Source organism: Cupressus sempervirens, chromosome 9, assembly GCF_028749045.1.
Source record: "Cupressus sempervirens isolate cs-2001-9-10 chromosome 9, ASM2874904v1, whole genome shotgun sequence".
NCBI lineage: Eukaryota > Viridiplantae > Streptophyta > Pinopsida > Cupressales > Cupressaceae > Cupressus > Cupressus sempervirens.
In genome coordinates this window covers 75,069,244-75,213,422 of record NC_143126.1, presented here as the reverse complement: position 1 = coordinate 75,213,422, position 144,179 = coordinate 75,069,244, and the positions used below count along the sequence as shown (strand labels likewise).

Here is a 144,179-nt window from a genome sequence, read left to right as displayed (position 1 = left end):
CCATACCTAGGGGCAGGCCCACTTGACGTGTGGTATGGGAGGAAGGGTAAGCCTAAGGTTAGGGGTGATTATGGACTTGTTTGGGGTAGGTTACCTTAGAGTAATGACCGGTTTCATTATAGGTTAGTGTAGGTATTAGATTTATTGATTTTAGATTGTTAAATTGCGTAGTGTAGAATATATTTTCATTTTCATGTATGTTTTGATTAGGGTGTGAGTGTAGATTGGTTAGTACTATTAGTTAGTATGTGCTTAATGTTAGTTAGTTTATGTCATTTGTAGATTAGATGATTAAGGCTAATTAGTAATTAGGTTAGTTGTGTAGAGGGACTTCTAGATTTTAGTTAGTTAAGTTGTGTTTCAATATGAAGTTTAGCTAGGATAGTTTTAAATTTATTTGAGTTAAATTTAGTTGTTATATTGTTAGTGTCGTGCTAAATCATGTTAATTTAAAATTTAATTTATGTTAATTTATATTAATAGTCAAGGTTCGTTCTAGTTAATATTTATGTTTAGTTAGTTGAAATGTATGTTAATTTTAAATGAGGTTTTCTGGTTATTGTTACTTGATCAATAGTATTCTAAGCTAGGGTATTAGATGTTTAGATAGATTATAGATTTTTTATATTTTTAATTAAGGATGGCATTAATCGATAAACTAGATTTGAAATTTGATGGCATTAGGAGGTAATGTATTGTGTTAAGAAATGATGTTAATATTAAATTAGTTATTATAAAAGTTTATAATTTGGAAATTTGAATATCTTAATTAGAATGATTTTAATGTTTAATAATTAGTTTTATAGATTGCGAGAAGAGTTAGATGGAACCCTACACTGGCATTTAAAAGTTGAACCTAAAATTTTAGTAGTTTTAAATAACGTTTAGTTTGACTTTTAGATCTAATTGAATTAACCCTAGTCTTCAATCTTAATTGTAATGATAGATTAATGTAAGTTGGATTGTTATGAGTATGTAGGAGTTAACCTTCTAATAAACTTAGGATTAGAGTTAAGTGGTTAGTAAAGGTTTAATTAATTAGTGTAACTCTAGTGCTCATTGGTAAGGGAAGTTAATGGATACGTTAAATATTAATTGTCATAGTATGCTTTAGTTTATATTTCTTTCATTCAAATTTAATTTATAATTATCTCTTAGGTAGTTGTGCTAATTCAGTTTATGATTGAGGATTGTTGAAATTGTAAGTTAGCTCAAGATCATTTTGATAAAAGTTAAATTAATGTTAAATTTGCACGGATGAAGATTATAAAACTTAGATGAAGTGTACAGAACCTTTTCTTATATTATGAGCACAAGCATCTCAAGCTTATTGTAGTTTTAAGTTTTAACACAAAAAAAAATTGTGTGTGTTTTTACCCTTACATTTTGGGCATGACATTTAAATTTTAACATAAAAGTTATATCATTTAGAGGAGATCGTGGAGGAGCCTATTGACGCCGTAAAATAAAATTAAAATAGAAATGTTAATAGGATATGATGAATTAACTGGGTGAGCAAGCCATTTTTGGCCATAATCCATGTAATACCCATCCTTCTACCTACCCTACTAATTGAATTAATTTTCTCTTTGCTCCTATACTATAACCTAAATAAGATTTTGAGGTGAAACTATACAATTTTCACCCATGCTTGTATTATCATCATGTCCATCATTGTCCATGCTTTTATTATCATCATGTCTATCATCACCCATGTTTGTATTACCATCATGTCTAATGCTATATTTCCCTCTTGATTATCATTCATAAAAAAATGCAAAAAATGTTTGCACATTTAAAAATTACACTTTTAAGACAATTAACATTTTAAGATAGCACTTTTAGACCACTTCACACTCTACAAGTTCTATAGATAGATTTGTAAATGTGGGAAAATCAAAAGGTTAAGTTTAAGATCTTCACTTACATACAAAGGTTCACTAAAAAAATTGGCCAATTTTCACTTATAGATTAATAATTGTAGGTGTATGAAGTTATCCTAGGTGGCTAATAGGCCATTTCTCCTAATGACATCTAGGATCAAATTAATGGGTTGATATTTTAAGAGATTTAGTCCATGCACAAGGGGGAATAGGCATCAAAGTTTCATTGATTTGAGAGTGGTGGTAAGGGACATGGAAAATTGGATATAAATTTTGATTTTTGATAAATACTATAAATTCATACATAGTTTTTTTTTAATATAAATTATAGTAAATAGGATATGAACAATTGAATTAGGTTTTAATTTTAGTAAAATAAATATTCAAATCTTAGATATGAGTTATTTTAAAATTAGATAGAGTCTGCACTCATTGATAAATTTGGTAAAAGGTAAGATACTTATTTCTATTTGATTCAAGAATAAGAGGTAAAGGTATTTTTAGAGTATTCAGTGTATATTTAATCCATTCCATGTCAAAAATACAAAAAATGCAAGGAACTATAGATATCTAAAATTAGCCCAAATATTCAAATAGTGAAATAAAATTTTAGAAATAGGAGAGAGAAAGCATAATGGTTCCCCTTTTTATTGTTATTCAAGCTAAGTATCTAAAAATTTGGGATTTGGTCTATTTTAGATGCAATAATACTATTGAGGTAATGTATAGAGAGATCAATGGATCATAGAGAGGAGATATTCCCTAACACATAAGAAGTGGTGTAACATAAACCCATTTGAGTTAAATTGATAGGATAGACAAAGTGGGATTTGGAGTGACAAATATGACTAGACCATTTCAATTGGTAAAGGGGAGTCCACTTAGGAGAGAAGTGGTTCTCTTGAAAATAATAATCATTTTGAATTTTAAGAGTAATTCTTCTTGTTGGTGTTGGCGATGATAAGAGAGATTGCTAAGAGAATGAGGAAGATCACATATGAATATACTAGAAAGCCTTAAAAGTTACAAAATAAGAGATTCCATAGTAGATCAAAGTGTTAGGAAAATTGATTCAAATGGGAATCCCACTCAAGAATTTAGTCCTCATATTTTATTCAACACAATGGACGTTTAAAAAAACCCCAAGACCTACAGTTTATGGTTCAATTTATAACCCAATGAGATGGTCATTTGGGCAAGTCATCTGCTACAATTGTAATTAGTAGGATATTTCACAAGTTACTTGAATAATATCTCATTTTATGGTGGTTACTACTACCATACTCCTTTTGCCTCACCAATAGTCTATTTTGAAATTTTCACATAGTCTCAATAGGGATTTTTCATCCCAAGGATAAAAACTATAAGACAGAGATATGACACTAAATAGATAATGAGATCAATATGGTGATAGAGAAATGAAGCTAGATGAGTAGAGAAAGAGGGATATTGAGAGAGGAGGTGGGAGACATGGAGAGATGACGATAGAAAGAGGGAGAGGTGTAGAGGGAAGAGTAGGAGAGTAAGGAGATAAAGAGAGTTGTAGAGATGGAGATCAAGACTGACAAGAAGAAAGATATGGAGGGTGGAGGATGATAGAAATATAAAAGAAATGAGAGTGGGAGAATAGAAGAAAAGTAGAGATAGAGATGAGAAATAGAGATGATGAGAGGGAAAGAAAGGTAAAAAAAAAAAAAAATACTTATCTAATTTTTTGTACCTTTCCACACCTTTCAACCTCAGCTTTTATAGCACAACATAGAAGGAACAAATCACCAAAATTAATCTTCCCCTATAACAGACACACAAAGTTTACAAAATAGATACAAAATTTTTGTTGTTGACAAAAGACCTTAGATATGAAAATTACCTCAAATGAGTCATTTTGGTTAGTAAGGAGTTTGGAGTCATTTCATACTACAAAGATTAGAACTACAAATGAAGAGAGCTTGTGAGAGTCAAACCCATGACTTCCTCCTCTCATCTCTTTAAATTGCTTCACCTATTTTGTTGCTATTATGAAATCATATGATTAAAATATTGTACTACCTCCCACTACAAAATTTATTCAACAAATCATAAGGAATAGGAGTTGAAAGCCCTAACCACAGTGTCTTCCTAAAACACTAAATTTGACCATTTGTGAGTGGAACAAAGGTTTTATCTAAAGCTAAGATATATAGTAAATAATAAATGAGTTCATAACATGAAAACTATTATGAATGTTTATATGTGGGGTAATATGTATAAACTTAAAATTATTAAAAGAATAAACATACCTTTAACATGAAATTTTAATAATTCTTTTATTTTATTGGAAGTAAGGATCCCCATTCATGGCCTCTCTAGTTCATATCTTTAGGAAAAGTGTTTGTCACTTTGCAAATGAACTTGGAGTGTAGTGGTAAGTTGCAAGCCTCTCATCTAGGTCATCTTGGTTTCAATTATTATTAAGCACCATGTTCTTCTTAGATGTAAATAATTATAAGAAAATGACAAATAATAATAATTATATATTAAGAACAACTAGAATAATTACATTTAATATGTTATCTTCAAATAAGAAAATAAAATAATGCCTAATGGTAATTTAAGACTCTCAAAGGTAAGACAAAATGAGAATAAGTGCCCAATTAGCTTCCTCATTTGACACTCCTTTGAAACTCTCTCCTCTAGAAAATAAAAGTAGCTTCCTCCTTTGACACTCTCTCCTCTACAATACTAAACTGTCCAATTAATATAAGGGAATAAGTGCACTAAAAGATAGAATATATATGAGTAGAAAGAAAAAAATTGAGATGAAACATGTTGGTTAAAGTAATTCTATATATTGTCAAACTACTATCATTACTTCGAATGTTTACCAAAGGTAGATCAAACATACTAAGCTTCAAACTATGTAACATGTTTGTTAATGTATAGTTATAGATTGGTCCATGTATCTCCAACTATGAATGTGCATGTGAACTCAATTTTTTTTTGCATAGAGTAGTACTTTACCAATCCAAAGCTAAAGGAAATATCTTACAAGAAACACTTATCAACATACATGATACTATAAAATTCTAATATCATGCATGTTATAAGAGAAATTTATTAACATGCATGTAGTATAAACTTTTAATAATATAAAAGCTATAAGGAAATATTATTTTAACATACATTATACTACAAAAATATAAAAAAATGCACGTTGTGTCCATCTTTCTAACTTACTAACATATATTATATCATAAAATTCTAATAACATATAAATTATTCCCCTCGTTCTATCACTATTTCTCCATCTTTATCTCCCTACTGAAAATGTTGTACATCATCATGCATTAGAGTCTAATTAGATTCATGTATAGAGGTTTTTATTGGTTATTTTTGTACCCCTATTAGTGGATTATAATTTATATAATATTTAGTATAATTTGGGAGATCAATTGAATTCAACAATATTGTTATGACTAGCTACTACTAGTTATAAACAAACTACTTTGGTTGGGTATGAATAGGTGTAAGAGCTATCTTATATATATGAGATTTTTATTACAGATACAACTTGCCTCAATTTAAATGCTATCTAAGATGAGTTTTTTATATTAACTCTCTCTCTCTCTCTCTCTCTCTCACACACACACACACACACACACATGTTAATGTTAGATTGGTTTTGATATATGAGTGAAACTATACTTAAGTCATTTACTTATTTCATGCTGAAAAAGTAATACGCCCTGAGCATAAGTTGCCAAGTAGTATATGCCAAGTGAGAGATATATAGTAAGTGTCGAGTCACTCAAGTGTTGAGAATATAGTAAGTGCCAAGTCATTCAAATGCTAAGTTATCACTAGATAAGGAGCGATTTAGTGGTTGAATTACAACATTGAAGTTGTAGTTGATGTCGAGCATCAAGGACTTCAAGTATCGAGTAATATAGTTTTACATAGTTTTTTTTTAATGACACAAACTACTATGTAAACCATTTTGAAGCTGAGTTGAGGATTTTTTAAAATTATAGATGATAAGAATGAATCTTTATTAAGGATCCCAATGTGTAACATGGAACTAATAGGAAAAGGGAAGGATTAAGTAACAATGTGAGTGAGTCACAATTATTGATTTATACCTAACCTTAAGTTACCTAGGTCTTATTAAGGAGGACACACCCTAAACTATTTATAAAGGAATGGAGAAGGAGAAAAGAGAAAAGTTTGTATAATTAGTTAGAGGAGAAAAAATGAAAGGAATTAGAGATTAGAAGAGATACATATGATCAAAAGGATCAAGGATATATGCAAAGAGGTGATCTATTATCTAGCAATAGATCACTAACCATAGGATCATTGCTTATACATTCTAGCAAGTGAATTAGTTAAATATTTTAATATAGTAGTCTTATTAGGATATTGAAAATCCTTTAACAAGATTCTTACTTCATTTTATGTTTAAGTCCTCTAACAAGATACACTTGTAACATGGTGTTAAAATCCTTTAACAAGGTAAGTTCTAACAATCTTGTAAGGCTTTAATTGTGAAGATCTTTCGCAAGGTTGATCATGTTTCATGATCAAACATTGTAATCTTCATTAGATAAACTTTGTTACTATAATAGTGAATATTTATGGTTTCACTACCACTCCAATTTTACCTTCTCATTGGAGCATTTCTGGGTAACCATATATCTGGAGTCATACATGTGTTGATTGTTTATTTAAATTGAAGTTATGGATGTATATGGTTAATTTGATATTTAAGTTTACATGCATAGATTATGAGATGGGTGTATGGTGAATGATTTCAAGGTTGAAGTTTTAAGTGTTGATTCATGCCCCCCCACCCCACCCCTGAGTTTAGTTTCCCCATTGTATTTCAAACAATTGGTACTAGAGCCTTGTTCTTTGCAAAGTAAAGCTTTGTATCTTTGAGTAAAGATCTTGGAGATGAAATTCTACAAGTTTAGAAATACTATTAAGAACCAAAAGATTGAAATATTTCTTTCCCTATATCAGCTAACTAAAGCAAGAGATAATCTAAAGTATTCAATCAAGAGAAGTAAAGATATAGTCATTGAGCATAATGACACACAATACCAAGATATTGACACTACTGAACTATTTACTGAAGGAAACACAAGTGAATTTGATGCAACAATTATAGATCTAATAGAAAAGAATATAGCCCTAACTAAAGAGGTTAGAAATCTCAAGATATAACAAGAACTCCAATTAGTATTACTATGTGAGGTGACCAAGAACAAAAAGAAAGCTGAGGAAGAAAAAGTCATGATTAAAGATGACAAAAGAATTTTGGCCAATAGACTAGAAGAGAAGACATTAGATTTATAAATGATTGCTAGGATGAAATTGGAAACATTGAATCAAATTATGATTCTCATTCATGAATTGAATGGAAAAGATATTGAGATGACAACATTGAAGTTATGTAATGAACAATTGAGAAGTGATCTAAAAAGGAAAAAAGAGTTTGTTGAAAGCTTCAACATACGTAGTGAAGCAATCAAGTATTTTGAGCAATTAATGAGATATCCTAGATCCAACAATGATAATAATAGATTGGTATAAACTAGTACTAAAGAAGGGGAATCATCCTAAAGTAGTGAACTAAGGAATATCAATGTTAAAAACTCCAAATTTACTTATGATAGTTGTGGTAAGATAGGCCATACTGCCAATGTTTGTAGGAGAAAGTCTACAAATCACAATCATAAGTAGAAGTTCATGGGTCACTACCATAAATGCAACAAATAAGGACATCAGGCACATGAATGTAGAACCAAGACTTTGAGGAAAAAAAGATATGAAGGATACTTCTATAACTATCATAAGTATTGACATAGAGCATATGAATGCAGATCCAAACCCAAATCATCATCAAACAAGAAGAAAAAGGTAAAGCACAATGGAAAATCTTATAATTTGGATTGTAATACTAGGTATAGTTGTCACTATTGTCAAAAGTATGGACATGTTCTTGAGAACTACATAAGAACACATTTTATAAGTGACTACAAAAGATGATTGAGTCAAACTACATCTTTTAGTTTTTTAAAGATTGGTCTCATAAGTAGGAATCAAAGTATTTTTAGTGGCTAATATTCATAAATTGGCTAATTGTAGAATTTTTTGGCTAGTAATTTGGCTAATAATTTAAGATTTGATACAATCTAAATTGACAAAGTTTTATAAAATTTAGTTCTAGAATATTTAAAATTGCTCAATAATTTATTTTATTGAAAAATTTAAACTCAAATATTCGCCACAATATTCATTACATGTTTAGATTTGAGTCACCTAAATATAATATATTACTGGAGAAGTTAAATTGAACTAACCAATAATTAGCATAATTATTAGTTACTTCAGAAATATATCAGCAATATTTAGTTTTCACTATTGATTTAAAGTATATGTAATGACCCTCATAATATTCCATGAGGTAAAAAAAGTTCAATTTTGATTTGTAATATTCTATGGTGATTAATGAACTTCCTATTATTTTTGAGATTCATCAATATTTTATAGACAAAAATTATGATTTGAAAATAATTGCCAATATTAGTCATATTAAAAATTAAAAATTGAGAGATTCACCAGTAGAAATAATTTTTGTTCTTTTTCAAAATAATGAAAGATTTTCCAATAATTTATATATTTTTTGGAGGTGGCTTTCTTAAAGTTTACCCTACTAACCCATCTAACCTTACCCGACTTCCCAACACCCAATCCCTAGCCACCCATGCAAGGACATGACCAGAGGACTGGTGGCTCCCAAGACCATCCCCCCATGTGATCCTAGGTAGAAAAAGTACACATAGAGATACAGAGTGTAGGTTGTCGATCCCATGCAAATCCATTGACCAATGGGATTTGAGAGAAACATCCAAGCATTTAAAACCAAATTCCACTTTTTGCAAAACCAATATCATGCAACTATGTTGGAGGTAAGGAAGGGATGGGGTGACATTAGTAATGATGTCATGATAGGGTTGTAAGGTTTAAAATTTTAGTAGGTGGGTTTTATATATTTGTTTTATGCATTTAATTTATTTATGTTTATGTAATGTATATTAGATTTTTTTTTAATAACTAAAATGGATTTTAAAGAGAATCTTTAGAGAAGATACTGTGTTCCAAGGGAATTAAAACCCTTGCTCATACAAATGACAGAGACTTTTAGCTCTAAGAATGAAAAATTTCTTAAGACCCATATTTTTTTTCCTAAGTGTAGAACTTTAATGTAAGTTATGTTTTCATGGCAAGGTGAGTTTTTTTTTTTTTTTTAAGTCCCTTATTAATCTAAGTATTGAATTATTAGATCTATTTAGTTAACCAACAGGGATCTTTTTTTTTTCTAAGTTGATTATAACATCGGGTTTAATATTTTGTTTAAACAATAATGTAAGATTATTTACTTCCTAATACTCACAAAAATACAAATAAAGTCTCAATTATAACATCAAATTTTCTTAACACATTTTGAAATTAAATTGCATAACTTAATATATATATCATCCTTTCATCTAATTAACATTAATCAAATGAATACAATTTTCAACCATAAGAATGTCAAAGGAAGGATAAAACATCATTGTATCCATTTTCCAATAAACATATGCATATAAGCTAAATTACAAGAAAAATCATATGAAAGGAACATACTCCACTTTTTATTCATTCATTTTATTCAAGGACTCCATTGGGAAAGAACTATGGAAGAAAACTTGAGATCATAATCATTTCATCAATAAGTTTAAGAATAAATTTTTACAACAAGATCAATATCACAAGGAGAAAACTCCCAAAACACATTTTGAATAACAACTCTTAATTTCTTGCTTGGCTCCATAATAGGGTAGCCATTATGAAATCTACAACACATCAAGGTAATCATGAAGAGAATGAAACTGACCAGGAGACAAATAATTTTAACATGAAGACATAATCAATTATTTACTCCCATCTAAGTTTTCACAATAGGTTTGTCATTGAACCAGACTAGGGAGAAGGTGAATTTTACCAAATAAGAGACATCAGTCACAACACCATAATAGGTGCCCTTTCTGGGCTATAATCACAAGAACTTTCATTCTTCCATTTCTAAATTTTCAAAACACAAAACATGGTTTGTACTAATGAGTAGGGGCCCATAACACCCTACTCTCTTGCTCTTCTCATCTTGAGTAGAGACTCTTCACTACTGGAGTCCAACTAAATCCCTCCTCCCATACATGGCCACTTCTACCCTATCCAAGGATGAGTAATGACAATGTAACCCTTACAATCCCTTTGAAAGTCAAATATAAAATACAAAGGAAAAACATTTATAGAAAGCCCATTAGAATCCCATCCCAAACATGTTCATCAAACACAAAAATATACATATACAAAAAACCTACTTAAGAAATGAAACATAGTATGAAAAAATGAGCTTGAAATATTTCTACCTTCACAATAAGGTTATGGCAATTGAAATATGAGAAGAGCTATCATTCCTTCTCTTTCAATCTTGAATTTTCTCTCTAAAACTATAGGTTGGGTGAACACTCTTTGTCTCTCAAATATGTCACTAAATAGGATCCTAACTCAACTACTTAGAAAATGCAATAATTCTCCCACTTGCCTAAGGCTTCTAGAGTCTTCTAATACAATCTTTTCATTAAGGCTAACCTCAAGGTGGAGTTTAACTTATCCAACTCATGGGGAAACTTCAACTTTCACAATAGAAAAAAAATGGGATATTTGGGTGATCACAAAAGTCAACAAAAGGGGCTAGAGAGGTGAAAAATGCCCCCGACCCATAAATATACCCTCTAGGTACTTAATTTTCATAATTTTTGGCCTCTAGGACTATTTAGGGACCTATTAAAAAGATTGAAATATTTGGACTTTCTAACAACCCTCAAAATGCAAATTTATCACTAATCCTAATTGGGATACTAATTAATCTTGATTACTAACTGATGAGTAATAGGCCACTAACTTAGTCCAACTTAGATCTTTAGGTTACTTGGTTGATCTTAATTATCATGCTGAAATGCATATATGAATCATGAGTTTCAAGTGACACTATAAAATCACTATTAACAAATATTAATATTTAATGATTACATAATGATACACATTCAATTTATGATACAAAAGAAATACGAATCAATGGGGTTTGCATCTTTCATTAGATTTAACCCTTGGTTTTAACAAATGGTACATAGAGTTCAATTCCAATTCTCTATTAGATTTCTTGGGTAATAAATCTTGCACACTCATTTCACACATCAGTAGATCAAGAAAATTGCATGCATTATATATATATATATATATATATATATAGCTCATTATGATAATCACATAAATTAGAACATCAATCTTTCATATAAATAATTGTTTATCTCATTTCTACTCATATACTTAACCATTAAAAATTGTCTAATCAAAGTGTTAATCATAGTCCTAATCTTGCATTCACTTTCTACACTATATTATCAATATGCATGTTCATAAAACATTAAATAAAATAATTAAACATTTGAAAGTAGAACATCACACAACATAAAATAACATAATAATGTCTAGTGTATCCAACAATATCTTGACATATCGAGTCATGAGTATTAAAATAATAATGTATCAACTGTGTTATGATGGGTTAGAGTGAGGCCTCACTTCCTCCCCCACTAGGCATGAATTTCCTCCCAGAGTTCATCAAAAGAATATGGGTACTGAGATCACATATGTGTTGCATCTTTCCATGAAGTTGTGGCCTCATCATAAAAATCCCTCTAGACCCTAACCTATTCTAGTTTTTAACCTCAAAGAGCTAGGGTCCATCAGACAATAATATAGATAGGCTCTAGCGCTAACTGCCTATCCAACTCCACCTACAAGGAATTCCAATCTATAATGTGAGACTCATCATAAATGTATCCTCTAGATGTAGAAACATGAAACAAGTCATGGATGCATAACAAGCTAGGTGGTAAAGCTAGACAATATGCAACTAGTCCTACCCTCTCTAGGATCTTGAATGGTCCAACAAATTGAGGTCTCAACTTAGAGCCCTTTGTGAATCAAATCAGACTGTTATGCAGTTGCACACTTAGGAAGACTCTATCTCCAACTTGATACTCTTGATCTATCCTCTCTGCATCAACATACTTCTTCTACCTATCATGTGCATCTCTTAGGCACTATCTAATCATGGTCACCTATTGTTCCATTTCATTGACTAAATGTGGGCCAATAGATACCCTATCCTAAATCCTATCTCAACTCAAGGGAATTTTGTAAGGTCTTCCATGCAAGGCCTCATAAGGTAGCATACCTATGGAAGAATGGTGCCCATTTATATAGGCAAATTTGACAAGGTGCAAGTATTCCTCCCATTTGACCTGATGGTCCATCACGTACACATGTGTAAGAATTTTCCTTAGGGAAGAATTCACTCAAGACCAAGGAACTTAGACACAAGTACAAAATAGACCAGAGTATGATCAAAATAATTGTATAGTATTCAATTCAATGTACAAGTAGACTAGGAGTGCCTATATATAAAGGCCTCTGAGATGCATCTAGAATGTCTAAGAATTAGAATCATGATAAGTCATACAACCAGGAACATGTCCACTAAATATGGGTTATACTCCATCGAAGCATAGAAGTAATTGTGATGATGAGAGGATAAACCTACAATGGTATAACATGAAAATTAGTGTTGGAGACAACATGTTCTAAATTAAGAGTGCAAATGACTATGTTGTCTACATGAAAACTCAATGAGTGATGCAAACTCTAGTGTTGTAGACACCATGTGGTAAATTAGAGTTGCATACTTCTATGTTGCCAACATGACAACTCAAAAAGGTAGACAAAATCCTAAGTGTCTCACAAAATAAATAATAAAATAATGCACTAACCTAAGTAAACTTAAGTAAAGTGTAAATAGTAAATATCTATTTACGCCAACACCCACCCTTAAGTGCAACTTAGGGGAATGCACTTAAGATTATGAATGCATAATGGGTCCCAACTACAAGGCCATGTTAGGTACCCATGTAAAAAAGTAATGATCTACATAATAAGATACAATGCAGTCTCTCATAAAGCAAAGAAAGAGGGAAAACCACATGGGAAAAACCCTCCTCCAAAAAGAGAGATAAGTACAATAAAGAAGATGAGAGAGAAGAAGACACCAGATGAGGAAAAGATCCCTCCTAGAAGAAGGAGAAGAGAGAAGTCAAGGAACTCCCATTTTTGCAACACCCCGCACCCCCAAGAGATCCCATAATGACTATACTTGACCTCAGTGAAGGGTTTGGTGAATATATCAGTGACCTACTCTGCTATAGGACAATACTGTAGTGCAATGATCTACTGATGTATAAGCTCTCTAACATAATGCATATGAACCTCGATGTGCTTTGTCCACTGATGCTGAATTAGATGCTTAGAGATCTCAATAACACTTTTATTTTCACAATGAATAACTATAGGCTTAGGTAGATCAAATCAAAACTCCTTTAGGATGTGTTGTAACCAAAGAGGCTTTGTAGGTGCATTGATAGCTCCTCAATACTTAGCCTCTATGGAAGAAAGATCAACATTATTTTGCTTCTTACTCTAGTAACAACTAGGGCCAAAACCAAGGTGAAATATATAACTTGAAGTGGACTTCTGAGAATCTAAGGCCCCTGCATAGTCTGAGTCTATATAGCCAACTGGCTGAAGTCCTATGCCTACTACATAATGTATCCCATGTGTATGTGTACACTTAATTTAGTGCAAAATGAACTTGGAAACCTTCCAATGAAGCTCATGTGGTTCTTTCATAAAATGTGAAACCATGCCAACTAAAAAATCTATATCAAGCATGTATCTGTCAAGTAGATAAGGCTCCCAACTAATTGGTTGTATAGTTTAGCATCAACAAGTGGAGTGGTGCACATAGCCTCTAGCTTTACACCTGATAAAAAGGGAGTAGGATCAAGCTTGTATTCACTCATATGAAATTGAGAAAGAAAGTCAAGAGCATACTTGGGTTGTGAAAGTGTGATCCCTATTGAAGACTGTGTGATCTCAATACCAAGGAAGTAATGTAGAAAACCCAAGTTTGTCATAGAAAATTTGTCCTGTAGAGAGGTCTTGACACTAGTAATGATGGATGAAGTACTCCCTATAATGATCAAGTCATCTACATAAAGCACTAGTATAATGATGAAGAATGTATACATTCGAATCAAAATGACGCCTACTGAATCCTTCTAAGAGTAGGAAGGAATCTATTTTGGTATACCAATCTCAAGGATCTTTCTTAAGACCATAAATAGACTTCTTCAATTTTCAAATTATAGTAGAATCCTATACGAATCTCTATGGCTACTCCATATAAATTTCCTCATGAAGATCACCATTTAAAAAGGCACTCTTTACATCCACCTGGTGTACAACCCAACCATAAGCTATAGCAATACCTAGTGTCAAGCAAATGGAGTGCATCTTGGCAACCAGTGCAAAAGTCTTTGTATAGTCAATACTTGGAACCTGTGAGAAACCTTTGGAAACTAGTCTAGCCTTATGATTATCCACACTTCCATCTGCTGCAAATTTTGTTCGATAGATCCACTTAAATTGAACCACTTTTCTTTCCTTAGGAAGGGGAACTAAGTCGCAAGTGTTGCTTTTCATCAAAGAAGTATATTCTTCCTCCATAGCCTTGTCCCATTATGGAATCCCTGATGCTTCCTTAAATGATTGTGGATTTGAAGAAATGGTTATATATGCATGTGGAAATGACTTGTGCTATGACCTAGTCCTATGAGTGTCTGAAGGATTTCCCACCAATGAACCTACTACATCAAGGGTTTGCTATACCTAATGAGGTTTAGTAGAAGAAGAAGGAATGTCCTCAACTATTTTTTTACCCTACAAAGGTGATGCCCTATGAGTCAAAGTAGAAGGGATCTCATCTTCTATGTCATTATCATCACTATGATCATTGTCCAAAAAGGAGGAAGAAGGAGGAGTTGAAGAAGCCAAACTTGGACATGTATCTTCAAAGTGAACACTCCTCTCATAAAAGATTTCATGTGTCTCTAGATCCATTAGTTTGTATGCCTTGAGATGGTCAAGATATCCAACAAATATGCATGGTTTTCTTTGAGGTTCTAATGCCCTTCACTTTTGTGGAAGTATCCTTGCCCATGCTAGACAACAAAAAACTTTGAAGTGCTTTACACTTGATTTTTTGTCACACCATGCCTCAAAAGGTGTTATTCCATCTAACGCCTTATGCAAACTTCTATTTTGGATGTAGTTGGCACAACACATGGATTTTGCCCAAAACACTTGATCTAGAGACTTATGTTGAAGCATACATGTGGTCATTTTCTTAAGGGTTCTATTCTTTCTTTTAGCTACACCATTTTTTTGTGACATGTATGCAACTAAATGTTGAAGATCTATACCCTCATGAGTGCAAAATTCTATAAGCTTGGAGTTGACATATTCTCTACCATTATATATTTGTAGGATCTTGATGGCTTTCAATGATTTTTTCTCAACCTAAGCTTTGAAGGTGATGAAGTGATCAAATACTTCACTCTTATGAGCAAAAAAAAAGACCCAAGTGTATTGTAAAATTTCATCAATAAATGTGAGAACATAGTGGGATTTACCAAATGATAGTACTAGAAAAGGGTCAGCTATATCACTATGAACCAATTCTAGAACAACAATTGCCTTTCAAGACTTCTCCTTGTCATATTTTTCTTTGGGAAGCTTGCCTATATGACATCCTGGACATACACCCTCTGAATACTTGACTTGAGGTAGACCAATGACCATTTCCTTGCTGCTAAGTTGCTGAAGGTAGTGATAATTGAGATGTCCAAACCTTTCATGCCATAGTTTACTTTGAGTATTTGAATGAGTCAACAAGGTATGAGAAGTGGACTTAGGCACAAAATGTGAGAAAGAATAAACCCTTGTCTCATGATTAGCCTTTCCAACCATCACTATAGAATCATCTTGGATATTTTTCACCACAAATATATTAAGGAGGAACTCTACTTTGTTGCCACATCTATAGTGAGTTATCTAATAGATGGACAGAAGGCTGGTGCTAAGGTATGTAGAACATACTTGAAGATGCAATTTTCCAACTCAACACTTCCTTTACCTTCTATTTTCACTTGAGTATCAGTGCCCACATAGATTTAAGGTACATTTGATGGTTTTAAAGGGAAAAACTACTCCCTTGAAGCACCATATGATGTGTTGCTCCTAAATCAAGAACCCATTCCTTAGCATTGTTTGTACTTGCTACCAAAGGTTGTCCCTTACCCTTTAAAGTGGATGAAGATCCCTTATCCTTATATACATTTGGTACATCAATTTTGTGTTTCCTCATTATGTTGACCAATTCATCAATCTTCTTATCATTGCAATCATATTCATCATGACCATTCCTCTTACAATAGGAACAAGTTTTCTTCTCATTTTTGTTGGAATTATTCACCTTTTGATTATTTTAGGAAGAAGACTTTCCTTTTTGTGAAGAATATTTTTGAGTAGAAGAAGATTGATTTGAGGAAGATTATTGTTTTGAGGAGGATTGTTTTGTTTCATCTTGTGGCTTAGCCTTCCACTTCTTTTGCTTTTTGTTGGAGTTTTTACCACTTAAATTACCTTCATTTACTACCCAAGCTTTGGTCTTGGAAGACTTGAGAATTCCCTCACCTACTAGATTGTCATGTTCGGAGTTCAAAATATCTAAAAATTTCTCAAATGAAGGCTTAACATAGGCACTACCCATTGTTAATTTGTGTGTATTAAAACTAGAAACAAAAGGAGCATATTTAGGTGGAAGATGAGTCATGATGTGTTTGATCATCTTTCCATCCTTTATGGGTTCACCACAATCCTTAAGTTGTGCCCTATACATGTCTACTTAGGTAAGATAGTCTTTGATGGTGTCAAAATTTGTAGGATCCAACTTAAGAAGTTTTTCCTCTATGGTATAAGCCATGTCATCATTTACTATCCCATACAATACTTCAAGCTTAGCCAAAACCTCTATTGGATCAGTAAGCTTCCTAATGTGAAATTTGATAGGATTAGTGATTTTTTTCAACAAGGTTCCTAGGGCCATCTCTTGTTTGGATTTTTAGTCTTCTTTTTGAGCTTCATCAACATCAATGGGAGGTTTCTTTGCTACACCAGTTACATAACATAGTAAACCTTTTTCTACAAATGGTTCTTTAATGTTTTCTTTCCAAGTAGCATAATTATTTGGAGTCAAATTTGAAAAAGAACCTGTAATGCAAGAGCACAAGATCAAGGAGACACAATACACAATACACACCCCCCCTTTTCACTCAATCAAAAAATCCCCCCCCCCCCGCCCCCTAAATAAAAGATTTTGGCACTTTATATGTAGTTTATTTTACAATAGGTAACTTGTCAAAATAGAAAATGTGGGCTTCTAATTTTGCTAATTACAACCTCTATTTAGAGTACAAATCTAGAATTTTACAATGTTGTTAAAAAATACAACAATTGTGAAGCAATACAATGTAAAACAAGACCTATTTTTGAAAGTGGTATTTTTATTCACACAAACCTACAATCTAACTATAGATATAAAAAGTAGTCAAAAAAATGCACTTTAAAAAAAAATGGAACATGAAAAGGAGTCCATATGAGCTCGTACAATGCGTTTGAAGTTGCAAAATGTAGGATTAGATAGGTACAATTGCCAAAAAATGCTAATTTTGACAAATCCATGACCCAAAACCAAAAAAAAGTTGCACAACTAAAAAATTTAGGAAATTTTACCCAAAATAAAAAAATTGCAATTGATTTGGAGTTTGGATCACTGAGATATGGCCTCTAAACAAGAAAAAAAGTAGTGGACATCCATATCTTCCCAAGATCTGAGACTCATGGACACCCTAGAGAAAATATATTTAGGAGTCTTGATGCCTTATTTGAAAAAATGCAGATCACTAGCACCTTGAGTCTTGGCTAGGGGAGTACTTTGGATGGAAAATAGAGGAGACCACCAAATGTTCTACTGGTTCAAAGAGAGCCCATCATGGAACTCATCACTAGACTAGTGAAGCCAAGGTTTAACAACTTCCCAAGCTTTCCATGTTCTCTTGATAATAAAAGTTCCCTATATATACCCAGGTTCTTGCATGATGAGAAGGGTTTGAAAGCCAATCCCCTTCCATGTAGGTATGTTAATAGGAATCCTAGAGGAAATGCAATGTTAGACTAGAATGTTCCAAGCTTCATCGCTAGTGGTGACATAAATAATCCATTTTTCACAAAGAGAAATTCCTTGCTTCTATATGAAGAGAAAGCTAAGGCCTCTAGACTCTTTGGGTAGACAAAAAAATCCCAAGCAACTCTATGAAAGCCATGATGGTTAGAACTAGAAACCCAAAGAAAGTCATAGAGAAATCACTCTAATTTTTTATAGGAGGCTTTTGAAGGAGCCCGATAGGAAGAATAAAAAATATGCATAGTTGCAAGAACTTTAAAGAAAATCTAAAATTTTCCCACCAGAGAAAGCAATTTCATCAGCCAATAGTCTAGCTTCTTTGTAATCTTGGCAAGCACAGTGTTCCACAGATCTATTGGCAACACTTGAAAGGAAAAAGAAATGCCTAAAAAGAAGAAAATATCCTAGTGTGTGACCTATTTCCATTCAAACTAGTTAAGCCAAGGTGGAGTTGGAAAAAAATATTGGTGATAATAAAGCATTTTTTTCCATTAAATAGCAAAGCTAGAAGTTTGACAAAAAGTGTCAAGGAAATTCAAGGCATTATTGATGTTTTCTTCATCCTCCTAAAGAGTGAGATAAGAATCATCATAAAAATGACTATTTACCAACTAGGAAAAGGACTCTGGTAAAGAAATGCCATTAACCAAACCAAAAGACATAGAGTGGGCTAGAAAGTAGCCAAAACCTTCAATAACAAGAACATCTAACACCAGAGCTAGAGGGAAACCCTGCTCGATGGAATGGAAAAGCCCAAAGGTGTTAGATTGGGAGTTATTGATAGTAATGCAAGCATTAGCATCTCCATAGACTCCAAAAAAGTGGGACCAAAACTAAGAGTTGTGAGCATCACCAAAATGAAAGACCATTCAATCTAGTTATAGGATTTAGAAAATTCTATTTTCAAAAAAATAGATGGCAGATTGGACTTGCAAGCCCACTCCATACATTCCTAGATAGCAATGATGTTGTCAAAAATATACCTAGATTTGATAAAGCTAGTTTTCTTCAGCCACACAATTAAAGGAAGGAGACATTGAATTTTAAGAGAAATTGCCTTAGCAATAATCTTATAGGACACACTAAGAAGGGTAATGGGTTGCCAATTAAAAATATCCTTATATCATCTACTTTGTTTCCTTTGTTGATAATAGCTCCTAGGCTTTTAGAATGATAGGATTCTAGATAAACTTTGTGCAGATTGAGACCAATATACTCCCAAAGGTGTTTGTAAAATCACAAGGAAACCCATCACACATGGGGGATTTGTCATAAGCCATGGAGAAAACTTTCTCTTTAAGGTCTTGGACGTTAAGAAGTTTCTCATAGAAAGAAAATTGCTCAACTACTAGGTGGTTTGGAGTAATAGAGGGCTTCCTCCCAAGCAATCGGATTTCCTTGTGAAGCAAACACATTTTCATAATGATAAACAAAAGCTTGTAGGATTTCAGGGAGACTAGAGAGAATAGAAGTTTGTTGTTTGATTTTTTTAATCCCAAAATTGGTATGACAAGCTCAAAGAGCCAAAAAGAACTCCTTCAAAGCTTTATTGCCAACCTCAAACTGAGGGAGGTGAGCTTTGATTTGGGCCCCTTGAGCAACATAATTATCTACAACTTTTTTTTCATTGTATAATTTGGCAAGTTGAATTTTCAAATCAACATCAAAAGGGTTAAGGGTGAGAGCCTCAAAACCTTTCTTGAGAGAAGTGGTATTGGATTCATAAGACCACCTTCTAAAAAACAACCAACTACCACTCATAGATGCATAGAAAGTGAGCAGTTGTTGCAATGGAATCATTCCACCACTGAATCCACCCTATCTGGGAATGTGAACATGGCTCCAAATTCTAGACACATAGGATATGAGCAACAGTAGAAGCATGCAACACTGACATGTTGAGGAAAAATTGAGTCCTACCAACTTGTTGAATAATTGTGTGCCATGAAATAGCAAAATAAATGGGATAATGGTCTAATAATGTTACATCTAGAAAGGGAATGATAGGTATGTCTTGATCCTTAGAAAAGGAGAAAAAAATTGTGCAATAATCATGGCACGATCAAGACATTTTAAAATGCAATGAGAGCTAGCTTGAAAGTTGGACCAATTGTGCGAAACCCCACTATGTTGGTAGTGGTTAGTATTGGGAAAAAAAAGGCCCAATTTATTACACACATAATACCAGGATTCTCTTTCCCTAGCTATCCAAGAAAAGGAAAAATTCCATCTTTTTCAAAGGTTAGCTCAACCATATTGAAGTCACCACACATAACCCAAGTAGTTGGAGGCAAGTTGTCAGCCAATGAACCCCACAATTGAGTTCTTTCTATAGAATCATTGGGAGCATAAAAATTAATGAATCCAAAAGAATGATTATTAATAGAAATAAAAAGCCAAATGATTCTATGCATGGGGTTAGAACTGTGCGAAATAATAGCAGAATGAAGATGAGGTGACAAAAGATTAACTATACCATGTTTGCTAGAATTGTGCTAAGATGAAAACATAATACCAAAAATGAACTTTTTTTACCATGCACTACAGTTTATAACAATGCTTTAACTTCTAGTTATAACATACATGATGATAATCTTTGCACAATAAGATGGGTCAACTTTAGGAGGCTAGAAATATGTACCAACATAGAAACTACAAGTTCCCATGTGTAGGAAAAATTTCTCATGCATAACACACGTGATAACCATAACAAAATAGGTATCATAGATTAAATTTATTAATATGAAACCCTTCCATGGTCTCACATGCCTTGGTTTAATACCAAAGTTGTATTTGTAGACATGGAAGATATGACACACATATAATCACTTTAGAATACAACCTGGCATTACTATCATTGATTCCATTCAAGATATCTTAGCAAAGAAGCATTTTGAAATTTAAGTGTCTTATATGTTATCCTACAAGGTAATTTAGATAGACAACTTGACAATTACAATAGATTTTCATCTATTGGATATTTGTGACTTTTAAGTTGTTATTGTTATGATGATTATTCATCATTGAAATAAATATATTTTTATTCATAAAAAATGATCAATTATAAGATGTTATATTAGATGTACAAATATTAGTATCATTATATCTTATTCTTGAATTTTTAGACACCATAATAATGTAAAAAATTGGAAGAGATTTAATTCCTATGTCAAACTTCTTACCTAACTTATGTAGTCACATTCTATGTACCCAACTTTTACACTAAAAGATTAGTCACACTTTGTGTAGCAATGTTACTGACATCTACTTACTAAGAAAAGGTGATGGATATGCAAGGACCAAAATGCATCTAATTAGAAAACTTATTTGTATTTGTTAATTAATTAAAATTCATACAAATAATTATAGTCATTATTTATTTAATTAAGCCAATAGGCTTCTCCTATGGAGTGAACACTCCAAAATAGATTAATTCCTTGTCTCATGCTGAGTCACATGTCTCACCACTATAAGGAATTCTAATTTGTTTTGACAATTACTACATGAAAGAGTTAATAAAATGTGGACAAAAGATGGAAGAAGAAATCAAATGAAGGAACATGGAGTATAATGAAACACAAAATTTAGGAAACATGCTAAAGTTCAAGTTAATTTATTACAAAAGTTAAGTGTAGAAATTACTCTAGTCTAACAAAACTCAATTACAGCCAATCAACTCCTTTCTTCCTAGGTCAAAATAATGCACCATAACAATGCTTTACTCTTGGTAGGAAGACTTTAGTCTCATTGTAGTTCTATCACAATGTTCATGTTTGAACAAATGGCTATCTTTAGATTTGTATATTTGCTTCAATTACCTATCTATGTAGTCCACATTTCCATTACTTTTGTTTTGGTATCAAATCTTCTTGCTCTCTTGTCAAGTACTACTGCTTTATTATCAATCTCCTTCGCAATCTTGTAGGTGTGTACTTTTTCATTTAGTTGTATAAAAATGCTTTTAGTTTTTGATACCATCAAGTTTCATAGTTTCCCAATTATTTTCCAATTAGAAACATAGATCATAACCTTTAACCTTCAAACAAAAAAGCAAGCTTTTTGCAATATGAGAGGAATTGACCTCCTATGATGAGAAAAACATTTGTACTAGTTAAAGCTCCCTTGATTTTGGTCAGTGAGGCTTTATAAATGTAAAGAGAGGATGTCATAGAAGCCATGCCAATGCCAAATCCCATAAATGCTCTACCCACAATTAGAATTGTTGGATTGGGTGTGAATACCACAAAAATTGCTCCCACAAAGAACATAAAGTTTGTAATCAATAGAGAAGTTCTCTATCCATATTGATCATTCAACCAGCCTCTCACTATAGCTCTAATGATTGCACTTGTGATGGCCATGCTCAGTATAAGCTCCTATTATAAACTACTCCATTAGTTTTATAACATTGGGTAAAACTAAACAACCATTAATTATTAGTTTTTTGAGATTTTTTCATCCATACTTTTGGATTACAATATGATCATGAGAGAGAGATTAGGACCATTTGAATAAAAATTACACAGAGATATGTGTTGCAATTGACGCTCTCAAAATCATCTTGAATTTACAAAATGGCTCAAGATATAACACCTGCATAAACATGAGAAGAATTATATGATCTCTATAATAATCTCTTATAATAAACTTATAAAATGCTCTACTTCTTATTAAATGACAATCTCTTACAACACATTTTTTCTCCACATTTAATGAATTATTACTTCTAAATGCCTAAAAATTTAGACCTTTTGATGCCCATGTTTAAAAGAGCCATAACTTAATTTAAACAACGAAAATTATCATAGTTCATAGTAATAGATTTGGTGTATTTGAATATGAAAATGTAAATTTTTAATATTAGTATGTTGGATCACATTCTATAAATCACATTTAAAATCATAGTTTATAAATTGTGTACAAAAATTCATGTAGTCAAAATTAAACATACTTCTGTATAATTTGATTTAAAACAAAATCACACACTCTAAAGAAAGACAACTTTATTCACCTGATCACTAAAAGAGAAGACTATTTCTTGTGAACACTAACACACTAAAACTATAATCACAATCCCAAACATTTATGTAAAAAAATTCATGCAATCAAATTCAAAAGTGCTAATAAAAGAGAAAACTTTATCAATCTAGTCACTATTTAACACTAATTGCTTTTCAATCCAACTTTCACATACACTATTCTTAGAAAGAAAGAATAATCTCCATTGTTCTCACTCTGACCTTGATTTGGTATGTCTTTCATTTTTACTTCCTCCCTTCAATACACTTTTCCTTTCTTCACTTACCTAACCTAAGAATATCATTTGTTTGTTGTTAATTTTATCTTCTTCTCTTTTACAGGCTTTCTCATTGTAGCAAGAAGAGGAAGAAGGTCAAATTGACTTGTCATACACATGATTTACTAAAGAACTCCAAATAATTGCACTGTTCAAATTTTATGGGAAATCCTACAAGTTTTAACAATACAACAATATCATACTATCAGATTTGGCACACTTACTTTTACTTACATACAATGCTTTTATGATACATTATGCATGCTTGTAATTATATTTTACAATACCATTGATAAACTACTATTCAACTAAAAAACAAAATTGCCTTCATTTCTTTGTGTTCCTATGTGCATTTCTTAACCTACCTTTCTCTATTTGAAATCTCCAATACACTATTTAATTACATTCCTATCAGTGCATCCTTGTACCTCCTATTGGTGCAAGTGCTAGTTAATAAATTACAATAAATCTTTAGTGAGATACATTTTGGTTTTTATAGACATTTCTCTAAACAAGAACCTCCCAATCTTGTAATAAAATGCAAAACTTATTATATATATGGCAACATGTAACTAAAATTCTATATATTATAGTATATCTGTATAACATTTATTATAATGGGTGGAATGCTTAATAAGTTGGTTTGATAGTATTTAATATATATATTTTCCCTACTTTTTTTCTTTAAATTGATATATGAAAATTAAAAGATTTTCATAAAGAAAAATAATGCTCTCCGTTTTATGTTTCCACATACCTTCACAACTATTACATGCTATAGGTAACATATCCTTTTCCTTACAATGAATCATACAAAAGTCCATTGAACCTACATACATTTGTGTAATACACAATTTTTGAGATTGTATAATGAAATAGTCAATTTAGCACAACATTCACTAGCAATCACACCTTAGTGTGCAATAGGTAATTCATTAAAGTATGAAAGATCATAAAAATATTTATCCATGTGTATGTCTTCTCCTCTCATGTTCTTTATATGTCATCTCTCTATCTAACTATGTCTATTTATCTCCCATTGTCTCACTATTTTCATCTATTTTTTGATCTTTCTCCACTTCACATATCCCTCTTCTTGTCAATCTCCATCTCCATCACCATACATCTTTCTAAATTCATGTTTTCTCTCTTTCTTTCAATTTTTATCCCAGGGATGAAAATTTCCTACATTTTTTCTATTTTAAAGTCCAAGATGGAAAATGGTGAAACACTTGAAGAAAAAACAAAGAATGTGAAAGAATTGGTGGTAGCAGACATCGATTCTTTTGAAGAAAAGAGATCACACTAGTGGTGGCCATGATACCATTAGAAGATATGAGATAGATAGAGAGATAAAGCTAGATTGATAAGTAAAGATAGAAAGAGATCAAGAGGTAAGATCATGTGACGCCTCACCCCGACCCATCATAGCATAGTTGATATAGTATTATTTTGATACTCATGAATTAATATATCTAGACATTGTTGTATACACTAGACATTATTATGTTATTTTATGTTGTGTGATGTTTTATTTTTAGATGTTTAATTATGTTATTTAATGTTTAATGAAGATGCATATTGATGATATAGTGCAGAAAGTGAATTTAGGATTAAGACTATGATTAACACATTGGTTATGCAATTTTTAATGGTTAAGTATATGAGTAGAAATGAGATAAACAATTATTTATATGAAAGATTGATGTTTTAATTTATGCGATTATCCTAATGAGTTATATATATATGCATGTGATTTTTCTCAAGCTACTAATGTGTGAAATGAGTGTGTAGGATTTATTAGCCAAGAAATCTAATAGAGAATCATAACTGAACCCTATGTACCATTTTTGAAAACTCGGAGTTGAATCTAATGAAAGATGCAGACCCCGTTGTTTCATATTTCTTGTGTATTGTAAATTGAATGTGTGTATCATTTTGTAACCATTAAATGTTAATATTTTGTTACAAAAATTTTATAGTGTAGCTTGACACTCATGATACGTACATGCATTTCAACATGATAATTAGGATTAAGCAATTAACCTAAAGATCTAAGTTTGATTAGGTTATTGGCCAACTACTAATTAGTTAGTACTCAAGATTAATTACCCTAATAAGCATTAGTGATAAATTTGCATTTTGAGGGTTTTTAGAAAGTTAAAATATTTCAAGCTTTTTAATAGGTCCCTAATAGTCCTAGAGGCCAAAAATCATGAAAACTAAATACCTAGTGGGTATGTGTATGAGTTGGGGTGTTTTCCACACCTCTAGCCCCTTTTGTTGACTTTTGTGATCACCCAAATATCCCATTTTTGTTTTGTTGCAAAAATTGAAGTTTCTCCATGAGTTGGATAAGTTAAACTCCACTTGAGGTTAGCCTTAATGACAAGATTGAGTTAGAAGACTCTAGAAACATCTAGAAAAGTGGTGGTGTTATTACATTTTGTAGGTAGTCGAGTTGGGATCCTATTTAGTGGTAGATTTGAGAGAGGAAGTGTTCACCCAACCTCTAGTTTTAGAGAGAAAACTCAGGATTGAAGGAGAAGGAAGGATATATCTTCTCAAATTTCAATTTCCATCACATTATTGTGAAGGTAGGAATCCTTCAAGCTCATTTTTTTCATGTTGTCTCATTTCTTAAGTAGGTTTTTGTATATGTATGTTCGTGTGTTTGATGAACATGTTTGGGATGATATTGTAATTTGTGTTCTATAAATGTTTTTCCTTCACATTTTACATTTGACTTTCAAAGGGATTGTAAGGGCTATATCAGCATTACTCACCCTCAGATAGGGCAGAAGTGGCCATGTACAAGAGGAGGGCTTTAGTTGGACTTTGATAGTGTAGAGTCTCTCCTTAGGATGAGGAGAGGGAGAGAGTAGGTTGTTATGGGCCCTTTCTCATTAGTAAAAACCATGATTTTTGTTTTAGAAATTGAGAAATGGAAGAAAATAAGTTCTTGTGATTATAGGGCCTTGAAAGGGAACCTATTATGGTGTTGTGACTGACATCTATTGTCTAGAAAAATCCACCTTCCCCCTAATCTGGTTTAATGATGAACCTATTGTGAAAAATTGGATGGGAGTAAATGATTGATTGTGTCTTCATGTTAAAATTTTTTGTCTCCTAGTAAATTTCATCCTCTTCATGATTACCTTGATATGTTGCAAATTTTGTAATGGCTACCCCGTTATCAAGCCAAGTAGGAAATTTAGAATTCTTATTCAAAATGTGTTTTAGGAGTTTTCTCCTCAAGATATTGATCCTGTTGTAAAATGTTATTGTTAAACTTATTGTTGAAATGATTATGATGTCAAGATTTCTTCCCTGGTTCTTTCCTAAGGGAGTCCTTGAATTAGATGAATGAATAAAAAGTGGAGTATGTTCCTTTCATATGATTTTTCTTGTAATTATTTTTATATGCATGTGTTTATTGCGAGATGGATACAATGATGTTTAATCCTTCCTGTGGCATTCTTATGGTTCAAACTCATATTCATTTGATTAATTTTAATTAGATAAAATGATGATATATAATAATTTATGCAATTTAAATTCAAAATATGTTAAGAAAATTCATTGTTATGATTGAGACTTCATTTGTATTTTTGTGAGTATTAGGAAGTAAAATAATCTTATGTTATTATTTAAACAAAATATTAAACCTGATGTTATAATCAACTTAGAAAAATAAACTCTCCTTTGTTTAAATAAATAGATCTAATAACTTGATACTTAGAAAATTAAGGGACTTTAAAAAAGAAACATATTCCCCTTGCCATGAAAATATAACTTACATTAAAGATCAACACTTAGAAAAAAAAATGGGTCTTAAGAAAAACTTTCACTCTTAGAGCTAAAATCATTTGTCTTTTGTATGAAGAAGGGTTTTAATTCCCTTGGAATAGAGTATATTTTATGAAGATTCCCTTCAAAATCCAGTTTACTTATTCAACTAACAAATCTAATATACATTACATAAACATAAATAAATAAATAAAATGCATTAAAAAAAAAATCTAAACACACCCACTAAACTTTTGAAGCTTACTCCCCTATCATGACATTGTTACTAACGTCACCCCATCCCTTCCTTAATCACAACATAGTCACATCATATTGGTTTTGCATAAAGTGGAATTTGGTTTTAAATGCTTGGAAGTTTCCCTCAAATCCCATTGGTCAATGGATTTTCATGGGATGGGCAACTTGCACTCCATATCTCCATGTGTACTTTTGTTGCCTGGGATCACATTGGGGGGGGGGGGGGGGATGCTCTTCAGAGCCGCTAGTCCTCTAGTCACATCCTTGCATGGGTGGCTGGGGATTGTGTGTTGCGAAGTAGGGTAAGGTTAGATGGGTTAGGAAGTTAGTAGGATTAGGTGTTAGATAGTTAAGGGTAGTTAAGTTAGATGTTAGTAATATTAGTATGTAGTAAATGTTAGATTTTAAATAGTGTTAGTTAAAAGTTTATTTAGTATAATTTAGTTTTACTTTAAGTGTGGTTTTAGTTAGTATTTTAAAATGTGTTTTTTTTTAAAATAAAAGCATTAAAGTTAATAAGGGTTTAGGTATTATGGAAGTTAGTTTGTATATTATATGTTAGATTTTATTTAGTATTAGTTATGTATAGTTTAGTTTAATTTAAGTGACTTAATTATTTTAAAAACTTGATTTGATGTTTTAGGAATTTAGTTAGTTTATTAATATGTTTAGAGTATTCAAGTTAGTTGCTAAATGATAGATACTCACATAGGTTAGTTTAATTATTTATAATTGTTGTATTAAGTTAAAGTTAGAATATAATGTATGCTAATGTTAGTGTAGTTAGTTATTTTTTTAATATTAATATTATACTATTTAAGGATGTTAATTAATATTTTGAATAGTTGTAACTTTATATTTATTAATAAGTTTATTTTATTTTTATTAATTTTTGTTTGAATATTGAAACTTAAATAAAAATAATATAATGTTCTAAACTAAGGGAATTAAAAATATATTTGGTTACTTTATTTTAAGTAATCGACTTGATAACAAATATGTAAATATAGCAATGAAATCCTACACAAATTGTTAAAACAACTGAAATAAAGTGTTAAGGTATCGCTAAGGGAAACTATACCTATCTCTTGATATACATGTAGTTTAACTTGTGAAACAAAATTTAACAATTATCAAACCTATGTGTCATGTAAGTTGTAGTCAACCCTATATCAACATAGTAGTTTTATTTAATTGAAGAAAAAAAAAATCATGTGTTTTTTCCTCATATTTTGGGCACGATATTTTGGTATCAAAGCCAAGTATCAATGCTAAGAACCTAAAACCATTACATTTCTACTTAATCTAAACTTTAATCTTTGCAGGATGCCTATTGTCAAACGAAGCAATCAATGAGGTAGAGGTCACAAGGTGAGAGGTGGTAGAGTGGAATAGGAGGAAGGACCACCACCACCACCTCTACCACCACCTCCACTACCATCACCACCAAACTTTAATTAGGACATTCTGGATGCTCTCTAGACTCTAATTGGAGTAGTCTAGCAAAGACTACCACCCATAGTATAGCCAGAGCACAAGATTCCCAAAGGGGAAGTATAGGGACCCAAAGGAGGTGGGGCCAGTGGTAGAAAGAGGAGTAGTGGTCCCCCACTAAGGTAGGTTGAGGGTCAGGGTGATCATGAGGGTGAGTTAATACATTAGTTAGGACCACCACTCAATAGACCTCCTAGACGTGTAGGATATGAGATGAGGGAGTTAATATAACTTTAACCACCATTGTTTACCAATTCCACAGATAGAGCAGTAGTAGAGGCTTGGTTATAGAGTCTATAGTGGTATTTTGGATTACATCCTTATAGAGTAATCTGAAGGCACGTCTAGTAGTCCATCAAATGAGGTGAGATGCCTCCAATTAGTGGCATTAGGAGAAAACCATAGGAGGAGTGAGGATGGATAACTTCACATGGGAGAAATTCTTGGTTAAAATTCTAAGAGAGGTACCTTTTCAAGCACTTTAAGTAGAAATAGATAGAGGAATTTCATTCTCTACATCAAAGGAGCCCCACATTAGCTTAGTATGAGAGTAGGCTTATCAAGCTCCTTCCATATGTTGAATACACGAAGGATAAGAAACTATGAGTACATCATTTCATCATGGGCCTAAATTTATCACTCCAGGGTGCATTTCATTTGGCCTTCCCTACCACCTTCAAATAGGTAGTTGAGATGGCTTTAGTTGTTGGGGATACTTAGGGTAGACAGGAGTTATAGGATTACTCTCATAACCAAAACTCTACCCAATAGTTAGGACATCAAAAACACCCTTAGTGATGCTCCTTAGCCACTGTTGATGGTTTTTTTTTTTTTTTCTTCCTCCAACACATAGCTAGAACAAGTATCCAGTGCCGATATATTTCCTTCTTTCTTCTTTTCCAACACCTAGTTAGAACAAGTGTCTGTTGCTGAAAATACTCCTTTGCAATGAACTTTGTCCAAGTATAAATCTCATCCTAATCCAGTCTTGTTGAATTAATGACACTTGTAGTAAACCTAGCAACACCATACTAATCTTCCTTTGCATGCCACACATCACTAACAAGATTCTCATGCAAACCATCATCAATATCTTTTAAACTCATCTCAAAGACAACATCCCATGATTCATAAGAATTTTCCTCTTTGACATCTTCATCTTCATTTGCCTCTTTCATGTCATCAATAATGCATGTAATAACTTCATTTTCTTGATCTGCAACTAAGGCACTATATGCTTCTTCTATTGTTTTAGTCTTCAAATCACCTTCATCTGCTTCTGGCATACAAATTTGGTTATCTTCATGCTCTTCCTCTTTTCTTTCATCTTCTTCAACTTTAGGTTTGCAAATAATTTCCTCTTCATCCTCTCGCTCTTCTTTTGTACCACATGTCTAATACTCCATTGGATCTTCTTTCTTTTTTGAATCCAAGGAATTATCAACATCTCATTTCTGGTGATGTGCTATTCTTTTCTGCAACTAAGCTTCTAATTCATCCACTTGCTTCTACAAATCAACTAGCAATTCCCCCTTGATTTCTTGCTCTAAATTTCTCAAGTTGAGGAATCCTAAGAATCCATCCAATCACAAAAGTCATCTTCTTCTTTCTCTTCTCCATAATCAAGTCTTTAGAAGACAAATCTCATGCAACACAAGAACCTTGTGCAAACTACCTCACAATCAGCGATCTATCTACACAATCGAGAACTTCTTGACAAACTTCACCTAACTCAAGGTCCTGGTGCAAACTACCTCACATTTGGTGATCTGTTTGCATGCTTAGGAACTCCCACTCTAATACCACTGATGAAGGGCCAAACCACCCTTACAAATGTACAACCAATATCACAACAAGATGGAGACAAAGAGATGACAAAAATGCTTCAAAGCATGTTTTATTAATACTTGCGATTCATTACAATATTCTCCAAATAAAAGGACTCAAAATTCTTAGAATATAAGAGATATTTTCTCACTAAGAGCTTCTATAGGAAGAGCCTATCTTTCAAGAGGTTATACTCGAAGAGCTTCTACTTCCCAAACTTCTACTTCTCCAACTTCCTTACAAGAGATTATATTCGAAGAGCTTATTTGCTACACCTTGAGAGCTTGCTCACAAATGTTCCTATGGCTTGCTTAAATAGGCACTTGACACCCAATTCATGACTCATCCACAACCTTTTAGAATTCCACCTACAACCTTCTACAATATCTACAACTTTCTATAATTTCCACCTAAATACAACTAAGCACCACCATGTGGCTCAATTAGAAAATTACATTTCCTTTATAGATCACGACAAATATTAAATGCATGATTTAAGGAATTTTCCACAAACTTCTATGATGCCACCTACACACTTCGATAAATAGAATGACAACTATTTTTCTTATTTTTCTATTTATGCCACCTTTGCTCCTTGAAAATAAAAATTTCTCTTTTCTCCCTTTTTTTCCATTTTCTATTTTTTTTTTTTAATTTTAAAAATTTTAAATTTTTTTTTTATTTTTTAAATTTAATTTTCCCATGCAAGATGCTCCTACATCACTTAGAAAGGGAATTAGAACTATATAGAAGGGTCCTCTAAGGGCCAATAGTCTTAGCAGCAAAAACTATAGCATCATCATCATAAACCTTCATAGGGTTATCAAGCCTTTAAGCCAAAGTAGTGGAAGTCATAGGGTCTTACACTAGATTAGAAAGAATAGGCCCCACAATCACAATTAGTGAAGACTCAACAATCTTCTAGGGGTGGATACAATGGATCTAGCAAGTTAGGAGGCTCAAAGTAGTTTGGATCACAAGGTGTATAGTCCTATACCTAAGGACAATGCTACACTTGTGGTGGCATAAGACATATAGCTAGAGAGTGTCAATAGGGACAATCATACAGTGATCAAAGAAGGTCTATTTTAGAGCCAACAATTGGCTACATGGGCAGATCCCAAATAGTTTTTGTAGCAATTGACAACTGCTAAGTTGAGCATTAGGCCATAGTTATCAAGGCCAGAAGTATAATACAAGGTAATATGGTTGCTATTTCATTTGATTCTAGAGATAATGACTCTTTTATATCTCCATATGTAGTGGAGCATTGTGAGCTAGTGGTAGTTAGATAGGATGTCAGTTGGGAAGTAGAGTTAGCCTTAGGAGTGAGAGTGTTAATTAGTTCTATGGTGCATAGTTACTATAGTTAGATTAAAGACATGACCATAATGTCTAATCTACACATTACCCCTCTAAGTTATTATGATGTCCTTGGCATGGATTGGCTATATGCCCATAATGCCAAGATGGATTGTTGATAGAAGAGTGTAGAATGTGTAGAGGAATATGGGATCTCTAGAGTGATCTTTAGAGTAAAGAGACTAGTATCCCTTCATATGATTTCTATGATGTAGCTTAGACAGTGCATGTGAAAGTGATGTTAGTTGTTCACTATCACCATTAGTGATAGAGAGGAATATTTTGAGAGAGAGCCATCCCTCAATAATTTTCCAATCCAGCAAGAGTTTGTAGATGTATTTCCTTCAGATCTCCCTAGTATGCCTCCACCTAGAGTAGTTGATTTTCACATAGATCTTGTGCTAGGAGCTGAGCCAATATCAAGAGCACCATATAGGATGACTACTCATGAGCTTGATGAGTTGAAGACTTAGTTGGAAGAAGTCTTAGAGAAATGACATATTTTACCTAGTGTATCACCTTGGGGTGCATTAGTGATTTTTTTAAAGAAGGACATATCACTTAGGTTGTGTATTTATTATTAATAGTTGAACAAAGTAATCATCAAGAACTGATACCCAATTCTTATGATTAATGATCTCTTTAATCAATTACAAGGTGACTAAGTATTTTCAAAGATAGATCAGAAGTCAAGTTATCATCAGTTGTAGATTGTGGATAGTGATATCCCAAAGATTATATTTCGTACAAGGTATGGTCACTACGAGTTCACCATGGTACCATTTGGCCTCACAAATGCTCTAGTTGTATTCATGAGCCTCATGAATAGAGTATTGTGTACCTTTTTGGATAATTTTGTGGTCATATTCCTTGATGATACTCTAATTTATTCTTATAATGAGAAGGAGCATGAAGAGCACGTGAGACAAGTGTTGTAGAAGTTGAGAGAGCATTAGTTGTATGTCAAATTTTTGAAGTGTACATTCTATATACCTAAGATACATTATTTGGGTCATGTTATATTAGGTGATGGATTCTTAGTAGATTCATCAAAGATTAGGATCATCATTGATTGGCCAACACCCACCAGTGTCACTAAAGTGAGGAGCTTTAAGAGACTAGTAGGATGTTACTGATGCTATATAGTGGGATTCTCTAGATTGGAACGCTCAATCACATCTCTTCAGAAAAAGGGAAAGAAATATGAGTGGACAAAGAAGTGTGATAGAGCTTTTCAAGAGCTTAAGATATCCCTCATGAGTGCACTAATTCTTGCAATTCTAGATCCTTCTATAGATTTTGTGGTGTGCATAGATGCATCTTTGGATGGTAAAGGGCCAGTCCTTATGTAGGATGTACAACCTATTTCCTTTGAGTCTAGAAAGTTGAAGACTCATGAACTCAATTACCGTACTCATGACCTAGAGCTTGCAGTAGTTATTCATGCCTTAGTGAGGTGGTAACAATTCCTTTTAGGTCATAGATTTTAACTTCATTCCTACCACTAGAGCTTACAATATATATTTACTTAGTCAAACCTTAATTCTAGGCAAATAAGATGGATGGAGGCCCTTTGTGAGTATAATTTTGATGTTCATTACATCAAAGGAAATGAGAATGTGGTTGCAGATGCCTTAAGTAGAAGGTTCCATGAGCTTTCATCGATTTGAGAGAGAAAATCCTCTCATTCTAGGACTTTTTCTTATAGGGGTTTCTTCTAATATCACAACCTTCTACCTACTTCTTCCTTTTGGTGTCTTTGCTACAAGAGTGACAACTGTAGGACCCATCTTAGTTCTCTTTTGCCTCATGACTATAGGGTTTGACTTTTCTTTTACTAGAGATCTCTTCTTACATTTTCTATTTTCTCTTTGCTTGGCTAGAGGTAGGTTTCTAAGTTTTTTGAATAGGTTGTTCATTGGGTTGTTCATTAAGGGTAGCCTGGGGTCATAGGGTTTTAGCTTGGACAAATTTTGCCCATGACATGGGAGAAACATCCCTAAGTGATCTTTCTATGAGTAATTTAATTAGGGCATGATGGGTGATGGAATTGTCCTTTCCCTTCTGGGTTTCTTCAACACTAATACATAGCATATTGTACAAGAAATTGGGAACATTTACTAGATGATTATGTCTTATACAACTAAACAATTTAAAATGATGTGCATGTAAATATGAAAATCTTCCTTCACATGTGAGGTACCGAATAATGTAAATGGCTAGCTCGTTGTATGGTGGTAGAAGAGATGTCCTTTTGCAACCTTGCTTGGTAATATCCAACTGAGGATTAGTTGGTATGACAAACTGAGCCTTGGTTGATCCTACATCATGTATATTGGGATAATGTTCTCCTATTTCTGGTAACCCAATTACTTTTGCAATTTTCCCTTCGATAGAAACCACCATTAAACCCCATATAGAAGCTTCTCCTTTATCAAACATCATTGTGCATTCTATGGTTTCTTCTTCATCAAATGTAGTTAAACTTAAGAAATACCCTAACTAGCAACATGCATTAAATCTCCTCACTACTTCCACATCTTAGAGAAAAATGGTATGCTCCACTAGTTCTTGTTTCTTCAATTGTCAACCCATTTGTACTAAACACTTTTACTTTCTACACTACTTGCATTATTTTCCCCTTATGAATTCAAGCTTCTTTTGTTATTGTTTTATAGATCTATTTTCACATTTCATTTAACAGGTAATTAATGTCATCAATTTTTTTATGAGAAATAATATGGCTTTAATGAGAGTAAATCATGGATGTGTGCAAAAATCATCCAAAAATGGGATTCAGATAACTTGAGATTTAAATATAGGTCACATCATAGGTTGGCAATAAGGAATCATTAAAGAATAAGGGGCATGATACCTAGACACTTGTATACTTATGACAATTGAATTCATCAATAAAGGAAATATGAAGATTTGGAAAAATAAGTCTTTATGAATAAATAGGAATGTCATTGGGTTCTAGTAATCTTCCCTGTCCACACTTGTAAAACTTACTATAGGTTATGGAATTGGCATAACATTGCCACAATATAAAGAATGTAGTATTAGGTATAAGTAATGAAATCTATGTACTATAAATGATTAATAATTTAAAAATCTTATACCTATTAATTGATCATCACACATACCAAAAGGTGGCAGAAGATACATTATCAGTGACAACATCTATCAACAAACTTGCCATGTTTATTGAAAGCATTAGAAAATGATGACTGGAAGGTGGGTGGGTGGAAGGTAAAGAAATGAGATGAGGTTGAAAAAGAAGAAATTAGAAAATGAATGGAGAAATCTAGAACTTTATGTGGTCATAAAGTTTTTATTATGGGCATGCATAAAGAAATTAGTGTTGAAGAGCTACATGTGGAAGGTTAGCACCTTCTGCTACTGGAAGAGATACTTGGTTTGTATTTGAATTTACCTATCAAAATTACTATAGGAAGTCCTCTTTTTTTTGGGACCATTTATATAACTTGAGTCTATGATCATTGACTAATAATTTAAAAGGCACTAGATCAATGGTAGTTAATTGGATGGCTCCATTTTCAAAGACATGGTTAATTTTTTATGGACCTAGACATCTTGTTTGCAGCTTTGCTAGCATATCTTTAAGTCTAGAATCATATAGTAGTGCTCAATCTCCAACTTGAAATTATTTATTACTAATGTGGGAGTCATGCCATTGTTTTCTTTGCTTCTATATAATTTTAGTGCATTCCAGACTAGCTTTGCACATTTCATCCAATGAGTTAAGATGTATAAGATGTTCTCTCTATGCTACACGAAGTTTAATGTCCAACTCTATTGCAATTCTTAAAGTTTTATGTTCAAATTCAATGGGGAGCATTTCTACTTGCCCATATAGGAGCTCAAATGGTGTGAACCTTGTAGTAGTCTTCTAAGTTGTTCTGTAGGCCCAAACAGCTTCTAGTAATCTACTATTCCAATCCCTATGGTGCAAATGAACTATTTTTGTTGGAATGATCTCTATAATCTCCCAATTTGTGACTTCTGCTTGCCCATTAGCTTGTGGGTTATAGGGACTTGATTTCTAGTACCTAATTCTATACTATTTCATTAGTTTTAAGATCAAATTAGAAGTAAGTTGCACACCTTGGTCAGTGACTAGTTCTTTGGGTACACTATAGTGAGTAAAATTTTCTTCATACAAAAATTCTACAACTTTTTGATCACAAGCATGCTTCATGGCTTTGACTTCAACCCATTTTGGTAGGTAATCAATGCATACAAGGATATATGATTTCCCATTGAATGGAGGATCAATTAGACCAATGAAATCCATGCCCCACTTGTCAAATGGTGTTAATGTCATCTATGGGTTAAGATGAATTTAATTTATTCTTGTTGGTCGACCCATCCTTTGACACTTATCACACTTCTATGTATAGTTGGTTGCATCTTTATGAAGTGTAGGCCAATAGTAACTAGTTGTCAAAATTTTCAAAGCTATTCTTTTTTTTGCAAAGTGCCCTCCACATGGTTCACTATGACATGCATGTAGAATGTCATATGTCTCATCCTTTCTCACACATCTTCTCATAATGATTAGGTCCAATGTAAAAAAAGAGAGGTTATCTATCCAAGAGAAATGGAAACTTTTCTTTAAAAGTAGCTTCTTTTCCTTGTAAGAAAAATGTTCTGGTATTTTATTAGCTACAATGTAGTTAGCAATGTCTGTATACCATGGAGTTTGAACAACAATATTAAATAAATGCTCATCTAGAAATATATCATCTACTAGAGAAGTGTCATTCTCATCATGATGGATTCTTGATAAATAATTAGCTACCACATTGGCTCTTCCAGGCTTATCAATGATAGTTATATCAAATTCTTGCAACAATACTAACCATCTTACTAACCTACATATTATAGCAGGTTTGTTCATGAGATATTTAACTATTGCATGATTAGTATGAAAAAATATGGGATAGTTAGTTATTTAATGCTGAAATTTTTTCAAGGCATAAACTACTACTAACAATTCTTTTTCAGTCACTATGTAGTTTAATTCCAGTTGATGAAGGCTCTTACTAATATAATATATTGCATTTTCAAGATTTTGAGATTGTTGTCCTAGAATTGCACCTATGACATAGTCAAAAGCATTTGTATATATATAAAAAGGAAAATTCTAATTAGGGCCTTGTAAATCTGGGTTGTAGTGAGAAGTTTCTTAAGCTATAGGAAGGCTTCATTACATTGAGGTGTCCAACTGAATTTAGATTCCTTTGTTAGTAATTTATACAAGGGACTAGCTATTTTGCTAAAATCTCTTATGAAACATCTATAGCATCCAACTTGACCTAGAAAAGATCTTACATCTTTCAATTTTTTAGGTATGGGCAATGTTTGAATTACCTCTATCTTAGCTAGAACCACCTATATTCCTGTAGCTGATATGAAATAATCAAGTACGACACCTTCTTTCATGAGCATGCAACATTTTTCACTATTAAGTTGCAAATTATGTTCTTGAAACCTTACCAAAACTTTTTCAAGATTCATCATTGCATCCTCAAAGCTGACTCCAAATGTTGCGAAATCATTCATATATATTTCCATACAATCTGTGATATATCAGAAAAGATGCTAATAACAGCTTGTTGGAATATTGTAGGAGCATTACATAGACAAAATGGCAAAACAAAGTATGCAAAAATACCCCATGGGCATGTGAATGTGTTTTTGTCTTTGTCTTCAGGAGCAATACTGATTTTATTATAACCACTATACCCATATAGAAAAGAGAAATACTTCTTTCTTGCTAAAGAATCTAGAACTTGATCTATAAATGGTAAAGGAAAGTGATCCTTTTTGGTGGCCTTATTCAATTCCCTGTAATCTACACAAATTCTTCATTTTCCTCCCTTTTTGGGCACTATACTAGGGGTGATACCCATCTACTATCAAATATAGGATAAATAAAATTAGTATCAAGCAATTTTTGCAATTTGGTTTTAACTATTTCTCTAAGGCTTGGATTTATCCTTCTCTAGAGTTGACATAGTGGTAGACACCCTTCATTGATGTATATCCTATGGGCGTACAATGTAGTACTCAACCATTTCATGTCACTATAGTCCATGCAAAGGCCTTTTCATGCTTTTGAAGCAACTTTGTTAACTATTTCATTTGTGTGGATGTTAATTTGGGGTTAACATTGAGATTATGGCCTATGGACAGCTCAACGGTAGTGGTAGACTCTATCATAGTAGCTTTAGAGATTGGACTTACTTCTAATTCACATGTTAAGAGTGGGTGAAGAATGTTAGGTTCTTTGAGTAGAGTATAATTCTCATCACATTCCTCATATGTGATTAATTCCAACTCAAAATTTTAGATACATTTTTATCTACCACACAACTATTAGTGAGAATACTTTGAAGTACTGAATCTTCCTCCTATAACTTTAGAAATGATTGTCTATGTAACATCATGAGATGTGCTATAGAATTTAACTCTTCTTCTTTATGTCCTAGATCTAGCCAAACATATGTGCTTAAATCTTGTAATGGTTGTGATGGAGGATATAAATCAAATTTCTTTGTTGCTTGGCCATTGGATATGGTCATATTCCATAACCTACAACTTATATTTGCATCAGTTGTAGCTAACCATGGTTGACCTATGATGATAGGGTAACCAAATAGATTAACTCTAGGGGACATAATCATGAAGTCTGTAGGATACTCTAGAGAGTCTAAGGTTACAACTATGTTTTCTATCATCCCATCAGGGTGAAAGTAGAACTTTCTACAAGTTATAGAATTGTTGGAGTAGCCCTTAATCCTTCTATTTTTTACTTCTTCATAGTGTCCTTTGTCATGAAATTTATAGTAGCACCAAGATCTATTAAATAATTTTTAACAAACTAAACATTTATATATACATCCACAACTGGACTACCTAGATTAGAATATTTTTGGGTGATCAATTTTCCTAACATAATGTCAGCCAATTGTCCCACAACATGAACTATGGTGGGGTCCTTTTCTTCCTTCCAGGCTTCTTTAAGAAAGCATCTCTAATGGATTTTTCATAAATTGGAATATTCTTAATAGCTTGGAATAGGGGTATTTGGACATGCATGTTCTTCAACTAGTTAACAATATCAAAAGGTTGTTCCTTTGTTTGTACAAGTATACTTCGTATAAGCTTTTCTAGAAAAGGAGTTTCCACTAATGGTTGAGCTTGGGCTGAGATAGTGACATTGTTTGGGTTAACCTGTTTAGAGACTAGGAGTTCTGATGCTACAGGAGTATCTAGTATTTCAGTTATAAGAGGTGGTTTAGGCACTGATAAAGTTGTACTAGATATCAAATGTATTTTTGCAACACTCAGAGTGTAAGTAGGACATTGTTGAGCATTAGCAATATATATGGCTTGTTGTGGCTATTGGCTATTTGGATTTGGCTAAGGTTGTGTAGATAATTGTGTCTACTATTGAGGTCTAGGATTTGTAGGTGGTGGCATTAGAGTAGGTTGTTGAATTGTGGGTGCTAATTGTAGAGTACTTCTATTTTGGTTAGGCCACTATTGAAGTCCCCTCCATTGGTTTGTAGACTACCAATTCCCTTGAGGTGGTTGCCATTGGTTCTATTGGTTCTACCATTGGTTGTTATTTTGGTTGGGCTAGGATGGTTGGGAATTTTGAGACCATTGGGGTTGTTATAGATTGTTTTTCCCAATATTATTCTAATTAGGTTGATGATATTGTGGAGGACCTTAGGGATTACAATTTTTTCATTGATTACCATATGAATTTGAATTTTGCAATGGGTCCTGAGACATACCTTGATGTTGGGCCCATGGCTGGCATTGAGAAACAAAAAAAAAAACTTGCTCATCATCTCCATCTATCTTGAGGTACTCATTTGGAAGATGTTAGTTCTCCATACTTGCAACTAGTTTGCATTGGTAATCCTTCTTTTGCTTTTGACAATGAGGGCAATATTTAGCTAGTTGTAACTTAGCTTCTACATACTTCTTCTTTGCAATCATTGTATCGAGATGTGTAGTGACATCATTTATGATGTCATACTTGAAATTTGACAATAGGTTAGATATCTTGAGCTTTGAAATACCTTGGTTGATTCCTTATGTGACTGTGGAATGAGGTCTTCAGCCTTCATAGTTGACCTTGAATAGTTTTGATAGATCTTCTTGAGGTCATCCCAGGAAGCTTGATATACGTCATCACCATCCACCAAGTCTAGTGCTTTTAGATAGTTATCATTCACACCTCTCAAAAGGACTAGCTTTAGTGAATCCTCAAACAACACATGCTAAGGGTTCTTCTGCAGTGTATACAAGAAACATGAAACATAGTCTTCTAATGTTTCTTCTTCCTTTTCAAGACATCATCTCCTCTTGAACCAGATGCTTTCCAATACCCTTTATATTTATCTAGAAATAGACTTTTCATTTCATTCCAAGTTCCTACTATAGTAGCTCCTAAGCTCATGAACCATCATAAAGATGACTCTTTCAATGTTGCTAGAAGTAATTTGAACTTATGAGAATTAGTGTTGTAGTCAAAACTATGATAGAGTATTTCAAATTCAAACAAGAAAGTATCAAGGTCTTCAATTGTAAGGGCATAGAACTTTGGAAGAGTAGTTGTAGGTATATTCTTGAGATTATTAGTATTTATGAGGCTTGGGAGAGGAAATGGAAAAGTAGGTTATGCCATTACTAGAGGTATTAGATTATGAGGTTGCTGCTAAAAAGGAACATTGGGTACTAGATTATTAACAACCAGTGGATTTAGAGTAGTATTATCAAGGAAACTGGCCAAAATTTTAGTAAAAGGTTGAAGACCACTCTTATCTATAGGTTTTTCTCTTGAGGATGATTCTATAGGAAAAATAGAGCTTGCATCTTCAAAAGAAAACTCAAATTCTTCTTCTTCAATTTCTTCATTAAAATTAATAGACTCCCATGGAAGAAATTTTCCATATTCATCTCATCATCTTCCTCTTTAATGCATGCAATTGAATTCTTCACACTGGTGAAAAAAGCTTTGAGACTAAAAATTTCTAAAAAGTTTATCTAAGAACTATGACTTAAGAACGCTCCTAGCTTGACACCATCCCCAATAATGGCACCAAAAATGGTCTTCCTCACAATAGGTGTATAATAATCACGCTCAAGGTCATGCTTAGGAATAGTGTATTCAATCTAAGGACTATTTTTCCCACTATGAGGTGTATTTAATCTTGTCAACCTAGGGACATATACTTGAAATGGTCAGCATAGTATGTGTACTAGGTCTCTTAATGCATCATTATTCTTATGCTATAGGAAAGTAAAATGCAAGGAAAAGAACCTACACTAGTGCTATAGGAAACTAACACAGTTAACTCTTTACTAAAATGAATACTAGAAATGTAATGAAATGCTAACATATATTCTAACTCAATTCATCTACTATAACTATTCTCACAAATGCTGTAGGAACATTCACAAAGTATGATGATATAGGAAGGAACTTATAACTTCTACCTGCATTACTAAAAATGCTTGAAAGTAAATCTACACTACTCTAATCTAATCCAACTCCCAAGTGGGCTTCCTTAGTTGGCATCTGCTAATCTACTAGCACAGAATATAAGCCAAAAACTATTTCATTACATTTCAGAAATTCATTACATGGGAAAAATATATAGAACTATAAAAACAACTCATTGCAAAAGCTAACAATTTTTTTTCTAAACTTCCTTCTTCTCTTCTTCTTCTAACCTCTAACACAATTGGTATGATCCCTATAAATAGAAGATTGACACTTATTCTATAAAAAAAAAGAAAACAAGCTAGCTATAAATCCATAGGAGAAAAAGAAGGAAAGATAATAACTCAAGGAAGGAAGAAAACATAATGGCTCAAGGTAGGAAGAAAAGTCTAAACAACCACTTTTTGACATAATAATAAATTCAGAGAATGTAGTAAGTCTTTATAGCTCCTCCATACTCGTAGCCATGTCCTTTAGTACAATTTTAAATTTTCCATCATGGCTAAACCTCAACATCTTTTATCCTTGAATACTATTGGTTATCTTCAATGTTCATCTTTGAATTCTTCCAATCATCTTTAGCTTCATTACTAACAGGTTAGTTATAATGCAGAGATATTTGCAAATAAGCATTATCAAATTAAATTCAAATATGAGAACACACATTCTGATGATTTTATGAAATACTGCATTATATATATAATGTTGGCAAAATATGACATACTATCTACCCATAGGTTAATCATTGGTTTAGGTAAACATAATCTCATAAATATTTTGATGAAAATAAAGCAAAGTGTTAAACAAAATGTTATAAAACTATCATAAAATAAAGGCAATAATTAACCTCATCAAGCCTCATGAGATTGTAGAGTGGAAGTGGAATGATATATCTATAGATTTTATTGTTGGTTTTCCCATGTCTTCTTGCCACCATGATTCCATTTTGGTGATGATTAACACATTGACCAAGGTTGCCAACTTCTCACCCATGCATACTATATACACAACATGAGACATAGCTCAGGTGTTTTTGCAGGACATTGTCAGACTTCATAGTATTCCCCTTAAGATCATATCAAATAAAGACTCACTTTCACTTCATCCTTTTGGAGAGATTTGTAGACACCATTGGGAACTAGGCTCAATTTTAGTACAAAGTATCATCCTCAAACTGATGGTTAGACCGAGCAAGTGAATCAAGTTTTGGAGGACATGTTATATATTGTTGGTATAAATATATATTTACTATCTATACTTTACTTAAGTTTACTTATGTTAGTGCATTATTTTATTATTTTACATTATTTTATTATTTATTTTGTGAGACACTTAGGATTTTGTGTACCTTTTTGAGCTATCAAGTTGACAACACAGAAGTACACAACTCTAATTTAGGACATGGTGTCTACAACACTAGAGTTTGCATCATTCATTGAGTTGTCATGTAGACAATATAGTTATATGCACTCCTAATTTAGCAGATGCTGTCTACAATACTAATTTTCATGTTACACCATTATGGGCATATCCTCCCATCAATGCACTTACTTCCATTCTCAATGGAGGATAAGCCATATTTTGTGGACATGTGCCTTTTTGTATGACTTATCATGATGTTGATTCCTAGGCATTCTAGATGCATCCCAGAGGCCTTTATATAGAGGCACTCCTAGTGTACTTGTACATTTAATTGAATACTATAAAGTTATTTTGATCATACTCTAGTCTACTTTTTGCTTGTGTCTGAGTTCCTTTCTCTTTGAATTGAATACTATATAGTTATTTGATCATACTCTGGTCTATTTTGTGCTTGTGCCTGAGTTCCTTAGTCTTGGGTGAATTCTACCCTCAGAAAAATTCTTACATGGTATTAGAGCTAAGGGAGATTCTCATCACAAAGCCATTGGAGACCTTGTTGCTTCATCTCTTGAAGGGACTTGATTTAGATCTAGAGCATCAACAAAAATTGGGAGCATCTAGAGATGAAGCAAACATTGCCATTGCATCCAGAGTGATGATTCAATAAAAATCAACTATAAATATGACTACCCTAGGCTAGAGTCAATCATGAGGAATTTTTTTTGCAAATTAGAACCCGAAGGCCTGATTCGCAAGCTGGGTATGGTCATTTATTGATATGTTTAATTCATTTTTAGATCTGTTAATTCTGCTATTTCTCTGTATTTTTTGAAAAAAATTGAAATTTTTTGCATAGTTAGGCTTGCAATTTTTTTTGTACAACTAGGTAATTAGACTGTGGCCCTACAAGGAGGAATATTCTATTATAGGTAGCATATTCCTTTAACCATCAGCCTCAATTCCAAATTTGGTAGATCTATTTAAATTTAGCAAGTTCAACAAATTTCATACTTTTTAGCACTGGAATATTCCAACAACCCTAACACTAACCAAACCTTCTGTAATATTCCAAAGGAAACTATGAACTTATAACCCATGGCGAGTGCGATCCACATCTCGGGTGCCCTTTTCTTTATAACATTTACAGGCTTTGTTTTAAATAGTGTTTAGTTTGTCCACACATTGCATGTGGGACTAAACCCACAAAGATCTAGTGACAGAAGTCCCTTTTCTAGTGCCTGAGAATAAAATCCAGCTATGAAAGTTCACTGCAACCTCTAGTGAAGCAAATAGTATGACCCTAGCCAAAAATAATTAACCAAAAAAATCTAGTATCTACACCCAAGCCACACATCATCACTACCATTAAACATGTGGCCGAACCCACATCAGCTAGACAAGATAGCCAAAGACATGTGGCATCCCAATTGGCACTAATGATGTAGATCTAAGTTAGCACCCTACATAGATAGTTGTCTACCACATCATCATATGAAGAAATAGTCAGCATGCCACATAAGTATTCCAACTCATATTTTACTATACTACCATGTTTGCAAGAGCCATACATTTTTGTACAATCCATATGTACTGATGTCATCAGCCATACATGTGACATCATTACCATGTCAACAGGGGCCTACATTTTTGCTATTGTCAACAAAGTACTATCTTAAATTTAATAGTTGTTTGACTATCATTTAGAGGTATTTTTGAACTTCTATGATAATCATTTAATCATCAAATTTAACATTGTGGATTCTTCTCTAGATCCCTCATCGGATGCAATTTTAATTTGGTAGCCCAACTTTGAATGGGTGGCCAATATTTGCAAGTGAAGGGCTTGCCAGGATGTTTGTCTCCCATCTGGTGATGGGTCGAGTGACCCTGATGTGCTCCTAGGACCATACCATCAATAGAGTCAGCCCTGGCCCCATGGTCCTCTATGTCCAATAAGCACACATGTGCAAATTAGGATATAGCTCTGTTAGAATGGTTTGGCCCCAATAGTAGACCTCTTCATCCTCTTGTAGATGGGTGCTCAACACTTATGCCAAGCCAATAGGAAAACCATGCTCAACATGGTCTAGTAGCATATGCCAAATTAAAGATGCTAGATATATCACTAATCAGGGTAGTCTCTACTCCAAGGCTCTTCTCCATGACAATGATGATCTCTGGATTGGTAGTCTCTATCATCATTGTCCAAAGTACTCCTATAGATATGGGTTTGAGACCTCCAACACATACTCTGGATAGGTCCCCCAAATGGCCACTCGCAAAATTTGCCACATGTCTAGCAATGTGACCGTCACCTCTCCTTTAGGTAGATGGAAGCTCCTTTTCAGTGTGTACCATCTCTTGATGAGAGTTGATAGCTATACTAAGTGTGCTCTTAGGTCTGGCCACTCATGGACATGCTCCAACTCACATAGTCAAAATTTTCCCCAATTTGCATCAGTCAATCTCTCTTCTAATACCATGGTCGGGGGATAATGCTCCTTCGACCTAAACACTATAGTTTCCTCCTGTAACATAGACATGTAGAGGGTCAGTTTCCTTAGCCTAAGTTGTCCCTAGAATGGGGCACCATAACTTTTCCTCTATCGATTGGTCCCAATTGGTGTAGACACTAATTGGTACAGGTGCCAATATGCATAGATGTTGATCGGCATATACACTAATCATCATAGATGACTTTACTCACTGATGATGGGTGATTTTTCATCTTTAGAGATGATGACCAATGGTTTATCATCTTTGCTTCCCATACCCCTTTTGGTCATCTATGTAGATGATAGGTTGAACCTTGTCATCTCTATGGACCCTGTTTCCCTTGTTTGTCATCTGCACAGATGATAGGATAGATCCTATCATCTCTATAGACAACATGATCACCCTTTTGTCATCTATACAGATGACAAGGTGGAGACTATCATCTCCACTGTGACTGCATTTTTGCCTCATTTAGGGCAAAATAAATGCCCCTACCCTAGCCTAATCTATCAAAATGACAAAGATGATCTGATGACTTATTGGTGGGCCCATCTTGGCTACTCACTGGTACTCCCAAATGTGATCACCAAGCTACAAATGATCAATAGGGTCCATCTCTGCTCTAGATGCTTTGATCTCTAGGTGTACAAATGACCTTCTTTGAGCCCCTTGGAGGCTTATATAGGCCCTCCAAGGCCCCCTTTTGAGCCTGCACCTTCCCTGACCAATGTCCATCCCCTATTTTGCTGCAAGTCATGCAATGTCTTCATTTATTTCCTTTTTCTCCTTTTTCCTTTCTTCCAAAGACCTTTTCACAAAAATTGGCCAAAATTTATTTTTTGCACAATTTTTGCAAGAGGGCACCATCCTCCTCTATTGTTGCTCCTAGGACTCCTACCTTCTCTAGGGCAACTTATATTTTCTTTTCTTTGATATGATGTTATCCCAACATCATATCAAAGAGGGGAAAAATGTAGACACTTAAAATCATCCCAAAAGACTATATTAATTTATTTAATGTTGCCCTTGACATTATAATTAATTAATTATATTTGTCACATTCTTCTACCTATTTAATTAAATTTATTTAATTAAATAGGTTAACTTTCCTAAGATATTTAAATGTAATTTAAATACCTCTAGCCTTAACGTGTTAAATTTATTTAATACACGATCCTCCACAAATTCTCCTTTTAAATAAATTCTATTTATTTAAATCCCTCTGTCTCATTAATTCTTCTAAACCTATGATTAAATTAAATCTTATTTAATTTAATCTTAAACCTAGCCAAAAACATGGTCTACACCTATCACTTTCATCCTCCTAAGTCTATCCACCATTTAATCCCACTCAATTACCTTGATCATCTTGCTAAACCCTTATTAAGCCTAAGTGTGTGCTCACACATGTGTGAGACAACTCCCTCTTGCAAGCTTTGTCCCCCACTCCAAGTTTACTTAGACATGTAAGAGCAAACTTTGAATGTTAACCACTTGCATGGCTTGCTTATGTGTCTCCTTGTGGCACTATGTGATGCCACATACATGCCACCTCACCCAAGGTCTCCCTCAAGCCTATAAATAGAGCCCTTGTCTCAAGCATTTTCATCTCCCATAATTGCATTATTATCATGTTAGCTTCAGTTTTGAGTTTTCATAGTAGAGCTTTCATAGTGATTTCTAGGTTGCATACTAACTCTTGGTAGCTGGTTTTTAGATTGTATTTGCATTATTAGTCTAGTTTTCTTATGCATTTGCATCTCTATTTCACTTGCATGTTAGTGTAGCTTGCATACTGATTTAGTTTTTTTTGTTGCATTTCACATCTCCATCCTTGAATGCCTTCAAACATGGCTTCTTGCATAGCCATTGTTTGAGGTGTTCTTCATTTCATATAGCATAGGTTCATAGTTTCATCACTCACATTTGCACATTCACCATTCAAGATATTCAATCAAATAGTTGTGTTTGGGAGAGCACACCAAAGATACCTCCAATCTTAACACACAAAAAATGCCTCTTATGGGAGCCTTTGTTGAACTATTTGAGCTTGCTTGAGGATTTGGTTTGTTGGTTGCTTTGAGTTGTAAAACTCAAGCAAGCATTAGTTAATTCTTTTATTTTGATAAGTACTTGATGCATATGTGATTTAAACTAATGTTTGTTTGTTGATTCATACTCCCAATAGGTCACCTCTTTTAGCATACATCTACTATAACACATTTAAATATAATGTATACAATTCTTGGTTTATTTCTCTGTAAATATATTAATATGAAAAGGTAATACAAAACAATATGCAAAAAAAAATGAAAAAAAAAATTTAATGCTTTGAGAAATACTAAGTGTAAATGGAATTAAATCTAAGATTTAGATTTATAATTTCATGTATTCTTTAAGTTGTTATTATTATTAAAGATCAAATGACCTTACTGATGTTTGTACATTGTGAAAAACAATTAATTACTTTTTATTATCTAAAACTAATATTATTATATAATAATGCTAAATAAATTCTAAAGAAAATAGAAAAAAAATTACATAGTATTAATATTCAATAGAATAATAGATAAACCAATTTGTATATTTTATAACAAGTGTCATGTAGTAATGTTCACTACTTGCCAAGAATATTGTAATAGAAGTAAGAAATATAAAGAAGAAATGAAATTGTTTCAATTAGTTGAATTGTTAATAAGATTCTATGAAATAAATAACAAATTTGAAGTTATATAGTCCCATGTGCCACATAAACAATCACAAAAGATAATAAAGTCAGTTTGTTAGACTATTCAGTCAAATTGGCATGATGACAAGAGAAAGGTGATGCTTAACACCTTGCATCACACACTAAATGTTGTCATTGATTGGAAGTCAATAGGATAAAGAAGGAAATTACTTGAAGTCAACAAAACAAGGACACACCACTAGTAGAGGCTTACATCAATTTAGACAAGGCAATTGATACAAAGGTCACATCTATATAGAAGTACAATGTGTAGACTTAGGTGGAATGAATGAATACTGAGTCACCATTGATGTGACATTAGTAGATGATAGAGAGGAAGTGTGATGTGACATGTTTACATATTAGATCCTTCACAAATGAAAAGTTTAAGAATTTGCCTAAGGGAAAAATTCACTCAAGAACTAAGAACTCAAACACAAGCACACAGTAGACCAAAGTAGATAGAGTATGATCAGAATAACAATGTATTCAATAACTTGTTTTTCATAGTACACTAGGAGTGCCTATATATAAAGGCCTCAAGAGAGCTTCTAGAATGTATAGAAGTTAACATCATGATGTGTCATACAACCAAGCACATGTACACTAGATATGGATTATCCTCCATTAAGCATGAAAGTAAGTGTGATGATGAGAGGATAAGCCTACAAGGGTGGGACACACAAAATAGTGTTGTAGACACCATGTGCTTAAATAGAGTTGTGTACTCCTGTGTTGTCTCCATGACAACTCAAAAGGTGTGCAAACTCCTAAGTGTCTCACAAATAAAAATAATAAAATAATGCAAAATAATTAAATAATGCATTAACCTAAGTAAACTTAAGTAAGTGTAATAAGTAAATACTTATTTAAACTAACACCCTTTCTTAAGTGCAACTTAGGGGAATGCCCTTAAGCTTATGAACTAGGATGAAGATGCATAATGGGTCCTGGCTACTAGTCCATATTAAGTACCCATGTACATAATAAAAATGCAATCTCCCATAAAGTGGGGAAAGAGGGAAAACCTCATGGGAAAAACCCTCCCCCAAAAAGAGACATAAGTAAGGATGCATCGTTGGATGGAGTAATAAAGACCCGCCCATTACGACATACATCCAGTATATGCATAAGAGAATGAGAGAAGGAAGAGAGACATAATAGGCTTCCCTCCCCAAAAGAAGAATGCCAACAAGTGAAAGCCGCTTTGATGAAGAAGCTAGTCCAAGAATGCAAAAAAGGTGTTCCTCCCCTTAGGAAGAAAAAAAGGAAAAGGTACAGTCTTGAAGATGTATGCTGGTCCTAAAACCTTCTCAAGTATCCCTATACTGATGCTGAAGTTCACCCCTTCCAACTGTGTTGAAAAGAATGAATGCAGATTTGGCAAGGATGTATGCTGAACCTATTCCACTAAACCATCTATCTCCTCAACTAACAAAGAGACCTCCACTTATTTTTGTTCATAAGAATCCACAATCATGCCAACCTATGAAGATTGATCATGTAGAGAATGGACATGAGGGTCAGAGTGGGCCCTTGCAACAACTGTAGAAGAATCATCATTAATGAAAAGATGTAAGTCCTCAAGTCTATCTCCCAAGTCAACTGAAGTTGTAGATGGAAGATAAGATGTACCATGATGTGATGGACCTTTCATTATGGTAATATAAGCACATGGACTAGACTGATGTGACCTATCACTGCAATTATGGACAGAACACCACATGTCTGAACCTATTGAAGCACTATCACTGATGTCACTATCAGTTTCCACTATGTATGAAGTGCGAAGAGGAGTAAAGGATAAGCTCGATGAACTTTCCTCAAATTGAACATCGTTCTCCACAAAAAATCATGTGTCTCTAGATCCATCAGTCTGTAAGCCTTCACATTATCTTCATAACTAATAAAGGTACAAGGCCTTGGTGATGGTGCCTTGCAAATCCTAGAAGATAGGTTTGCCCATGCTAGATAACCAAAGATTCTAAGGTGACTCACAACTAGTTTTCTTCTGCACCATGTGTTAGGATAAACCACAAACAGAAATAAAAACTATATGCAAATATAACCAATAACAAAAAATAATAGAACACACAGAAATGAACACAAGGCACCAAGATTTAACATGGTTCACCCAATCCCTGGGCTACGTCCACCAAACAACAAGTCCGATCTTATTACAATCCAGTGATTACAACTTGATTGCAATCTGTAATCCCTTACAGCTCAATACCGCCGCAAGAGCCAATTTCGTATCACCACATATAAAAAATACCCAACCCTAAGCCCTTTTTATACAAGTATTAAACCACTTTAGGGTTATAACATGTCGGCCATATGTCGGCCATAATATGTCGGCTACCATGTCGGCTACTATTTATGAAGTATGTACAGTACTTTCCTGATCAGTCACCACAATCTAACAATCTCCCACTTGGGGACTGATCAGGCTCCACACTAAACAACAATCTCCCACTTGGAGACTGATCCTATAGCAATAAAACTACCGCATGGGGCTCCCACTGGATCAAACCACCCTGGACTCTACTGTTCTTTTATTCACATTGAGTCTAAAAGACCAATTGAAGCTGAAGAGGAGTTCAGCTTCTCCCTTGTTACAACCTTTGTCAACATATCTACTGGATTTTCATTGGTATGTATCTTCTCCAGCTTTAACTGTCCATCCTCCAAAACTGACCGAATGAAATGGTACCGCAACTGTATGTGTTTGGTCTTAGAATGCAGAGCTCAATTCTTAGCAAGATGAATGGCACTCTGACTATCTGTGAACAAATAATTATCCTTCTGAGGATGTCCCAATTCTTCCAAGAAGAACTGAAGCCATATCATCTCTTTGGCTACCTCTATAGTAGCAACATACTCTGCCTCTGTAGTGGAGAGAGCATTAATCTTCTGTAGCCTAGAAACCCAGCTCACGGCTGCCCCACCAACAGTAAAGACATAACCTGTAGTACTCCACCTGGTATCAATATCCCCAGCCAAATCTGGGTCAACACAGCCCTGTAAATCAGTAGTAGAGCCCCCAAAGTGTAAACACTTATTGGATGTTCTTCTCAAATATCTGAGAATCCACTTGATAGCATTCCAATGCTCAAACCCTGGATGACTCATATAACTGCTAACGACTCCCACTGCATGTGCAATATCTAGCCTAGTGCATACCATAGCATACATCAAACTTCCTATAGCTAAAGCATAGGGTACCTTGGACATCTTATCCTCCTCGTCCTGTGTCTTGGGACACATCTCCTTAGTCAATTTCAAATGACTAGGTAAAGGTGTGCTGACAGCTTTAGCATTCTCCATAGAGAAACGTTGCAACACCTTCTCAACATATTTAGCTTGAGATAGCATCAATGTTCTATTCTTCCTATCTCTGCAAATCTTCATACCAAGGATTTGTTTTGCTGCCCCCAAATCTTTCATAGCAAATGCATGTGCTAATTGGCGTTTCAGCCCCTTAATATGATCCATGTTAGACCCAGCTACAAGCATATCATCAACATATAAACATAAAATAATGTAGCTATCATCATCCAACCTCTTAAAATAAGCACAGTAATCTAAATGACACCTATTATATCCATGCTCATGCATAAAACTATCAAATTTCAGATACCATTGCCGAGGTGCTTGTTTCAAGCCATATAAACTTTTCTTCAATTTGCACACTAAGTTCTCCTTACCTGTGACCTCAAAACCCTGTGGCTGAGCCATATATATTTCTTCATCCAAATCACCATGAAGAAAGGCTATTTTAACATCCATATGCTCTACATGTAAATCTTCAGTAGCCACAAGACTTAAAATAGTACGAATAGAAGTCATTTTAACAACAGGAGAAACTATCTCATCAAAATCAATTCCCTTTTTCTGTGCAAATCCTTTTACAACTAACCTGGCCTTAAATCTTTTCTTACCTCCTTCCTCTTCTTTCAACCTGTAAACCCATTTATTCTGTAAAGCCTTTTTACCTGCAGGCAACTTGCACAAATCCCATCTCTTATTTTTCAGCAAAGAGTCCATTTCATCTTTCATTGCAGACTCCCACTGAATCTTAGTATCCACCTACACAGCTTCATCATAATTTTCAGGTTCACCAGCATTAGTAAGTAAAATAGAATACAAAGAGGGAGAAAACCTTTGTGGAGGTCTAATTGGCCTTGTTGACCATCTAACATGCACTGGTGTGTGTGGTATTTGTTGTTGCAGTTGTTGCACATCATGAGGAATGGCTAGAACATCAGCTTTTGGAGTATCATCCAGCACTACATAATCATCTTCTTTCTTCTCATGTTGCTGCAACAGATCTTTGTACAACACTTTTTCATTGAATATGACATCCCAGCTTCTTATAATTTTATGATTTTCAAAATCCCAAAGCCTATAGCCAAATTCATTAATTCCATATCCAACAAAGACACATTTCTTTGATTTAGCTTCTAGCTTGGTTCTATTTTCAGAGTCTATATGAGAAAAAGCTTCACAACCGAAGGTCTTGAGAAAAGAATAACTCACCTTCTTACCAGTCCATGCTTCCTCTAGAATACCACAGCCCAAAGGAGTAGAGGGACCTCTATTAATAAAATATACTGCAGTATTGACAGCCTCTGCCCACATGTGTAAGGGCAACCTAGCATAAAACCTCATGCTCCTTGCGCGCTCCATTATAGTCCTGTTCATGCGTTCAGCCACTCCATTTTCCTATGGAGTCCTTGGAACAGTTTTTTGTCTACGAATACCATTAGTGGAGCAACAATCTTCAAATTCATGACTGCAATACTCACCACCATTATCAGATCTGAGACATTTTAATTTCTCACCAGTCTCATTTTCAACCAAGCATTTCCATTTCTTAAAAGTTTGAAATACATCAGATTTTTGTCTAAGGAAATAAACCCATACTTTTCTAGTTGCGTCATCAATAAATGTAACATAATAATGAGAGCCACCAAGGGAATATACTTGAGCTGGTCCCCATACATCTGTATGCACAAGCTCTAATTTCTCCTTTTTGTTTTCCTTCCCTGTCTTTACAAAACTCACTCTCTTTTGTTTTCCATACACACAACTTTCACAGAAATCCATATTCACACATTTTAGACCTAGTAAAACTTTCCTTGAATGAATTACTTTCATAACTTTCTCACTCATGTGCCCAAGTCTATTGTGCCACAGCGCTGTATCAGAATCTACAGTAGCTATTTGTTCTCCCTGCTCAACTGCAGTAATTGTTCCTGAATATTCATTTTTCTCTGAAACAATCAACGTAGAAGGAACAATATGACCTGTACAAAGATATAAGGTGCCTACTTTCACACCTTTTGCTACTACAAGGGAACCTTTTGAAACCTTCCAATTTTTATCATTAAAAGTAACTACACAACCCTCATCACCGAGTTGCCTTGCTGAAATTAAATTTCTACTTAATTTTGGAACATGTCTTACCTCATGTAATAGCCAATGATTCCCATTCTGCAACTTAATCTTAATTTTTCCCTTTCCAACAATTTGACAGGGTTCATTATCCCCCAAATAAACAAGCCCAAAATCCCCTTGGACATAATCAATGAAATAACCTCTATGAGGTGTAGCATGAAAAGAAGCACCAGAATCTAAAACCCATGAATCATCAAGACTCTCTAAAGACAGAAGCAAAGCATCCTCTTCAGATTTGTTACTTACCACATTTGCCTCTTTGTCTCCATCTGATTTATCTCCTTCATTTTTCTTTCGAGTCCAGCAATCTTTCTTTTTGTGCCCTGGTTTCCCACAGTACCAGCAATCATTTGGTCCTCTCGATTGAGACCTCCTCCCCTTTGACTTTCCTCTTGATTTTCCACGATTTCCAGAGTTACTTCCTCTTTTAGTCGTTCTGCCCCTGCTTTGTGCATTTAAAGCACTTCCTGATGTAGATCCACCTGAGGATTTTCTATGAGTTTCCTCACTTAAAATAACACCGATCACATCATCATATTTTAGGGTACTAGATCCAGGAACAGAATTACTCACTACCATTACCAAGCCATTCTAGCTTTCAGGCAAAGAACACAAAATCAAGAGAGCCCTAATTTCTTCATCAAAATTGATACCCACAGAAGATAATTGACTAGTAATAGTATTAAACTCATTTAAATGATCTGCAACAGATCCACCTTCTGCCATTTTCATATTAAATAAATGCTTCATGAGAAATACCTTATTTGAAACGGAGGGCTTTTCATACAGTGTCGCTAGGGATTTCATCAAATCTTCTGTCATCTTAGCTTTTGTAATATTAAATGCCACTGATGGTGCCAAGAATAACCGAATGCTTCTGAGTGCCTTTCTATCCAAAAGATCCCATTCAGCCTCTGACATAGTTCCCTGATTCTTGGCTTTTGCTTCCAACGGCTTCCATAAATCCTTCTGATATAAATAGTCTTCCATTTGCATCTTCCATAATTGGAAGTTCTGCCCATTAAACCTGTCAACCCTCAACTTACCCTCATATTCCATCGCTCCCACTCAACTGTGAGACTCCCACTTAACCGTGAGACTTTCCTGCAGAGGATAACTAAAAGACAACCTTGCTCTAATACCACTTGTTAGGATAAACCACGGATAGAAATAAAAACTACATGCAAATATAACCAATAACAAAAAATAATAGAACACACAGAAATGAACACAAGGCACCAAGATTTAACATGGTTCACCCAATCCCTGGGCTATGTCCACCAAACAGCAAGTCTGATCTTATTACAATCTAGTGATTACAACCTGATTACAATCCGTAATCCCTTACAACTCAATACTACTGCAAGAACCAATTTTGTATCACCACATATAAAAAATACCAAACCCTAAGCCCTTTTTATACAAGTATTAAACCGCTTTAGGGTTATAACATGTCGGCCATATGTCGGCCATAATATGTCAGCTACCATGTCGGCTACTATTTATGAAGTATGTACAGCACTTTCCTGATCAGTCACCACAATCTAACAATCTACCACTTGGGGACTAATCAGGCTCCACACTAAACAACAATCTCCCACTTGGAGACTGATCCTATAGCAATAAAACTACCGCATGGGGCTCCCACTGGATCAAACCACCCTGGACTCTGCTGTTCTTTTATTCACATTGAGTCTAAAAGACCAACTGAAGCTGAAGAGGAGTTCAGCTTCTCCCTTGTTACAACCTTTGTCAACATATCTACTGGATTTTCATTGGTATGTATCTTCTCCAGCTTTAACTGTCCATCCTCCAAAACTGACCGAATGAAATGGTACCGCAACTGTATGTGTTTGGTCTTAGAATGCAGAGCTGAATTTTTAGCAAGATGAATGGCACTCTGACTATCTGTGAACAAATAATTATCCTTCTGAGGATGTCCCAATTCTTCCAAGAAGAACTGAAGCCATATCATCTCTTTGGCTACCTCTATAGTAGCAACATACTTTGCCTCTGTAGTGGAGAGAGCATTAATCTTCTGTAGCCTAGAAACCCAGCTCACGGCTGCCCCACCAACAGTAAAGACATAACCTATAGTAATCCGCCTCCTATCAATATCCCCAGCCAAATCTGGGTCAACACAGCCCTATAAATTAGTAGTAGAGCCCCCAAAGTGTAAACACTTATTGGATGTTCTTCTCAAATATCTGAGAATCCACTTGATAGCATTCCAATGCTCAAAACCTGGATGACTCATATAACTGCTAACGACTCCCACTGCATGTGCAATATCTAGTCTAGTGCATACCATAGCATACATCAAACTTCCTATAGCTAAAGCATAGGGTACCTTGGACATCTTATCCTCCTCGTCCTGTGTCTTGGGACACATCTCCTTAGTCAATTTCAAATGACTAGGTAAAGGTGTGCTGACAGCTTTAGCATTCTCCATAGAGAAACGTTGCAACACCTTCTCAACATATTCAGCTTGAGATAGCATCAATGTTCTATTCTTCCTATCTCTGCAAATCTTCATACCAAGGATTTGTTTTGCTGCCCCCAAATCTTTCATAGCAAATGCATGTGCTAATTGGCATTTCAGCCTCTTAATATGATCCATGTTAGACCCAGCTACAAGCATATCATCAACATATAAACATAAAATAATGTAGCTATCATCATCCAACCTCTTAAAATAAACACAGTAATCTGAATGACACCTATTATATCCATGCTCATGCATAAAACTGTCAAATTTCAGATACCATTGTCGAGGTGCTTGTTTCAAGCCATATAAACTTTTCTTCAATTTGCACACTAAGTTCTCCTTACCTGTGACCTCAAAACCCTGTGGCTGAGCCATATATATTTCTTCATCCAAATCACCATGAAGAAAGGTTGTTTTAACATCCATATGCTCTAAATGTAAATCTTCAGTAGCCACAAGACTTAAAACAGTACGAATAGAAGTCATTTTAACAACAGGAGAAAATATCTCATCAAAATCAATTCCCTTTTTCTGTGCAAATCCTTTTACAACTAACCTGGCCTTAAATCTTTTCTTACCTCCTTCCTCTTCTTTCAACCTGTAAACCCATTTATTCTGTAAAGCCTTTTTACCTGCAGGCAACTTGCACAAATCCCATGTCTTATTTTTCAGCAAAGAGTCCATTTCATCTTTCATTGCAGACTCCCACTGAATCTTAGTATCCACCTACACAGCTTCATCATAACTTTCAGGTTCACCAGCATTAGTAAGTAAAATAGAATACAAAGAGGGAGAAAACCTTTGTGGAGGTCTAATTGGCCTTGTTGACCATCTAACATGCACTGGTGTGTGTGGTATTTGTTGTTGCAGTTGTTGCACATCATGAGGAATGGCTAGAACATCAGCTTTTGGAGTATCATCCAGCACTACATAATCATCTTCTTTCTTCTCATGTTGCTGCAACAGATCTTTGTACAACACTTTTTCATTGAATATGACATCCCAGCTTCTTATAATTTTATGATTTTCAAAATCCCAAAGCCTATAGCCAAATTCATTAATGCCATATCCAACAAAGACACATTTCTTTGATTTAGCTTCTAGCTTGGTTCTATTTTCAGAGTCTATATGAGAAAAAGCTTCACAACCGAAGGTCTTGAGAAAAGAATAACTCACCTTCTTACCAGTCCATGCTTCCTCTGGAATACCACAGCTCAAAGGAGTAGAGGGACCTCTATTAATCAAATATACTACAGTATTGACAGCCTCTGCCCACATGTGTAAGGGCAACCCAGCATGCAACCTCATGCTCCTTGCGCGCTCCATTATAGTCCTGTTCATGCGTTCAGCCACTCCATTTTCCTGTGGAGTCCTTGGAATAGTTTTTTGTCTACGAATACCATTAGTGGAGCAATAATCTTCAAATTCATGACTGCAATACTCACCACCATTATCAGATCTGAGACATTTTAATTTCTTACCAGTCTCATTTTCAACCAAGCATTTCCATTTCTTAAAAGTTTGAAATACATCAGATTTTTGTCTAAGGAAATAAACCCATACTTTTCTAGTTGCGTCATCAATAAATGTAACATAATAATGAGAGCCACCAAGGGAAGATACTTGAGCTGGTCCCCATACATCTGTATGCACAAGCTCTAATTTCTCCTTTTTGTTTTCCTTCCCTGTCTTTACAAAACTCACTCTCTTTTGTTTTCCATACACACAACTTTCACAGAAATCCATATTCACACATTTTAGACCTAGTAAAACTTTCCTTGAATGAAGTACTTTCATACCTTTCTCACTCATGTGCCCAAGTCTATTGTGCCACAGCGCTGTATCAGAATCTACAGTAGTTATTTGTTCTCCCTGCTCAACTGCAGTAATTGTTCCTGAATATTCATTTTTCTCTGAAACAATCAAAGTAGAAGGAACAATATGACCTGTACAAAGATATAAGGTGCCTACTTTCACACCTTTTGCTACTACAAGGGAACCTTTTGAAACCTTCCAATTTTTATCATTAAAAGTAACTACACAACCCTCATCACCGAGTTGCCTTGCTGAAATTAAATTTCTACTTAGTTTTGGAACATGTCTTACCTCATGTAGTAGCCAATGATTCCCATTCTACAACTTAATCTTAATTTTTCCCTTTCCAACAATTTGACAGGGTTCATTATCCCCCAAATAAACAAGCCCAAAATCCCCTTGGACATAATCAATGAAATAACCTCTATGAGGTGTAGCATGAAAAGAAGCACCAGAATCTAAAACCCATGAATCATCAACACTCTCTAAAGACAGAAGCAAAGCATCCTCTTCAGATTTGTTACTTACCACATTTGCCTCTTTGTCTCCATCTGATTTATCTCCTTCATTTTTCTTTCGAGTCCAGCAATCTTTCTTTTTGTGCCCTGGTTTCCCACAGTACCAGCAATCATTTGGTCCTCTCGATTGAGACCTCCTCCCCTTTGACTTTCCTCTTGATTTTCCATGATTTCCAGAGTTACTTCCTCTTTTAGTCGTTCTGCCCCTGCTTTGTGCATTTAAAGCACTTCCTGATGTAGATCCACCTGAGGATTTTCTACGAGTTTCCTCACTTAAAATAACACCGATCACATCATCATATTTTAGGGTACTAGATCCAGGAACAGAATTACTCACTACCATTACCAAGCCATTCTAGCTTTCAGGCAAAGAACACAAAATCAAGAGAGCCCTAATTTCTTCATCAAAATTGATACCCATAGAAGATAATTGACTAGTAATAGTATTAAACTCATTTAAATGATCTGCAACAGATCCACCTTCTGCCATTTTCATATTAAATAAATGCTTCATGAGAAATACCTTATTTGAAATGGAGGGCTTTTCATACAGTGTCGCTAGGGTTTTCATCAAATCTTCTATCATCTTAGCTTTTGTAATATTAAATGCCACCGATGGTGCCAAGAATAATCGAATGCTTCTGAGTGCCTTTCTATCCAAAAGATCCCATTCAGCCTCTGACATAGTTCCCTGATTCTTGGCTTTTCCTTCCAACGGCTTCCATAAATCCTTCTGATATAAATAGTCTTCCATTTGCATCTTCCATAATTGGAAGTTCTGCCCATTAAACCTGTCAACCCTCAACTTACCCTCATCTTCCATCGCTCCCACTCAACTGTGAGACTCCCACTTAACCGTAAGACTTTCCTGCAGAGGATAACTAAAAGACAACCTTGCTCTAATACCACTTGTTAGGGTAAACCACGGATAGAAATAAAAACTACATGCAAATATAACCAATAACAGAAAATAATAGAACACACAGAAATGAACACAAGGCACCAAGATTTAACATGGTTCACCCAATCCCTGGGCTATGTCCACCAAACAGCAAGTCTGATCTTATTACAATCTAGTGATTACAACCTGATTACAATCTGTAATCCCTTACAACTCAATACTGCTGCAAGAACCAATTTCGTATCACCACATATAAAAAATACCCAACCCTAAGCCCTTTTTATACAAGTATTAAACCGCTTTAGGGTTATAACATGTTGGCCATATGTCGGCCATAATATGTCGGCTACCATGTCGGCTACCATGTCGGCCATATGTCGGCCATAATATGTCGGCTACCATGTCGGCTACTATTTATGAAGTATGTACAGTACTTTCCTGATCAGTCACCACAATCTAACACCATGCCTCAAAAGGAGTTTTTCCATCTAAGGATGGATGAGGAGAGCTATTGAGTATGCGAGTAGCACTGCTAATGGCATCAACTTCAAGTGTAGAATCAAGAGACGTGGCCTTAATCATGCAACTTGCCATGGTTTTGAGAGTCCTAATCCTCATAGTTGGAACATCTATCTTTTGCAGATTGAATGGTGGTGAGTTCTGAAGATCAATCCCCTCAATTCTACAAAATTTCTTAAGTCTTCTGTCTACATATCTATTCTCATTGTCCACCCTTAGTACTTTGATGGCTTTCCTTTGAAGAACCCATATGATAAGAGGCACCTGAGTCAAGTATCCATTCTAAAAAATAATTTGTGTTTGCCATAAGTGCCTGACCTTAACCTTTTGAAGAGGTAGGAGTAGAATCCTTAGAAGTACCTGGGACTTTAATTTTGTTCTTCTTGAGTAGGTTTTCTAACTCATTGATTCTTTTTGTCTTACAATGATGCTCATCATGATTTTGCTTTTTGCAGTATGCACAAGAGTTTGGCCTTCTTTCATTACTTCCCTTCTTGTTTGAAGAAGAACCTCCTTGTTGAGAGGAGTCATGTTGTGTCTCTAATTGTGTTTTCTGCTTCCACTACTTCTTGTTGTTGTTGCTTTTTCCCCCTTGACTTGATTTGTGATCATCACTAGCCACCAAGGCTTTGGTCCTAGATGACTTGAGAATTCCAAAATCCACCAAGTGAGATTGTTCAACAATCAACATGTTTGCAAATCCATCAAAGGAAGGCTTTTGGTAAGCAGATCCCATGGTTAACTTGTAAGTATTAAAACTCAAAAAAAAGTTGGCGTACTTAGAAGGTAGCTTCTTTAGGATGTGATGAATCAACCTATCATCCTTTATGGGATTTCCATAATCTTTTAGAAGTGCCCTATACTCATTGAATTTAATGATATAATCCTAAATTGTGTCATAATTTTTAGGATCTATGAGAAGTAGATCATCCTCAATCTGAAATCCCTTTTCTTCATCCACTTTACCATACAACTATTCAAGTTTGTCCCAAGCTTCTTTAGTTTTTGAACAATTTTTAATGTGAAAGAGAAGATCCCCATGTACATAACTCCTGATAGAACCTAAAGCCTATCGGTATTGATTTGTCTAATCAATGAGTTCTTTAGCATCAGTAGGTTTGGTAATTGTAGCATCAACATAAAGACTATATCCTTTTTCCATTAATCTACTCCATGCAATATCTTTCCATGTAGAATAGTTGTGTGAAGTTAGAGGAGGACATTTCAGACCCATGATGCAAAAATGAAAAGAGCACAAAATAGAGACACAAAAACACAATACACACCCCCCCTTTTCACTTAATCAAAAGACCCCCCCAAAAGAGATGCTTTGGCACTTTATAAGTAGTGTGTTTACAATGGGCCACTTGTCAAAATGAACAAAGTGGACTTTCTAATTTTTATTTTACAACTACCTTATAAGGCTGAAATCTATCACTTAAGCACTATAGCTTAGTTTTACAACAATTTTGAAAAAGAATCAAAGGTTTACAATGCCAAAGAAGGTCTAATTCTGAAAGTGAGAAATTGGTTCACACAACCCTAGAATCTAACCTTAGATCTAGAAAGTAGACAAAAAAAATGCACTTTTAAAAAAAAATAGAACCTAAAAAAGTGACTAGATGTGCCCATATGGAGCTTCTCAAGTTACAAAACATAAGATTATGTAGGTATAGTCACCAAAAAATGCAATTTCTACACAATCTGTGTACCAAAACTAGAAAACAACACCGCCACTAGAAAATTCAAGAAATTCTACCTGATTTCAAAAAAAATTGCACCTGAATCAGAGTCTGAATGTCCAAGTTATGAGCTCTCAAAGTTAGGCTGCCAAACTGAAAAGTAATCTAGAGAGGGGTCTAGAAAGGAAACTGTGAGTCTAAATTTGGTGGTCAAACAATTGTCATTGGAGTTGTAAATTGCATGGAAATGACATTTAGACAGGCATCAAATTTAATATAGCAAAATGATGATGTTAGCAAAAAAAGCATGCTTGACTGACGTGGCAAGTTGACTTGGCATTCTATACTATACAAAAATGCACATGGTGATCTATACTGATGATGTGTCATGAATGTTGAATGTCCACAAGATTACGTGGCAATGTTAGTTACGTGTTACAGTGGGTGAAGTGGCACAAACCTGTGTCAAATGACGTGTGCAGGTGGTGGATCAGGATTCGTGCCACATGGTAGTTGTTCGCAGGTGGGAAACAACATCGCCAAAAACTTGCACAAGCTATCGAGATCTAAAAAGCACGAGCGAGAAAGATGCCAGATTCTTTCAAACAATGGGCATGACGTCGTTGCCAGAAAAGGTAATCGTTGCCAGATATACAGAGATCACTGCTACCGCCAAGAAAGATAGAGCTGGGAAGTTTGCAATGTTGTCAAGAAAATAAGAGCAGGTTGGATATGACAGCTTGAAAATCTAATGCTATGCATGCCAGAAATGCTTTAGAATGTCAGAGAAGGAACAATGTTGTAGAGATGCCGAAGGGAGGTCTGTGGTCGTGTATCTTCGATCGCAATGCCTATTCATGGATGGAGTTTGAAGCAGGCGGGAGGAGGTATGATTACTATCATCGAGTTTTTCCTTAGTGCTACCAGAGAATACAGTGCTAAAGTTTAAATTGCTTGGAAAGGAGTCTCCAAACACTGCAAACGCCAATGACAGAATATGCGCAGGGAATATGTGTCGTAGGTGACCCTGTCTACCGAGAAAGTATTGTGCACAGTCAAGAATGGTGGGTTTTAATCCCACATTCTCTATGTTTTGAGAGTCTACACTCTATAAAATGAAGAGGCCATGTGTATAATGTAAAATAAATATGCCTGTTGGATCTATCGGGGTACTGTTGGTTTGGGCTAGTGATGGTTTTAGCTAGACCTCATCGAAAATGTTTTTTTGATTTGATGTTGTACTGTGTGGTGAGTGCTGATGTTGTAGAATGAATAGTAAACCCTACGACAAAGGAATATTCCACACGCAGGGCCAGGAGCTGACAGCCCGGTACCTACTAAAATTTTCTCTACAACCAGCCTATAGGGCTAAATTTTTTTTCCAAAAAATATACAGTCAAAAAAATTGTAGAGAACAGAGAATTTAAAAGTATAGATCCAAAAATTAAATCGAAGATCTAAAAATAATGACCATACCCATATCACAAATCGGGCCTCTGAGTTTTGATTTGCAAAATTTTTTTTCCTCACAGTCAACTTTGGGCCAAAGTAGGCATGCTTATAGTTGATTTTCACTAGTTCAGCATTTTGGATGCAATGGCAAGGTCAGATCTGATGCTGGACACTCCCAATTTTAGTAGTAATCTAGATTTAGGCTGAGGTGATGAAGCAAGCAAGAGGTCTCGAATGGCTTGTGATGAGAAAATCTCCAAGTTGCTCTGATACCATGTAAGAATTTTCCTAAGGGAAAATTCACCCAAGAACTAAGAACTCAAACACAAGCACACAGTATATCAAAGTAGATAGAGTGTGATCAGAATAACAATGTATTCAATAACTTGTTTTTCATAGTACTCTAGGAGTGCCTGTATATAAAGTCCTTAGGAGAGCTTCTAGAATGCATAGAAGTTAGTTTCACGATGTGTCATACAACCAAGCACATGTCCACCAGATCTGGATTATACTCCATTAAGCACAAAAGTAAGTGTGTTGATGAGAGGATAAGCCTACAAGGGTGGGACATGCAAAACAGTGTTGTAGACACCATGTGCTTAAATAGAGTTGCATACTCTTGTGTTGTCTCCATGAAAACTCAAAAGGTGTTCAAACTCCTAAGTGTCTCACAAATAAAAATAATACAATAATGCAAAATAATTAAATAATGTATTAACCTAAGTAAACTCAAGTAAGTGTAACAAGTAAATACTTATTTACACCAACAAAAATGTTGGAAGCTACATAATAGGACTCTAGGTAGACTAATAGGCCTACCCATCTAGGTACCTATGAATAGGTAGTCATGGGTATCTTATGACTTATCTATATGAGAAGTTCAAGTTTGAATGCATCAACTGAGTAATATGTTTGAATGTGATTTTGACACCCAAAATATGTGTAAAATATTTTTGTACACAAGCATTATGTATGTTGTTGATGTTGTGAAGAGAGAGTAAGAGGAAAAAGAAGAGTTTTAGAGATAAGGAGAAAAATTACAGATAGGTTTCTACATATAGGAAGGAACAAGAAAGATAGAAATGTGAAACTATATTATTCATAGGGAAAGCCAATGAAAAAGACAAAGATCAAAGGATCTCCAAAGATTGAACAACTGATCTACAAGGAAAGTAGTGTCATTCTTTAGATTGACCATTTAGTTTTCTTTCTTATCATTACATCTATTTGTATCCCTTAACTAATTTTGCATTTATTGTAAACATTTGTAAATCCTCTCACAAGGTTCCTCTTAGGAGGAGTGTTGTAAATCCTCTAACAAGGTAATCTTCACATGCTTATTGTAATCCTAAAAGATTACGAACATTCTTAACATGATGAGTTCTTTGAAAGAACATTGTAGCTCTTAACAAGGAAGCCTTTTATCTACAATAAAAGGCTAGTGGTTATTATTAATCCCACTATGATTTGCATCCTCTCTTTAAGGGTTTCCAAGTACAAAAACCCACTTGTCATTGATGTATTCTTTCTTGTGTGAGTTTTCATGGTTCTATTTTATCATTTTTATCACCGTGTAACTATTAAAAAAATTATATTTAAATTATTTAAGCCTTGCTCCTCTCACTACCAGTTTGGGACAATATGATCCACTAAGTCAAGGGTAAAAACCATATATTGAGAAAATAAAAATACCTTACATATTTATTTCCATGAAAAGAACAAGACTCAACCAAATTTTTGAATAAAATAACAAAATACAAGAGTCCATGAAAAAGAAAGGTTGTCAACCAAAATTAGTCGAGCATACTATAGCTATCTCAACACAAAGTATTACATAAAAATCAAAGATAACCTATAAAACAATAGCTAGAAAACTATTAGAGAATTTTGATAACCTTATCAAAATAATTGATATTGTCTAAAAACCAAATCATAGACATCATGTATCATGTAAGAAATTACAAAACACAAAAAAGTTAGTTAGCTGAGTCAAGGGTCAATCATATACCAACAAGACAAAAAAAAAAATTCACATTTATTTTCATGAAAAGAACAAGATTCAATCATCTTGTCTAATAAAATCAGAAAATACATGATCTAGAAATTTGGTTAGTAAGTAAATTATTTATGAAATTTTATTAAACCATAATTATTGTAATCACATTATGAGAACTTCCAATAAATGAATTTGCTAATTTTTTAATTTTATTTTATAGAAATTTGTTAGTCCTAAATAATAGGAAAAAACATTTGAAATTTTTTATTTTCATTGATTGATATTTTGACATTTAATCATTTTCATAAACTAATAAATATATAATATTTATAAGATCTGAAACAAACAACTTATGGTAATTATTTGACTTATCTTTAACTTATAGGAAAGTTTAGTGAAATTTTTTTTAGACATCTTGGCTCTTCACCATCCACAAATAATCAAATAACATGACATTCATGCTCAATATTTCTTTGAACTTGTGATTGAAATCCAAAATACTATGTCGATCCTTACATTGTCATGACTAGAAATAAAAATTCCATTTCACAATTCTGAAGAGGCTTGCATAATTATGCAAAGTGTGTAGGTAGATTTTTGTTTTGTGATGTCTATAGATTTTACTTTTTATTTGCATTTTTCAATAGCTTAATGGAAAGAGATTCCTAATAATGGTTAAACCCTATAATGCCTATGAATTACATGGATTAAGGGAATATGCCATTGATACATATGAAACTAACATTCGGTTATGGAAAAATCATATTAGCAACTGCACAAAACATCTCACAAGAAGGATAATCTTGCAAATGTTAAGAATGTGAAACTACCTCAATGTTGATCTTGTTAGAATAAATAGAATCCAACCAAAATATAGTGAAATGTTGGGTTTTTTTAATTTTTTGTTTAATATATAGACATATAAATAAGAAAATGAGAAAAAAAATAGGAATATACAAAGTAGGGGTGGATAGAAAGAAGATATATAAAACCAATGTGAGAGAAAAGAGAAAGGAATAAAGGAGAAATGAGCAACATGAGAGAAAGGAGAAAGGAATGGGAGAAAAGTGTGTGGGGGAGAACAAATGAGAGAGCTCGAGAGAGTATACATTTCCACCTTCTTTAAATCAACTCCATATATATCACTTTCTATACCTCTTTCCATATTGTAAACATACCATGAGTCTATTTATAGTGGAATCTGATTATAATTTGTATAATATAATATGTTGAAACCACTAAATTTTACCATTTGTGAGTGGAAGGAAGGTTTTATCTAAAACCCATTAAGAAGAGATAGAATTGAGGGATAAAATAAGAGCTACAATAAGGAGTCTTGAACTTTATTTTTTAATATTTTCAGTAGGCTATAGATAATAAAGCCAATATTTGGAAGATTTGTCATTCATTCATAGAAAAAATGACACTAAAATTATTCCCATTTAAACCTATGTTGAAAGAGTGACAATGTATGGTATGTAAAGTGAGTCTAGGTTGTTGCATTGGAAGCTTTCCTAGATGATGTTTCATAAGAGAGTGGTTTATTTTGCAAAATTTAGTTTTGGCAACACTTAATAAACACACATTTGCATATAATTAATGAAACACTTTAACTTTTCTGACTTGCTGCTTAAATAATGGAGCATATAGAATTATCTTTAAAATTTCTATTCAAAAACTAGATAAAAATTTATTTTGGAAGCTTGAAAGGGCGCTTAAGCACTTCATTCTTTTCCTACTAGTAGAATAAGTAATTTGAAACTTTACCTTTTTTAAGTCACTATTTAAATGATGGATCATATAGTATTATCTAAATAATTCATTCAAAAGGATAAATGGAGTTAGATTTAGAAGACTGAAAGTGCATTATTTAAGCACTTCATTCTTTTCCTAATAATGCAATAGGTAATTTGTTAGCGATGCTAGCTATCAAAAATTGTTGTTTGTAGTTTGTATAGTTGATTTAATTCTCCATTTAAGGTGACCCACAACATCTTATATTTTAATTAGAAAAAATATAAATTAAATTATTAATTGAAACCTTACTCAATAAAACTTGGCAAATATTTTTTGGCTCTAAATAACTATGCATTTAAAAAAAATCTGAGATATACTTGGCATTGTCAAATTTTGAGAATGAAAAAATATTCTTTCAATGTATCTATGTATACATTTTCAAATAATATTTTTATTATTTGGATGAACCATGAATCTCTTTTTGAATCATGGTTGGAGGGAAGTTATATCAATCTAGTGAAATATAGTAAATAAACCACTAATCTATAAATTATTGGGCTACTAGATACCAAGCCCTAAAAGATGGGATTGAAAATTAATGAATAAATATGAATAATACTTGAGGAGGTGCTTTATTTAATGCGTAAAGTTTGTCAATTAACTAAAAGAGAGTGTCGTTGGTGGATCCTAATCTACATGATGAGATACAATATTTTAGTGTTAACAAAAGGACAATTGAAATTATATTTTTCTTCACTCCACACCTAACATATAGATCAAAACTATCTACATTATATCATATCTCTATCCTTCTCCTTCATATGGAAAACACTTCTCCTTAACATAACAACTAGGTATTCTTTTAAGGAATCATCTAACAAAAGTGAAGAAAATAACTACTAATTTATGTGTGTGAAAAAGAAATTACAATTGAGGACATTCTAATTGTAAAAAATATAAATTTTTAATAATTATAATAAAAATAATAACTAATTTATTTATACATGTTTTCAATCTCTTCCTCTCCCTCTCCGCCTTTTCATATTTCTCTTCAAAAATTATTTGATCTCTTTTGATCTTTACCTCTTGATCTCTTTGTATCTTTGCTTATCAATCTGACTTTATCTCTCTACCTATTTTTCTCACATCTTCTAACTTTATCTCTCTATCTAATGTGCCCCCTTTTCTTCAAAGGAATTGATGTCTACTACAATCAATTTTTTCACATTCTTTATTTTTTCTTTAGGTGCTTCACCATTGTTCATCTTGGACTTTAAAATAGAAAACTTGGAGGAAATTTTCATCCCAAGGATAAGATTGAAAGAAAGGGAACCAAAAAAAATGTAGAAAGATGCATCATGATGGATATGGAGATTGAAAAGAAGAGGGATATGGAAAGTGAAGGAAGATAAAAAAAGAGATGAAAATAGTGAGAGGATGGGAGATAAATAGACATAGTTAGATAGAGAGATGACATATAAAGAAAATGAGAGGAGAAGACATACACATGGATAAATACTTTAATGAACTTCCATATTACTTTTATGATGTACCTATTGCACACTAAGGTGTGATTGTTAGTGAATATTGTGATAAATTGATTGTTTCATTATACAATCTCAAAAATTGTGAGATGTCGACAATTTAACAATATTGTACAAATGTATGTAGGTTTAATGAAAATTTGTACAATTTTTTGTAAGGGAAAGGATATGTTACTTATACCACATAAAATAGGGAAAGGAAAATCATCTAATTCAATTACACTCTCATCCCACAACTAGAACTTGAAACAAAGAAAGCTGTCATTAGATTTTTGGGTCCTACTTCATAAGAAACACTTTATAAAAAAATCTAATTGAAAATATATAGTTTACTAAAGATGGCAAGAGGACAACACTTTGAGCTAGAAGCAAAGGTGAACACTTATAATTCAACAAATTATTTAGGAGGCCCAATATATATTGACCACAACATTACTAGATATTATGTAGTCGAGCTCCATGGAGGTCGACAATATAATAGATTTTTCCTGAACTCCTTTGATTAATGAAGAGGATATTCCAAATATGGAGAGAAAACCTAAATTATGTTATCAAAAAATAGATCAAAACCGATGTCAAACCAAAGGACATCAATCAATATTTTAGAACTTGCGATTGCAACCCAAAATACTACATCGATTCTTTAAACTGGTGCGACTAGGAGTACTGGTAATGCTTGGTTCTTGAATATATATAGCCATATTAAGACTAAATTCTATCCATTTTACTTAAAATATCTATATTTCATAATGAAAAGAGATACCTAATTTGTTTTGTGTTGTCCTCACAGTCTTTCCAAACTCTTCAAAAATGCTGACTATTTTCAATGTGGAAAGTGCACGTGGACTGGAGTAGGTGGTGTTGGTGGTGTTGGGCATTGAGATGGTCCTTTCCTATAAAATTTCCTTGTAGTCATTATGTGATTGAATTTTTTACATGTGTGAGATGCTCTCCCCACATGCAAAGGTTGGTAGATGCATTTTATTAAGGATTCTTTCCACATGCCACAGCTGGTAGAAGATGATGCCACCTTTTTCATGGAGGGTGTTGACAACCTCTTCCCACATCGTCACTTGTTCCTCACTAAAAATTCCTAGAGAATGTGGAAACTTGCATGAAAAGAAAAGACATCATCAATATTATAGCCTTACTTCAATTACAATGCAATTGCTGAAATCTTTATGTCACATTTTAGATACACAAAAGCTTGGGGTGAGACAGTGTTAGCTTCTATGATGAGAAGACTGAGGAATAAATCTAATTAGTAGTCATTTAGGAATTTTTTTGGGTCAAGCTATTGTATAAATTTGCATCTATTATTCAATAAAATTAAGGTGGAAGTTCCTTATTTCTTTTTTTAAAATCTACTATTCTATTTTTCCAATATGGTATAAAAGGTACCTTCCTAGTAAGTTCTATCTATTAGTGAAGAAGTTTTCAAGATGATGAGGTCAAGAGAAGAGCCAACAGATGATTATGTTTTCATTGAAGAATTTGTTTTATTTTGAAGAGATCAATGCTTTAAAAAATATGGAAAGATGTGGTAGAGTCTAGATGGATGCTTGAATATTTTGAGATGTTGTAGGATGGGAGAAACTATACCTTTACGAGGGTTATGAGGCATTCAACATGGAGATGGTATGTTAAATAGTTTAGGGAGATCTGGATGTCTAGAAGATTGGCATCATACCTTTACGAGGGGTATGAGACATTTCATGTGGAGATGGTGTGTCCAATGGTGTTTTGAAGCTAGATGATAGTTGCATAACCATGAGAAAGTCTTACTTTATCACATTTTCTTATCATATTAAGTGGGGTGTTGGAGTTAATGTTCCAAAAATAGTCAATAATCATTGTTGCACATGTGGCAAACCTTGTTGAGTTGTTGGCAACAAAAGTTTAGTTTAGGTGTGAGTCAAAGAGTTTGAGTTTGAATCAAGTTCTTATTGTAGATGTGTTTGAGTTAGGTGTCCATAAGTTTTAGTTAGCTACCAAGTTTGTGTGTGTTGTCGATCATGAAGTAGTTTATTGTCAATCTAATTAGGAGTCATTTAAAAATATTGTTGGGTAAAGGTATTGTATAAATTTGCACCTATTATTCAATAAAATTAAGCTGGAAGTTCCCTCTTCTTGTATTTTAAATTTGCTGTTCTATTTTGAATCAAGTTCTAGCTTGAATGAATGAAGTTCTAATTTGAATGAAGTTCTCATATTCTAGATGTAAATGTTAATGGTTACCATGACATACAGATGTTGGAAGGAAATCAAGGAATCCTCTAAAGTATTTCATAAGTCAACGAGCTACTCATCCTTGTCTTGCAAATACTCTCTCATATAGAGAGGGAATTTATTTGTTCATTTATCTATGTCTTATTAATTTATATATGTATATATTATTTAAAATTTAGGAATATTTTTTTTTCTATTTATTTATTTTAAAATGATGTTATTATTAATTTTTTATTTTATTGGAGTTCTTATTAAAAAATAGTAATAAATAATTAATTGTATTTTTTTACTTGAAGAAGTGTTTATGAAATAGAAGTATATGACACTTGCATTTTAGGTTATATAATAATTGTCCCTCTTAATAAGATTTGTGTCTTTTTTGTTTACATGTAAGTGTGAATAGTTATCTAGACAAAAATATGAAATTCCCTAAGTATTTCATAAGAGCGGGAGTTACTAAATTTAAAAGTTAAAGTAGGTTGGAAGAAATTTTACAAAATAAGCTATTTTGGGAGAATTTTTTTGCATTAGCATTCTAGATGACACTTGGCAATTCATTATAATATGCAACAAGAGAGTTGAAGAAAAAAATGTTTGAGACAATTGAATGCATAAGGAACACTAGTTAAGAAAATTTATTATTTGATTAGAAGATTACATAAAGGAAATGGCAAAGTCAATATATTCATTTTATTATTATTTAATTTTGCATTATTTTGGTATAATATTTTTATTGTAATTACATATGATAAATTATATATTTTTGTGTTGAGATTGTCAAGATGTTACAATAATTAAATCAACACCCAAAAACTTTCATTGCTTACTATTATGCCATTTTACATTCAAAAACCACACTTCAGCATATAGTTTGTACATTGACACCCACATATTGGAAAGTTTAGGGCTTTTCAGGCTTATATACCACTTCTTGGGTCTTTTCCCCTCAAAACTAGGGTTTCCATTGGTCTCCACCATGTTTGGAAGGGGTTTTGCAAAGTTTTTCAACAATGTTTGTAAAATTACACCTGTTTGCCTTGTAACTTTTTGCAACTTTTTGTTTACATCTTCTTGACATCTTTTTATTGCCAAATTGGCTAACCCTTAGCTTTTTTGGGCTCCAAACCCTTTCCTAATCTAGATACCTATCCAAGGACTACATGACAAGGAGCACCTTATGAATTCCAAGGCCTCTCCTAATATAATGATGAATTCCCATCCCCTAACCAATGTTTCCAAAACACACAACTATGTCCTCAAACTTTTATTCTAATTACAAAACTCTCTTAGAGCATAGCACAATTTTTTTTCTATTGGTGAGAGACTTATGTCTCAAGGTGCCCCTACAAAATACTCCCCACCAAAGAAACTAAGTCCCCTTTGGAGACAAAAGGTGGAGATCTATGCCTTGAAGTTTGAACTAATTCTCAAGGATCCATGTAGCTTTTGAGTCTAGTTTACCTTGCCACTTGACAAGGTGTTCTTTCTATGTTCCATGCTTGGTCTATGTATGAACCTAAGAGTCCAATATCTTCTCTACTTGGAGTTTGGGCTTAAGGGGAAGAGCTAACGCCTGAGCATCCTTTTGAGATTCCTCCACATTATGATCTACCTCAGTAAGAGGTCCTCTATACTTAACCAAATCTACCACATTGAAGATGGGGCAGATGGCTAGATCATCTGATAGTCCAACTTTATAAGCATTTTACCCATACTTGGCCAGTATAGGACATGGTCCAAGACTTCACATGTAAAGCTTTGTGGAAGTCTCTTTTTCCATAATTTCTTTGTTTAGGTGGACCATAACCAAGTCTCCTACACCAAACTATACCTCTCTTGTCTTGATATCATCTTTGTCTTTAATCTTCTTGGTGTTGTTAATGAGGCATTGTTTTACTTGATCATGCACTTCTTTTGTAGATTGACTAAAATCTTCAACATAACAACTATTAGGTACTTGAATGTCTAGATTTATTTATTTACATACACCCCTAGGGTGTATCCCATAAAAAATTTCAAAGGGACTCTTGCTAATAGCCCTATTAATTCTATCATTGTAAGAAGACTCTACTTGGTGAAGGACAAAATCCCATTTCAAACCATATTCCTTGGTTAAGTATCTCAATAGATTTCCAAGTGCCATATTGACCACCTTAGTCTAACCATTAGTTTGAGGATAGTAGGTTGAACTAAATGCTATATTGGTACTTAGTCTTTTACAAAAGGACCTCTAAAAGTGTCGCATAAATTTGATATCCCTATCAGATACAATGCTGCTTGGCAAGCCACGAGTCCTCACAACTTCCTTGAAAAATAAATAAGCAGTATGACTTACATCATGGGTGACCTTACATGGAATGAGATGACTCATTTTTCAAAATCCATCCACTACCATATAGATTCTATCAAAGCCACTCTTTCTCTAGGTAAACCAACCACAAAATCCATACTTATATATTCCCATGGTCTGTTTGGTATTGGGAGAGACTGATAAAGTCTTGCATTTATAGAAGTGTACTTTTCTCTTTGACATATGATGTATTGCTCAACATAAGTTTTGACAGCTCTTTGCATTTTAGGCCAATAGTAGTATATTTGGACTAATTCCAAGGTCTTGTTTAAGCCAAAATGGTCACTCAAACTCCCATTATGTTTTTCTTGAATGAGGTTCTCTATTATGGATCCTTTTGGTACACACAATTGACCTCCTTTAAAGAGTAGCCCATTCTATAATGTATATTCTACAAACTCATCATGAAAGTGATTTAGATGCTCTTAACACACCTTGTATGCTATTGCAAATTCTCCATCAATTTGGTATAGTTCCTTGAAGTTATCCAATCCTATGCTCCTTACTTTGATTTCATGAACAATGAGTAGCCTTCTACTTAGGACATCTGCTACTTTATTGAGCTACCCCTTCTTGTGCTTTATCGTGAAGGTATAAGACTAAAAATGCTCTACCCACTTGACATGCCTTTAGTTCAATTTGTCTTGGGAGTTGAGAAAACTCAAAGCTTGATTATCAAAAAATACTAAAAACTCCTTCAGAAAAAGATAATGTCTCCATTTTCTAAGGGATTGAACAAGTGTATAAAGTTCTAAGTCATAGGAAGAGTATTTTTCCTTTTTGGCATTTAACTTTTCACTAAAGAAAGCCACTAGCTTATTGCTTTGACTTAAAAATCCTCCTATTGCTATGTTACTAGCATCACATTCTAAAAAAAAAGGTTCATTAAAAGTAGGTAACCTTAGGATAGGCTTAGTAGCTACCTCTTTCTTCAATGTCTCAAATCCCTTATCTACTACAGGTGACCACACAAATTTTTTCTTCATTTCACCTTTAATAGCATCCATCATGGGAGCACATATCTCACAAAACTTCCTGATGAGCTTTCTATAGTATTGAGCTAGGCCATGAAAACTCCTCTCTTCATTGGAATTCTTGGGAGTTGGCCAACACAATATCACACTTCATGAAATCACACTTGTCTAGATTTATGGTTAGGTGTTCCTCTTTCAACCTAGAAAACACAATCTTAACATGCTCTAAATGTTCCTCTTTTCTCATACTAAAACTTAATATATCATCTAAATAGACTACCACAAAATTACCTATAAAGTCTTTCAACACCTCATTCATGAGCCTCATGAATGTACTTGGAGCATTGGAGAGGCCAAACAACATGACTAGCCATTAAAAGAGTCCTTTAGTGGCTTTAAAAGTTGTTTTCCACTCATCTCCCTCTTTTATCCTTATTTGATGATAGCCACTTTTAAGGTCCATCTTGGTGTAATACTTAGCCTCTCCTAGGCAATCCATTAGGTCCTCAATCCTTTGTATGGGATACCTATTCTAGATTATGATCTTGTTAATGGCTCTGGAGTCTATGCGAAATCTCCATGTTCCTCATTTTTTAGGTTCCAAAATATTAGGAAAAACACATGAGATGATTCTCTTTCTTATCAATTCATGTATTTTCTTTGCAACTTCCCTATTCTATTCAAGATTCATCTTGTAAGGTACCTTGTTTGGTAATGATTCCCTTGGGACCAAATCTATTTAATGGCTGACTACTCTCTGAGGTGGAAAGGCTGTAGGTGCTCCATATGATATGATGCTCTTGAATCCCTTCAAAATCTACTACACTTCATGAGATATGTCCTCCTTCTTATTCTCTCTCTCCTCCTTGGGTTTCACCAAAATAGCATAATCCACTCCTTCTTCTTTGTCAAGAGTTTTCATGAACTCTTTCCCCTTCAACATCAACACATGAGGTCCACTTCCTTGGCTATATGATTCAAGTAGTGACTAAATTTTATAACTCACTACATCCTTTTCAAAGGTGTATGAGATGAGCTTACCATTGTGTATGGCCTTCCTGTTAGATTACCATGGCCTACCTAGCAATAGGTGATAGGAATCCATGCTAAAACATCACATAAAATCTTCTCTTTATATCTTCCTATGGTGAACTCAATCAATGCTTGGTCATTCACTAAAATATGTTACTCTTTATTTAACCAAGTGAATTTGTAAGGATTTCTATGAGGTATTTTAGTAATCTTGAGCTTAGCAATAACCTCTTCTAGAATTATGTTATCAGTAGACCCTGAGTCTATGATAACTTTGCAAACCTTCCCCATAATCTTACACCTCACCGTAAAGAGAGACATCATTTTCTTGGGCTTTCCTTTAATTGGTTCCTTAATCAAAATATTATTTACCATAAAATTCTCTCCACTCATTTAATCCAACTGGATATTAGGTGACTAACACTTGAAGCATCTTCATGTATATATGCCACTTTTTGGTGTAGGAGCATCATGGGTTGCCTTGTAATCTTGCACTTTTGTTCATTTTTCTAGTTGGTTCCAAGCATTTAGTGGTTTCCAAGTTATTAGTTGTTTTCAAGTGGTTCCTTTGGTTTCCAAGTGATTCCTTTGGTTTCCGAGTGATTCCTTTGGTTTCCAAGTGATCCTTTGGTTGCCGAGTCCTCTATGGTTACTAAGTATTGGAGGATGCCAAGTGACTCTTTGAATGTTGAGCTCATGTGGTTGACAAGTACCAATATTTTGGGAAGTCTTCATTTGACATATTATCTATGTCTTGTTCCACTTTGGGTAGACCTTGCTTGCATTTAATTTTGGTATAGGTATTTAATATTTGATGTGGGATGAATTGTGGCTTCTCTATGTTCTCGAATCTTCTATAAGCCATTTTGGCAAGTATTTAAGGGGATCATGGGTAAAGTCTTAAGTAGAAAAATTTGATAAAGTAATTAAAATATTTTGAAAGGAAAGGCATAAGTGTCTAGGAATAAAAAATTATAGCTAGATCGTGGATCTAGAATTTGTATTTTGTATTTGGCCATAACCCAGAAGGCCTTAGAACTAGGCATGTATGTTGATCATTTGAAGAATCAATAAAACATTTTTTTCTCTCCCTCCTTGGTACTATTCCTTATTGATTTTTTTGTTGTATTAACTCTTGCAAGGTGGATTGGATAGTTGGGTGTGCCTTTGGCCCTAGTTTTCCCAAATCTCTCCTTGCATCAGGTGATATGAGAGCTTGATTGTTCCTCAGTGTGCAAGTAGATCGACAAAGTGTGAGAGTTTGTAACAAGACTTTGGATTGTGTAGAACCCTAATTCAAATTTGGTTGTAGGGTTATAGATTTGTGGATTTCAAATATAACTTTCAGAGGGTTATGATCTTGTAGGAACTTGATATGCAAAGATTGTTTGTGGTAGAGGAAATGCTGATAGTACTACATTAGATCAATTGAGACAAATTGTAGCTAGATTAGATGTTGTGGATACATCCTAGAGGAAAGGAGCACATCTTGATGATGTAAATGATGATGAGGCAAGATGAGGAAAGATTATTGACAGTGTTGTCTAGGGAAAATTTGAATCCTATTGTAGAAGTTGTTCCTTATGATGGAAAATTGGATACCAATGCTATGTTAGATTGGATATTAGATATGGAGAAGTTATTTGAGTATAAAAACACTCCTCATAATAGGAAGGTGAATATTACAATTACTAGGTTGAAAGGTCATGCCTCACTATGGTGGGAGAATTTGCAAACTAATAGACAAAGGAGAGGAAATGAGAAGATCAAGACTTAGCAGAAGATGGTGAAAAAGGTGAAGAAAAAATTCCTTCCTACTAATTACTAAGTTATCTTGTTGAGAAAGATGAAAAATTTGAGGCAAAAGGACATGATTTTGAAGGAGTATATCGAGGAATTATATAGATTGGACATCAGATCTGGACATGTGGATAATGATGTTGAGAAAATTGCAAGGTACATAAATGGATTGAGATATGAAATTCAAGATGAAATAAATTTTTTGAAGTTGGAAAGTTTGGAAGAAGCATATCAATGTGCCTTGAAAGTGGAGGAGATCTTGACAAAGAAGCATGAAAAAAGACAAAGAAATAGAGGTGGTAGATTCCAGAGAGGTAGATGTAGATCTTATGGTGAAGCTAGCAAATCTAATAGTTATGTGTGTGATAAAGGAAAATCTAAATGGAAAAATGATGACAAAAACAAGAATGAGTGGAATGGTGGTAGTTCAGATTGAGGAGGTACTATTTCTCACCAAGGAAGAGATAATTCTTATCCTAGAGGTGGTTTATAATTATTTTAGATGTGTTAAAGAAGGATATAGATCTTTTAAATTTAGATCTTTTGAAAATGGGTAAAATAATAGAAATGTTGTGATTCACAAAGACATTGAGAGTTCACCAAGTGGACCTAAGGCTAGAGAAAATCCAATGGTGAGAAGAACCTTATGTAATAAGGGAAGTGATGAGGAACCTATCCTTGGGAGAAATCTTTTCAAAACCAGATGTAAGATGGATGGTAAATGCTGCAAGGTGATCATTGATAGTGAAAGTTTAACAAATTTGGCATCAGAAGAGTATGTTAACAATTTGTAGTTCTAGATATTGAAACATCCCAAACCCTATCATGTTTCATGGATCAAAGATGAGCATAAGATATTGGTAAGTGAGAAATGTGTTGTGAAGTTCAAAATTGGGCATTACTTTGATGAAGTTTTGTGTGATATTATGCCTATGGATTTTTATCATATTTTGTTGGGTAGACCTTGGAAATATGATAAATATGTTATATATGATGGAATATTAAATCATACTCTTTGGGTGAATGGTAAGAAGAAAATATTGTTATCTTTGATTGAAAGTCTAGATGAGGTTAGTTGTATTGCAATAAAAGTTTCCATGGTTAATGGACACAATTTAAAAAAGAAGTAAAGAAGAATCAAGTTTGTTTTGCTATTGTTTCTAGAGGACTAAATGTTGGTAGTAATGACTGAGTGACAATAGATAGTGGTAGCTAAGTACCAAAATAAATTGTAGAATTATTGAATAAGGGTATTGTTGCTAAAGATACTCTTGATGGTTTACCACCAGTAAGAAGTATAAGTCATTGTATGGATTGAATTCCTGGAGCTAGCTTTCCAAGAAAAGTACCATATGGATTGACACCTACAGAGAATGAGGAACTTAATAGACAAGTGCATGAATTTCTATAGAAGGGATTAATTAGAGAAACTTTGAGTCCATGTGCTGTACCTACTATATTATCACCTAAAAAGAATGGAGAATGGAGAATGTGTACTGATTCCAAAGCTATTGAAAAGATCACAGTGAAATATAGGTTTCCTATGCTAAGGATGGATGACATAATGGATTGTTTGAGTGGAGAAAAGTATTTTACCAAGATTTATTTGTAGAGTGGCTATCATCATATTAGAATTAGAGAAGGTGATGAATGGAAGATTGATTTCAAGATAAAAGATGGTTTGTATGAATGGATGGTTATGTCTTTTGGTTTGACTAATGCACCTAGTACCTCCATAAGGTTGATGAATGAAGTTCTAAAAAGGATTTTGGGCAAGTTTGTGATTGTTTATTTGGATGACATTTTGATATGCAATAAAACCAAGGAAGAACATCTTGAGCATATTAAACAAGTATTGTAGAGGTTGAAAGAGGAAAAGTTTCTATTTTATCTGAAAAAGTGTTCTTTTATGCAAGAGGAGATTGTGTATTTTAGATTTGTGATTTTAGATAATTGTTATGAAGATGGATCCTAAGATGGTTAAAGCAATTTTGGAATGGGCTACACCTGAGAATGTGGGTGAGGTAAGATCATTTCATGGTTTGGCTAGTTTTTATGGAAAGTTCATAGGAAATTTCAGTTCTATTTGTAATGCTATGATTGAAACAATGAGGGGAGATAAAAAGTGATTCAAGTGGACACATGGAGCTAATAAGAGTTTTGAGATTTTGAAATTTTTTTTTGATGGGTTACCTATATTGGCTTTACCTGATATCAAAAAAGTATTTCAAGTTGAATGTGATGCAAGTGGTAATGTAAATGGAGCTGTATTAAGTCAAGAAGGTAAACCTATTGCTTTCTTTAGTGAAAATTTGAATGATGCTAAAAGGAAGTATTTTGTGTATGATCAAGAATTATATGCTATTTTACAAGAATTGAAGAAGTGGAGACATTATTTGATTTCTAAGGAGTTTGTGTTGTATATTGACCATAAAGATTTACAATACTTGGGAGGTAAATGTAAACTGAATTAGAGACATAGGAAGTGGGTTGAATACTTGCAGAGTTTTATATTTTTGATTAAGCATAAGAGTGGATTTACTAATAGAGTTTCTAATGCATTGAGTAGAAGACATTCTTTGTTGACTGAAATGAAAGAGCTGTGTAATGCTGATCCTAATTTTTCTTAGGCATGGAGAGTGCAGAGCACCAAACCTGATAGATTACATAAGCAAGTATGATGAGTATTTCATTTAAGAAGGTATGTTGTTCAAAGGTATTTAGTTGTGTATTCCTAGAAGTTCTATGAGGTTGATCCTGATTAAGGAAAATCATAGTGGTGGATTAGATGGACATTTTGGAATTGATAAGACATTGATTTTGCTAAAGGAGAAGTATTATTGGCCAAAAATGTATAAGGATTTTAGGAAATTTTTAAAGAGTTGTGGAGTTTCTCAAGTTGCAAAAGGAGTAAGTCAAAATACTAGTTTGTATACACCTATTACAATTCTTGAGAGACCTTGGTGTGACATCAGTATGGATTTTTTTCTTGGATTACCTAAGATAGTAAAGGGGCATGATTCTATATTTGTTTTAGTGGATAGATTTTTTAAGATGGCTCATTTCATACCATGTAAGAAGACATTGGATGTTAAGTATGTTTTTGAACTTTTCCTTAAATAGATGGTAAGATTGCATAGATTACCAAGAAGTATTATTTCTAACAGAGAAAATAAGTTTGTTGGTTATTTTTGGAAGACTTTGTGGAAGAAGATGGGTACTGAGTTGAAGTTTAGTTCTACATTCTATTCACATACAAATGGAAAAATAAAGGTTGTGAATAGAAGCTTGGGTAACTTACTAAGATGTTTAGTTGGGACTAAGCGAAGTAATTGGAAGATGGTGTTTGCACAAGCTAAATTTGCATATAATAATTCTATAAATAGGAGTACAAAGAAGACACCTTTTGAGATAGTTACTAGAATGCAGCCTAGAGAAGTATTAGATTTGAGGGATATTTCTAATGAAGAAGAAAAAAGTGGTGTAGTGGAAGAATTTTCTAATTCTATAAAGTCTTTGCATAAGGAAGTGAAGTTGAGGTTGGAACAAAGTAATCAAAAGTATAAGAAGAATGCTAATCAGTCTAGAAGACATCATATTTTTCAAGTTGGTGATGAGGTGATGGGTCATTTGAAGAAAGGAAGATTTCCTATTGGAACATATAGTATGTTGAAGATGAAGAAGTTTGGACCTTGTCAAATCTTGAAGAAGTTTGACAGTGGTAATGCTTATGAAGTTGAGTTACCTGATGACATTGATATATCTCCTATATTCAATGTTGCTAATTTGTATAAATATCATGAGTCAGATGATGAAATTGCTATGTCAGAGGATTATCCTAAGAAATGTATTGAAGAAGTTGAACATAAATTAGATTAGAAAGTTGGTAAGAGTACAAGGGGCAAATATTATTATGAATATCTAGTGAAGTGGGAGAATAGACCTATGGATGATGCTTCATGGATTTCTCAATTTGAGTTAGATTCAACTAAGGTTGTGACATCTCAATGATTTAGGAGAATGATTTATTCCAAACCTAGTTGTTTGATGTAGGAGCATCCTAGGTTTCCTTGTAATCCTGCAATTTTGTTCATTCTGCCAGTTGGTGCCAAGCATCTAGTGCTTTTTGAGTTCTTAGTTGTTGCTGAGTGATTCCTTTGTTTGTCAAGTAATACTTTGGTTTTCAGTCCTTAGTGTTGAAGTATTCCAAGTTCTTAGTTGATGTCAAGTTCATAGTTGATGCCAAGTGACTATTTGGATGTCGAGCTTTTGTGGTTAACGAATGCCAAAATTTTATGAAGTCTTCATTTGTCTAGTTATTTGTGTCTAGTTCCATTTTTGGATGACCTTTCTTGCATTTTATTTTGGTATGTGTATTTAATATTTGATGTAGGATGACTTGTGCCTTCTCTATGTTCTAGAATCTTCTATAAGCCAATTTTGCAAGTATTTAAGTGGATCTTGGGTAGAGTTTTAAGTAGAAGAATTTGATATAGAACTTAGAAAGATTTGAAAGGAAATGCATATGTGTCTAGGAATGCAAATTGAAAGCTAGATTGTGGATTTAGAAGTTGTATTTTGTATCTAGCCATAACCTAGAAGGCTTTACAGCTAGGTGTGTATGCTCATCATTTGAAGAATCAATAAAACATTTTGGTCTCTTCCTCCTTGGTGTCTTTCCTTGTTGTTTTTTTCAGTGGTGTTAACTCTTGTAGGGTGGATTGGATAGCTAGGTGTGCCTTTGGCCCTAGTTTTCCTAAATCTCTCCTTGCATCACTTTCTTTCCACCCTTTGATGTTGATGCCTCTTTAGGACGCCTATAGGAAGGGTGCCCCATTTGTTGATAATGGTAACACTTCATTGTTGAAAAATAAAATGGTTCCCTTTCTCCTGGTGATCTACCTCTTCCTCCAAATCCTCTACCCCTACTTGAACCACCCTTTTGACTGGTCTCATCACTTTGTTTAGTCAACTTGGATTCACCTTGGGATCTAGTATCCTTGTGTCTACCTCCATAGCTTCCCCTATGTCCTCTTCTCTCTCCACCTCTTCCTCTATTGTTTGATGTATGGTCTTGCTTCCTCTTTTCCTTCTCTTCCACCTTTCGAGAAATTTGGTAGCATTGATGGACTATTGTGGTGAGAAGACTCATGTCTTCTTGGATGGACCACTTTAGCCCATTCAAATAACTTTCTAATCTAATGCTTTCATCTTCCACCACCTTGGACCTTAAGAATAGTTTCTAAAATTCTTTAGTGTAGGAGTGTACAACCATCTCCTTTTGTCTAAGATTCTACCTTATCCTATGTAATTGTATCTCATATTATTTAGGGACATAAGCCTGCCTAATTTTAGCCACCATTCCTTTCCAAGTGACAATGGGGATTTTTCTATGTTTTTCCCTTTCTATTTGAATAAACTTCCATTAGGTTAGAGTAGTACCTCTTAACCTTGACTTGGCCACCTTGACCTTTTGAGAATCAGAGGCACCGTCACACTCAAAATGGTTCTCCATTCCTTCAATTTATTCCATGATGAGATTTAGATACATTTTTCCATCAAACAAAGGAATTCCTTCCAAGGCTTTGCTATTTATTGCTTTTAATACCTTCGAGAAAGGCTCCTCTGGTATAAGAGGGTTAGGTGTTGGGGTATCTTCTCCCAACTCAATCTCCTTCTCTTTGGATTCCTACTCTTTTTTCTATACCATCTTGTCCTTTAATTTTTCTACTATGTCTTGGACATCACTTAACAACTGTTCAAGTTGTGTTAGGCTTTCCCTCAATGACTTGTTGTCTACCTCTTCTTCTTCTACCTTCTTGTCCAATTCAACATTGGTCACCATCTTTCTAGAACTAATAAATTTAGTAGGTGAATATATTCACCTTGCTTTTCAATTTCTTTTCCCACACATTTATAAGGCTTTGATACCACTTAATAGGGAGAGGGGATGAACTAATCACTAGTTCATGCTTCTAGTTTTTTGCTGAGACCTAAGGTGATTTCCAAGTTCACAAAATGGATCTATAGGATCTCTCTTATGTAGAGATCCCCTAATCCTAAGCCCCACTCTTCTATCTTGAAAAAAATCCTCTTCTTGCCACTTGCTAGGTTCTCATACTAAATGGAGAACACTCAAGGTTCCTAACTGATCTAGGTCTTTCTTGGCTAATCCTTACACACATCTTGTAGGGTTATGGAGATGATGAAATACCTCTTAAAAAAATTCTTTCATTTCACAAGACAACTCAAAGCACTTACCTTTCTTATTGATTCCACACTTTTCCCCAGAAATAGGGATACTAGAAAAGAGCCACAATTAGCTCTCTTATTCCTAGAAATTAGGCAATTACTCAAATTTATTCTACTAGCCAATCTAGATTTCTTTTAGAGGCTCCCATTCAATTCACTAAAACTCTTAGATTTTTAAAATTTTGGGTTTCCAAAAGACCATACAACACTTCTATACAAACTGAGGGTTTTAAGGGTTGCTTGACCTTTCCTAGGCCTGTTTGCTATGTGGACAGGTTTAGTGCTTGCAAGTTTTCCACCAATCTCTCCTTCTTCCCAAGGAGTCTTAACTCACTCCCCTTCATTCTCCATATTTTCTTTAGTGATGATCTTCACAACCTTATTGGTTACAAGCTATGTTATATCATTTTTCCCTAGCCAGGCATGCATTGGCTCACTTGGGGCAAGAGCTCAAAAATTATTCCATGGCTTTTGATGGCCCTTCCTTATGTAGATAGGAAGTACATAGACTACACTCACTATCCCCAAGAGATCATACTATTTCTATAGTGGGATAGTGAGTTGCATGTTTCTCAATGCCAACTACCTAGTTCAAGACAATGAACTGGCAGAATTGAATGAATTTACAAACTTGAAAGGAAATACAAACACACAGCTACTTTACTGAGTCAAAAATATCTCAAACAACCTAAGTTACAATGCTAAGCTATTACAGTAATTAAATTAGCTCTCAAAAAATTTCATTGCTCATTGTTTTGTCTTTTTACATTAAAAAAAACACTTTAGCATATAGTCTATACATTGACACCCATATACTAGAAACTTTAGGGTTTTTAAGATTATATATTTCCTCTTAGGTATTTTGCCCTCATAAATAGTGTTTCCATCAGTCTCCACCATGTTTGGAAGGGGTTTTCAAAAGTTGTTCAACAATTTTTGCAAAATTGCAACTTTTGTGCATTGCAACTTTTTGCAACTTTTTGTTTACATCTTCTTGACATCTTTTTCTTGCCAAATTGGCTAGCCCCTAGCTTTTCTAGGCTAGAGACCTATCTTAGAACTTCATGAAAAGGAGTACCTTACAAATTCTAAAGCCTCTCTTAGGACACTTATGACTTCTTATCCCCTAACCAATGTTGCCAAAGCACACAACTAGGTCCTCAAAGCTTTATTCTAATTACAAAGATCTCTTAGAGAATAGCACAAAAAAATTGCTATTGGTGAGGGTCCTATGTCTCAAGGTTCCCTTGCATCAAATATCTAAGAATAATGTTGGATGGAGATAAGGATAGAAGAAAAAGAAGGCTAATATTCCATTGATATTACTATTTAGCAATCAAATATCTAGATTGAACCAATCATCATAAGCACTCATTGAAAGAGCATAAATCAACATTCAAGAGGAAAATGAGATCAAATTAGATCCATTTAACTTACAACATCAGATTGAAAACATTGCCATAGCACCACCTCAATAAGAAACTCTTATCATTAACAAAAAGGATTGCAAGTCATGTAGTAATGAATAAGAATAAATAAGTCTAAGGAAAAAAGTTAGTTGTTAAATGTTAGAAATGAATTGTGGTGAACTCTAAAATTATAAATGTTAAATTGGATATATGTTATGTAATTTATCAACAATGTTTTGCAATTTACTAAATGTGAGTTAGATCAAAGGTCACAACCTTATGACTGCAACTACTCCTTTGTATTGAAATGTGGTTCCCATTAGATCCTAGAAATCCTAATTGTAATATGGGGTAATGGTTAGTTGCAGAGCACTTCAAGAAAAAATCTTATATTATTATGATTTATTAACAATCATAATAGAAGATGTGATGTAGATATTCTTGTCCCTCTGCTAGTTTGATTCATTTTAAATGAGTCTGTTATTTGTTTGAATATCCATTCAAATATCATTTGCTAATCTGAGGTTCTCACTACCATTAATACTTGTCCTTAAAATCATTTTCTATGTTAATGACCTCATTATTTTTAAAATTGATATGGCTAATTAGAAAATACACATCACCATTCTAGATCGGATAAAATTTCCATCTAGTGTCACATAAAGCCATGCTAAGAGTCAAGTTAATAGTTGTTCGAGTTCATCTCAAATGAAACTAAGAACATATCTTGTGAAAGACCAATAAAGAACTATTCTAGGTTTGAAGGGGCACAAATTTATAGTTGTAATAGTTATTTATTTTCATCCTTTTCTACGTCACTATGCAAAGAGTTGATATTAAGGAAAGTTGAAAGGTCATGCTGGATATAATGATGCAAAGAACTTAGAATAAGCCAAACAATAAACTCTAAAATGCCAACTAGTTGGAATTATGAGATTAAATCTTTTGGAATGAAATCTGATTTTATATCTGAAAATTTAGTTTTATCTAGATACAAAATGATTAAAAATTAATTTTGTAGAGTATCAAATGTAGAAAATTACCCAAGCATGAAAAATGTACATGTTAGGAGACATTTAAAAGAAAAAAAGTGATAAAATTGAGAGGAAAATAACCCAAGCAAGAGAAATGTAAATGATGATGACAGAGGATATTAAAGGGGAAGAAAATAGAGGAAATAGATAGGAAAATGAGCAATAGAAGATTTAAGCACTATTAATTTAATAGTAAGTAGGAACAAAATTAATCAAAAAAAAAAATGGTACTTTTAAAACAATTAATGACAGAAGATGAAGTGCACAAAATTCCTAACAACTCATAAGAAAAATTGGAGGAGAGAATATTTTCATTTCACCACCATTTTTTTGTTCAACTCACTCATGAAAGAAAGGAAAAAATTTGTTTTAAAAAATTACAACATTTCTGATTTAGAAAAAAAACCTAATTTTATACAAGATGCAAACAAAGAAGTCTACAAAGATTGAAAATTTATTTGCCAAAGGTTCCAAAGGTTCAATTAGTTGTAGTCAACAATAAATGAAATTTTCACTTGTACATTTATGGATTATCATTTATTACTTATTTATGATAACTACTTGTATGTATGTACATTTGTAAAGTTCTTGTAATTTTTTCCAATTAAAATTGTAGAAAAATAATTGATTTCCTTACTTAAAATAGTATGAGCCAATTACATTTAGGAAAAATGATATTATTTTAAACTATTAAATTATGGATAATTTAAGAACTTTATGAATAAAAAATGAGTTTCATAAATTATTAAATTTAATTGGTAAATTTAAATAAAATAATATATTTAATCTATGCTTGATGATTGAAATAGTTTCTTGCATGGCAGGAACTAATAATCATTCTATGTTCCATATTGTATATATTATATTATACCATAGTTATCTTAATCATGTTTACTTTCAAAGTGATTTTTCCAAAAAAGATGTTGTCATTCATAACAATCTCATAGCTGAAAAAGCACCAAAAGGATAAGCTTCAAGAAAATAGAGAATAAGATTTGGCATTAAAAATTGAAGTAATACCTCACTAGAAGTAAATATGAATACCTTATAAACTCCCTAATACAATTCCCACACACCTTGCAACTGCATACAAAAAATCAACAAAAATAGAGAAGAAGAGGATCTCCAATGGGTTGTACAAAACCATAAAGAGTAACTCAGAAATACAAACTAGAAATTATGAAATTCGAATAAAATGTGATTACTAAAGGTAAGAAAAATGAGGTAACATTAAAAATATTACATAGAATCTAGAGTTATTAACTCCAATAGTGTCTAAGTGTTGATAAATCTAGTAGTGTTTGGGCGCTAATAACTCCAGAAGCATCTATAAAGATTTTATCTTTAAACAATCAAATTATGAACATCTCGAGTGTTTGAATTTCACAATAATATAGTGCTACTAATACCTACTTATATATTAGAATAAATAGAGATACTGAAAAAGAAAGAATTTAGACACAAAAAGAATATAAAAACATAAGAGGAGGCATGGCCATGCAAGAGAAGCTAAACCAAAAATGAATAGAACTAGGAACTATCCTACTACTTTGTTGAATATTAATGCTAAAAATATGACTCTCCATATAACTAAGTTTAATTTGTTACAATATGATTAATACCAATTTAATGGAGTGGATTTAATTATGGTTTGTATTTTTCTAAATATTTTAAGAAATCACAAAATCAGCAAGTATATCTCATTGATTATATCATAATTAGTAATGATAGGTTATTAAGATTTGGGTAGCTAATTTTCATCCTTCTATTTTTATGAGAGATCATATCTTCTTATAAAGATGGGATGTTGATGCAGGAGCATCCAAAGGTATAAGGGCAATCCTGTGTCACCCAAAAAATGTACTTAGACTTAGTTTCTGTTTCATGTCTTTACATTTTTGGATACCCATTTGGCTCAAATAAAGGTTCCAACTCTCATAGTTCAACTATCAGTGCATTTGAAAATTCCAAAAAAATAGGAGCATGTATTTGGGCCATCATATCGGTAAACTAGAAGGTGTGAATTGGCTAGATGAATGTAATCATGATTTAGAGCATTCCAAAAAAAGAATCGGGTCAATAGGCCCCACGGTTTGAAAGTTATTGCAGTTTTTTGAGTTTTGGAGACCTCCTAAGAATGCTTCAAAGTCAGGTTTGGGGCATTAAATGACCTTGAAAAGGGTCAAAAAATGGGGGATGATCAAAGCTTGTCCATAGGTCTATAGAGCACTTTGAGAGCTTTTCGAAAATGTAAACGGTTCGTCAATCAGAGCTACGGTTCAAAAGTTATGCCTCCCAAAAGTTCAGTTACCGTTTCTGGATTCTTCTAGATTTGCACCGACTTCTAACGCAACTTTTGGAACCTTCTATTTTGTTGGTGGATGCCTACTAGCACTTTCTAGAATGTACTCCTAGTCCTTAACCCTCCAGGGTCTATTTAAGGAGATTTCTGGCATTGTAAAAGGCAATTCGGAGTGGAGTTTGAGACGAGGTGCTAAAAGGAGAAATATTCTCCAGATTTATGCTATTGTAAGCCCTTAGGGGATGTTCTGAAGTTTATTTTCTCTGTACTATTTGTATTAGCTTATTTTCTCAATTAATATAATTTCCCTTTTTTGTTGTGTCCATTCTGTTCTTGGGTTGTGTCCCCATCAAGTGGTATCAGAGCGGGTTTTCATGCGTGTGTAGACAGAGCGCCGACTGTGAGGTAGTTTGCACTAGGACTGTGTGGTTGTGGGTTCGAGTTAGAAGATGCCTCCATGAAGAGAGCATGGCGAAAGGGCTAGAGCTATTGATCCTGAGGAGGTTAGAGCCCTCCAAAGGTAGGTACAAGCCTTGCAAGAGGAGCTTCATAGAGGAGCAAATGTTGCCGTAGGTGACAATAGTGAGGATGACAATGAAGAGGAAGTAATGGGACCAAAAGAGGAAGTTGACAGGGAAGTTCTGAATCCTATAGAGGAAAGGCTTTTTAGGGCCATTACTAAGTTTGGGAAAAGACCCACAATTGAAGTGGGTGTATTTTCAGGAAATCTAAAACCAGATGAGTTGATCGATTGGATTAATGAACTGGAAGAATACTTTGAGTATGAGGATATCAGGGACCCAGATAGGGTTAAGTTTGCAAAGGCCAAACTGAAAGGCCATGCCAAAATTTGGTGGCAAGAGGTTCAACTAGAAAGACTTAGAAGAGGAAATGAGAAGATCACAAGATGGGATCGCATGGTGGATAAATTGAAGAAGCAATTCATTCCTGTGGACTACGAGCTTGATCTGTTTAAGAAGATACATGGGTTAAAGCAAGTAGGAAGATTAGTCCAAGAATATACAGAGGAGTTTTATCGACTCTTGATTAGAGTGGGGCATGCAGAAGCAAATAAGTAGAAGGTTGCTCGTTATATCAGTGGGTTGCGACCTAGCATCCAGGAGGAATTAAGTCTGGTAAGAATGACCAGCGTTGAAGAGGCATACCAGTTTGCCCTACGAGTTGAAGAGAAGCTGAATAAAAGGTTTGAAGGAAGACAAAGAGGGCATGGTCAAGGAGGAAGGGGAAGCGGTAGATCATCTGGAGGCCGCAATGAAATCCAAAAGGAAAATGAAGATGTGGGTACTAGCAAAAACCAGAGGAATGAGGGTTTCAACTGCTCCCATGATCAAGACTTTGGAAATCAAAGAGGAAGAGGTAGAGGATGTGGACAAGGAAGAGGAGGCTTCCATGGTACCTATTTCCATTGCAATGAAGAAGGTCATCATGACTTTGAATGCCCTCAATGACAAGGAAGGACAGATAGGAGAGCTGAGGGCCAAGCTAGGGTTGCTCATGTGGATGAGGATGCACAATCATCACATTTAGAGGATGCAAAAAGAGGAGAGACCTTGGTAAATGAAAGAGTCCTACTAAGTGGTGAGAATGAACCAGGACAATGAAGGAGTTTGTTTTGTACCAGATGCAAGTGTGAGGATAAATGTTGTGACGTGATCATTGATGGTGGTAGCACTGATAACCTGGTATCAGAAAAGATGGTCTCTAAGCTAAAGCTCAAGAGGGAAAAACATCCCCAACCCTATCGGATTTCTTGGCTAAAAGATGATCATAAGGTCCTAGTAAGTGAAAAATGTTTAGTAAAATTCAAAATTGGGAGTTACCATGATGAAGTTCTCTGTGATGTTATTTCGATGGATGTTTGACATCTATTGTTGGGTAGACCATGACAGTTTGATACACATGCAATACATGATGGACATGCAAACACATACTCTCCGACAAAGGATGGAGTTCACCACAAATTGAAGCCCATGAAAAAGGAAGGTGAAAAGGTATGTAGCAGTTCTAGGATTTGTCTTGTTGATGGAAGGAAGTTTTTAGATGGCATGAAACATTAGAATATGTGCTATGCTTTGATTCCTAGGAAAGATAAAGAAGGTACTAGTGAAATACCATTTGAAGTTCCAGATTTACTAGGGGAATTTGGAGATATTATCTCTGATAATGTTCCATATGGATTGCGACTAGTAACGCAAATCAGTCATCAGATGGATCTGATTCTATGAACTAGTTTGCCTAACAAGGCTGCTCACAGGATGACTCCTACTGAAACAGAGGAGCTAAATAGACAGGTTCAAGAGTTGTTGAGGAAGGGCTTGATTCAAGAGAGCCTGAATCCATGTGCAGTACCTGCAGTACTTGCACCAAAGAAGGATGGAGAGTGGAGGATGTGTATAGATTCTTGAGCTATAAATAGGATAACCATCAAGTACTGGTTTCCTTTACCAAGGATGGATGATCTTATGGACTGCTTGAGTGGAGCTCAGTACTTCACAAAGATAGATCTGAAGAGTGGCTATCATCAGATATGGATTTGAGAAGGAGATGAGTGGAAAACAACCTTCAAGACCAAGGAGGGTCTTTATGAGTGGTTAGTCATGCCCTTTGGATTGACGAATGCCCCAAGCACCTTCATGCGGCTCATGAATGAGGTACTTAAGAAGTTCTTGGGAAAATTTGTTATTGTCTATTTGGATGATATTTTAATTTTCAGCAAGACTTTGGAAGAACATTTACTGCATATTCGTAGTGTCCTTGAAAGGCTAAGGGAAGAGAAACTATTAATTAATCTAAAGAAGTGTGTCTTGCAAAAAGGGAGTTAGTCTATTTGGGAGTTGTTATATTACCTGAAGGTCTCAAAATGGATCCAGAGAACGTAAAAGCCATCTTGGAATGGCCTACTCCAAGGTCTACTACTGAGGTAAGATCATTTCATGGTCTGGTTAGTTTTTATAGGAAGTTTATTAAGAATTTCAGTGGCATATGTGCACCCCTAACTGATACAATAAGAGGGGATAGAAAAGAGTTCAAATGGACTACAATAGCTACGAGAAGTTTTGAATTGCTGAAGAAGAAGGTGACTGAAAAGCCTGTGTTGGCACTTCCAGATTTTAGAAAAGTATTCCAGGTGGATTGTGATGCTAGTGGTAGCGCTATTGGGGTTGTATTAAGCCAAGAAGGTAAGCCTATTGCATATTTTAGTGAAAAATTGAATGATGCAAAGAAGAAGTATTCTGTTTATGATCAAGAGTTCTATGCAATAGTTTAGGCCTTAAAGAAATGGAGGCATTATTTATTGCCAAAGGAATTTGTTTTGTATACTGATCATCAGGCATTACAGTACCTAAATAGCCAAGGGAAATTGAATTAGAGGCATGTGAAGTGGGTAGAATTCTTGTAGAGTTATACATTTGTGTTGAAGCATAGAAGTGGAAAATCTAACAGGGTTGTAGATGGACTAAGTAGGAGACAGTTGTTGCTTACAACAATGCAGGTTGAAGTAGTTGGGTTTGATGAACTCAAGAATTTGTACCCCAAGGATCCTGATTTTGCTAAAGCATGGAAAGCTTGTAAAGAACCCGTTGCTGTAGATAGAACCAAGTGGTTAGACTATTTGATTCAGGATGGCATGTTATTCAAAGGTAGTCAATTGTGCATTCCAAGGAGTTCCATGAGGAAAAATCTGATTAAGGAGAAACACAGTGGAGGGATGGCAGGACATTTTGGTCATGATAAGACCATTGCCATTCTTAGAGAACATTATTTTTTGGCCTCAAATTACACAGGATGTGAAGAAGTTTGTACAGAGTTGCCAGGTTTGTCAAGTTGCCAAGGGGTTTAGTCAAAATACTAGCCTATATCAGCTATTACCTATTCCATCAAGGCCATGGGAGGACATAAGTATGGATTTTGTTCTTGGATTGCCAAGGACACAAAGGGGTAATGCCTTAGTATTCATGGTGGTTGATAGGTTCTCCAAAATGTCACATTTCATTCCATGCCATAAAACTCATGATGCTATCCATATTGTAGACTTGTTTTTCAAAGAGGTGGTAAGACTACATGGTCTTCCAAGGAGTATAGTTTCTGACAGAGATACTAAATTTGTGGGGTATTTCTAGAGGACATTATGGAAGAAGTTGAGAACAGACTTGAAATTCAGTTCCACGCATCACCCATAGACTGATGGCCAAACAGAAGTGGTAAATAGAAGCTTGGGCAATTTGCTGAGATGTTTAGTTGGAGATAAGCCCAAGGGATGGGATTTGATTCTACCACAGGTAGAGTTTTCTTTTAATAACTTTGTAAATAGGAGTACTGGAAAATCACCATTTCAAATTATATATGGGAATAGCCCAAGGACTGCACCAAAATTGAGGAAGATAGAACAAGGGGAGAGGACAAGTGCTGAAGCTGAGGAATTTGCTAAACACATCAAGTGTCTACATGAGGATGTTCAAGCACACATTATCAAGATAAATCAAGAGTATAAAGCTAGGGCTAATCAAAGGAGAAGACATAAGGAATTCCAAGTAGGGGATCTAGTCATGGTACACTTACGGAAAGAAAGATTTCTAGTTGGTACTTACAACAAGCTGAAAATGAAGAAATTTGGCCCCTGCAAAGTTTTGAAGAAACATAACTCAGGAAATGCATATGAGGTGGAGCTGCCAGATGGTATTCACATTTCTCCCATTTTCAACATTGCAGATTTAACAGAGTATCATGATGATGGTGCAGATGAGGAGCTGGTTTTAGAGCCATGTCCAATTCCTGCTTCTAAGAAGGAGGAGATAGAAGACATTCTAGATGATCGTGTGGGTAGGAGTACCAGAAACAGGCAGTATGAAGAGTATTTGGTCAAATGGAAAGGACGACTGATCGAGGACTCAACTTGGATTTTAGTAGCTGAGGTTTCCCATTTGGGATTTCCTCTACCATCCATAAAGTGACAGGGTCACTTTTCAATCTACCCTGGGTGTCTGATGTAGGAGCATCCATAGGTATAAGGGCAATCCTGTGTCACCCAAAAAATGTACTTAGACTTAGTTTCTATTTCATGTCTTTACATTTTTGGATACTCATTTGGCTCAAATAAAAGTTCCAACACTCATAGTTCAACTATCAGTGCGTTTAAAAATCCTGAAAAAATAGGAGCATGTATTTGGGCCATCATTTCGGTAAACTAGAAGGTGTGAATTGGCAAGATGAATGTAATCATGATTTAGAGCATTCCAAAAAAAGAATCAAGTCAATAGGCCCCACAGTTTGAAAGTTATTACAATTTTTTGAGTTTTGGAGACTTCCTAAGAATGCTTCAAAGTTAGGTTTGGGGCATTAAATGACCTCGAAAAGGGTCAAAAAATGGGGGACAAGCAAAGCTTGTCCATAGGGCTATAGAGCGCTTTGAGATCTTTCAAAAAATGTAAACGGTTCGTCAATCGGAGCTACGGTTCAAAACTTATGCCTCCCAAAAGTTCGATTACCGTTTCTGGATTCTTCTAGATTTGCACCGACTTCTAACGCAGCTTCCGGAACCTTCTATTTCGTCGGTGGATGCCTACTAGCACTTTCTAGAATGTACTCCTAGTCCTTAACCCTCCAGGGTCTATTTAAGGAGATTTCTAGCATTGTAAAAGGCAGTTTGGAGTGGAGTTATAGAGGAGGTGCTAAAAGGAGAAATATTCTCCAGATTTATGCTATTGTAAGCCCTTAGGGCATGTTCTGAAGTTTATTTTCTCTGTACTATTTGTACTAGCTTATTTTCTCAATTAATATAATTTCCCTTTTCTGTTGTGTCCATTTTGTTCTTGGGTTGTGTCCCCATCAGATGTTGATCATATATAGTCTTTAATTATGGTGTTTCATAATGACAAGTTGGGTATTGTGATCAATTTAGATTTTATATATAGTTATCCAAAGTTTAATAACTTATGACCATATATGGATTTTCTAAAATTTAATTATCTTTTAATTTAGTAATTATATCCTAACTTGATGTTGGTCATGGTGTAGTTTGAAGAATATTTACTATCATTATCTAGTATAATAATGAATTCTCTAAACAATGAAGGGTAGAGTGCCCTTGAAACAATAGCTAGTGTTGAATCTAATTAAAAAATGATCCTACAAGATTAGGGTGCAACTCATAATTATGTACTACAATCCAAACGTTTGAATAAACTAGAATAGAATAAAAAGAAAAAATAAGTGCAATGATGATAAAGCAATGGTAGTGGACACTGATGGAAAAGCTTACCATAGATCCCTTACTTATTTAAAACTCTCAAAACTTCTCTGCACCCTTGATCAATATATGTTTTTTGAAAGGGTGTAGTTTTTGCATTCAATAGATTGATGTGGTTTCTCTCCTATTCTCTCGAGCATGATGGAAATCTCTGGTAGAAGACATTCTCTCTTCTATTTCCTTGTGTTCATTCCCACAAAGGATCAATTAGGTTTTCTGAGTTCTTGTTTTTCCCTAGATATTTGGGTTTCCATTTTAGGTTTTTGAGTTTGAGTAATAGAGCTCCAAAGTAAAACTATGTGATTACATTTACTTGGAATACCAAAATAAAAGAAATAAGCTCAATACCATTTCTAACTTGATACACAACATGGAAGAGAGTATCACTGAAGCTTAACACATGCAATAGGCTTGGCCTCATCGTATTGTTTGTAAGAAAAAACATATAAATGTCCAACTACTTCTCTACATAGTGTGAATGTTCAAACAAAGAAGCCTCTTCTACAATTCTCATAATTCCTAACTTAGTAGCAAGGAAAACTAACACTCCCTCAACGACAATAATAATTAAACTATATCACATATTAGCTGATTGCTAATTTCATACAAAGACAACTTATGCAAATCCTATCTCATGTACTATTGCAAGAAAAAAATTGAAACCCTGGGAACATGAGAAAAGAAAAGCTAACAATTTCTTAGGACATTGATGTAGGAGGATCCAGTGGTGTAAGGGCAATCCTGAATCACCCAAAAATATGCTTAGTGTTAGTTTTAGTGTAATATATTTTTATTTTTGGATACCCATTTGGGTCAAATAGAGATTCCAACTCTCATAGTTATAGTATTGGTTTTCTAGGTTACTATTTTTGAGCACCTTGGGATATGTGCCAATACAAAAAAAATAGGTTATTTTGTAATTGAGCCATAATTATGATGAGCTAGAGGGTGTATGTTAAAGGTATGATTATACTTGTAATTTAAAGCACTCTTAAAAAAGAATTAGGTCAAAAGGATTTAAGGTTTGAAAGTTATTATGATTTTACGTTACCTCAAGACCCCCTAAGAGTCCTTCAAAGTTAGATTTGAGTTAATAAATTGCCTCATATAGGCCTAAAAAATGGAAGACAAGAAAATATTGTTCATAGGGCTAAAGGTCTCTTGGAGAGCAATTCTAAAAATGTAAATGGTTTGTCAATCAGAGTCTTGGATCAAAAGTTATGCCTCTTGGAAGTTGGACTACCATTTTTGGATTCTTCTAATTTTGTATCAACTTCTAATGTGTCTTCTAGAACCTTTTTTTTTTGTAAAGGATGAAAAATGGAATATTCTAAAATGTATTCCTAACTTTAAACCTAATTCAGGTTACTTAAGGTCATTTTGACATTGTAAACATAGTTTTGGTGGAGTTTGGAAGAAGGTACTGTGAGGAGTGTTTTTCTCTAGAATTAGACAACTTTGCAAGCCCCTAGGGTATGTCATTGAGTTTTTTTTCATTGTATTGAATGTAATAGCATATCACTTCTAATAATAATATTCCCCTTTTCATTTTGTGTTCATTTTGTCTTGGGTTGTGCCCTCATCAGAAACAAAGAACAAAAATGAACAAACTAGAATAAAATGAAACGGTTGAAAAAGAGGATAAGAAGCATGTAGCACACATAAATTTATACAAATCCTACCTAATACCAATGCACCCACAATTGGTGAAGATATGGAAGGGTAGGCGAGTGGAACCAAATGCTAGATTAGAATCCCCGTTGATGCTTCTTGAGTGCTTATATGGGAAATTTTCATATAATTTTGAAAATAGAAAATGGTTCATATTCTACATTTAGGTCTATTGATCATTGATGGGAAAATTAATCATTTTTCTCTCCGGTAAATTTGTTTCACCAATGAGGGTTTTGGATTTCTTATTGATATTTTTTTGTTTAAAAAATTAAACACATCTATAATCAACTATTTTATCTCACATGTTATGCCCGTTTGGTGTAAGTCCAACATTTTTTCCAATTGCTTGGCATTGAAGGAAAAAAACATTAAAAGTAGTAATGTACATTTTGATAAATAAAAATATATATATTTAATTTAAAAATATTAAGATGTATAATACATATATTATCAACTTCAATTCATTGAGGTTGAAAAGTGTTCTCTAAGCAAGGTTCATAAATGCATTGAATGGTTGCCTTACAATTTCAACTTGAGATACATCTTTTCCAAAGAGTTATGAAAATGGAAACTACCTCTATTTTCATGACATGAACAATTAGGAACCTCAAGGACAATGATGTTTGAGATATTTATGAGGATTTTTGTTTGATTTGGAGTTGTAACTAATGTCAATAGTTGGAGACAACATTGATTATCTCTAGTTTTATATACAACAGTGATGGAGTGGGAAAATGTGCTTGTTTCTATGTTCTAATTTGACCACTAAACTTTAGAGGATCTATTTACATGTGTTCTTAAGTGTATCATAAAAGTCAAAATTTCAAATTGTATAAGGTGGTTGTATTCTTTGTTGGAATGTAATTTCCCCCTCAAATGGAATCTACAAAAAAAAAACATACTAGAGGATTCTAGAAACTCTAGCTAGAATACCAAATAGATTTAGGTCAAATTAATATTTAGGATTGTAAAGTTTTAGAAAATTATATTTTTTCTATGTTGATTAATTTAAATGTTTTTGAAAACAATCAAAGACCTTTATAAAAGAGGCACAATGTATATTTTTTTGATCAAACAATGAAATTATTTTATAATTTCTAAAAGTGCCTGTATTGTGTATTCTATGTTTAATTATCATTGTGTAACCAATCCATCCACCCCAATCAATTTGATATTAAAGCTATCATGGGTTTCTAGAATTGGTATTAGAGCTAGAAGAACAAAATTGTTGATTAAAGAGGAAGCAATGTTTTGGTGCTACTAAATTGTGGAGGATTTATTTGTGTTATAGAAAAGACAACTATTTTGAAGAAGACCACACATGAAGTTTTGAGTAGCTATGGAAAAAGGGAAACAGGGCAAGTTGGCAAGAAATCACATTTTTTAGAACAATAGAATCAGTGGAAAGAAGACTTTTCATGAAGATTATGAAGGAACCAAAGTGATTGTAAAGCACAAAAGAAAGGATGGAGGAAAGGAAAAAAGGCATGGTCATTTGAGAAATTCTCCTATTGTCATTAAAAGAAAAAAAAAGGTTACGACATGGATTCAAGTTTGATAATTATGTAGGGTTTGTCTCAAGTTGTTTGAAGATTTAATTAAAAATCTAGAAGTAAAAAGGCATTTAGAATTATCAAAAAGAAAGAGTAAGGTGTGTTAAATTTCTAATTTCAATGGGAAAAGATGGTAGAGTTCAAAAAGAGAAGAGAAATAAGTTAGAAGAAGAATTAGTGATGGTGAAGAAAGAAAATCTAAGATTATTATATGAAAAAGATATTTTGCAAAAGAAATTGGCAAAAGTGAGAAATGAAATGGGATAAGAAAATTCTAAATTGTTAAATGAAATTAGTGTCTACATAGAGGAAATTGAAGAGCTGGAAAATAGGTTAAAATTTGTGGAAGAAGTACATAATTGGTAGGTGAAGAAACATGCAAACTTAAAGAGAAAAATAAAGAAGAAAAAAAGTTAAATCTATTTGATGATGCTGAGAAAAAGAACAAAGTTTTAGAAGATAATGTGAAGAAATTGGAAGAAAAAAATAATATGGTAAAGAAGGAATTGTCTACTCTAAAATAAGGGAAAGAATGATTGAATGTGAAACCATTTCTATGTGATATATCATGTGACAAAAAATATTTTAGTGATTATGGGATTGAGAAATGTGATTTTGCTGAAGTTATTTGTGAAAAGGGGTGTAATGATGAACATGAAAATTGTATCGATAGAACTTGAACTAGCTATTATAATGACAATATTGGTTTGAAGATTATGAAAAGAATGGGTCTCAAAGATAAAGGTCTAAGAAAGGATGAACAAGGATTAAGCAATCCAATTGAGACTATAGTCAGGCCAAAATATGTAGGTCTTGGATATGATGCAAGCAGTGAAAAGATGAATAAATGTTCAAGAGAATCAATTGAAAGCATAAAGATTGTGAAATATTCACACTATAATAGGAAAGGGCATACAAAGGATAGATGTTGGGATATACATCCTTGTCATATTTTTGGCTTGAAAAATCATTGTTATAAGACATGTTGGAATAGAGAGTGTAATAAATATTTTATGGTAGGTTGCATCAAAATGGATTGTGGATGGAGCTATGGATCAAATTGGTAGAAAATTACAGGAATGATCAGAGGTTTATTCAAATACACATGTTCAAGTGTAAGAAAGAATGTAGTAGCATTGGGAAACAAATTAGAGAAAGGAATCAAAGAGGCAAAAGGTTATTAGTAAACCCTATCATTGACATTTGTGACAAATGAGGCAAGACTATCAGTGGATCTTGTGAAAAGAGGAAATCGTTGGTAAAGGATTCAACCAATTTCTTACAAAATGTTTATAGAAATTAAAGGCCACAACCTTGGGAGACACTAGTCATGAAGAAAGTAATGAATATGAAGATTATTGGAAAATAACATTTTGGCTTGAAGAAAAAGAAAGGATTTTGATTTGTATGCAATATCATTTGAGGTTGAAATTAGGGGGAGTGTTGGAATGTAATTTCCCCCTCAAATAAAATCTAAAAAACATACCAAAGGATTCTAGAAACTCTAGTTGGATTATCGAATAGAGTTAGGTCAAATTAATATTTAGGTTTGTAAAATTCTATAAATCATTTTTATTTAGATATTTCTAGAAAAGTCTATTTGTTCTATGTCATATGATTTAGATGTTTCTAGAAACAATCAAAGATCTTTATAAAAGAGGTACAATGTAATGTTTTTTGATCAAGTAATGAAATCATTTTATAATTTCTATAAGTACCTGTATGTGATGTCCCCAGAGTGGGCCCCTAACGGAAGGTGACATAGGTCTTTCCGTGCAGTTTGTCGCTACCACATGTTCGGGGTCCTCGCTAGTGAGGCTATCCTGGGGTTGCCCCCTTAACGCGGGGAGGTGCCGTTTACTAAAAGTTTGGGCTTTTGGTACAACAGTTACTAACTTTGTAATGACCCTTACTATAAAGGCCACTGAAACCCTCAAACTGGACTTAGGAATTTTGTCAAACAGTTGGCATGTAACCGAATAAGGCTGCAATATTACTAATTTTTGTACAACGAAACCTCAATATATAATGCCAATAATGTATGAACAACAATTCTAGATTATAACACTACCAATCTAAGAGATAGATGACAATATGAAACTCAAATATGAAGTCCAATGCAATTCTGATTTTTATGACAGCAAATAGAACTGATTACAATGAGAGACTGTCACAACTATGCACTTCTAATTACATCAAGCTCTTGACAATGCAATGTTATGACATGAACAATAACCCAGTTCAGATTTGGAATGCACATGACGAAACTTTTACAATAGTTATTAATGACTGGAAATAACTATTTATGCAATGATAGCGTTGACTGTTCTAATGCAATATTTTGGCAATCAAAACTTCAGTTTGTGCACCTGGAATAGCTCCAATTTTTCCAGATATGAATGCTGAATTAATGCCACATGAAGACCTCACAATCTGCCCCAAATTGACTCACAAAATTGCTGCTACTGCCCAACTGACAGGGCCATACAGGTACGGCCTGGTACGACTACTAGATAAAAATATTGCAGCATTTTTTGTTATTCCAAAAGCAATAAATTTGGGCACCTAGGGTTGCTGAATAACCCCCTAAAATATGAAATTCATCTGTCAAGCCAATTAGGAGTTATGAGAAAAAACGTGGGTCCAAACCCCAGGACTGGCAGTCTGAAAATAATGCACAACTGTGTCTTCAAACCCTTTTAATCAATCCACAAATGCTAGGGCACAACTGAAACCCTTATTCCAACCAATGTAAACCCTTATAACTTAATCTCAATGAAGTCCAAATGAGATGGCTGAATTACCAACTCCTCAAATGAAACAATTCAGGTGATATTTCACACCCTCAAAGTCGCCAATCCAAGGGAGTGATTCATTCCCAAAGATCAAATAATAATTTGCAGACCCAAGAGACTACAAGTTTGCTCCACAATGGAAGAAGTAGAAGAAATCTCAAATCCAAGCATGTCCAAAATGAGAGTCCTAGCCCTCTATTTATTCACTTTTCTAAGAAGTTGCTAGAACTTCTAGAAACATCCTTTATAAAATCTCATTATAATGCACTTTTTCTAGAACTTATAGAAACATCCTTTATAAAATCTCATTATAATGCACTTTTTATAATAAAGTAATTTTATAAAATAAAAAGTGCAACTCAACTTAAAATTATAACATGTAGGCCCCAATAACACATAATAATAAAATATAACCTCTTAACACTTCTTCAAGAGCAAGATATGACCATCTGATCCGCAGAATTGACTCTCTCTCTACACCATTTGCCTATGAGAGTCTGGAATAGGAAAAATCCATGATCAATGTCATGTCAAACTAAAGAGGGGACATTACAGTCTGCCCCTCCTGAAATTGCTTGGCCTCAAGCAATCTCAACGCTGGGTTCTGCAAAATAGCTTCCCCCTCCCAAGTAGCATCCTCAACAGGTAGATCTTTCCACTTAACCAAGTATTCTCTGATTACTCTTCTGTGAAGCTACTTTTCTCTGCTCTCTAGGATGGATTCTGGCACTAAAATCAATTTTCAATCATCGTCTAAAGGAGGTAATACTGCGGAAGGCACAACATTCTGACCCAACGCCTTCTTGAGGCGGGACACATGAAACACATTGTGCACCCTGCTGTCTGCCAGAAGCTCCAACTCATAAGCCACCTCACCAATTTTCCTGATAACCCTGAATGGTCTATAATAGCATGGCTCGAGTTTCTCTGCACCACTCTTCTTAAGAGTAGATTGCCTGTATGGTTGCAACATGAGGTAAACCATATCATCCACCTCAAAACTATGCTCAGTCCTCTTCTGGTCTACATACTACTTCTGCTGGTTCTGAGCTCTCACAATATTATCTTTGAGAGTAGCAACTATATCCTTACTCTCCTATAATAATTCTCCTACACTGGGTACTCGGCTGTTGCCCAACAACAAATCCAAGAAACTATGTGCTTCATAACCGTAAAGTGCCATGAAGGTTGTCATCTGTATAGTGATGTGATATGTAGTATTCTAACAATACTCGCAGAGATATATCTATCTGACCCAAGCTCGCTACTGAGCTACCACATAATTCCTTAAATACCCTTCCACCCATTTGTTCACAATCTCCGTTTGACCATCGGTTTGTGGGTGATAGCTAGTGCTGGGTGTAAGCTCCGTGCCACATAACCAGAATACCTCCTGCCAAAAATGACTCATGAAACAACTATCCCTATCACTCACAATGTTCTAAGGCAATCTGTGTAATCTAAAAACCTCTTGAAAGAAAACCTTTGCCACCTGAGTTGCTGAGTGGGTAGTGGTGATAGGAAAGAAATGAGCATATTTTGTTAATCTATCTACCACCACATAAATACAATCCTGTCCTTGTACCTTGGGAAAACCTGTGATAAAGTCCATGGAGATGCACTCCCACTTCCTGTTAGGGATCGGAAGTGGCTGTAGGAACCTTGCCGGATAGGTGTGTTCTTGTTTGTTTTGCTAGCAAACAAGACACTCTCGAACGTACTGCAAAACATCAGCTTTTAGCCCCTTCCAAGTGAACCGCTCTCGAACTGACCTGTAAGTCTTGAAGTACCTGGGATGGCCTGCTGTTGGTGAGTCGTGAAATGCTCTCAAAATTAGTTGCTTAACCTTCGATCCTGGGACTAGGTAAATCCTGTTCTTGTAAATGATTAAATCATCTACAAGTGTGTATCTGGTATCAATCACTGTTCCCTCCACTATATCGGAGGCCCATGTATCCCTGGCATACTCTGCTATAATCAAGTGTCACCAATCCTCTGATATCTGAACCATAAGAGTGAGGTGTGGCCTTCGAGAAAGAGCATATGCAACAACATTCTGAGTTCCCTTGACATATGAGATGTCAAAATCATATGCCTGCAACTTACTTACCCACCTTTGCTGGCGATCATTCAGGTCCCGCTATCCCAAGAAATTCCTCAAACTGTTATGATCAATTTTAATACAAAACTTGCTACCCACAAGATATTGTCTGAATTTGGCCAAAGCATGCATGATGGCCAACATCTCCTTATCATATATATTGAATGAATGCTCAGGGCCTCTGAGCTTCCTACTCTCATAAGCTATGGGGTGCTTATTCTACATAAGTACATCACCTACTCCCTCTCCAGATGCATCACATTGAAGCTCAAATGGCTTCGTGAAATCAGGTAATGCTAGAACTGGGCACGTAGTCATTATCTCCTTAAATATCATAAAATAGTCCTGTGCCTTCTAAGTCCACACAAATTCCCCTTTTTTCAGTAGATTTGTCATGGGAGCTGCATGTCGTGAGTAGCCACTAACAAACCTGCAATAGAAACCACATAAACCAAGGAACCCCCTGAACTGTGTAAGGTTCTCTGGTGGAGGCCAATCAAAAATAGCGTGAATCTTTTCAGGATCCATCCGCACTCCATCTACACTAATAATGTGTCCCAAATATAACAGCTCGGTCATCCCTAAGTCACATTTGGACTCTTTTGCATACAAGGACTCCTTCTATAAAATGCTCAACACTGTCTCCAAATGCTCTAGATGCTCCTGCCATGATCGACTATAGATCAAAATGTCATCAAAAAACACCAGCATGAATTTCCTCAACTAATGGTGGAAAAATCTGTTCATAGTGGACTGGAAAGTGGCAGGTGCATTGGTCAGACCGAAAGGCATGACTACAAACTCAAAGTGCCCATAATGACATCTGAAAGCAGTTTTCTCAATATCCTGTTCACGGACTCTGATCTGGTGATATCCTGTTCTCAAATCAATTTTTGTGAAATAACAAGCCCCATGCAATTCATCTATCAACTCATCAATGAGAGGAATGGGATACCTGTTCTTAATGGTTCTCTTATTTAAATCCCTATAATCAACGTACATCCGAAGAGTTCCATCCTTCTTTTTTACCAAAACAACAGAAGATGCAAAAGGTGACTTACTTGGTCGGATGTGCCCCATAGCTAGCAACTCCTTGATGGACCTTTCGATCTCATCCTTGAGTCACTTTGGGTGTCAATATGGTGTGATCATGATAGGCTTAGCACCTTCCCCTAGCTCAATAACATGCTCAATGCCTATGTCCGATGGCCTGCCTGGTGGAATCTCACTGAATACCTTTTCGTACTTAATCCTTAATTTTTGAATATCAAGATGATATTCCATTTTATGTTGCTCCTCCTGTGTAGGTGTCAAAGTACAAATTTCTGCCCACTCTATATCATTATGCCTAGTTAATCTCTCCAGCTGCCTAAATGAGATAGTCCTGATGTCTCCATTATAGATAGCCTTAAGCACATGAGTCCTACCATTCACTTCAAATTGTATCTCCATATCCTCTAGTCTCAGGGTAACCACCTTCAATGAATGTAGCCACTACATTCCAAGTATTATATCCATGAAACCCATGTTGACCACATGATAGTCTGCCTTAAACTCATAGTTGTTCAGGCGCAAAGGTAGGTCTCGTACCATCCTATCACAACGAAGAGTGTATCCATCAGCTACCTTGACTCTTAGTCCCATGAACTCCTCAGTAATGAGTCCACGCTTCTCCATGAATCATGCATCAATGAAATTATGTGTGGAACCTGTGTCCAATAATGTAATAACCTTTTGCCCAGCCAAAACTCCCCGAAGTCTGAAAGTTCCCTCTCTCTGGATACTAGATAGTCGTGCTTCTTGTAAATGTAGCTCTGTTCCTTGCTATTTCCCTGCACTGTCTATCTCTTGCTCTCCCTCTGCTCCATCAAGATCCTCATTATGATGTTCTGAACTATCAGAATCTGAGCCTTCGTAATAAGCCCACATTGCTCAGTTGGCCTTCCCTTTTGGCCTCATAGGACAGTCATGGCCATACTCATACGGGCCTTTGCAATAGAAGCATAGAATCTTCCTATGAAAGTCATTAAGTGTCTCCTTGTCCAACCTCTTACTTTCCTCCTTAGGTAGCTGTGCCTCTCTATGAAAGGGTTTCCTGTCCCTATCTTTTCCTGAAGGGAAACTCTTTGCCTGGAATTTATTTTTAGAAGTTGAAGAGGAATCCATGTCATGAGCTTTCTTAATGGCTTCCTGCAAAGTGGGAGGGTTGAGAACTTTAATCCACCCTCTCAACGGATCAACTAGCCCATCCATAAATAAAACCAATAGCCTCCATTCAGATACATCTGTTACTAACACTGCAAGTTTCTAAAATTTTGAAATGTATGTTTCCAATGATCCCCATAGTTTAAGCTGAGCTAACTCCTTGAAATGGAGTTCTGGATCCTTCTTATCAAAACATTCAATCAGTCTCTCCATAAACTCCACATATGAGGTAATGTGTGCATGACCCATAGTGATCATACCATGATGCCACCACTCATGTGCTAACCCATCCAGGTGAATTGCTGCATACTTAATAGCTTCTTCCTCAGACATAGGGTTCAATTGAAAGTATGTGTCAAGTTTTTGAACCCAAGCTCTTGCTGTAGACTTCCTCAAGCCATCATAATATGGTAACTGAAGTTTCCCTACTTTCTTTCATAGCTCATATCTCTGAGTCCTGTCATGTCCATGGGGCATATGCTTCATCCGCACATCCATATACTCTCTAAAGGTGATTGCAGCTGTAAAATCTGGACCTCTTGCTTCCCAATCTCTCCTCAGCTGATCCTGTATGTCAGTGATCTGGGGTTCTGGTACTGGCTGCTCTGGAGCTCTAGGAAGGAACATGGGAATCATAGTTCTCGAACTCACTATCCTAGCTTGCTGGGGTGCATGACCAAAATTGTTCCCAATTTGTTCGCCTCCATTATGTATCCCATCCTGATTATTCCCATTCTGATTGTTACCATTCTGATTATTTCCTCCACCTATGTTAGCATTCAACCCCATTTGACGAGCCATTATCTGCATCATAAGATCCATTCTCTAATTCTATTCCTGTGCTCTTTGTTCGGCTAATCGTTGTCCCTATGCCAAGGTGTCTAATAACTGTAAAAATCTTTCCTCTCGCTGATCTGGACCGGCATTCCTGCCTCTATCCATATTGTAGTCATATTCTTGATCAAAGAATACCTCCCCTGTGTCTATATGACTGGATTCTATGTCCACCTGTACAGATGAGCTAGACTATTTGCTCTGCAGGTCTAAAATCCTATCTTGTCTTGCTTTGGTATTGCAAAAATTATAAAGCCTCTATCGCATGCTCAAACATAAATGTTCTGATTTTAGTGTTTTGACATTTTGTCAAACACTTTCCCTTCTATCTAGCTATTCCAAATTCCCTATAAGACCTCCACAGGATGGCAGGACTTATAGCTCTGATACCAAGTTAGTAATCGTTGCACCAAAAGCTCGGACTATTAGTAAATGGCACGTCCTCGTGTTAAGGGGGCAACCCTAAGATAGCCTCACTGGTGAGGACCCCGGACACATGGTAGCGACAAACCGCACGAATAGACCTACGTCACCTTCCGTTAGGGGCCCACTCTGGGGACATCACAGCCCACCACGCTCCACAGGTCTCGACCTCGAGACCTCTGGCTCTGATACCAAGTTAGTAACCGTTGTACCAAAAGCTCAGACTATTAGTAAATGGCACCTGCCCGCGTTTAGGGGGCAACCCCAGGATAGCCTCACTAGTGAGGACCCCAGACACGTGGTAGCGACAAACCACACAAACAGACCTACGTCACCTTCCGTTAGGGGCCCACTCTGGGGACATCACACTGTATTATGTATTATTTGTTTAATTATCATTATGGATCCAATCCATCCACCCCCATCATTCTAAGGGACTAGTCTTAGAATGTACAATGTACAATAGTTGTTTATGGCATGGAGGAAAAAAATCAAATGTGTATCAGTTGAAATCATATTTAAGAAAAATCTAAAATTAGATGAATTTTTACAAGGTGAGAAGAGGAAAATAGAGAGGGAAGATATCCAAGGACTCTATTTTTTTTACTTCCCCTCACAAGCTCTGCTATATGTCATGGTTATGCTTGTAAACTAGGTAAAACACTAAGAATGTGGATATATTTTATATCACTTCATACTGATAATATACAAATATACCATCATTCCTAATGGAAATTATAATTAATCTAAGTTTTCATTGAAATGATCTAATAGTCACAAGGTTGAACAATGGAATCCATCATTTTACATATTAAACAAAATCCATTATTGGCTATTGGAGAAGTATAAAATAATTTGCATCTCATGTAAGATGATTAACCAAATGGAAAATAATTGGAGAGAGGGAATAGATAAATATCAACAAAAAGAACACAAAAAGGATATTTTTAAAAATGCATCTTTCCATTACAAAATCCATATATAATGGTTTTAAAATAGGCAAAGAAAAGAAGATAAGAAGCTGGGTGTTGGAACCATTGTTAGTATTGTTGTAGAACTTTTAGCATTTCTGTTACTTCTCTTTCTCATTCTCAATATGTTCAAGAGGAAGAGAAGATGTAAGAGAACTACAATTTTTGATGTAAAAATTGTTAGCAAGCTTCCTAAAATGTAGCTAGACAAGGCCCATGATGCAGCTAAGTATTTATAATTGTCCAATTCCAAAGAGTATTCTATTATTAAATAGGAACCTAATAGGAAAAATAAGAGTTTCATTTTTTACCAAGGCAATCTAAGGACTTTTGATCTTGAAGATCTTCTAAGAGCGTCTAAAGAAGCTCTATGATAGGGAAGTGTAAGAACTATATACAAGGCAATTCTAAAGTTTGGAATAGTTTTTGCAGTTGAAGGATGTTTTCATTAGGCAGATAGAATTTGTTCAGAAGATTTAGTGGTTGGAAAAATGAATCAAATCATCATAATCTTGTTCTTCTTAGAGCTTATTATTTCTCCAAGACAAATGTTGTGTATGATTATATCCTAATTGGTAGCCTTTCTAATCTAGGAGCACAACAACTATAGGAAGTTCAAAAACTATAAGAAGACAATGAGCTGAAATATTACTCATTATGTGATATGATTATTTAACTAATATGTAAGTCTATTTAAATCTGAAACTTATAATTTTTTAAGTTGTGTCTAATGTAAAATGGAAACTAGTTTTATCAAACTAAAGGGATTATGAAGAGTCATATGTAACTATCCAAAATGCAATTCTAGAAAGGGCTAGAGTGGTTCAAATAAAGATAGAATTTAGAGGGAAGGAGAAAAATACAAAAATATAAAGACCTTTTGGCCATTGATAGCCAAAAAGATCTTAGGTTTTGAAAAAAAGAATAATTTATAAATTCTTAGTTTATTTATTGTGTTCATTTTGGTGTCAGTTCTATGATACTCTAATTTTGGTTTATTGTCCAAATTGATTTTCTATTTGTTTGCAATCAAATTTCAATTTGGATACGTTGATAAAATTGATTAACTCCAAGTTTTATATCATCATTTTTTTGGGTTTCATATATCTGATGAAATTTTATTGGTTATGCATTTCAACATATTAAATTGGGTCAAAAGAAAATGAATTAATACAAATCTGATCAACTGAAATAATTCTTATTGTGTAGAAAATTGATTCATGGTTTACAACTCCTTATTGCAGATTTTTTTATTCAAAATATAAATTTTAAAGGGCATTTAATAGCTTCAAGGAATCAGTGATTATTTCTCAATGAATGCAGATTTTTTCTTGGACATATCTTAATAAACTCTTGGGTTTAATAAAATTAGTTTGTGCAGATTCGGAGCAGCAAATTCATATTTTAAAAATGAGATTGGTGACCAATTCTAATAGGAATAAATTTTCTGATTTAAGAGTTTAATTTGAGAATAAGTTAATGGGTTTGTTTTAAGAGCATGGAAATTGAGTTTAGTTAAATATTTTCATAATAAAAGGTGGGGATGAAAATGGTTTGAATTAGAAGCGAAAATGTATCTTTTGAAGGCTCTACAATAAAGATTTGAGGTTTAGAAAATTTATGATTTTTTTAAATCTAATTTTGTACAAGTGTTAGATTCTTGGTGAGTTGAGAAGATCAAAGAATGGAATATTTAAAATGAGATGAATTGTTTATATTGTTCATTAATATATGATAGTTTGGTTTTAAAAGATATAAGTGGAAGAATAAGTTGAGTGTGCCTCTAAATCCCAAAATGATGTTGCAATATAAATATTTGGATAAGGAGTTTTTTATACAGTTTTGTTTATGATGCTTTGAGCCCTTTGTTGAAGCTTCTTGTGTTGATTTATTCCTTCAAAAGGGTTCTAGATGAGAGATTTATGCATCACTTTCAACTCTTCCACATGGTAACATAGGAACAAGTAAAACACCACTTGATTCGGATACAAGATCTCACATTGCCTTTGTTGTAGACAAAGGCATTGAATATCTACATGGAAATGGAAGCCAAATATTTTACATAAACATCAAGTCTTTAAACAATATTGTTACCAAAAACTATAATACTTGTGTTTTAGATTTTAGACTTGCTTAGTTAGTGAGTAAAATTACACCTGTTAGCCACATTGTGTAATTGAGAGCTCCATAAATTCAGCTTAGAGAATTTTACAAAAGGATGATGTTTATAGTTTTGGTGTCTTACTTTTGGAGCTTCTAATATGTAAAGCACCTCCTCATGGATATGTCAATGATGATGGTGTTAATCTTCCTCAATGGATACATCAATTGTTCATGAGGAGTGGACTACATATCATGAGAAACCATAACTTTGGGGAGATCACACGGGTTAAGTTGTTATTAGTGGCAATGGATTGTATTGTACAATATCCAAATCAAAGACTTTCTATGATAGAAGTGGTAAAAAGGATTCAATAAGTGAGGAAAAGTCTTGAAGATGTAGATGGGGATGAGGACATACCCAAGCCTACATTTGAATTAGAGATGTGTCATGCCCTAAATTTAACAAGGTAAAACACAACCAACAAATTTTTTTTGAAAGGGAAACTAAAGATAATGTGTAAAGAGCTATACTAGTTATGGACGTTCTATAAAACTTTGAAGTATCTAAATAATAAATTCATGTTCCTCAAGGATATTAGAGAGTACTAGCTCGATCATTGAGTTTTGGAGGTGATATAGTTAGTTGGTGCAAAGGTGTTTGTTAGATTCAAAAATCTAGACTTCAAGTTTCCATGAGAGGCCACCTAGTTTTCTATCATTGGTTGAAATTACAAATCCTAATGACAAAGTTAGACAATGTTATTGTTTTGAACTTTCACATTCTATACTCCAAAGTGAGACATTTTGTATATACAAGTGAAGTACAAGTTTTGTATCAATGTAGTTGCAATGATTCTATGGGTGCAAATGAGGAGATGTTTTAGTGGTCCTAAGTGTTCCAAATATAAGTCACAAGTGCTTAGACCATTTATCTTCCATTTCCATTTATTATACATATATACATCCCCTTTAATGAACTTCTTATATATTATCACTCTTCAACTTCGATCATATCGATACATTATGAATTAGGTATTATTAATTATTTATTTGATTTTATTTTAAGATTAATTATTACTTATTTATTTAATTTAATTTTAATTCCTTATTTATTTATTTATTATAATTATTATTAATTATTCTTTTGACTTACTAAATTTGCATATAATTATTTTAGGATAAAAAAATAATTATCATATGCTTCCATAACTATCAGCCCAAAAGCTACACATGTTTCTTATTAGCACATGATTTTTCTCTTTTAAAATTAATATTTTAACTACCAACACCTATACATTCATGATATATTCTGTCCTAATTACTATTCCACCCCACTTATTAAATTCTACCTTACTTCAAAAAAAACTTAAACTTAACCCATACATTATAACTTAATCATAACATTGGATGTTTAACTATTTTCATGTCCTAACATTAACCCATCATCTAACCTAAAGGCTAACCTACTAACTATCCTATCTAATCACCAATCTAACTCCCTTAAACCACTTGCTAACTATGACTAACATATGCCTCATGCAATAGTCTACTTCTAACATTAACACTTAAACATAATCTCCCACCTTATCTAAACATCTAACTTCCCTTGAAAAGACAACCTCCCTTCCTTTTTTTCCCCTAATGCCTACCCCTAGGAGACCCCACTATGATAGGTGCTAGGATCAAGGTGAGACCTTTTCCCCCTTTTCCCAAGAGTGGAATGACTAAGGAGGGTGTCTTCTAGCTTATGTCAGTATGTACCCCATGTTATGATGTGTTTGAAAGTAAATCTCAAGGCCTTAGGCACCTAGATGGGGTCATTACTTTTTCAAGTTTTGTTTTCAACAAAACTTTCCATCAACCTTAGGTAAAGGTTCATGTCTTGATGTGAGTTCTCACCCTGATCCATCATAACATAGATATTTTACTTGCATTTTCATACTTGGGACTTTGATATTTTGTTTTGACATATCAGTCAAGTTTGTTATTAGTGTGTTGGTAAACAAATTTGTCACTATAGAATTTTCCCAATAGAGTGTATGTGGCAAACTGTTCACAACAGTTGGATATGCCCTTGGTATGCAACCTTCCTCTATGTTTAGAGGGGCAGCTCCCTCATATGATATGATTTTAAAAGGGTTTTTTGAATAAATAAACTAAAATTTCAATGATTGAGAGAAAGTCGTTCAGGAAGAATGCACCACACGACCTTACAACTTTATTGGGTAAACAAGAATGACAACAAAGGTGATCAAGAACTATGCTTGAAAGTGACTAGTATTACCACATACATTAATCATTCATAAACACTCGCACAATACTATAAGAATGCCTTCTACAACTAAAATAATTTTGATTTTAGAACAAGAGATCAAAAGCACATCTCATTTCATTTCCTTGTACCAAGAAAATAATAGAGATTTTTCAATTTCAAAGATAAAAACAATACATACTTTCCAAAATTTATCTCTTGATTGAAATTTCAGCATAGTGTTCCCTTATTTAAAACCAAAAAGTCCCTTTACAAAGCCAAAAGGAGTCCTTATATAGACATAGAGGTTAATAAATACCTCTTTGTGGTTAATAACCACATCCAAAATATGTGATTTTGGGGAGATTAATTAACCGCAAGAAAATTAACCTATACAAGGAAGAATTTCAAAAGAAAAACTTTTAGCTAGAATTCCTAGAATGTATACATATCCAATCACTGATCTTCTAGCTACTAAGTCTATCTATTCAAACACAATTGACTTATCACAGAAAGCCTTGTAAGCATGAAGGATGATCATCATTGATTCATAATTTGGGATGAATACATTCTATTTTCTCCTAATTTAACATAATTTGAACAATTAGGTATGCAAGGAAAAATTGCATCTATGGGTAGCTATCTCCAATAATGGACACAAATCACCAAGAACTTGGGCCAACTATAAGGCTACACTCCTTCTACACTTTAGGCTTTACAAAACCTAGGAAAGTGAACCTCTTAGGATACAATTATGTGACTAGTGCAATGAGCATAATCAAAATCTAGAATAATAGATGAAACCCCTAATTCTTGTATACTTAACCAAGAAATCACAAGCATCAAATAGCTAAGGACATAGCTCATGAAAATGGCAAGCTAAGTGCAAGTTAAAATTTAAATAGCTTTCAACATAAAAGGGAAAATTGATTTAATATGTTGATAACAACAAGACCCAGGTATGAGAAAAAAAACTTAATGATCCTATCTTTGATCAGTGCCTTATCAATTAGGAAATTAAATGAATTACAACAATACACCTTCTGGAAATCTTTGACATAATTCCTACATCAAGATCCCTGATCTATCTTTCACCTTGTTAACATACATCTGCTATAGAATGAATCTCATACTCAGACAATCCTTTCATGAAATCTACAAACCTTGTTACAAACATCAAGCAATTACATGGCTCTTTGATGACCAAGCAAGACATTTCAACCACATGCTCTTCTAAAAAAAATGCAACCTAGTTTATGCTCTTTGTTCACAAACTAGAAGAAATTACAAATCCACAAATAGGAGACATGATTCAAACTGAATTTAAATCCCTTTGCTACTCTTTATCTGTTTTCCTTGAAACCAAATACATGAAAGATGTACATAAATGACTCAAAAATCACCTAACAAATTTGAACTATTTGCATAAAAGTTAAATGCTGCTTAATACAAGAGAAATGTTGGGTGTGTATTTTTCACAGCCTGAGCAGAGCTCCTAGAACTAAAAATTGAAAACCAACCAACAACCTATTTCAGAGAAAAAGAAAGAATATATATGAAGAGGGTAGTTCTCAGATTGAATTTACAATTGACAAGTGTCCCTTCAAAATTCTCCCTCCAAAAGCTAAAAAGAATCTCTCTACCTTCTCTTCTCAACTGCCATAATCAAATCCTTGATCAATTTATTTTCAGAGGCATCAAATATCTCAGAAACTTCATGATGAAAGAACATAACTAATTCTGATATTAAAAATCACTCAAGGTAGAAAGTGAAAATCAGCTAAAATGGCTCAAGAATACAAGAAAATAGATTAGAATCAATTTTTCTTCACTTTTACATTTCACCAAGCCTTTATATCTCCTTCATGACAAATTTTGATGATCAGTGTTGAATTTTGGTCATTCTGTTGAGAATGTCCTGGGAACCACAAATTGGCTTACATACTGAACCGGTGAGCGCCTATGCAAAAATTGACTTCAGATTCAAAAAGTTCATCTCTTCCCAGTTCTGGTTGTATGTTGGAGTGCCCATTTTGGTTAAAAATTACTCTTGTTATGGCCTTCTAAAGATCAGAACTTTGTCATGGCTTTGCACACATAAAAGAATGAAAATAAAAAATTTAAAATATCCTATAGTTTGAACTATAGAAATTTGACATTTCAAATCAAAATTTTCACAATGGACGTGAACGTGTAGGAACAGGGATATTTTTATTTTTTTAAAAATTACTCATATCCCTTAATCAACCGGGCAATGCCACTTGTCATCATAGGACTAGCCACTAGATGCAAGCAAGACCCACCTATGAACTCTGCCAGATTTCTTCAAATTTCTAGCAACTTTTTCGATGATCGACAACCTTTTCTAGTTACCTCACCTATCCACATCAACACCACATCACACACACCACATCAACATTTCTACCTCGCTATGGTTATCTTGTGAGCAACTTTGCTTGGCGAGATAGTGACGATCATTGGATCATCCACGTGGCACCATCTTGATGCACCGTTGCCACAGTAGTGTATGCATTTGTTTGTTAAAAATTATGCTTTTATTTCCTCCCCACTGATGTTATCTAGCCCCACATTGCATGCTTGAGTAGCTTACAAAAGCCTTGGTCCTTTAGACGTTGTTCATTTTGTGAAGAATAATATTTAAACAATTGAAAAATCTTCACATCTCCAATGTGGGATAAAAAAAAAAAAGGCTCCCCTATTCATGCTTCCATGTGGGGCTTATACTATGCCTAGATTATATGGTTTTCACACAAAGGTCATCTCTCTAAATGAATTGCTCTTGCTCCAAACTAGCTATCAATTTTTTACCTGATTGGCATGGGTAGTTTAAAGATGCTACATGTTATTCCTTTGAAGATGCCTATTTTTGTTTGCCTTTGTATAAGCCCTCTATTCTGGTATACTTTGTGCATGGATCCCCCTTTAATCAGCATATTGGACTCATGCGTGTTTAAATTCTCCATTGACTGCCACTTCTTTTTGTGGACATACCCAGCTACTCACATGTTTCTTTGCCTGCAACTTCTACTCCTTTGACTAGAAGTATGTCTTTATATGCGTGAGGCTCTACTTTTTCTTGTAGGTTTCTTCTTATATGTCTTGCCTAGCATTTTATTCCTCTATTAGCATGGATCTTCCTTTTCTTTATGTTTGGCATGGTCTTCTATGTTCACTGCTGGCATGAGCTACTCTACTATCTTAGCATGGAAGCTTATTTTAATTACTTATATCATCTGTTGCTGCCTAACCTCTTGCTCCAAATGACTCCCTTTGACCATATGGATTTGTTGCTTTGCTACTAGCTGGCTTTCATATTTTGATTAGCAGCTTCTCAAACTTTAGTTGCTCTTGACTATCTTTATTAATATGTCACTCTTTGCTCCTTTTCAAGATGTTTCCTCTTTGAGACTCTTCCCTTGTGGACACTCATGTGATCATCTCCCTTCCTATCCACATGGGTGGTTTCTTCTTTGTTTGCAAAAGTGGTAGAAAAATAAAACCTCCTCTCATACATGGATACCCTACTTTTAATATGTTGCTTGAAACCTTTCATCTAATGCCTGATCTAGGCAATTCCACAAAGATTTCTTATGCTATGGGTACTTTACATATACCTATGTCTCTTACATTTCTCGTGCTCAAATTGAAGTCTTGTTTTCATTTGAAGAACTTGGAGTAGATGGTAAATTTACTATTGCTAGATTTAGATTGGAATCATCCAAACTATTAAAAGTTATTTGAACTTCTCCTTTTTTGCATCTATCTTTTGGCTTTACTATGAACCAAAATCTCCATAGGTACACCTCTTTTAGAAACCAATATATATGGTGTGTCCTTTTTATTAGAGTTTTACCTAGTAACCAATAGAACAGTTCAACAATATATGGTCATGCATTGGTCCATCCATCACCTGTACCATCAAATCAGTCTGCTCACTAAAGTCCTCGATGAACCAAATCCTATTATGAATAAGAATCTTAATAGTTCAAGAATATCACTTGGGTTCAATTAAACATTGGAATTAAATAAATCAATTCAAATACTAATCCAAATAATTTGAGAGTGCTTCCTCAATCTTAAGCATTCATCTAACTACAACTCATTTTCTCTTTCTTTTAATTTCCACATATTCTTTGAAGACATTCATTCATCCTCTATAGCTTGCAACATTCAACAATTAGAATCGTTACAATTCTCCCTTTTAAAGACTTCAATGTGCACATAATCTTCATCAATCTAATGCAATTAGTTGGGCCCTAGAGTGGGTTTGGCTAAAATAAAATTCATTTCCAAACAACTAATATGTAAACTGACCCATTAACCTTTTCATATTCACTAGAATTGATTTTGTGCATTAATTTGATCATTAAAAACTCATTTACCCACTTATTGCAAACTACAAATTTGGTGTCAGAAGGTCCATTGACTAGCCTTAAAAATGGACCCAAACCTTTGACTAGGCTCTGAAACTTGGAACACTAAATCTCTTTTTTGGATACTTGCACCATGTTGAATTTTGTCTCATGAAAAATTCAAGTTCAAAATATATTGACCATCAAAGTGACCCTTTCAGAACTTCTTGCAAGCAAACATGTTAGAAAACAATAAACTAGGTTCGAATTGGCTTTGGAAACTAGGCAAATGAACACTTGGGAAAATGAAAACTAGGATGTTGGTTCAATGTAATGAGGAGAATATGGATCTATGATTTGGGCTCATGAAAAATAATGGGATAAAAGTGGCAAGAAGTCAAAGTAGGCTACTCAGAATTTTCCAATTGTAACAATGACAAGAAATTGATTTTTTGTAAACGGAATGGACTTGGAAAAGTGTGCAGATGGATTCGTCTTGACTTGAGAATTGGCACATTTAAAATAGTTTCAAAGGAAAACATAGTATTACAATCCATTCAATCTTACCTATCACAAATTTCAAGTTACGACATCACAAACAGGGGTTTCAAAAAATCTACAAATGCTGACACCAGTAAAAAGATAGAAATTCCATTTGGAATCACATTTGAAAAACAATCAAATGGATTTTTCATAAGCTGAAACTTGAAAAATAACAAGTATTTGACATCTAAAATGTAGCAAAAAAATAAATTTCACATTTTGGTCAACTAGATCAAAATTATAGCTCATCAAACAGGGCTTCCCAGAATTATGAATTAATTGCAAAAGCATGAAAATAGTAACTAACCAAATTTGAGGGATTCAAAACCTAGTCAGATGGATTCAAAATGACTTGAAATATGAAACATAGGTTCTTGGGTATGGACACTAGATACTTCCAAAGTGGTGGGTCATGAAACATTTCTGGGTGTGAGATATTTAATCGCAAACATGGCCTCCTGTTGCTGTTTGACACTTAGGGTAAAAATGCAGATTTGACACTAGCTCAAAGCGAGACTTCATGAAATGGCTCAGAATCTCAATTTACCATTATGGAACAAGTGGATAGGCTGAAGGGAAGGTGTCAAAAATATTAAACACCTTAGGGGCTCAAAGGTACAGCCAGGTACATGTGCACTTAAAAGCGTTTATAGGGCTTGAAATTCTCAATCGTACTCAAAATTGACCATACAATTTTTAGTCCCAACACATTCTCCATCTTGAGCTTGGTTGTGAAGTATCTATCTTGAATTTCTTCTGACTCTTGCCAATAGGCTGAAATTTTACAATCTCCTAGAGTGACTACAACTAGGTTGAGCTTCATCATAGTTTCAACATTGGATACATGGTTCTCTATTTCTGAATGAATCTAGACACTGAAGGAATCAAGGAGAAATTGGAAATCAATATGTTGAAGGTCACTTACTACAGCTCCACCTATGATAGTAGAGACTAGTTCATCTATAACTTTTGTTTTTAGTTGCTCCCAAGAAGCTATTAGCTTTTCAAATTCAATGATCCCTTTGCTAATGTTTATCATTTTCCAACCAACGCTTTTACTCTAGATACGTGTTTGGTTCTCAGGTGGATCAGCAATAATCTTCTCAAGAAGTAGGATGCTTGTATCTAACTTGGCCATTTCTTTTAATTCATTAGCTACTTTTTGCCAGGTGGATTTTTGTTCCTTGCTATTTTCTAGCTCTTTAGAAATGTCCTGTATCTGTTCAATGGCTTTTCCATATATCTCCTTCACTCTAGTTGTGATTTTTAAAGCATCTTCTATCATCTTTTTTATCCAAGCTTCTATCATCATACTATGTGACTTGTGTTTTTCTATTCTTTCAACAATAGTATGATCTAAGATACCATTAGGGCCTGCTAAACCCAGTGAAGTAACCACTATTTTGGCATTAGAAGAATCACTGATTGAATTGATATATGATATCATCATTTGAACTTGTTCCTTGAGTTTCTCCTTGGTTCTCTTCTCTTTTTTTGGTCTTTGTAACATCTGGGTAGCAATCACTTCAAAATTTTGAAAACCTCTTTCTACAGTAGATGGACCAAGATCCATCTTATCTAGAATGAAGTCTGATTTGGATGCTTCATCAACACTCTTTTCAATTATGGGCTTGGCTATTTCTACATATAGGTTTCTTGAAGTTTTATCAACATCTAACCTGGACATCAGTTTAGTCTTTTTCACCTTAAGAGGCTTCTAAAGGAAACTAGAGATCACATCAAATGGAGGTGGGATCATTTGAACAACTTTCTTCTTCTTCTAAAGATTGTTCTAGAACTATGAATGTGTAGTAATTGAAACTTGTAAATCACTTGTTATATTTTCAGCAACCATCATTAAATCTTCTGAATTAGATAATTGATTATCAAATTGTGTGATGTCTATTAATATATCTCAGGAGGAGAGAGACTCGAATGAGGGAGTGCTACAGCATGAGAAGATGTAATGGGAATGTGTGATTTAATAGCTTGGGGAGTTCCTCGATCCTTCATATTAGGCTCATTTCCTTCTTGACTTGATCTAGTAGATTTACTTTTCATCTTTTTCCTCCTCTTTTTATCTATAAACTTAGCCAGATGATTTAGATCTTCATATTGATATGGAACACTTGCATCTAATTGCTGCATTTTCTCACCAGAAGTTTCCTTTAATGCCATTTGGGATGATTCTCCTTGATCACATCCTCTCTCCCTCTATTGGAATTCAGTAGCTGCTCTTTCTACTTTGACTTTACTGACCCAGTCTTTTATCCTTTTAAGAACACAAGTTTTTCTTTCTTTTAAGCTTTTTAACTTTTGAAGCAACCAATCAATAGGAGGGAGATCTAGTAATTCAATTTTCTCATAGTAGAATGGATCAACCAATGAACATTCATCATCATCTACACCTATCACATCAATATCCACCTTGAATTCTATTACATGCCTTACTATAAGTCACATCCAATCTCTCTTCCTAACTTCAAAATCATTTTCACAATCCTCCCAAAAGTCCTCTAGAGCTGGGAAGTGACCAAAAATGGGATTTAACTTTAACTCATTCACTACATAGCCCTTGCTATCATAAGGGAAATGTATTGTATAAGGATACAAATTTATTGTGGAAATAGATCTTTCTATGTTCTTGGCATTTGATGCAGTATCACAACTATAATATTTGATGCTGATAGGAAAAGGTATTTCATCTATACTCTTGTTCTTGCAAAGTTTATTGATTTGACTAATTTGCCTACACATTTCAATTATAACCAATTTATCATCAACAAATCTAGGTAGCATCAGTGGACACCCATCATAGGAAACTAACTTGATATAAGTAAACTTTAGGAACTGTATGAAAAAAATTCCATATTTTTGTACTTTCATCGCCACTTCTGGTGAAATTATGAGTCCAATATTCCCTTCAATTTCCCTTATAGTCAACATTGTTAACACATCATTCACTCTTCTAAATTGGTGCAAGCTATTGTCATATTGAATCTGAGGAAGATGATTGTAAATGAGAGTTGCATCATCATAAATACCTTGTCAGTTAAGTCCTGGCCAACTTTTGGTACTTGCAATAGCATAGAAAAGGTATGAAGTCATGTAGAAGGAGTCATTTTCTTGAAGTCCCATGAGCTGTCTATGCAATAAGTCACTGATAATTTCAGCCCAATCAATTTGTTGTTTTCCTTCATAGATCGTGTTGATAAACAAGAACATCCAACCTTCAAACTTGTGCAAATCTCAAAGTCCAACTATCCTGCTTAATAGAGTTACCATGTTTGCTATGTCTTCTTTTAGCAATGATCTGTGAATGGATTTGGCCAGTTGAGATTTCCCTTTCCTTGGTTGCAAGAGCCATGACCTATAAATAGTGTTCAAACATTGAGTATGATTTGAGATAAAATACTCCTTAGTGGTTCTTAGATTGATATTGGCATATTGCACTCTAGTAGGCAATCAGAAGGTAATGGCAATAGAAACAGGATCCAAAAAAATAATCACTTTATTAGTTGATGAAATAACTTCTCTAGTATTTGGATGGTAGGCTTTCATGCATTCCAATACTAGATCAAGACACTGTACTAAAATTGGGTGCCCTTCTGCTCGAGCCAAACCACTTTCCAAAATTTTCCTAGCTAATGGAGTCCTGTCTTTGCTCTTAAGGGATGACCAAAAATCATGAAGGAAAACACTTCCTAAAATGGTATCACTAACATTAGGAAGTGTACTTTTCAAAATGGGAGCATAATTTGGCCTCTAATACTCATACTTCATTGTTTGATTATCAATTCTTTTGTCAAGTACTCCCAATGTCTTCACCTTGCATTACACTCTTTATTTTCAGATCTGGATAACATTTATGATGCCCTAATTAATATGTAGGTTTCCAATTGCCAAAGAGAATAAGGATGATAATCTTCATTTGGTGTCTTAATTTTTGGAAATAAACTCAATGAAGGTCTTTGAGTTACATGTCAAAAAAAAGCATTTCATTTTGTCAAGCATTTCATATGCTTTGCCATTCTTTTCATATTCTCACCAAATCATTCTATACATCATTTGACTTCTTTATAATGATCATAAGTTTTCCAATCATTCCATCAAATAATTTACATGCTTCATCTATGCTCTCCACCTTTCCATTGAGGCATTATGTTAAATGATTATGATTGTATTTGCAATTTTTACCAATCTGGATGCTGTAGATTGAGAGTTATTATTTTAGTGCTGCAAGTACTTGTAGATTGAAACATATCATAGGTTAAGTAAAATGAGATTCAAATCAAATAAGTTCTATGAATTTTTCATAGGAATGCTATAGGGCACAAAAACACCCACATTTTGCATTGGGAGACTTAACTTATGGTTGGATTTCAAAGTTCTACATGAGTGGTATAGGTGGGAACTTCACCCTCTCATAGCTTGTAGCTACATATTCAAAGACAAAGTAAGTGTGCTATTACTTGGGAGCTGGGGTGTCCAAGGTGGCATAGGCTATATAATAAAGCATGGGCTAATTCTTCATTAAATCTTCTAAATTCCCTTTATTCTGCTCATATGGATTGAAAGTTATTTTCAAGTTAACATTCGCATATGCTATAGTCCCACCTACTTAGAACTATTCCCCACTCACTATGCATAGATCTAGGAAAGATCATGGGTTTGGAAGCTATTTTCCAAAACATTTACTCCTTTAGTCCTCTCATCCATTCAAACTCAATGTGTAGGTTTTCAGAGAGTTTAAAATTTGAACCTAAACACACACAACTTGTTGGCTGTAATAATGGCTTACATCCCAAATAAGCTTAATTCTTAACCTTCTAAAAGGTTGATTTTTTTTGAACATATGTTAACCATCTTTATTTTCATTTGGGGATAGATTAATGGTTAAGATTGTGAGCTCATCTTAATCTTTTTTTTTTTAGAAAATGGGTTAATGGTTTAGATAATAAGCTTATCTTAACCTCTTTTGAGAGGTTAATTTGGGAGGCTTATATTAACCTTTTTAAAAGGTTAACTTTTGAAGCTTATATTAACCACATTTTAGAAAGTTAATGGTTAAGATTGTGTTGAGAATATTGTTGTGGGTCTCTTCATTAACCTATGGCAACTCTTGACTCATAACTCCATTTATAAAAATTTGAAGTGCTGAGTGGAGATGAAAATGAGCCAGGAACAATAAATGAAAAGATCTTTCAAAAACTTCTTAAATGAAAAGACCAATAAAAAGCTTAAAAAGAGACAATTTTTAAAAATAACCAAATTGAAACAAACTGATAACCAAGAAACATAGTGACACACACTTATTTAGACTATAAATATCCACCAAGCTCATTATATAGTTAACAATGTTTACTAAGCATTTTAGTTACATTGAGTTCTACAGTTGCTATCTGGTTCCTTGGAAAAATTCTAGTGGTTATCAAGAAGATTCAGTTAGTGTGAAGATCAATAGAGTAAACTATGTATCTCAATGTATTCCAAGTTTACAAGTGTAAGCTGAGATGTGCAATGTTCACAGAGTTCATAGTTCATGTGATGTGAGTCTAGTGTTAATTAAGCTACTATATGTTAATCAAATGATTTAGTTTATATTGAGCTCATAAGAAATATTTGACCTAGCCACTTAGTGTGAATCAAGTGATTCAATTTATATGTTGAGTTGCATAATATCTACTAAGTCACTAGTATAGACCAAGTTCAAGACTACTTGGAAGGGATCATTATGGACTAAGCTTCTACATCTATCAAGTGCATGAGGATGGAAAGAATTAACAGTGGATGCTGAGTATCAGAACCTCACTAATTCAGCCTTCAGATTTTGAGTGTCTGTATTTGGGCCAACTTTTTTATATTTGTGTAAACTTGTATTATGGCTAACTTTGTAATTTTATAATTGGATTGGTATAGATATGTAATGTATTGTATCATATCCATCTATGTAAGTTGTGCAATGTAATCAAATTCAATGAAAGAAGAGAAAAAAAGAGAAAATTATAAATTTCACAGTAGTATAAGGAGTTGTAAAGATATATCTAGCACAACAAGATGATCAGTACTTAAAGGAATCTCATTCAACAAACCAAGTTGCAGATCAAAGATCAGCTACTATTTCATCCTAATGGATGGATCAATCACATTCTTTAACTAGGTAGACCAAATATTCTTTTATAAATCTCTTTATCAAGTGCATACTATGTTCACTAGTAAATTTGGACTAAATTTTTGATGAATTTTGGTCAAAATTTCAACCCAGGTTGGTCAAAATTTTTACCAAGTAGTTCGTGGTAAATTTTCTTGTTGAAATTTTGACAAACCTATAGGTTGGTCAAAATTTTGACCAATACATTCATCAAAATTTTTTAATTTTTTCTAGCTCTAATTTGTCATTGTTGGTCAAAATTTTCATGAATATTTGGTCGATTTATTTTTAGAATTGGTGGAAATTTTGATGAATTCTTGGTAGAAAACTATCAAAAATTGGTTAAAATTTCCACCAATGTTTGGTCAATTTTTTTAATAATTGGTGGAAATTTTGATTAAGTCTTGGTAGAAAACTATCAAGAATTGGTCAAAATTTCCACCAATTTTTGGTCAAAATCTTTTTATAATTGGCAAAAATTTCAACCAATTCTTGGTAGAAAACTATCAAGAATTGGTTGAAATTTCCACCAGCATTTGGTCAAATATTTTTTAATATTGTATCAAGCAATTTTTTCTTATCCAAGCCATTTAATTTGCAACCTTTTAAACCTCTGCAAAGATAGATTTGGATAAGGAGAATATTTCTTCTCAAAGGTGTCCTCTGATTATAAAGCATCCATTCCATTATCTATTGAACAAATGGACACTTTACAATTAGAGGATACCTTTGAGAAGAAAAATTCTCCTAATCCAACTTTATTTTTGTAGAGATTTAAAAGGTTGTAAATTAAATGGGTTGGATAAGAAAAAATTGCTTGATACAGCATGGAACAATTGGACATTTATGCATAAGACACAAATTAAGTGGATGAAAACATGAAATACTCCCATGAGTAAATAGTTATGGTAGCAAGTAGTTGTAATCTAATAAAGAAATTGCAAGTCCTCTAATATTTATTATCTATTACAAAGCATTTAGAATCTCAAGAATGTTATAACTATTAGTGCACATGGACTAGGTAATGGTTGAGATCTAGAGTATGGTAGAATACACCTAGTAGAAAACAATGGGGTGACTAAGAGTCAATAGGTCAAGAAATTATGAATACCCCATTTTACAATATCAAGTGACTAACTGTATGTTCCCCATCATGCATCTAGCATTAAGACCACCAGAATGAAGATGACAATAGACAAGAATTTTAATTTACACTATCATCTAGGATTTTTCTAGTGTGAATGTACTTCCTTATGGTGCTTTATGATTCTCTATCTTAGGAAACCCTATTATTTGTTCTACAAAATTTCAATGGGAGAGAATAAGCCAAAAACACATATAGTTGTTAGGGGTGCTTCTATGATCCTAGGTACTTATAGGAAATCAACTCTTTATTCTAAATATTGCAATAATGTCTATGTAAAGGCCTAAAATCTACTATTAGGTTGTGCTTAGTTGATAGTGGTCAAAGCCAACCACAATAGGAAGAAAGATATACTCCTATTTGTAATTATAGAGAAATAAACCAACTTCATCAATATAGGTAAACTCTAAATCTAAAGTTGAGAACCCTAATGATGGAAACCAACAACCTATAGAGCCAAACCACAAAGAGATTGTGAAGGTGTAGTCATGATTCAAGATGTTATCAACTCTCCTCAATAATTTGTTGCATTTGTATATAAAAGAGCACAAGGTGTTCTAGAAAAATAGAGGAAAGTAGAAGCCTTGCAAAGAAATGAAAAAAATGAAAATGCTAGATATATCATGTCTATTTTGACTACCAATGTTTCAATCAGACTACTCTCCTAAATTAGTAGAAAAAAAAATCAAGGATTAAATAGTCAAGGACATACTGACCATGTGTATCTAACATGTCAAGGCCAATTTAAGGTCAATTTCCTTAATTCCATCTTTCAACCGAGCATTTGAAGTTGCTCTAAAAACTCCCGATCCCTTCAACTTGATGATCTGAACTTTGAAGAGAAGTCATTTTAGGAGCAACATACTTCCATTTTTAAAAAAATGACTAAATTTTATGGTAACTCCCAAAAAGATACTTTAGCCACAATACATTATAGAAGAAAGAAACATATATGCAATAGACTCAAAAAATGCTCATCTAAAGGAAGAAGCTTCAAGTCTATTACTTTCATTCCCTATTCTTGATTGCCACAAGAACAGTCCTAAACATATTATTTTCTCTTGACACCTAAAATTTGAGCATTAGTTAACCAAACCTCAAATTCATTGCTATAGAAGTAGATTAGAACTATTGACTAAAATTCTAGCCACTGTAGAAGTTTTTGTCTTTTCATTTCACTCTTATAATTTGAATAGAAAAAATGAATTTCTAGTTCTTTTCATTATAGAAAATTTGTCAGCTTGTCTTCTTCTCTTTTGCAAATGGTACTAGAAGAGCCAAAGAGGCTAAAAATAACAACACCAAAATAAAAACCATGAGTATTAGTATTATGTTTCCAAATCAGTAAAGCACACATAAATGTTTCAATGCATCTTTCTTTATCTAGAGAGATTCGAGTATTTTTGGGTGCTAAAAATCTCTCCTTCTCTTAATGTTATCCCAACTAAAGTCTACAATCCTATTTCACAAAGAATACTTGACCATTTATAATCAATATATTAAGCATATTCTGGAAAAATTAATCAACTTACTTTCTTGAACTGCTAATAGAAACATAGGATTATGAATCATAAGTTACTTGGCTAGCATGATGTTTCACTTTCTTGATCTATAGAGCTTCTGAAGAATTTGTTGTCAACCTTCCATTATCAGATATAGAATTTGTGTTTGCCAATGATGGGTTGGCAGGATTTGATAGTTGAAAATTTAATAGCCTCAACTCCCTTTCAACAAAAAATACTACAAAATATACCCTACTTCCAAAGGGTGTTGAAAGAGGAGCTACTACTAGTAGAGACATTACATCAAATTCATTGAGAAAAACACCAAGACTTGTACCAATTGCAACCAAGTGGGGTTGAAGAGAATGTACAACCATATAATACACCTATGAAGAATTTATAACAGATTAAATTCACCAAATATGATTCTAATTTCTTAGAAATTCAACTTACTAAATAATGAATGGTAATAATTAGCACATTATTGATAATATGTAACAATCAACACAACTTGAAAAATCAAGATAAAAGAACGATTGTAAAGTAATAAGCATATGCAAAACTAGGACTAGATGAAATCCTAATTGCAAACCAAGTAAAAAATATAAACCCATACATGATGCAAAGAGAAGAAAAAAAATCCAAATAGTTATTTCTTTATGCAAAACTAGGATGAGATGAAATCCTAATTGCAAACCAAGTGAAAAATATAAATCCATACTTGATGCAAAGGGAAGAAAAAAGATCCAAACAATCATTTCTTTATGCAAAATTATGATGAGATGAAATCCTAATTGCAAAACAAGTGAAAAATATAAATCCATACCTAATAGAAAGGGAAGAACAAATATCCAAACCATTATTTAGCTCAAAAGGAAAGAATCTGAAGAATAAAGAAAATGAAGGAAAACTTTCTAGGAATAAAGCATCTTATCAGTATCCAAGAAAGATGTGTAGCTTGAAATTTTAAAAAAGTATTCGGTGTCAACCATAGAAAACAACAAAATTTAAAGGTCTTATCACTATTTGTGTGCATTCATATTTTATTTATGTACAAAAGTGTGATCAAATGACCCAATTTTAAGGAGAAAGATATTTTTAAGAAAATAGATACAAAAATAAGGTGATCAAAATTAAATCAGGGAATATACCGATAGTTACTTACATGTTCTCTCTACAGAGTCCAATTTTTCTATTAAGTGTGGTTCCTATAATAGATTCAAAATAACATTTAAACAAAAATAAAAGTTACCAATCTAAGATGAAGTAAAAAAAAATTTGATCTTTAAAAGATGGCATTAATAAATCAAGTGAAACAAAATCATCTTATTCAAGAGCTATTGTTGAATTCAAATAGTCAGATAGAAGGAGTAGCCCTTCTGGTAAGAATGTAGAAGTTGAGAAATCCAACTTCACAGATCCCCAAGAACACCTACATGCAAATATCATACAATGATGAGAAGCCAAAAAATGGAAAAAGCAGAGCTTAGAAGTTCTCAAAAATGTATTCTCAGTTATTGAAAAGAAAATACAAAAGTTCAACCTTTTAAGGTGAATGAAACTCTAAAGGAAATAAAACTAGGTTTTTACATTATAATTAATATAAAATATTAATTATGTGCACATAAGAGAGCTAAATAAACTAGAGTAATAAATGACTTAATCTAACACCCCCCGTTAAGCAAAGCTATGAAAGCAAGAAAATGGGTCCTGACAACAAGGCCTGATCAGGTACCCAATATAAGGAAATCTCTGTAAACTAGAGACAAAGGAGAAAACCCAATGGGAAAAACCCCTCTCTAAAAAGAGATGAATAAAAAAACAAAAATAAAATGGCTCAAGAGACTCTCTCAAAACCATAAACAACCCCCTCATGAGACAGAGATGAGACATCAAAGCCCCCCCAGAATGATGAAGCACCTATTGAAATAAATGAACCAATTGAACTCCAATGTGGAAGAAAGAAGGGCATAAAACAAGGAAACCACTAAATGATAGGAAGGCTTAACTAATGCTCAAAATAGTAGACATGAGGATCCTGAAAAGGAATCCCCAATGCAGGTGTGCTGACATTGTCATGAAAGAGGAGATGACTATCCTCTATAGAATCCACAAGTGCTCCTGAAGGCTTGATGAGTGGAGCTAGAGGGTTTGGTAGAGCTAAAGAAGAAAATACTTCAAAAAAATGATGTGTGGTGAACTCAGGAACAATAAAAAGGTTCATGTGTCCTGACTGCACCACATGATGCTCTTGTGAAAGAGAAGAAGTATGCTCCAATAATGGAGATGGTGGACCAAAGTGCAAGAAGGTGTAGAGATGGGTGGTATGATCAACTATCCCTATAGCAATAAGGCCTCCTATTGCACTATCTTGAATGTAGACTGAATCTATATTGAACTCAACTAACTTCCTTGATCCACTGTGTGTAATTTGATACATCACGAGAAGGTTTTTAGAGAGAGATGGAACATACAATACATCATTGAATGTGTCATCCTGAATTCAAGCTAAACCTTTCCCATAGACTGTTAGAGCAATGTTATTACCCATGAGAATATGATTAATTAGAGAAGCCTCAATAGAGGAGAAGACCCCTTGAGAAGGTACCATATGGTGAGAAGCACTTGAATCCAGTATTCAAGGGGCCTAGGAAGCAGATGCAAGGGAATCTTGTAATGCATGACCTTGTCCAAAATCCAGTGAAGATGTCAAAGAGGTGGATGAAGACTAAAAGGTAGACCCCTAAGAGGTAGAAGAGGATGGGGATGAAATAGAGCTCTTTTGAAGAAGAGCTTGCAAATCTGTAATCTCTTTCTCATAGCCATCAAATCTCTTCTAAAAACAATGTGCCTCATCATGAGCTCCTTTCTGAAAATAGGAACCGGAAGGAGTCTCAGTCTTCTTTTTCTCCTTCTTCTTAGAAGAAGAGGATGGACTGGTAGAGTGCTAAGAAGAGGAATCATATATCTACTTCTGCTTCTACTCCTATGTATCCTTGGCAAGTAATGCTTGTGATGGTGAACCTATAAGTGAATCCATCTAAGTGAACTTGGATTGATCATGAGTTAACCTGTCATAGAAAATCTCAAAAGAGGGCATCTGATGTCTATTACCCAAGGCATCCATAGTGGAGTAGAAAGTGGAAGAAAAGATCTAATACTGTTCTCACAACTTTGAGAGTATCAAAAAAATACACTCATCATCTGTTTTGTTTCTACCACATCCATGCAAAATTGTGAGTAGAGATTTGAACTTCATTAAGAAGCCCTCAATGGTGGGAAAGCTCTCATGTGTCAAAGAAGTCAACTTTGCATCAAGTTGAAGTGCTTAGAACTCATTCACTTGGCCAAAAAAAGTCTAAAATTTGAGTCAATAAGCTTGTGGAGTGGTCAAACCATCCAAGTGAAATAGTAGACTATCAAAGATGTTCAGTGAAATTAGTCCCATGGCTTCATCTATTTCATTTTTGTGCTAAAGAACCTCATAAGGGCATTGTAGAGTAGGTTGGTTTGCATCTAGGCATGACCATAAGCCTCATTACATGAGAAGCCTAGTCATCTGTGTCTTTTAGGTGTGATAGTTGTGCAGCATGAGCTAAATCATAGAAGGATCTGACATTGAGAGAAAGAAAAGATGAAAGTAGAAGGGTATGATTTTGAAGCAAATTATAGAATAGAAAATGCTCACCCCCACAATGAATAAAAATATCCCCCAAAACCAAAGCAAGAACTATGGAAAGAACAGAAAAACTAAGAAAAGAACCTTGAATTTGGATGCAGAGAAGAGGAAACTAGAAGCCTATAATTCAATACAAAATTTGGAAGCTCACATGAACTTAGAATCAAATGAAACTAGCACCATTATCTTCATCTCTAAGTCAGCTTTCTGGCACTTCTTTCAGATTGCAAAAAAAGTCCATATGCTCAAGTTATGAGCAAAAAACTGATTGTAGGTCTAGAAAAAGAGCTCTCTAGAAAATTACAAAAATGGGCTAAAAATTGATGCCCATATGGACATCACAAGATGTCACAAAAAAAAAATCAAGTCGCTGGTTTGCTGACATCAGTAGCTAGAATATGGTGTTAGCCTATTAGAATATGACATCAGTAGCCTTTGTAGGGGTGATGACATCAATCTAGAAAATGATGACATTATGTCAAGAATTGATGATGTCACACTAGGATGTGACATGAGCGACTATTAGGTAGGTAGTGGTACTGCTTGTGGCAGTGGGGCTTAGGTGGAGCTTGCAGTGGCTTAGGTGGTGAAGGTGGTTTGTGGGTGGCTTACTAGTGGTGGCAGGGCTATGGCCATGCTGCGAGTGGCACACTGACTGTAGTGGGGCAGTGGCTGAGCATGGGTAGTGCTCTAGTGGCCACAGGGTGGTGCCAGGGTGGCTGGTGGCTGGAGCGGCCCAAAAGCTATGTGTTTTAATTTTTTACTTTTTTTTTCTTGAAAATTTTGTCTGTACGGCCTCTCGAGGGGCTAAAATTTTTTCCTAGACACTCAAAGGCCAAAAACAACAAGTCTTTTATGTATTTTGATTGCAAACAACTTTCTGGATCCAATGGCAGTGTCTGTCTAAGCCCAAAGTACCCCAAAATTTTTTCCTTCACCCTTTTGAGGACAAAAACTTTGAAAAGGTTGGGGTTTCTTACTGCGAATTATGGCTTCAAGAATCTTTAGATGAGGAAGTAGCAGGTCCATTGTAATACCATGTAGAAGTTGAGAAATTGAACTTCATAGATCCTCAAGAACACCTGCATGCAAATATCCTGCAATGAAGAGAAGCCAAAAAATATAAAATTCAGAGCTTAAAAGTTCTCAAAAATGTGAGAGCAAAAATGTATTCTTGGTTATTGAAAAAAAAAAAAAAAGTTCAACCTTTTAAGGTGAACAAAACTCTAAAGGAAAGAAAACTAGGTTTGTACATTATAACTAATATAAAATATTAATTATATGCACCTAAGAGAGATAAAGAAACTAGACTAATAAATGACTTACTCTAACAAAGAAGAGAAAAACATGTCACAAATGCAAGGGCAGTGTGAGATAACTAAACTGTATGATCTAGCTAGGGTGTCAAACAAGGCAACTAAGGCTAAACCACAAATTTTGTCACTAACAAGGAAGGTGACCCCATCAAAACTCCTAGTCTCAGTATCAAAATATAGAAAATCCAATGTTGCTAAGGTCATCTAGTAAACAAAAAAATAAGGATGAAGTGTGTACTGTCATGCACCCATATCTATAGGATAGGGTTTCTCTATTATTTTTGGAATGAGCTTCTGGTGCACCCCTATTAGAGGGTCAATGTGTATAATCATTTTTATAGGCATTCAATACATGGGACTAGACCCTTTTTCCACAACTCACTAAATCCACATACATATTTTATAGTAAGTTTTTATGGGTTTTATTCATTTTAGGCCATATTTGCAAAATAAAAATATATGAATATGAATCTAGATACATGTATTAAGGGATGAATTTAAAAATAAATCCTCTTAGTATGCACAAAGGGGGATTGAAGTTTTACAGCTAAAAGGTTTGATTATAGACCCTTGTCAAAATCTCCAGCATTATCAATTAGTAGACTGAATTTAGTCAAGCAAAGGTTTTGCATGTGCATAAAAATTTAAGAATAGTTGATTTTGCTCCCAAATTTAACTTTAATTTTCTTTAACCAATGAACCTCTTCACTGCTCATTTTCTTTGACATAAGTACAGAGACACCCAAACAAACTTTTATCATATAATGGACCAGAAGATCAGATATATGTGGCAACTTCAACTCCTATCAAGAAAGATGTAGTTGGTATCCAAAGAAAACATGCTTCAACATGGATCCATAAATAAATAGGAGAAATTCTTACTTCTAGAACTTTTTGTTAAACTATTCTATGATCTATCACAAACTAATCGCCAATATAGGCTAAGTACTACATTATGATTTTTGTTGTTTCTATTTTTCTTGCTCTACTTTCTCCACTAACCAGGATTGATTAGATGCATTGTTCATTGATCATTGCTTTGCAATGATAATGTCAAAATGAGAAAAAAGAAAAGTAAACTTTTCTATCATTAGTAATCAGCCAACAAAACATAATATCTGATGCCATTCAATGATTGAATAGTTTATCTATATGAAACATCAACAATTGTAAAAACATGGGGGCTCAATTCTCCAAAGGGGGAATCTCTATAGTGCTCCATCATGTGAGCATCATATAGATATGGAAGCTTTGTAAATGAGTTGATAGTAATTATTCAAGACATTATAAAAATAAGCCATCTAGGAAGCCATTTGACATGGAGAAAACCATATGAAAAAATGCCAAGATAGGGATGAAACAACTATATATTTCTTTTAATCTAAAATTTAAATGTCATTTATTGCAATGGTATATACATATTAAAAAGAAAAATTTGTCAAGGACAACTAGCCCTAGGAAGGAGTCATGTCATGGCTTAGAACATTGACCATAGTAACCCACTTGAAGGAGAGATGGAGTCCAGATTAGACTTCTAAAATTGACATAGTACAATAAAATGGGACATTTCATGAGCTTTCAAACAATATATGCTATGGACATAAGAAAATAATGACTATTAAAAAAGATGCCTAGAAGTAGAAACCCTAGACTTCCCTCATAACTAGCAATCAACTCAGAGATGTTATTGCTCACTCTCTAATATAAATGTTTTCCTTTTTAGTCCAACCCAGACCTGAAATATTAGAAAAGAAAATGTTTATTTAAGCCAACAAAAAATTGATCCCTTCATTAACCACTTCTAAAAAAATACAACAATGTATCTAAATGATATATGCCAAACCAACATTCAACATTATTTGTGCATTGGCATTCTCTAGATCTTGAAGTTTGATCTTTGTTACCTTGTTTAATGAACTCTTTTTTTCTAGGAAAAAAATCTAAAATAGATATATTAAGCACTCCTTTCCTACCTTGTAGTTATATTTACCATTTACAATCAATTGAATATGTAAATATATTTTCATTCCAATTTTCTATTCCATTGGAAAGCTTAAGCTTTATCTCTACTAACAATAAAGACTAACTCTAATGAAGGTACTTACTAGAAGCTAATTAGTTGTTAGGACTACCTTAATACCATGTAGAGGTGCTCCTGTAAGAAATAAAAAATTGAGCTCTGTAAAACTACATATTGTTTCATGGAAAACAATGTAATAATGTTAAAAACCAAGTGCAAACTGCAATGATCAGTTACCATAGCTATTTAAATGTTTTGAGCATATTCTAATTTAAACAAAAGTAGGGACATTTAATGCATAAATTATTCATAATATCTTGAATTCTCCCTAGTTTGAACTACTTAGTGTTTTACAATAAATCTAAAGAATTTGAGTACAATACCCCCAATATTTCTACCCTTATTGATAAAAGTATGAGTATGCTCCTTCACTAGTAAGTTCTCATTAGCACCTACTTATAGTAAGTGTAGAAAAGCCAACAAAATAAGGAAAATAAAATACTCAAACCTTATATGCAAAATCAAATCTCTCTAAATTTTCTCCATCTAGACCTTAAATAAAAATATCATTTGTAGCAATAAGTTATCATAATTAATCAGTGTCAATTCTAACTTTAAAGTTCTATAAAACTCCCTTTAAAAATGACCCTAGGGTGCTTTTTCTATATTAGCTAACATGACTATGAATTGGACCAAAAGAAAACATGAGAGAACAATTTTTTTTACCCTATGTATAACTTTCTTGCCAAAGCAATATCCATTTAAGTTGACAATTTTCTTTGAATGGTCGTATACTTACCAGAAAGGCTGTGTTTACAACTTATAAGCATCAAATAACTATTGGATATCCTCTTTGAAAATTCAAGAGCATGGTCTAGAAAATTCATTACAATTAGCTGAGCACTATTTGCATTCAAAACAAAATTCTCCTTGGCAGTAACAATATCTAAATTCATTATCCTAAATTCACTTTAAAACTCATCTTCTAATGTAATGATATTTTTGGACCATACTCCATGATTCCATCTTCTTCTTTGGTTTTCACTCATCATGATGATGAATCATGGTGTATGATTCAAAACATTGATGTTCATAATCCTAAATTCACTCTAAAACTCATCTTCTAATGTAATGATATTTTTGTACCATACTTCATGATTCCATCTTCCTCTCTACTCTACTTTGTCCTTTTGTTGACTTGATGGTCAGTACCTGCTTGGAGATTCCTGACATGGCTTAACAACCTCTCATGGATTTGGTTAAATCTTGCATTTGTATTGGGCATTAATAGTTAGAGTTTTTAGTGCAATGGTAAATGATTCCAATGACTAGTATCAAAGCCTTGGCTCATGAGTTTGAGTCTCCTTTTAGTGGATCCTAAAGGTAGATTATTGATAAGTAGGAGATAATTTCCATAGCTAGTCAAATTGTGATATGAATATCAGGATTTAACTGTGTGATTTTGAGTCAAACTCGATGACCCATGTTTCATGAGTAGTGATTTGACATGAATCCATCTCTCATGAGAATAAATGGAACACTTAGCACTCATTGGATCTAGGTGATGCTCACACTGGTGAAGCATCGGGACTTCTCGGGAGGTCACCCATCCCAGTACTACTATAGCCTAAGCGTGCTTAACTACAAAGTTTCCTCCATAGTTAAACCCAAAGGTAGATTATTGTTATCTTGTTGGTCAAAACTTTCTTGAAGATTTCTGACATGGCTTAACTACCTCCCATGGATCAAGTTAAATCTAGCATTTGTATCAGGAATTGATAGTTCAAGATCTTAGTGCAATAGCAAATGATTCCAACACATCATACAAAAACTAATACATTTAACCATGTTTACAGAAAATAAAGATGTAGGGACATAGTTTGGGGGATGGTTAAATTGTTTCCTAAATTTTAGAATGGGTAGTGAATGACTAATCTACTAGCTTAAAGGTGGGATTTTTAAAAATTCAACAATCTACTGAATTTGTAAGGGTAATCCCCTTTAATTTATTTAAAATTTTCTAGATTGGGTCACACTATAAGGCCAAAAAAGATACAAATAATCACTAATAAATATGAAGTGGCACATCTTATTCATTTGGCTAAATGTTGAGATGGTAAGAAAAATGGAACATGCAAGTTTACTGGTTTGTGAGCCAATTTAGGAAAACATATAAGTCTACTTGCTCTAGATGTTTTTCAAGAACTCACAAGGGGAAGACTATTGGACTTGGAAAACCAAAGAATGGAAAAGTTAATTATTCTCCTCTTAGCTTTACTCCATCCTACAAAAACTGCATTATTTAGCCAAGTTTAGATAACAAAAGGATGTGTGGATATGATTTTGGGGATACTCAATTTTTTTTCTTGAATCTCAGAACATGCAAGGGAATGGCTATTCTAGTAACTTAAAAATTGAGTTTTTTAAAACTACAAACAATCTACTCAAATTGCAAGGGTAATCCTCCCCTTTTATTTTTTTAGGGGTTACTAATTTTTGATGGTAATCTTCCATGTTTATCTTATAAGGGCTTTCTAACTTTTTCAAATTCTTATGCACTAAATGGCACCAATTGTCCATAAGAGAGGCACCCCCTCCAACTCTTGAGGAACACATCTCCATGTAACATTGAGTTAGCTCTAGATCTCAACATACATTAGTAATTATAACTTTTTGAGTATTTCAAATTTATTACAAAAACTCAAAACCAAGAGGTGAGGTAATCAATTGATGCAGTTATGAGAACAAGTGTTTTTGTAGACATCAGTGTATTTAATTGATGCATGGATGATGAGTGTTGTTGTAGGAGTTATAAACACTCAGTACCAAAATCTAGATCAAGTGAGGGTGTAGCCTACCCCTTCATATTAGGTACCCAAATAAAATGGTCATGTTACATGCAAGGTTATAATCTCTTCTTAAGTTATTTATTAAGACCTCTCCACTTTTAAATACAAAGTAAAAGTATTTGAAGGAGATTATCATAGATAATAAAATCTCAACATCTACCATGTTTGCTAGGGAATATCCATTGTAACTTCAAACATTTAACCAAAGTATTTGTTACCATGAGGTAAGTAAATATATAATTTACAAGTAGCTTCAATCAATTATATGACAATAATTCATTTTGTGTTGTAAGGCCTCAACATTATTTTGCTATGTGGCTTGTTCTGGAGAGCTAGGAACACATAGAAAAAGTGTATTTTCTGGATTGACATCATAAAAAATGTTCCACACTACCTAGCAAGTTGAGCATTTAGATTTCCCTAGATTGGACACACTTTTTTTATAGAATCTCTTTAAAAAGAATTTATTCTTGATCTATTTTCTACTATTCCACAACTGTTTGTCTACTAAGTCATAGTAGAGCATTCACATTCACATTTTGGGAAAACATTTCCAAAAGGTAGTCATACAAATGCTCAAATGTACTATTTGATAAGTGTTCTAGGTGACCTTAACTCACTACAAATCTCATTAAGAACCAACAATTCATATCAAGCTTAGGTGAAGATTTGATCCCTACTTAAGCTTTCATTGGTGTAGAAAAAAGAAGCTATTGTAAGCAAGACAAGATCCTTCTCTAAAATCTTTCAAGTACAGAAAGGGTCAAATATGTGATCTAAGTCCTTAAACATGCTACTGTAAACTGCAAGCCAAAATTTTAGAGAATCATACATAGTAACATGACAACCTGGAAAAATAATGATAGTGGACCAAATCAAGATGCCATACAAAGTAACCATCACCTAAAATTTGCTAATAGTAGACCATATTGGGATGCAATAGGTCACCAAAGTGTATATAATATTCAAAACTATGTTTAAAATTAGTTGGGTATTCTGATACAAAAATGTGAACAAATTATTCTAGAAGCAATCTCCTAAATACTGTATAGGACTACCAAAATGAACTACCTATTGAAAGTCTATAAGGCCACTGAAAAACTTCTATAGGCTAGTTTTGGAGAAAATTCTTATCATGTATACCATATGTAGTAACAAGACACATTGTAAAGAATGTTCAAGAAATTTTAACCTTGAGATCTCAAAAAGTTCATTAAGGAAGTTCAACAAAGGAGAAATGTGATCTATATGCATAAATTAAAAATGAGCATATTCTTCTTCCACTTCTAATGTGTGCAATGACTGCTTGTGAGGACCAAGGGATAACTGGTTGGTAGAAATCTGATCCTTGTATCACATGAGACACCTAATAAGATCACCCTAGTCTTGTGATGGTAGCCAAGGAGCTTTCTCCAAACATCTCAAGACTAACACAATTATATTAGTAGGTTTAATAGAGCCAACGTGTCAACACAATAAAAGTAACACAACAATCAAAAGAAAATAAGTAGATATTAGTATTTAACTAATTATTTGTACTATTTAAGAAAGTAAACTCATCCCTAGCTATCTTGTGACTGTATAATTATCAAAATCCAAAAAATTCAAAAGAATATGGGCATTAAAACCATTAGGAAAATATAACTAGCCTTTAAATTCTATGACAATTAATGAAAAAATAATTTTCCACTATTTTGATCGCACTATCTTGGTGCAAAAAAAAAAAACAAACCAAAACAATATTAACAAAAAATCTATAAAAATTTCAAGCATGGCTATTTTGAGTTTAAATAACCTAGGATCCTTTCTTGAAAGTACACAAAAAAGGATGATAAACATACATTCAAGAGATCCATAAAAGTTTTGAAAAATGCAATAACTTGTTCTTCTCCCATTAATGATCTATAAGAGTGTGAATAACCTTTATTGAAACTTCAAGAGTGAAGTTTAGGAAGGTGTATTTTGAAGGAAGTTGTCAACCACTAGTAGCAAGCACCCTCGAATAGAATAAATTAGTATTGGACTGAGTGCACATATTGGGGGCATAAGGAATAACTCTTAAAGACACCTTGAATCCACATATCATTAATCCCCCTAAAGAAGAGGATAAGTTGGTAAGATGAAACTATTTAGATGTCCTAGAGATGCAAAGTATCTACCCCTTTATCAAAAAGAACAATACACTCAACATATCTAGAGTGAGAAAAATAGGACATAACTGCCACATGAAAAGGTACTACCATCACCATGCAAGGAAAAAGATGGCCTGAATCATTCTGGTCCTTGGCTTGTAATGATGGCCACAAGATATCGACTATTTAAGATCTAATTTTTGGGATAGGAAACAAACCGACTAGTAAGATTCCACCTTCCACTAATATGATAGCCAAATTGCTTCTTGCTTTAGCTCTTTTATCCAACATCTAATCATGCATGTTTTTATATGATTAAGCATTGTAGCTCAAACATGGCATGAGCTATTTAACGAGAATGTTTAAGGCTCCAATATATCCTTATAAAATTCAACACTCAAAGGAACCTTCTTCATGATACATGTGACTTGAAAAATATTTGAAAGGACAGTCTCAATCACTATGAATGAACAAAACTTAAGATTCAATAAAGAGAGATTTGATAGGATAGAAGCAACAAATAGAATAATTTGAAGGGTAAGCTCATGCATATGTTGATTTTTTCCTATTACAGCTACAACTTTACAAATTCTCTCCCTTGGTGCAAAATATTAGACCTTTAAACCTAAAAAATAAAAAAGAAATAGGGACCTTCTGCTATCCACAAAAAAAGTAGTAACTATTTGTGATTGTGAATGAAGTTTTAAACATAGGCTAATTAGTATATGGTAGCACTATTCTTTAAGTTTTGCTTTGCTTCAATTATAAATAGGGTGTCTATAATTTAAAGAACATCTACAAAATTAAACTCAAGATAAATAAATGTGTGTGACTGATAGATAGTGTCTTTAAATGTCACCACTACACCTACAACCTTCATCCAGGTTATGAATAATATTTGACAACCCTTCACTACCATCTACTTAGTGGACATCTTCATTAACAACTTGACAATGTTGAGAAGGTTTTTCATATGCTTCTTACCCACATTTAGTATTACCAACGTTCAACATTTGGCACTATAGCTCAAGAAGAAATTCATTTACATCTAGCAAAGAATGAGATAGGTCATGATTTTCCAACTCCTTGCATCTATACATAATTGTGAATATTCATTGGATTTGAAAATTTATATCATCATTTATTGTTTACATTTTCAACTCTACTAGTAATGTACTCAACTAAGTTATGTACCAATATGATTTTGGGAATAGATATGGGAATGAGAACCTGGTATGGGAGTTTGGTATGGGAATATGCAAAATTTTATTTGGGGGTTTGTGTGCATTTGGATGTGTGGGTGTTTCATAGTTGCAAAAATTAGAATTTCTTTGGACTCAAAATCAACAAAAAATCAGACTTAATACGAGCACAGATTCAAAAAAAACTTGGGAAAGGACTCAACAAAAGGGAAAAACTATATTTCTACCAAAAACCAAAAATAAATTAAGCCTTGAAACCCTATTGACATGTTTTGAGTAATAACAAATAATAATAGTGTTGAAAAGCATAGTTACACTATCGTCAAAAAGAGGGGACACCATAACAACCAAGGGGGGGGGGGGAGACGAGAGGGGAGTGAATATACTATATACTATACATATAGTATTTTAAAAGCTAGTTATTTCAAGATGTATAAGACTATTAAGACATATAATACTAAATAGAGTGGTCTAGACTAGCAACTATTAATAGAGCCATTAAGTTAGCCTTCTTAGAAAAATTTAATATTTTTTTTCTTACTAACGAAGTCAACCTATCAATTTGATTTAAATTGTTGCTTCTACTTATCAATGCTTCTCCTTAATTTCTAATAACATCTTTAATATTAATTATTGCCACTTATTATTGCATCATATTACTATGATTTGTATTAATCCTAGGAAGGGCATCACATTCTGTACAATTAAAGTTTTGAAACATTAGCAATATAATCTCTTTAACAAGGAGACCATTGCTCACAATAACCATGAGCCTCTTCAATTTCTACATACACAAAGTAAGCTCAATAATGCAAGGCACATGAATCATGTGGCATATTTGAAGCAGTTAAATCTATTGATCAAGAAGCCTAATGGAAGCAAACTATAAAAGAAGTTCCTAAGTGCTACATCTACCCTCTAATCACTTCATTGTTAATAGTACCTAATATTGAATGCCAAAATGCCACAATTGGGTTTGTTTCTTTAGTTTCTTAGTATTTTTCTACCCTACCTTTGTTTTTTCTCAAATTTGATGTGTTATATAGCTAATAAATTGGAGCAAATGGAAAGAATCCAACAAACAAAGAAGCTCCTGCAATTTAACTCATAAAAATACACTTTGATATTCCATAAAAAATGAATTTTCTAAACATTTAATATTTTTGTGAGTTCATGAAACTCATCAAACTACTTCAATATTCCAAAAAACAAACTTTCTAGATATTTCATATTTTGTGATTATCTAGCCTTTCAAAGGCACTCTCAGGGGTGAAGTTTACAACAATAAATGCATTCTTCCTTCATGTTATTAATAGTGTAAGCTTTCTAGTGCTTAAATACATAGCCTATATCAAGAAAAAAGGTAATAGAAAGGAAAGGAATGTAGATGCACATGAGAGAGGTATGATGTGTGGATCAATCAATTCAAACCAAATTTGATTAATCATTTTGATGAATTTCCCTATTAATAATTTAAAGGCTTTTTTAGTGAAGATGGAAAATAACTAGTTCTTGTAATCATTAAAATACTAGAGATGGAAAGAGAAAGAAAGATCTAGGTAAACAAGGGTGTGTTCAATAACAACCTAGGAGCCTTTCATTTAGCAATATAAAAATGATCAATTTGAGGGAAATATACATTCTAAGTGAAGAAGCAATTCCTATCTTTCATCTTCTACCTACAACTATTGTGAGATAAAGTTTGAGCAAGAAATTGTCTAAGGGGGCTGGTCTAATTGTTCAAAAAAGCCTAATGAAAGGACAAGTAACTTCACTGAAAAAAAGATCTACAAGTGGAAGGATGTAGATAGCACAAATAGGGCATGTTTTCCATGGTGAAAGATAACATATTCATAATGAAGAAATTTTATGATAGTTACTGACCGGCAATGGGAAATATAAGCTAATTGAGAATAGTGTACAAACTGTTAGAATTTGAAAAGATTGATAACCCAGACAACTAGTGCAAAGAATAAATATCTAAACTGTGAATACAAATGATACAAAATCAAAACAACAACACAGAGTTAGTATCCAAGAGAGTAATGCAAATGCAAGAAGAAAAATAGCATTAAGAGGATGCTAAAAACAAGAGATGCAAATACAAGCCAGGTAGCATGCTTATATAGGCTAGGAAGAGGGAGGAGGTGGCAACACCAACCAATGAGGAGCAACCATCTATCGAACTAAATATAGCAAAGTATCTTCCCAAGATAGCTAATGGATGCTTACATGTAGGAAGGTGACACCTCACAACCATTCACCTAATAAGACATGCTTTATTAACCTAAGTGAGATTATTAAAAGTGTAGGAAAAACCTAGCAAAATAGGAAAAATAAAAAACTACACTAACACCCCCCCATAAGCAAAGCTTAGGTGGATGTAGAAATGGATCCCGTCAAGTCAAGCCTGATGAGGTACCCATGTACATAAAATTCCCCCAAAAGAGAGAGAAAAGAGACTCCCTAAAGAAAATTAGGATGCCAAGTGAGAGGAAGAGGCCCCCCCAAAAGATGAAGCATCCTACATGTCCAACAAAGGTTGCAAATTTTGTCTGGTAGATCCACTTACATCAAACAAGTTTTCCTCCCTTAGGAAAAGGGACAAGATCCCAAGTGTGGTTTGTCATCAAGGAACTATACTCTTCTTGCATAGCTATATCCCACTCAAGAATACCAGAAGCCTCATGAAAGGACTGTGGATTTGAGGTAGTAGCAATGAAGATATATAGAGCATCTTGGAATTGTGAATGAGTCTGCTTGGTGTCTGATGGATCCCCAACTCAATCACCAGCAAACTGCAAGGTTTGTCTAGCCCAAAGTGGGCCAAAAGATGGAGAATCTAGAGGAGAATCATCAACCTGTAAATGATGACTAGGAGAGGAAGGAGGTGAGTCCTCTGAATCACTCTTTGCATCAAAAGTGGAGGTAGAAGACTGCTCAAGTGAATCTGACCCATTAGAAGATCTATCATGTATTCCAAGTGACTCCAATGTCAAAGTAGAAGGAAACTCTATGAACATTCTCTATTGGTTAAGGTGATGCAAGTAGTGGAAGTTAAGATGGCCAAACCACTCATGCCATAATCTTCTCACATCATTAGAGTGAGTGAGTAAAATAGTCAAAGGAGGATCAGGAACAAAGTGAGAAAACATATAGATTCGTGACTGATGATCTGCTCTCCCAACTGCAACTATAGAATCATTTTACAACTCACATATCTCCACTAAACTAGGAGTGAACTCAACCCGTTTGCCTAAACCTGTGTGAGTGATCTGGTGTACCGATTGGAGATTAGTTGACAATGAGGGTACACAAGGAACATCATGGAATGTGCCATCCCCCACATCAACATACCCTCTCCCACACACCTCAACAAGAGTGTTATCACCCATCAAAATAGAAGGCATAGTACATGGCTCCAACGATGCAAGTTCTTCCTTAGATGAAACCATGTGGTGCGAAGCACCCGAATCAAGAACCCAAGTGGATGGTGAGGAAGCAACTGCAACAAGAGCCTTGCCCTTTCCTTTCCCCTTGTTGTTTTATTTTTCCTTGTTAGACTCTTCATTAGAACTTTGTTTGATAGACTCAGGAACACTAATATTATTCTTCTCAAGAATGTATGTCAAGTGATCAATTTGTTTCTTCAAACATTTATGTTCATCATGACTAGGTCTTTTACAATAGGCACATTTGACCTTTTCTTTCTTAGGCTTATCGCCCTTGGAAGATGGTGTATCAATAGTTGCTTTTGAAGAAACTTGTATCTGATCCTTCTTCTCCTCACTATTCTTTTGTTTCTTATCCTTACTATTGTTGTTACTACTTTGTCCTTGTTTTTCTTTTGTGCCTTGGTTGGCAGCCAAGGCATGTGACTTAGAGGACTTAAGAGTGCCCATCTGGATTAGCTTGTCCTATTCTCAAGTGAGATTGATAGCAAAATCATCTAAAGATGGCATGGTGAATTGAGTACCAAGTGCACCCTTAGTAGCATAGAAGGTAGAAAAAAACATAGAATATTCTGAACTCATCTTAGAGAGAATACTAAGAATCAATTGTTCATCTTTCTTTTCAATTCCACATTGTTTTAAGTGCAGCCTTAGCGATTTCAATTTGGTGAAGAAATCTTGGATAGTGTTGAAATTGCCTAGACTAAAACTAATTAATTCATTTTCCAACATATGACCCCTCATTGAATCTTGTGTGCCAAATAGTGTTTCTAGCTTTGTCCATACTTCATTTGGTGTATCCAAAGACTCAATGTGAAATAGCAAGTCAGGAGAAACAGACAAACACAATGTTCCATATGCCTCATCACATTTGTTAAACCACTTAGGCTTGTCTTCATCTTTAGTAGGTTCAGTTTCAATTTCCATAGTTATCCTATTTAATCCAACTTTCTTTAAGTGAATTATCATGCATGATTTCCACTCAAAGTAATTGTATGGAGTTAGGATGGCTATATTTGTTTGATCCATGATGAAGAAATGCAGAGAAGAAATGCTAAAAAGAAGAGAACCTAGCCACAACAATGCGCCCCCCCCCTTTTTACTCAATCAAAGAACCCCCCAAAAGAAATATGATTTGGCACTTTATTTTAGTGCATTTACAACTACCACTAGAAAGAAATACTTAGTGGTCTTGATTTCAATGCATTACAAACTCTCATGAAGAGCATATGTTGAAAGTAAAATTCAGGCACAATAATTAAGGAAAAAAATAGCACCACTTTGATCTACTCAAAAAATCATGCACTTTCAAAAAAAGAATGGCCTTGATACGACGTCGTATGAGAAAGTTATGATCCTCTAAAGTTTCCAAAATAAGAACTATGCACTATTACGGCCAAGAATCTGCAATTTTTGAAAATTTTATGCATGAAAATCAAAAGTCAACTCCACTAGTGGATAGAGCACAAGAAAAATAGCCAAGGTCATAACAAGAATCATCAAAATCAGAGTCTGTATGATCAAGAATGACACATTTGAAAACTGCGCTCAAATTTGCGATTGCCAACGAAGAGGGGTATGGCTATAGCTTTTTTGCGATAAATCTTGCAAAATATATGGTTTGCATGTAAACTCTAAAAGATACCCAGATGGTTTTTCAGGGCTACGAACAAAACCCAGAAAACATTTTTCTTGCTGAATATACGGAAGATGTTGCTATAGTGTAAATTAGATGGCTTTAATAGTAAAAGATGGCTCCTAAGTCCATCAATGGCATGCTGGAACCTACAATATTGATTGAAAACTCCAAATATGCAAGTTGATTGTCAGATTTGAGATTGAAACCCTAGAGAAAAATTGTTTTTGTCAAAAAAATTTTGATTCTCAAGATCATCCAAAGATGCAAGAGAAGAGCATACTTTGTTTTTCAAAAAACTACAATAAAGTTTATTAGCCCCCCCCGAATCTCTCAAATAAGGAAACTAAAATCTACTCTTGCACATAGAAAAGCTCTGATACCATGTTAGAATTTGAAAAGATTGATAACCCAGAAAACTAGTGCAAAGAATAAATATCTAAACTGTGAATACAAATGATACAAAATCAAAATAGCAACACAGAGTTAGTATCCAAGAGAGTAATGCAAATGCAAAAAGAAAAATAGCATTAAGAGGATGCTAAAAACAAGAGATGCAAATACAAGCCAGGTAGCATGCTTATATAGGCTAGGAAGAAGGAGGATGTGGCAACACCGACCAATGAGGAGTGACCATCTATCGGACTAAAGATAGAAAAGTATCTTCTCAAGATAGCTAATGGATTCTTACATGTAGGAAAGTGATAGCTCACAATCATTCACCTAATAAGACATGCTTTATTAACCTAAGCGAGATTATTGAAAGTGTAGGAAAAACCTAGCAAAATAGGAAAAATAAAAAACTACACTAACACAAACAAAAAATATTTGAATGGAATATCATGATAGATGATTCATGAAGACAACCTATGATGTACAGTCAGAAATAATAAGCAAGGATGATTGCTAATTTTTGTAAGACAAATGTGGTTTGTTGGGCCTACCAATCCCAAAAAAGTAACATGTTGCACATATAGAGGCTAGATATAGAGGTCAAGATTGTAGTATTAGATCTTGACAATAGCAAAGGAACTACAAACCTATGATATAAAGTGGTCAATGTGTGCATCAATGACAAAGGCTCATGTAGCTGCTACTATTACATTGGGTTCTCTTACATGAATATCCTATTGTTTGATCACTAGTACAAAAATAGCAATATGTGACTAAAA

General features: G+C 34.0%; 1 pseudogene; it reads left to right on the top strand.

Moving 5' to 3' along the window:
* Nucleotides 1–62,188: 62,188 nt before the first annotated feature.
* LOC149537685 (putative inactive receptor kinase At1g48480) lies at nt 62,189–109,228 on the top strand (annotated as a pseudogene).
* The last annotated feature ends 34,951 nt before the right edge of the window (nt 109,229–144,179 follow it).